This window comes from Danio aesculapii, chromosome 3, assembly GCF_903798145.1.
Source record: "Danio aesculapii chromosome 3, fDanAes4.1, whole genome shotgun sequence".
NCBI classification, from domain to species: domain Eukaryota; kingdom Metazoa; phylum Chordata; class Actinopteri; order Cypriniformes; family Danionidae; genus Danio; species Danio aesculapii.
In genome coordinates this window covers 33,342,126-33,475,294 of record NC_079437.1, presented here as the reverse complement: position 1 = coordinate 33,475,294, position 133,169 = coordinate 33,342,126, and the positions used below count along the sequence as shown (strand labels likewise).

At 35.4% G+C, this 133,169-nt stretch overlaps 7 protein-coding genes, 2 non-coding genes and 1 pseudogene across 14 annotated transcripts; 2 read left to right on the top strand and 8 right to left on the bottom strand.

Moving 5' to 3' along the window:
* Positions 1 to 31,480: 31,480 nt before the first annotated feature.
* Positions 31,481 to 33,138, bottom strand: timm29 (translocase of inner mitochondrial membrane 29). Its single transcript, XM_056453777.1, has 2 exons — positions 32,921 to 33,138; positions 31,481 to 32,355 (listed from the first exon to the last, which is right to left on the bottom strand). The coding sequence occupies exons 1-2, from the start codon at positions 33,021 to 33,023 to the stop codon at positions 31,700 to 31,702; spliced, it is 759 nt and encodes a 252-aa protein (XP_056309752.1). The 5' UTR covers positions 33,024 to 33,138; the 3' UTR covers positions 31,481 to 31,699.
* Positions 33,139 to 33,555: 417 nt separating this feature from the next.
* yipf2 (Yip1 domain family, member 2) lies at positions 33,556 to 40,245 on the top strand. 4 transcript variants are annotated; one of them, XM_056453774.1, is made up of 10 exons: positions 33,556 to 33,573; positions 33,743 to 33,800; positions 33,877 to 33,948; positions 34,024 to 34,169; positions 34,264 to 34,344; positions 35,228 to 35,315; positions 35,455 to 35,571; positions 36,859 to 37,025; positions 37,112 to 37,294; positions 39,640 to 40,245. In XM_056453774.1, exons 3-10 carry the CDS (start codon positions 33,918 to 33,920, stop codon positions 39,733 to 39,735), a joined length of 909 nt encoding a protein of 302 aa, XP_056309749.1. In that variant the 5' UTR covers positions 33,556 to 33,573; positions 33,743 to 33,800; positions 33,877 to 33,917; the 3' UTR covers positions 39,736 to 40,245. The 4 variants fall into 4 exon arrangements, with proteins under 4 accessions (XP_056309749.1, XP_056309751.1, XP_056309748.1 ...); XM_056453775.1 differs by lacking the exon at positions 33,556 to 33,573 and adding an exon at positions 33,625 to 33,643; XM_056453776.1 differs by lacking the exon at positions 33,556 to 33,573 and having other exon boundaries at positions 33,580 to 33,800; positions 33,894 to 33,948.
* Positions 40,246 to 43,077: 2,832 nt separating this feature from the next.
* On the bottom strand, positions 43,078 to 67,094 carry LOC130221348 (histone-arginine methyltransferase CARM1-like; annotated as a pseudogene).
* Positions 55,297 to 55,494, bottom strand: LOC130221835 (small nucleolar RNA SNORA74). Its single transcript, XR_008836322.1, has one exon. It is a non-coding gene; the product is annotated as a small nucleolar RNA SNORA74 (small nucleolar RNA).
* A 4,045-nt stretch (positions 67,095 to 71,139) lies between the features above and the next one.
* Positions 71,140 to 74,398, bottom strand: LOC130220555 (guanine nucleotide-binding protein G(I)/G(S)/G(O) subunit gamma-5-like). The gene is made up of 3 exons (XM_056452791.1): positions 74,213 to 74,398; positions 71,244 to 71,389; positions 71,140 to 71,158 (listed from the first exon to the last, which is right to left on the bottom strand). Exons 1-3 carry the CDS (start codon positions 74,297 to 74,299, stop codon positions 71,140 to 71,142), a joined length of 252 nt encoding a protein of 83 aa, XP_056308766.1. The 5' UTR covers positions 74,300 to 74,398.
* Positions 74,399 to 74,472: 74 nt separating this feature from the next.
* On the bottom strand, positions 74,473 to 98,326 carry LOC130221347 (histone-arginine methyltransferase CARM1). Of its 2 annotated transcripts, none has more exons than XM_056453772.1 (16): positions 98,139 to 98,326; positions 93,906 to 94,031; positions 93,649 to 93,755; positions 93,391 to 93,495; positions 92,903 to 93,013; positions 89,159 to 89,336; positions 88,981 to 89,071; positions 88,669 to 88,750; positions 86,331 to 86,416; positions 86,106 to 86,195; positions 84,401 to 84,538; positions 83,652 to 83,741; positions 80,927 to 81,039; positions 79,324 to 79,404; positions 77,614 to 77,682; positions 74,473 to 74,915 (listed from the first exon to the last, which is right to left on the bottom strand). In XM_056453772.1, the coding sequence occupies exons 1-16, from the start codon at positions 98,278 to 98,280 to the stop codon at positions 74,776 to 74,778; spliced, it is 1,749 nt and encodes a 582-aa protein (XP_056309747.1). In that variant the 5' UTR covers positions 98,281 to 98,326; the 3' UTR covers positions 74,473 to 74,775. The 2 variants fall into 2 exon arrangements, with proteins under 2 accessions (XP_056309747.1, XP_056309746.1); XM_056453771.1 differs by having other exon boundaries at positions 79,306 to 79,404; positions 98,139 to 98,325.
* On the bottom strand, positions 86,510 to 86,707 carry LOC130221834 (small nucleolar RNA SNORA74). The gene has a single exon (XR_008836321.1). It is a non-coding gene; the product is annotated as a small nucleolar RNA SNORA74 (small nucleolar RNA).
* A 1,570-nt stretch (positions 98,327 to 99,896) lies between the features above and the next one.
* Positions 99,897 to 105,679, bottom strand: LOC130221346 (guanine nucleotide-binding protein G(I)/G(S)/G(O) subunit gamma-5-like). Its single transcript, XM_056453770.1, has 3 exons — positions 105,508 to 105,679; positions 102,532 to 102,658; positions 99,897 to 102,424 (listed from the first exon to the last, which is right to left on the bottom strand). The coding sequence occupies exons 1-2, from the start codon at positions 105,592 to 105,594 to the stop codon at positions 102,533 to 102,535; spliced, it is 213 nt and encodes a 70-aa protein (XP_056309745.1). The 5' UTR covers positions 105,595 to 105,679; the 3' UTR covers positions 99,897 to 102,424; position 102,532.
* Positions 105,680 to 107,705: 2,026 nt separating this feature from the next.
* clpp (caseinolytic mitochondrial matrix peptidase proteolytic subunit) lies at positions 107,706 to 113,852 on the top strand. Its single transcript, XM_056453769.1, has 7 exons — positions 107,706 to 107,812; positions 108,201 to 108,302; positions 108,446 to 108,517; positions 108,623 to 108,719; positions 110,910 to 111,097; positions 111,762 to 111,867; positions 113,387 to 113,852. Exons 1-7 carry the CDS (start codon positions 107,804 to 107,806, stop codon positions 113,611 to 113,613), a joined length of 801 nt encoding a protein of 266 aa, XP_056309744.1. The 5' UTR covers positions 107,706 to 107,803; the 3' UTR covers positions 113,614 to 113,852.
* Positions 113,853 to 115,391: 1,539 nt separating this feature from the next.
* aldh3b1 (aldehyde dehydrogenase 3 family, member B1) lies at positions 115,392 to 128,476 on the bottom strand. 2 transcript variants are annotated; one of them, XM_056453768.1, is made up of 10 exons: positions 128,375 to 128,476; positions 127,399 to 127,573; positions 127,209 to 127,319; positions 126,922 to 127,042; positions 125,387 to 125,472; positions 125,211 to 125,292; positions 124,534 to 124,926; positions 122,731 to 122,897; positions 121,863 to 121,962; positions 115,392 to 116,022 (listed from the first exon to the last, which is right to left on the bottom strand). In XM_056453768.1, exons 2-10 carry the CDS (start codon positions 127,558 to 127,560, stop codon positions 115,823 to 115,825), a joined length of 1,422 nt encoding a protein of 473 aa, XP_056309743.1. In that variant the 5' UTR covers positions 127,561 to 127,573; positions 128,375 to 128,476; the 3' UTR covers positions 115,392 to 115,822. The 2 variants fall into 2 exon arrangements, with proteins under 2 accessions (XP_056309743.1, XP_056309741.1); XM_056453766.1 differs by having other exon boundaries at positions 127,399 to 127,576; positions 128,375 to 128,474.
* Between the last annotated feature and the right edge of the window lie 4,693 nt (positions 128,477 to 133,169).

Below are 133,169 nucleotides of genomic sequence, written 5' to 3'. Positions count from 1 at the left end.
TAAAAAGGAATTTAATGATAGATGATAGTAAAATTGTATTTTAAAAATATGTTTCTTTTCATATTTCTTTATTCTAAAGTTTAGAATTTGAAATGCTAATCTCATTATTATTTATAAAACTGTAATATAAAACTTACAGTTTAAATGCACATTTGTAAATAAAGACTTAAAATAGTAAAATAGTATGGCAAGTAATTTGGCATAATGGAAAGAAATATTTTTGGTACATCAAAAAGAGTGGTCATGATCAATTGTGCTTAAAATGTCACTAAAATGCAGCGTTTAAACCTTATAATAAATAGAAAATGAGGCAAACAACTGCAAGGTCCAGTTTTTCAGAAAAAAAGAACCACCCCTTTCAATAAGCTGGCTACAGGCCTGACTTTTGATAAAAGTGACTGGTAAATGTTTCCACAAAAATATTAAGCAGCACAGCTATTTTCAACATTGTTAGTAAGAAATGTTTCTTGAAGATTAAATCAACCGACGCAATTAAAATAATATCTGAAGGATAACACTGAAGACATCAGTATGTTGCTGAAAATTCATCACAGAAATTAGTTACATTTCAAATTTTTTATGGCATTTTCTGAGATCATTGTACTCTTGTAAATAATATAATATAATATAATATAATATAATATAATATAATATAATATAATATAATATAATATAATATAATATAATATAATATAATATAATATAATATAATATAATATAATATAATATAATATAGTATAATATAATATATAATATTATTAAGGAAATTAGGATTTTGAAATAAGAATATGCCTTGTGTCCTATATTACTCAGAGCTCCTCTATTCTTAAAAAATAAAGGTTAAAAAATTCTATAATTTCATAATTTTGTTTCCTCAAAACCCCCTTTTTTCAATTTATGATAAACATTTTAGCATAAAAAAAATTCTCAAAGAACCTTTTGTAGAAACAGCACTTGGGATGTTCAACATTTTCCATGGAAAGATCATTACCAGAAAAGAGCTTTTATATGTTTAAGAGTGAAAGGACATGAGCATTAAAAACAAAACCTGCTTTGCTTTCAGTGAGACTGAGGAAACCACAGAAGTTAAAATTAATGGTGTGTATTTCAAGGCATAAAACACAGGCAACACGCTAGATAAACAATTATTTTAGAGCTTAAAGTGTAGCTAATGGACCAGAAAGCGATAGAAAAGATAATGAATTGAGAAGAAAAAACTGACTTGATTATCAGCAGAGTTTTGCACAGTGGCCTCAGCATGGGGTTTGTCAGCAGACTGGATGGAGAACTTCTGCCTTTCATCCCAAGCGTTCTCTGAGGGGAGAGAGAAGATGAAACATGCCTAAGGGAGCCTGTGAGGCCGGCATAATCTGGAGCATCAGTGAGGAAATTGAGGCCTGCTGATTACCATGCTGCTGCTTCTCTCTCTCTCTCTCTCATTATCTCCCTTCTCATTTAACAGCCCTCGGCCCTCAAAGCTCCTCAGCATGAGTGGGTGAGAGACTGTTTCAACTGCAGCCTCTCCACTTCCACAGCCCTCACTTTTAATAACACCAAAGTGCATCTTTGAAAGACAAAATAACACAGATCCAGTGCTTCTCAGGTACAAATTTGCCTGTCCAGCAGCTATTGATGTTGAACTTGATCCTGTTTTTTTAATGTGTCCCTGGACCACAAAATCAGCCATAAGTGTCAATTTTTTGAAATTGAGATTTGCACAATTTAACTTAGAATGATCAGCCCTCATGTGAAATTCAATTCTTTTTTATTTAACAAATTTCCAATGCTATTTAATGAAGGGAATATTTTTTTGCCATTAGTTTTAGTAACTAATTTGTAATAACTTATTTATTTTGTTATCATAACTACCTCACATTTATCTATTATTTTGTAAGATAATAACAATAATAATAATAACAGTAATAATAATAATAATAATAATAATAATAATAATAATAATAATAATAATAATAATAATAACTGCTTACATTTATATAGCAATTTTTCTGGACACTCAAAGCGCTTTGGGGGGAAATCCTCATCCACCACCAGTGTGTAGCATCCACCTGGATGATGCGACGGCAGCCATATTGCGCCAGACCACACACCAGCTGATTGGTGGAGAGGAGACAGAGTGATGAAGCCAATTACGATATGGGGATGGTTAGGAGGCCGTGATAGATAGAGGTCAGTGGGCAAATTTAGCCAAGATGCCGGGACTAAACTCCTACTCTTTTTCGAAGGACATCCTGGGATTTTTAACTACCACAGAGAGTCATGACCTCAGTTTAGCATCTCTGAAAGACGGCACTCACTGAGCAGTACAGACTCCCCATTAACATACTGTGGCATTAGGATCCACATAGACCGCAGGTTGAGTGCCCCCTGCTGGTTTCACTAACATCACTTTTGGCAGCTAGCTTTCATATGTGGTCTCCCATCCAGGTACTGACAGCCCTGCTTAGCTTTAGTAAGCAACCATGAGAGGGTTGCAGAGAGCTAGCTGCCGAAATAATTGCTGAAAGAAGATACTAGTATACAGATTGACATGCAATTCACAGGCTTAACTACAATGTAAAAAATAATGGGTTTCACACAGTTGATTTGTGTTGGGACAACACAAACAAATTAAGTTACCTTACTGGGTTTTACAAATTTAAGCGAATTGAACATAAAACAGTTAAGTTGTAGCAAAAAACCCTAAAAAATAATTTTAAAAAAGAGTGTTGTTTCAGCTCATTTTATCTAAGTAGTTTGAACAAACAGCAAGCTTTTTTTAAGTGTACGACGGTTATTAGGTTGATTAGGCAATTTTTGATTAGGCTATTTTTTATTGGTTTGTTCTGTAGCCAATAGAAAAAACTCTTAAATGGGCTAATAATGTTGACCATAAAATGTGTTTTCATTTTTTTTTTCTGTAAAAACGTTTTTGTAAAAACAATCAAACAAAAACAAAACAAAACGAAAAGAGTAAAACGTTTTTTAGGAAATACTCTAAATTGTCCTTGTTCTACTTAACAGCACTTGGTAAATTGCATGGGAGAGCTAATAAATCTGATTTCAACTGCATCATCTGAAAGCTGAGTAAATAACTCTACCATTGGAGTATAGTTTGTCAGGATGGGACAATATTTGATACAAGAATTAGAATATCTAAAAAATGGGGGTTAAATTTTTTTTTTTTTACGATTGGACATATACATTACAAGTAAAAATTTTGGGGTCCGGTTTTTTTATGTTTTTTATTTTAATTTTTTTATTTTTTAGAAAATTATTCTGTTCATCAAGGTGGCATTTATTAAATGTAAAAAAATTATTAAATATTTAATCCAATTTTAAATAATTGCTTTCTTATTGTATGTAGTTTCAAATGAAATTATTACTCCAGTCATTGTTGTACTATTACCATAAATATTAGAGTGATTTCTGAAGGATCATGTGATTCTGAAGACTGAAGTAATGAAGATGAAAATTAATCTTTAAAATCATTGGAATAAATTATTAAATTAACTTATTGACGACTTTTGAACAATTATTTTATAGTGCATTCACATTTAACAATTTCACTAGTTGTACTGTATTTTTGATTAAATAAATGCAGCCTTGGTGAGCAGGATAAGCTATCCGATATATATATATATATATATATATATATATATATATATATATATATATATATATATATATATATATATATATATATATATATATATATATATATATATAATTATTGTTATTATTATTATGAATTAGGATATCAGCAAACATGAAATCTGACCAGGAGGTGGCGCTAATGAACCGGAATTTCCTCACTTGAATGCCTCCGCTTTGGATATCATTTATGAAATGGAGGGAAAAGCACCAGACAAACCATTAAGTTGACTTATGACCTTCATTATTGACTTTATTATTTTGCATGCAGCTTCTGCGATCCATCAGCAACGCTTGGCATCTGGCTTCTCCTGAAGTTACAATGGCTGTTTGGTACAAGACCACACAGGATTTACAGCTCTGACCCACATCTACCACAGTCCAGTGCCTCAGGCAGGCACAGATGCTCCAAGATGCCCATCCAGAACGCACGCCAAAAGCTAGGGGAGAGATAGAGAGGAATGAGCGAGGATGAAGGGATGAAAGGAGCGAGAGAGTGTGTGTGCTGGTCGTGACAAACAGGTGGTACCTTGGCTGTGTCAGGTAGTAATGCCGTGTCTCCAGTCTGTTTCGTTTGGACAGCAGCCAGTTTAAAGTCCTCCTTATGGTGGCGTCCAGATTTGAGGTACACAAGTATATGTGTGTAAACAAGGAAGAAAAAAATGTCTGTCATAGTCTGCTTAATACCATATTTTCTTGTTGCGATTAATCGCTGAAGCTTCAGTATCACGATATTATCATGGCTGCAAAAAGCTTTAACAACTCTTATAAAAAAACAAGCAATATTTAGCGTTTACATGTTCAGAGGAAATGAATGTTTTAAACAACTCAAACTCCAAAAGGATGATAAAGAACAACGTAGCACTTTAAGATGAAGTCTCATTAGGAAACGTTAGTTAATGAATTAAACAGTTAGAAAAAGGCTGTATTATAGCTGAAGTTCAGTTTTAAAGTACAAATACATTTTATTAGTCATTAACTCCGTTTAATACACGATTACAACTTTTAATGCATTATGGATTAGCTAAATAAATGAAATCACATGAGATTAATAAATGCTTTTTGTAGGAGCTGTCATTAAATTGACTTAAGTGAAATTAATGGATGTTAACAAATGAAACCTTAATGTACATAGTTATGAATTATCAATTTCGTCGAAAATGAACAGCCTATTAAATCTTTAAGCCTTTTATATTGTGGTGACACCACTGCAAATATAATCTGAATTTTCTTAAAAGGCACTGTAAAAGCTTTAGCATTATCATGGTATATTGAATTATTGAATATCTACGAATGTCGACTGCATATTCTGAAAAGTACATGCCGCTTGAAATCTCAGTACAGTCATCTATATCATTTGCTTATTAGTCTTAATAGGATACAGTAATCTCATTTCTTTAACCAGCTAAATCTTCACAGTTCACAAATCACAGGTTGCACTATGTGACCTAGACCAGTAAAGGATCAATAGCTAATTCACTTCCAGTCTTTGGAAATGTTTAATCTATAGCCAACTATAAATCAAAACTGACCCAGAGAGATCAGATTTATAAAGTGGCTGAGTGCTTTTCATCATGAATGGCATTGTGTTAATGTAATACATCATATTGAGCTATGATGTGAATGAGCGCTGTCATCGGCTGTGAATGTTGGCGACATTTTTTAGGTTTATAAACGGAGACTTCGTGACAGAATTACCAACACAAACAGACTGTGGTTGATGAAACCCAACAATCACAATTAGCTTGCCACTGGTGGATGTGTTGTTTAACGCTGGTTCAGCTCAGAGTGAGGAAGATGAATATTTTTGTCACCGACTTATTGTTTTCTCTTTTAAAAAATGGGTTGGGGGGGGGGGGGGGGTGCACTAAATATAAGGCAGGATTTATAACAGTACCACAACAATTACGTTTTCTATCCAATACTAAGCATGGGTTCTTGTGCCAAGTAAATGATTTCCTCGCAGAGAGTTTTCAATGATGTTTTTCACAAGGCATAATCCATTAAATGTGATTGATGGCTTGAGGGTTTAGATTGAGTTATTAGCTGCTGGGTTTGTCCTTCTTCACAAAAACTCGGCAAATATCTCATATATTCAATATATCCAACATTATCTAGTGATGACACTGTATATAATTTTGTGCTCAAGTCCTGTTGGAAGTATTGTATTCAAAGCTGTAATTACAAGGGCGAGATTTTGTTTGAGTTATAAAAATAGCTAATGCATCCATAAAATATGATACTGTTTAACACTTTTATCCAAAACAACATGAAGAAATAAAAATCATGAAAAAATTACAGTAATACAAAGGTTCAGACATCAGTTTAGAAAAGTACAAGCTAGAATAGAGAGAGGTTAAGGAAATGGGAAAGAACAGTGGATCATTGTTTTTTCAATCTAAATTTTGTCAAGCTACGAAAATACTTTTGTGCACACATAAAACAAAAATAACAATTTCTTTTCCTCACTGTTAGTATATTGCGCATGTTCACCGCGCAGTGACCTAAAGTCAAATAATTACTTTAAAAGCAACTGGTTTACTAAATTTTTTTAAAGTACTTAACTTATTTTTTCATAGTGCACACCGTTATCAACTTTGGCCTACAGCAAGGAATGCAGAGTTGTAAGTGCAAGTAGTTTGAATATACTGGCCACTTTATTAGATACACCTAGGTATACTAAGGTACACTTACTAGTACTGGGTTGGACCCCCTTTTGCCTTCAGAACTGCCTTAATCCTTCATGGCATAGATTCAGAAGATGGGTACACTATGGTCATAATGGTATGGACATGGTCAGCAACAATACTTATATAGGGTTAGGTAGGCTGTGGTGTTAACACAATGCTTATTTGGTACTAATGGGCTCAAAGTTTGCTTAGAAAATATCCCCCACATCCTTACACTACCACCACCAGCCTAAACCATTGATACAAGCCAGGATGGATCCATGCTTTCATGTTGTTGATGCCAAATTCTGACCCGACCATCCGAATGTTGTAGCAGAAATCGAGACTCATCAGACCAGGCAACATTTTTCCAATCTATTATTGTCCAGTTTTGGTGAGCCTGTGTGAATTATAGACTCAGTTTCCTGTGAGCTGACAGGACCCGGTGTAGTCTTTTGCTGCTGTAGCCCATCCACCTCAATGTTGGACGTGTTGTGTGTTCAGAGATGCTCTTCTGTATACCTCGGTTGTAACGAGTGGTTATTTGAGTTACTGTTGCCTTGCTATCCTCTGGCTATTCTCCTCTGACCTCTGGCATCAACAAGGCATTTGCACCCACAGAACTGCCGCTCACTGGATATTTACTTTTTTTTTGGACCATTCTCTGTAAACCCTAGAGATGGTTGTGCATGAAAATCCCAGTAGATCAGCAGTTTCTGAAATACTCAGACCAGCCTGTCTGGTACCAACAACAATGCTACGTTCAAAGTCACTTAAGTCACCTTTCTTCTCCATTATGATGGTCGGTTTGAACTGCTGCAGATTGTCTTGACCATGTCTACATGCCTAAATGCATTGAGTTGCTGGCATGTGATTGACGAGCTGTTGGATGGGTGTACCTAATAAAGTGGCCGGTTAGTGTATATATACAGCACTGATTCAAACCATAAACATCTTATGTATATTCTGTCTTCATTTTATTGAAGCAGAGTGTTGGGAACTTCGCTGACCTTGATGGAAATGAAAATTAAGTAACTGGACTTTGACTGCAAACATTTGCTGATCAACATGTATACATGTACATGTGTACTGTTTAAGTTTGTTCCTTTGTCGCCACTGGATTGCTTGATTCGGGACTTGTGGAGCTGCGCATCAATGGATTTGCTCTTCAGTGTTTGGACTTCCAGCAGTGAAAATTAAACCACATTGAACGGAAGTAAACTGAACTTTAGCTCTGAAAACCGGACTGACACAGTTTCAATTTACTATAATCTTCTATGTGAAGCTGCTTTGACACAATCTACATTGTAAAGGCACTACAGAAATAAAGATGAATTTAATTGAATTTGCACTTTCAGACTCCATTTAGTATATGACACTACTTTCATGTCATAATGAAAACGCAATCTTTCGGTTTCATCTCCTTGCATTTTAACCCAACAGATGGGTTTATCCACATTCTACCCAAATTTGGCTTTTCTACCCAGTGTTTATTTAGAGTGATTGACTAGTGAAAAATATTTTAGAGGATTTAATTATAGGCTGTATTACTGTAATCTTGTTGTAGTGTCTGTCTTGCTGTTTGGCTGAGTGTTTAGTATGGTTGTTTCTGTTAGCAGAATTCCTGTTCACCTTGTATGAGTTTATTTAATGAGATAATTACAAACGGATTGTGCACTACCCCTTTTATATAACATATCCAACTGCAGAGATGTTTCTCAGAGTTGGACTCAAGCCCAAAAAACAGCATTATTAAAGTAATAACACAATGAAGACTAATTGGAGAGCTTACTGTGAGTCAGTCAAACCGGAGCCCCGTAAGATTTCGAAGTGGGTGGCTGAGATAGCTGGTTTAAGTTGGTTTAGCGTTTGAGCTCTTGCCCTCTTTCTTTTTATCGAATCCTGCCTGAGGACATAAATACATAATTAGACTGTGATGCATAGAATCATATATTATAATGAGCTGGAATGCATGGTTCAGTATGCACTTTATGAGAAATTCAGTACATTTCTTTCTTATTTAGCTTTTTATTGGAGGATTGTAATATTACCATCAAATCAGTTTTGTGTTCAAGCCTCAAGTCTTTTATTTTCTCATTGTTTTTTTTCATCCCTTTGAGCATCTTCATCTGACAATCTGAAACACATTATCATCAGGATAACCCTGCACCTTACAAAAGTATAGGGACTGGAAGTATTCAAAAATGTATTGAGATCTAAACCCTAAATATGCAGTCTTTTCCAACAAGAGAGAACGCTGCAAACATGTAATTTTCGCTCAAGGAGATAAGTAGTTGCCTTTGAGTACGCAGGCCCCTCTCCCCCTCTGCACATGCCACTGAGGCTTTCATTTCCCCTGTAATGATAGGGAAAGGTGGCGAACAAACAGCGAAGCTCCTGACAGCAGCATTTGTGAAGACATTCAGCTCGAGACTAATTGTCTATAGGTAAACACCTGCAGGTGCTCTTTGAGACTGGTTAATGGTCATGAGCGCTACTGAAACTGAGCTAAAGAATGTATAGTGTATGTAGAGTATAACGTTTATTATTTCTTGAGCTAAAAGTTCTTTACAGAGATAAAATAAAAATACAAAACTTTTTTATTTATATATTAAAAAAAGATTTTCCATTTTGGTGTATGCATATTATTTTATGATGATAGAAAGCATAATGAATGCAAGAAGCGTCTATTTTAATGTTTCAAATAACTTTTGTGACAACATTGTGTCAAAATTAGGGGTAAAATAATATTCCACTGTCATTCGATGAAACATCATTTTCTTTCCGGCTTAGTCCCTTTATTAATCTGGGGTCGCCATTCAGCATATGTTTGACACACCGGATGCCTTTTCAGCTGCAACCCATCACTGGGAAACATCCGTACACACTCATACACTACGGACAATTTAGCTCACCCAATTCACCTGTACCGCATGTCTTTGGACTGTGGGGGAAAACGGAGCACCCGGAGGAAACCCACACGAACATGGAGAGAACATGCAAACTCCACACAGAAATGCCAACTGACTTAGCCGAGGCTCGAACCAGCGACCTTCTTGCTGTGAGGCGATCGAGCTACCCACTGCGCCAACGTGCAGCCCTGAAACATATGTTTATCAAAAAAAAAACATACACATTCTGACTGTAGAATAGGGGATCATACTGAATTTTATTGCATTTTAGGTTATTAAAAATACTGCAGACAAAAGGGTAGTAGCAGTTCAAACAATAGTGGCAAATATAAAGATTTAAAATTACAATTAATTTGTATTTTGTGTTGCACTGGGATCATTGAAACCAAGGCCCACTGCAGTGCAACTGAATGCAATAAAAAATGTGAACATCGAGTTGACTCACTGGCCTATTTTATTTATTTATTTAACAGTGCATGCAATATAACTGTAGCTTGCACATATTGTAACAAGAAGGGTGTCGGCGGGTCTTAAAAGTCTTAAAATGTCTTAAATTTCAAAAACAAAATTTTAGGCCTTAAAAAATTCACTGAAATATTGTCTTTTTTGACTTAAATCATTTTAACCAGGTCTTTATTTTCTTTTGTTTATGTAAAGCTAACCAATCAAACCAAAGCATCCAATCACCAATAATACAAAACTTTTAGTAAATCTCTATTTATAACTAATATTATAACAGTCTGTTGTGCAAACATTTAGTTACGTTTTTTAAGTTATGTTGAAAAAATAGTATGTATAGAGCTAGGGTCTGCTTGTTTTGACACATTATTTAAAATATTTGGCTAAGAAATAATTAATTAAAATGAGTTTTTTGATGGGGCAAGTAAAAAATATATAAAAAACTGTAGTGTTTAGCCATATTTAAGTCTGAAATTTCCTTCTTGATGGTTTTAAAAAGGTCCTAAAAAGTCTAAAATGTGACTTGATGAAACCTGCAGTAAACACTGAACTGGACTGTTGTTTTACGTGTGAAAAAGAAATGGAGACTGAACAAGAACAACTGTTTTGTATTTGTTTTTGTTTGTTGTCATTTTATAGTTTTAATTCTGATTGGTTGCTCTTTATTGTATCACTAGGTGCTTATTGTTTATTTTAGCCCTGAGCTGCTTTTTTGCATACGTCCCTACTAGTAGTAAAAAATAGGTCTGAATTAAAAAATATATATATCTGTAAATTAATAGTTTCCATATTTTGTGCTTCACACGTGTTTTCAGTTTGGTTATTGGGATGAGTTGCATTATGGGATGTTGACCTCTGCTTTGTCGACTTTTAATGTTGAAAATTCAGCTCTGCAGTTCAACAAAGTGACTTTTATTGACATTCTAGTAGTTTAAAATAATATAATGTTTAAGAAAAAATATACTGTAAAGAGAAATTGTCTGTAAAAAGGTTTTGTACCGTAATATACAACACCAACACAGACAATGGATCACTTTAAACTATTAAATATTCATAAAAGTCACTTTTTCAAACTTTTCAAGGTTAAAAGCTGTTGAAAGTAAGGTTACAGACTTTATTGTGGAAAACTCTACAGTTTAACAAAGTGACTTTTATTGACATCTTAGTAATAATATTAATGGGCTATAAGCACACAGATATTTAGTTTTCAGCCAGGCAGCCCAAGGGCTTCCGGTGACCTGTCTTTCCATTACAGAATTGTCACATTAAGCATGTGATTTCTTTAAAAATCTGTGATTTTCACTGCCTGATAGATATACGATATGAAGTGGGTCTCAGATCGGACAAAAAGCACTGCATTAAATTACATTTCTCCTTGCCATGTCTTTAAAATATGACGATTTAATTTACCCCAGTATTTTCAATAGAATTTCTGCGCTAGCCTGTTGCTACTGACGGTGCTAGTGGTTACAACGGTCTTTCATCTTGTTTTACGCTTGATCAACTAAATGAATGCTTAGGTCTGTTTAACTGAATGCATTAAAATTACATTACAACATCAATGCTGTAAAAAAAACTTGTAAAATTGAAAATACTCACATTAAGCTTTCACCGGAAGTTTATAAAACTCAAGCTGTGCATGTAGCCCATTGTAATTAATGTTTTTGAAATAATATATAAGAAATAATGTATAAGAAATCATATATAGAGAAATAAGTAAAAAAATAACAGAAAAAGTACTGGCAGTTTATCACAAGGTTTTAGAACTGTAATATACAACACCAACCCAGAACATATATCACTTTAAACTATTAAAAATGTTAATAAAAGTCACTTTTTAAGGTCAAAAGTTGTTGGAAGAAAAATCAATGTCCCATAATGCAATTCAAAAGCATAAATAAATTAGGAAAAATCAAAACAGAAAATATGGAAAACTGCTAATTTACAGATATTTATTACAGTGTAGGCAAGTACCAAGATGACAGAATGGTCAGTATGCAGCAAATGCAGTATGCCCAGATTACATTTATGCACACATTCTACAAAGTAAGAAGTAGGAAAGTAATTATTATGCAATTTTGGATGTAACCCTGGTTTCTGTATTGACATTGGCAGTTGCTAGGTTGCTATGCCAGATTAGTAAGCTCCTTATTTTTGCTGTTTGTTCCCTTGTTTAGTTTCTCACTATTTTGTACTTGTTTTAACCATCACATAGTGTGTACTTTGAAAGGCTGTGTTCGACTGTTCACATACACAAAAGTATAAATAAAAATAGGCATACTTTGGGTTTTAGCGATGAGGATGGGTGGACCGTCATGCTTAAGCCTTACTTTTTTCTGTTTTTGTACATATGAAATCATACAAATTCACATAAATTTGACTCCATTTTCACTAATATCTAATATAGTTCAGTTATCCCAATAAATCAATCAGGGTTTACAAGAGTTTCAATGACAAGTCGCTGTTGCTAGTGCACATCTCAAAGCAAGGGGAGGAAGGTTTTACTTCTCTTACTAGTTGTTTTAAGGCACACGTGTCAAACTTTCTGGAGTTCCTGGAGGGCCGCAGCTCTGCACAGTTTAGCTATAACCCTTATTAAACACACCTGATCAGACTAATTAAGTACTTCAGGCTTGTTTTAAACCTCCAGGTTAGTGTGTTGAAGCAGGGTTGGAACTAAACTGTGCAGTTTACACCCCTGTTTTAAGGTAGATTGCTTTTCTGGCTTCTGCACCTCTTCACTAAATGAAGTCTCACTCTATGCAAAAAACAACATGCTTTATATATCATTTTAGATGATTAAGATCATGATTTTCGTAGGAGTCATTTGCATATTTGTTTGAAGCTCCCTGTCTTATCTCTGTGATTAATACCGGTTATATTTCCATTTGCTGTGCCCATACACCTGTATTTAAAAGCAGCAAGCAGTTCTTATCTTTCGACCGCAAGACAAATCGCTGTTCCCTGATAAGTGAAGAGAGATCAGCTTCTTCTGAAGGAATTTGTTTCTAATGCACATCCACGAAATGTTTCCTTTGTGCGGCGCTATATGTTGCGATGACCCCTGCCAGCTGCCAGCGGGATGAATTATGACTGCGTGCCTGCGACGGATGCCCGCACCGTGTTGTGATGCAGGTCTGCGGTGCGTGTGCAGACTGGGGATGACCGAGTGACTGTTCATCATCTGCACAGACAGAAGTAACAGCCCTGCAGGCCTGCCCAGATCGCCGGCTCAATTTCTCTCTCTCTCTCTCTCTCTCTCTCTCTCTCTCTTCGCCAGGACTCTGTTGCCATGATAATGAATACAAATCTATCATCCGACTGTGCGCAATTGTGCCTCAGTGTATTGCTCAAAATTGCCCAAGCTTTGTGTCAGAGCAGCACAGTCTCTTGAAATGTTTCCAATCGCCTTTTCAAAAACTGGTTTTGTGTCCGCACAGTTTAAAGAGTGACCCGCGTTTTGTCCTCGCTCTCTCGCTTTCATGTGGCGCTCAGTCACTATGAAACCATCTTATGAATGTTTATTGTTTTCTTGCTTTACTCTCACCGCGTGCTAAGTAGAAAGGATGGCTTCCATTTTAGACAGTCCCTTGTTGTTGACACATGTTTCTATATGGGGAAGCCTAGAGGATTTGCGTCTAGAATTCACTGGAGTTTCAAATTCCTCATACATTCAGCAGTCCCAACGCGCTCTCATTGTGTTGGAGCTATGTTCGTTTTCTGAAAAGCTCTCTGTTTTTCTTTAAATTTATTTATTTATAGTTCACAAAAGTGCCTAAGTTGTTTGTCAGTGTTCAGCTGCTACAACAAGTGGTGCAACAGAAAAGAACCTACTGACAGCAGAGCTTTTCAGTGTTATCTGAGATATGGATGTGTGTGATGACAAGACAAAGTGTCTTTGAACTCCCTTCACCTCTCTTTCAAGTGTCTAATACTCACAGGTTGATAGCAGTATTGACCTGGGAAATAGAGAGGTGTGTGGGTGAAAGCAGAGGTATACCGCTGGACCTGGAGACTGCAGAGGAAACAGAAATTATATAACTAGTGAAGAGTGTGCACTTCTTGCACTGAACTCTTATTTGAATAGTTCTCTAATAAACAGTAGACCAAGAGAGTTGTACAATATGTTGTGTAATATATATAATAAAACAACAATAATAAAACAAAAATTAGCTGTTTGATCGACTACTTTCAGAGATATTCTGAAACGTGCATTTGATGGACACTTTACTATGGCATGTAGCACATGAGAGGACTTGTGTATCAAAGTGAAGTGACGCTGCTGATGCTGATAGGTCATGTGACAGTAATAACAGTAGTCAGACTGTATGATGTTTTAGACACACCAATGAAAATATGAAGAGATTATATGATTTAAAGTTATAATTTTCAAATATTTGAATGTGGTGGGAAGCGAAATTAAGATGAAGTATGTGTATTATATACAGTATATGGGTGTGTCTCATTCTGTTTGCTCAGTCATGAATACAGTTAATATGAATTTACTGGAAAGGGCCTGGATTGACTAAACACCAATGGAGAGGTTTTAAATTACAGTGTAATTGATGTTTAGCTAAAGCATTGAGGGATTTAGCACATCTACATACCACCAAATCACATTACAGGTTCAAAACTTAAATATTTATAAAAAACAATTTCTGTTTTATGGAGAGAAGATTTTTTTCAACACATTTCTAAACATAATAGTTTTAATAACTCATTTCTAATCACTGATTTATTTTATCTTTGCCATGATGACAGTAAATAATATTTGACTAGATATTTTTAAGACACTTCTATACAGCTTAATGTGACATTTAAAGGCTTAACTAGGTTAATTAGGTTAACTAGGCAGGATAGGGTAATGAGGCAAGTTATTGTATAATGATGGCTTGTTCTGTAGACTATCGAAAAAAAAAATAGCTTAAAGGGGTAATAATTTTGTCCTTAAAATGGTGTTTAAAAAATGTAAAACTGCTTTTATTCTAGACAAAATAAAACAAATAAGACTTCCTCCAGAAGAAAAAATATTATCAGACATACTGTGAAAATTTCATTGCTTCTGTTAAACATCATTCGGGAAATATTTAAAAAAAAAAAAAAAAAATTAAAAGGGGGGTAATAATTCTGACTTTCAACTGTGTGTGTGTGTGTGTGTGTGTGTGTGTATGTATGTATATATATATATATATATATATATATATATATATATATATATATATATATATATATATATATATATATATATATATATATATATATACACTGCTTAAATTTCAGAAAATGAGAACATTAATTTAACAGAATATAAAATTACACCTCATTGATACCTTTTATCCAAATTAGGAAACTTTTTAGAGGTGTCTTAAATATGAAGATGAGATAAATAAAAAGAAAGTTTAAAGTGCCGCATGTTTTTTCTAAAAAAAGAGGATGTTACCTTTGATGTTCTATGTAATATTGTTGTTTGTGAATGTAAATACTCAAAAACTAATTGCACAATAAAGGCAGTTATACAGTATCTCCTATATGCGAGAACGGATACTAAACTGCCTAAAATAAATCGTCAGTAATTCCAGTCTTTTTTCTTTTTTTCTGCACAAACCAATGCATAAAGGTGACAAATTTGCATGAAATTTCTAACGTCAGTCCATGGTCTTTGCTGGCTATGAACATTGTTTGACACTTTAGTTGAAGCTTGAAGAGGTTTGGATAATTTTATGGATGTATCGAAAATATGCTTTTTTCTGTGCTGTGAAAGCACTTCTTTCTAGACTCAGAAAGGAGGAGTTTAGAGAGACTGACTCTTTAAAGAAACCGTTTCAGGTACTGTTAGAGCACAGATGATGCTGAAATGTATATTACAGGAAAATGTAACTGTTTTTTGACCCTGGATGGTTGTACACCTACTGTACAGGACCTCCAGAACAAATCGAAGTACCTTTAAAATAGTATAATAGGGGCACTTTAACTCATGGCAGGAGATACTAACAATACCTGTAAGTGCATATACTGCTCGGCAGACGTTTGATTGGCACTAGTGCAGGAGTCAGTGTAACAAACAAGTGAATTAATTTCCCACTGTCAAACAAAAACACAGATCAATGTATTAAACCAAGTAGTGCAAGTGTCTTTTTCTTTTTTTCCCCCTGACTGGCAGTCTAGCCAGCGGATGCAGCTGATACAGTGGAGTCCTCAATCGGACCAGACAGCTGACTGCTCCAATCAGTCTCCCTTTACTCTTCCCTTGGACCAATCCGGCCAACCCAATTACCAGAGTCACTCTCTAATTGGCTGCCGACCCCACTGGCAGGCACAATGAACTGGGTCAGCGACTCGCAGCTTTATGCTGTTGTATTCTGATGTAACAGCATGCAGCATAAATGTATTATTGTTTGGGTAGGACTATTGTGATGGTAATTGCTTGAAGATTGTGATTCCCACTTGTTCAGTTCTCTAATGACTTGCTGCTGCTGGGAGGTAAAGTGAAGCTCTTGTTCACAGTGTGGGAACAGCTCTGTCACAGAACCCCAAAACATATGGGTTCACTCATTAAAGCCTGTTCTCTCTATGCATGCATGGCACCTAATAATAGCACGCGGCTCCTCAAGAGCTCCTTTATTTAGTCTCAAAATTCAAAGCTTTGTCTGGTGAGGAGTTCAAAACACTCGCGTACCTTCTCTAAAATCGTGACAGTTTCCCTGGTGATCCTCCTCTCAGGTTTACAAGACCATTTTTAGCTGCATACACACTGTGCCCGAGGAAGAACACTGTGCTGTGAGTAATGTTGACTCTGTCTTTGTCTGTGTGGGTCACATTGGCCAGTGAGCCGTTTGCTGGCTCCAGGGTTTTCCTTTGACTCTGTGGTTTCCATAACACTTGCTCCATGATTATACAAGTCATTTTTTGGAAAATGCGAATTTAGGGATAGTTTGTAATTCTGTCATATTTTTAACCCCAGTGTTGTTCCATCCAAACCTGTATGACTTTAATCTGCGTGACATAAATAATACAGAACAATCTCCTTCCTTCATTTTTAGTCAAACTCTGAGCACAAAAAACACAACAGATTCGCAAATCTCACTTCACATCCTGTTTATTGACCTTCCGTGATGTACATGCAGTGTGTGAAACATCTTATAGTGGAAAAAAAAAAGATTAACAGCCCTCACATTCACAAGCCACAGCTTTCGTTTCACATTAGCGCAGGAGGAGCCGTAGTTCTCATTCATTGTCCGGCGAGTCGAAGAGATAAAACCCACCGACAGCAATGAATGTGAATCGGGACCCAGAGCTGTGACAGTAGATGCAGAATCCAGTCTCTCGCTTCACTGATCAGCTGGGACAGCTTCACAGACACTATACAGCAGCCATCTTGGCCAGCTCAGCAACAAAATGGACTCACACATGTAGTCTCTGGCACTTAAAAGTTCTGTGTGGTCATGGAGTGTGTTCGAGAGGCAGGGTACACTCAACACTCGATGGTTTCTCTGACTTGCAAACTCACCGACAGCGTTGAATGTTCTCTGGGACTCGCCTGGGCACTGAAACACACTTTGGGCACTGCTGGGATTGTGTGGCTTTGGACATGCACACTATAAAATGGACATAAACACACTCATGTATGTCATGTGATATTGGTAAGAAGACACTTTAGTTTAGGCCACAATTCACTGCATTAACAAACCATTACCTAACACTACTAGCCTATCAAACTGCTAATTAAGTATTTATTAACAGTTAGTAAGGTAGAAGTTGGGTTTGGGATAGGATTAGGGATGCAGAATAAGATCATACTTTATAACCGCTAATAAACAGTTAATATCTTAATAATATGCAGGTAATAAGACAGCAGTAAACAGCATGAAATGGGACCTAAACTAAAGTGTTACCGAAATTTTCATTGTGTAAATTAATGCACATCAACAAATCACATACAATGAACATAAATAAATACATTTGATTCATATATAAATGATTATAATATCATTAAAATATATCATTTTTAACATTTTAAATGATATTTTCACTCTAAACAGACATTTTTTTTAAAATACAGCTATTATAATGCATTAAATCAAATAAACGCCTCATGTTGATCTATGCTATACAGAAAATACACAAATAAGTAAATAAAATTTCATCACCTTTTATAGTTTAGGTTGGTGTTTCTCAACCACATTCTTGGAGGACCACCAACACTGCATGTTTTGGATGTCTCCTTTGTCTGTCACACCTATTACAGGTCTTTCAGTCTCTACTAATGAGCTGGTGATCTGAATCAGGTGTGTTTGGTTAAGGAGACTTGGAAAATATGCAGAGCTGGCGCTCCTGTAGGAACGTGGTTTAGTAACACTGGTTTAGGCCAATCTACTACACTATATTGTACTGTACTATATTGGATAGCAGTACAATTTAGTTATAATTAACACTAGTATAATAGTTAAGGCCAGTTTAGCATTGCTACACTATATTGTACTGTACTATATTGGATTGGTGTACAATTTAGTATTAATTAACACTGTCTGAAAATGTGTACAGTAATAATGCATTCACACATGCACATAACAAATACACAAAAATATATCTAAAAGAAATAGAACCACATTAATGCACAACAACATTCACACTTATTCAATACAGCAAAAATCTTTATACAATTCTATAAATATATTAATACATAAATGCATGTTTTTTAAACACACACACACACACACACACATATATATAATAATGCATTCAATAAATGTTAACACACACTCACACACGTGCATACATACATATATAAATGATATTATCTATTGACCAATTCGTTTTTTGACATAAGGCACTATGTGCTCTCAGTCCATGAGTGGAAGCTTGGGTGTCTGGTGATCTGAATTAGGTGTGTTTGATGAAGGAGACGGGGAAATATGCAGAGCTGGTGCTCCTCCAGGAACGTGGTTGAGAAACACTGGTTTAGGCCAATCTACTACACTATACTGTACAATATTGGATAGGAGTACAATTTAGTTATAATTAACACTAGTATAATAATTTAGGCCAGTTTAGCATTGCTACAATATACTATACTGTACTATATTGGATAGCAGTACACTTTAGTAATAATTAACACTCGTATAATAGTTAAGGCTAGTTTAGCTGTTGTCATTGCCAGCGGAGACAACTCCACTGACAATCACAACATTAGCATTGCTACAATATATTAATAATAATAATATATTATTAGTAATAATGCATTCTCACATGCACATAAAAAATACACAAATTATATAAAAAAAAAAAGAACCACATTAGCGCACATCAACAAATCAACATTCACACCTATTCAATACAGCAAAAAATATATATACAATTCTACAAATATATTATTACATACATGCATATTTTATAAACACACACACACACACATATATATTAATGCATTTAATAAATGTTTGGCAATTAAACATACATGAAAAGTCGTGTATGTATATATATTGTCACCTTAGAATTATAAGGTATAATCTGACATTTTTGTTAAAATTGAGTTATTGACATATTCTTATTAAATGACAACTTATTTACATTATGGGATGTTTTTTTATAAGTTGTTTACAGTTTAAGACTTTTTATTTAAAAAAACAAATGTTATACACATATTGTTTGTATATGGAATGCAAAAACTTTGAAGCTCAATATCTCAAAATCATTCAGAATGCAAACAGAACCTTATAATTCCAAGCTGATGAGATTATATATATATATATATATATATATATATATATATATATATATATATATATATATATATATATATATATATATATATATATATATATATATATATGTACATATACACACACACACACAAACACACACACACACACACACACATATATATATATATGTATATATAAAATCTATTGACCAATTGGAGTCCCATTCCCTGCTCCCAGTCCAAGTTTGGGTGCATGGGGATCTGGTCATGTGCGCAGGGAAGTGGCGCAGGTTCTGCATGAAGTATAGCATGAGCTCTGTTGGGTCTATTATCTGATTGTGGGGGGAAGGGAGAAGGAGCTAAGAGAGAGAGAGAGAGCGGGAACAGGGGGTTGCCGATTGGAGAAAAAGAGTAGGGGGAAGGAGGAATCGAGGGAGCGGGCAGAAGAGTGGAGGTGGTGAGTGCATGTCTGGGCAAGGGGGTGTTGATCGATTCCAGGCTCTGCATTTCCAGACAGGCTGAATGGCAAAGGTCAAAGGGTCTCATTTCCTATGAAAGAGGGGCTGTCTGAAACGAGCCTCGTCCGTTTGTTGGCTTGATCGTGTTTGGAACGCACTCACGTACGCACGTGCAAACAGAAGGGGTGGCGTGCATGCAATCTCAAACATGAAAGCAAGTTTTAAAGGGCTTCTGGAGTGAGGGATGCATTACATAACAACTATTCGACAACAAAACCTGATTTCAAGGCTGAAGCAAACTAGATCAGCTGCTGGCCCAAACGTTGATCTTTTGACTGTGTGAGCAGGAAAAAGTAACTGGCCTGATGTTCGTGTTTGTCCAGCCATCGAAATGACGGCTATGTGAGATGCGGAAAAGAATGGGGGGAAGGGTCTGGAAGAAAAAACAAGGCTACCATGACAGACCCCCATCCCCCACTTGGGACTTGAACTCATGACCCTATGGTGAATGAGTTCATAGGCGTCACAGCCAGTTTTGTGGAACAAGCGAGTTCACTGGGAAACTTTAAAAACGAGATTTCAAGATGTAAAACGCTTAATTTGGAAACTCAAGTATAGCCTGCAAACTTTTTAAAGCCTTTTTTACGAGCATCCATTCTTTTCCAACAACATAAAAGTTGTCTTGAAAAGAAAATGACATCAAGGTTACATAAAAAACCCTAACCAACATCAAAAAAACTGACCTCATGTTTCCTTCAAAGAAAAAGTTTTGGATTATGGCATGCACATGAAGTTCACATGCTAGTGTGTATGTGCGTGCGTGTCTGCGCAAAGGCTGCTCATTTACAACACACCCGCACACTTGACATGCCATAATTGTGTTGGTCACTTCTGTTGGTTTAGTTTGGGGTGCGAGATGATTATTGATGAAGATGTCTGCAGTAATGTGGATGGCCCTTCCCCCTCGTCTGGCCGACTGGGTGTATGTCTACCTGCTCCAGACTAAATCAATAGTTTAATCCAATTGCCATTCACTTCCATAGGGATTGATATCACCTCGCATGCATACACAAACATACACACACACCATTAGTAGACTATTACATCTAACACAGGAGAATGTTTACAACCAACAATAAGTCAAAGTTAGTAGCTGAAAAAGAACAATTAAATGTATGTTGTATGTTTTGTTAGGAAAAAGAGCATGTCCCAAAGCCCTAACTAGCATACAAACACATGCAAACACAACACTCATGCATGCCTTGGTGGATAACATCACATTAAAATGTCCTGCAGTGATGTCCGACCGCATAAGCAACACTTGTCACATTTGTCAAATCAAATTTGTATCACATTCTAATAGCATGACAATGCATCCAAATGGAAAAGTCCTCTCTCTCTCTCTCTTTCTCTCGTGCGCTCAAACAGTCACAGCAGATCATACAGGCTCTGGGTTTAGGGAGGTGGCAGGGGTTCGAGAAGAAAAACGCACTTACCACAGATGCATACACCCAGTCTGGCTCCAGTCGATCTCTGCCCCCCTTCTCCATACGTTGAGCTCGGCCGTTCCACCCCTGCATTCCTCCACCTCCCTTTTTCTCTCTTCTATTTAAAACTCTTCGTCCTCTGCCTACTTACCTTCCAGCCTGACAGCTCTTTGTGAATTGCATACCTCCTCTTTCTATTCTCACCCCTTCCGCCGGTCTTCTCGGGTTCTGTCGGCCCGGTCTCTCACTCACTCTTCTTGAAGCCGTCCTCTAGCTGCTGTTAACTTAACTGCAGACGCTCTGTGTGTGTGTGTGTGTGGGGAGAGAGAGAGAGAGAGAGAGAGAGAGGGAGTGGGGAGTGCAAACCGGGACACACAGCCTATGTCAGTTTGAATGAAAATTGTGAATGCGCTCCGCTTCCTTCTCCTCCCCCTCTCTCTCTCTTCCTCTCTCTCTCCCTCACTCACTCTTCATTTCCTTCCCTCCCCCTTCATCCCCACCCTACTCTCTTGCGCACTCTTTTTTTTCCTCCTCTCACCCTTTTTTGGGTGCCTGTTCTGTCTGTATTCCCTCCCATCTTCAAACATTTTCACACTCCAGACAGACATTTATATTTTTATACTTACCCCTTCCCCTCTGTTTCTCTCTCATCACTCTCTCTCTCTCTCTCTTTCTTTTTTCTCCACATTTAAACACATGCACACACATTCATGCTTTCCTTGCCGTGTGCCAGACACTTAACCCTTCACTTTCTGTGAGCCACTACCCTAAAGATTGTGTGCATTTTGATGTTTGACAATTGTAATGTTTTTTTCAGATGTGTTCAGATTTTTGCAGTTTTGTTTAGATTTTTTAAGTATTTTTTTTTTCTTAAAAGTGCTTATTGTAACTTCTTTTGTCTTTAACTGTTGCAGGTCAGTTTTATTTTGTCCTCCTTATAGGCATGGGATGATAACCGTTTTCAAGGTATACTGTGGTTTAGAAAAGTCAAGGTTTTAAAACCACCTTAGAATTATAAGGTTCTATCTGCCATTTTAGTCAAATTTCAGTTATTCCTATATTAATATTAAATGACAACTTATTTACATTGTGATCTTTTTTACATTTTAAGACTTTTTATTTAAAAAACAAAACAAAAAAAAGGTTTTATTTACAAAGTCATACACTAGCTTCTTTCTGTGAGCCAATCAGTATTTCGAATGCATGTATGAGGACCAATCAAAATCATCATTTCTGTTTTTCGCTGGTTGTCAGAGGAAAACACCATAAAGAAACAAAATCATAGTCGACTAAATAATGCTGCACAACACAAAATTGAGACGAAACCTGAAACTGAAACCTGAAACTGAAAAGATGTGTGTAAATGTGATGATTTAGAAGCTTTTTTGGCATTGAGTCGAAATGATCAATTTTACACTGTTGAAAAAGAAACAGTTATTAAAAAAAATTTATATATTAAATGTGAAATATTTATATTTGTATATATATAGTCAGGGAAACATTTTCAGTGTTTATTAAACTTTGTTAAACAACTCATTTGCTCATTTTGTGTTTTCTTTTAAAGTCTTTAAATTTCAGATGAAGCCTTCAAGGGCAAATACACAACTTAATTCATGGGGCATATAATTCAATAAATATAATTCAACAATTCATATAAAACATATAATTCAGTAAATATGACCAAATTTATAACCTAAAATTAACAGCTGCACTGGACAAAATATTTTGCACAGCCTTCTATTCTTAATTTGAACAAGAAAAAAATGAATCCTAAAACAATAAATAAATCTTTCTCAAATGTCAGCATATTGTTAAAACACCAATTTTTACTTTTTATATTAAATTAATAAGCAGACTGATTGTATTTCTTGAAAAGTAATGCTTCACTTAATGATCTGCCAGATAAAACCTTATAATTCCAAGTGGAACATGACTTTTTACAAATAGAAGATTCGATCATTGCATTTGCCCTGTTTTTTACCCCAATTTTCAAATGTACAAGAACTTTAATACTTTACATTTAAAGTACATTTCGGGTCTCTGTCATGTTAATGTATGAAACAGAACTGTTACACTCATATTGTTTGTATATGGAATGCAAAAACTTTGAAGCTCAATATATCAAAATCATTTAGAACGCAGAACCTTATAATTCCAAGGCGACGATATTTGTTTTCATGACATTTTAAGACATATATAAACTTGATGTTCACATTTCTGCTGCAGTGTTTCATCCAAACTACAAAAAAAAACGCCCTACAATAATAATGTCATTTTCAAACACCAAGTGGGGGTGTTAACAAGAAATGCTTTGCCATCAAACAGATAGATCTGCATCAAATATTCTCTCCACAGACACAAGGCTGAACAACAGCACTTTCAGACGCTGCATTAACGGATCCTGTGTCTGCTCGGGTCGACATGCCTTTAACATTTTCCTCCCCCTCGTGCTCACTCTCCATACTCTCTCCATCCATACTGACATATTGATCAGACATAATGGTAGGGGGTGGTGGAGCTGTGGTCACTGGGGTCAAAGCAGTGGCTAGACTCCCTCGCCCCTACACATGACCCCCGCCCCCCTTCCCAACACGTCCTCGCTGACCCTGCGCTCCCCCTCTCCAGACTGACCAGCGATCAGCCTCAGCCACTGCAAACGTCTGATGCTGGCAGCAGATAATAGATAGGCAGAGTGACAGTCGATAGTCAATATAGGACAGGTTGTGGAGAGAGGGGGAGAATCTGCCTCGATTAATGGATAAACACAGAGGAAGACGGTAACATGCATAGCTCACACAGAAATTATAATTCTGTCATCTTAACTTGATATTTCATCATTAAAACTTGGTTTACACATATACTTTAGACACACTATATATATGTTTAACATGATTAAAGCGTGTCCACTTTGACCACATGCAGAGGTAGTTTTGTAGATTCTCATGTGGTCCACAAAAGGCCACCTCCTCTCCACTGACCTGATGATTATTATGGGATGTGTTTTAAGAAAGTGCACCAAAATAAGGCATTCATACTCATATGTTAATACCAGGTGAAAAGAGAAGGTGCGTCTCAAATCGCATACTTATGCACTATTCTATAAATAGTGTAAGTAGTGCGTTCACACTGAAAACTCTAAAAATAATAAGAGCACTTTAAATACCTGGATGATGCACTTATTCAACCGGTTAAAATAAGTGTGGAATGATGGACACTTCACACACTCAACGACCGCTGCTTTGCTCACGTAGCGGAAGAGGCGGAGCTTTCAGGCACTCATGTTGGATAACTTATTTATTTTGGATTGTGAAAGCTAAATTCTCCTATGAGAGGGATTATAGCACCTCCCGATGGTGAATGCAGTTATACTTATGGCAGATATTTTTTGGTACTTCTCTGCAGGCATAGAACGTCAACATGACGTCATTTTGACGTTGTATCCTAACGTCGTGGGGATGTTGGATTTTGTTTGAAAATGAAAATCAGGTTGACGTAAGAACCCAACGTCAGGTCAACGTCAATGTCCAACCTAAAATCAGCCAAATATCAACATCTAATCATGTTACACATTGATGTTGCGTGGACGTTTCCACTATGACATCTATCAGACATGGGATTTTGATCACTTTTCAACAACCTAAAATCAGCCAAATATCAACGTAATTTGATGTCGTTATTGGATGTCAAAATAACGTAGTCCTTAGGCTTAGGCCAATGGTTAGACATTGACTTTTGGTCACCAGACGTCATGACCTTAATCTGACTTAATATTAACGTCTGATGATGTGTGCCTGCTGGGTTTGGTCATTTATTTTACTAATTTGGCGACCGTCAAACATCATCTGGGATGAATTTCCGCTTTAATGTTTTAAAAAACATTAGTGTTCCATTCGGGATGACCCTACATACATATACTATGCTGTTGAGTGTGTAAGTGCATAAGTGCATAGTGTACCATTTGGGATGCAACTTCTTAACTCAAATAATTCCTCTTCCTGAATGACCTTAATTAAAATAATAAAGCTTTTTCCATGTTATTAGTTTAGGGTTGTACAACAAGATTTCAATTAAAGAGATGATGTTCTGTTGCACCAAAAGTCTAACACGTCCCTGTGTTAGATAACATCTAGCAAAAGCATGTAAGCGAGTTAAGGATGCACTTTGCTATCCAAACCGTGCTCAGGCGTTTTAGTGCTCCGAATCAGGCCCCGGCACAGTTTAGTTGGCCCGCCCTGGCCCGGTTGGAGTAGGTGTGCCAAAGTGCGGTTTGGTTGGGCTTTGCCGAGGTATGCTTGTAGTGTGAGTGCAAAGCGCGACTGAGCCTGAAACTGAAGCCTCAACGTCACTTTAAAGGGGCTGTTTTATATGAATTTATTAATCATTCTTACTTTTTATTCATTCATTCATTCATCCATTCATGTTCTTTACGGCTTAGTCGTTTTATTAATCTGGGGTCGCTACAGCGGAATGAACCGCCAACTTATCCAGCATATGTTTTACACAGCGGATGCCCTTCCAGCTGCAACCCATCACTGGGAAACATCCATACACACTCATTCACACTCATACACAAGGGACAATTTAGCTTAGCCAATTCGCCTGTACCGCATGTCTTTGGATTTGTGGGGGAAACCTGAGCACCCGGAGGAAACTCACGCCAACACGTGGAGAACATGCAAACTCCACACCAAAATGCCACCTGACTCAGCTGAGGTTCGAACCAGCAACCTTCTTGCTGTGAGGCGATTGTGCTACCCAATTGTGCAAACCTCCTAATTTGTCCAGCACGATGACTTTTATGATCATTTATGAGTGTCAAAAGCTGTGGATCTGTTCATTAAAATGTTTGACTGCGTGTCACTGCATCCCAAATGACTTAAACGATATAACAAAAGCAATTTCCACTGTGCTGAGCGAGATCACTTCTCTTCCTGTTAAACTGAACAGTCGTATTATCAATGACGTAAGCATGCTCAGGTTCGGTAGGCAAAATGCAGTGTGAGTGCAGGCCATCGGGGGAGAGGGGAGGGGGACAAGTGCACTTAGCGCAGTTCAAGTCAACTGAACCTAGTGTGAGTACGCCCTCAATTACCTTAAAAAATTTTGCTTTATTGTAACACAATATAAGATGAGCAAGTATAACAGCAACTGATCTCATTACTGATGAATTTGATTAATGTATATGACTACTAATTTTGCTGAACTGGATATGCAGTCCTAACTAAGCCTTTATAATGTAGGTCTTGTTATTGGCATCAGTGATTTCATAAAGAACTTTGCACATCCAAGAGTTTCAGAAAATATTTATAGATCCTGTATTGATAAAAGAGCTTATTAAGACCGTAAAGGTGTTCTTCACACTAAGAAACGATGGTTCTTGGAAGAACTATTTACATAAGGTTGTTTGGGAAGGCAAAAATGATTCTTCAGCATCACTAGAAAAAAATTGGAACTTTAAATTTTAAGAGCGTGAAATTTCTAAAAAGCGTTCAAGAATTGAGTTACTTCAACTCATTTTTTACAAAAGTCTTCCAGTGTTGTTTTGGACTATGAGTGGCCAAAAAACATTCAGAACAACCAACAACTTCCAAATCTCCAAAAGGAAAGAATCATTACATGTTTGGAACCATCCCATAAATATTATATAAATATTCCTATTTTAGTATCACAGGGTTATGAAAGAAAGAAAGTAGCTTCAGACAACGAAGAGCCAAGGATCCATGAAATATAAAGACAAAGCAAATGCAAAAATGAATGAGTCGCCTACCAGTTTTCCATCTCCCTCATCATTCAGCCTAGTAAAAAAGCAAACAAGACAGCAGCGACACTACCTGAAAAACATGGTGGGCTTCCACTCCATTGCTTCTCACTGCCTAGTTATCTCAGATCAGTGAGCTTGAAGGCAATAAGACAGGGCAGGGACAGCACTTTAAAAGCACTGGGACGCAGCGGTGGTGCGTCTGAGCGGAGAGTGTCTCACAGAGAGCGCTGCACTGTTAGGAAAAAAGCTCCTCCATTTTAGCAATCAGCCAATGTCTGGGTCCCTGTGGACGCCCTGATGGACAGACAGAGTGCTTCAGTACATTATGAGGATCGAGGCACATCAGATACCGCTGCCCCGGGGCTACAGCAACATCCTCCTGCTGGCTGAAAATCTTTAGTGATTGGATAACGGCGGCGTGATAATGCTAAGTGACCATTTCAATATACAACAGTTTATAACAGTGGAGAAGTTAAAAGGCCGTCGTTAGGATTGCCTGAAGCCAGCCAAAGGTCTGGTCTCATTAATACTCGTCTCCAGTGACACGCAATATTTCTGTTAGGCAGTTTGTAAATGCACACTAATGAGATTATTATTTCAACATTGGCTGTAGCGAGGTTGAGTTACACCCCAGACTATTAGAAACCTCTTGGAAAGGGCCTCCCACGCTTTCATTAGCGCATCTTAAGTGCTTTTCATCATTAAGTGCGTACTAGTAGACTTAACTTTCATAATTAGCTCTTTCGCTGAGAATATAATCTGGTTTAGCTTGTTGAGAACGGGTCAGTGCAGCGTTCATATGGTTTATTGCAGGAGAGCCGCACATCAGAATGAACAATCCTTTTCAGGAGCTGAGATACCAATCAGAAAAAAAAGAGCACAGAATGCAGCTCCATGAGCCAGCGAATCAATACCAACCATCTTAGGAAGGACTGCATGGGGGGAGCGAGTGAAAGACTAATGGAGGAAGACAAGCCAGAGAGAGGAAGAGTAAAGAGATTAATGTAAAAGAGGATTTCCCCTGAAAATGAATCAAAGTCAGCCACTGCAATAGAAGGTCAAAGGTAATGGGATTAATGGCTATAATTAAGCCAACTCTCTCTCTTTTTTAAATTAACTCCTTTTTTTTTTTTGAGAAGGCAGCAAAAATGTTGTTGGTTAGTTAAGTGAATGGTCAATCAGCAATTTATTTGCTTAAAAATGCTCTGATAAAAGTCATATTGTAAAATATTGTTACAATTACAAATGGCTGGTTTTATTCATTCATTCATTTTCTTTTTTGGCTTACTCTCTTTAGTAATCTGGGGTCGCCACAGCGGAATGAACCACCAGTTTATCCAGCATATGTTTTACGCAGCGGATGCCCTTCCAGCTGCAATACATCACTGGGAAACACCCATGCACTCTCATTCACACTCATACACTACGGACAATTTCAAGAGTTCAGCCTTAGCTGATGATTGATTATAAAGCGAGTTTGGCATGCTGTCCCAGGAGAGAGCCCTGAGCTCGTAAGATCTTTGAGCTCAGGGCTCCGTCCCGTTTGCAGGATGAGAGTGTAGTTTGAGCTCAGGTAGGTCTCGAGAACTCCCCTGCTTGTTTATGGTGAATGCAAATTAAGAATTACTATGGAGATTTATATTGCTGATTAAGCACTCATCTATGGCGTCGATTTGGTTTGGTCAATTTACTTATGTTACATGTCTTTAGCCTGTGGGAGGAAACCGAAGAGCCCAGGGGAGAACATGTATACTGAACACAGAAATGTCAACTTGGCCAGGTAAAGACTTGAACCAGTGACATTCTTGCTGTGAGGCAACAGTGCTGACCACTGGGCCGCCCTGTCAAGGAAAAAGGGGTGAAAAGTGGAATTCTTCAAGACTTAAGCTGCGGTCACACTGGGCTTTGTGTGTTCGAAATTCTGTCATGTGGCGCTGCGAAAAGGGGCGGGATTAAACAAGATGATTAGACAATTAAAAAAGCGAGCGATTTGCTCCCTGTTTTAAATTTCTGTCCAGAGAGGTCCCGTTTTGATCCTCGATTGGTCTCACACAGTCAAGTGAACTTTGCACTGCAGCAACATGCGAAACTTGACGCATGACCTTGCGTTTCCGGTCTGACGCATTCGTGTGCATCTGAATGGAAGTCTATGGGAGGAAAAGCCCAGTGTGACCGTAGCTAAAATTGGCTAAGGTAAGATGCTCTGGTTAGTTATAACGATTTAGGAATCATCTGATTGGTGGATCATGCATTAGCTAATGCAGGACCAGCTGCAGTCAATCATAAGCTTGTGCTCCTCTCAAAATTAGTTTATGAATAATCTTCACTTAGCTTAAGAGAAATTTCATGCAAATGTCTACCTTGCCATGAAAAAAATCAAGTTTTCACCAAAATAGAGAAATTGTTTCTACATTTTTTTTGAGTAAGCAAGTATTTTACCGTATTGTAAAGATACTCAAAAATGTCTCTGTCAATGTTTACAAACAATTATATTTGAATTACCAAATCACACAAGTGCCAATTTCACATCTGTCACATCCATAACGGAGAGATTTCACATCCATAATAAAGCTTTTTAAATGCAAAAATGTCAATTAAAATAAAATAATCTTATTGTTCTATAGAGAGTCAACACTTATCCTTTGGATTAGGATTATTTATTTTGGGTTGTGCAGTTTAATTCACAAAATTACAACAAAGTATGTTATATAATGAAAACTCGCAGACTTTTTTGGTCACATCCATAACGCACATTTATTTTCCTCATTTAAAATATACAAAATGTTTAGAGATTGATATTATTCTGATCCCATAACTTTAGTTTAACTGCAAATGCCACATCCATAACGCTGGAATTGCTCTTACCCAACTCACCAATAGCACACATCTTTGGACTTGAAGGGGAAACTGGAGCACCCGGAGGAAACCCACACCAACAAAGGGAGAACATGTTTGCATGTTTCACATAGAAATGCCAACTGACCCGGCCGAGGTCAGTTGCCCTTTAAATGTAATACTTTAATGCCTAAGAAACATTTTATTATTAAGAACGTTGAAAAGGGTTGTACTGCTTAATATGTTTGTATAAATATTTTTGCATGCTCTGCTGAAGAGAAATGTCTAAATTATTGATATGCAAAGAAATGTAGGTATATACAATTATATTTAATCACATAACTTTATGGTAAATATAAATTGTAAATCCAGAGACACAGTGGCAAAAGGTCTAAAGAGAATCTGCACACTGCCACTTTAGCTCTCAAAAAATGTAAATATAACAATTTTAAAATTTAAAAAAACTATTTTTTGAGAGCTAAAGTAGCAGTGTGCCGATTTTCTTTGGACCTTTTGCCACTGTTTTTGATCGAGCACCTGCCCTTGAGAATCCTAAATGTGCGCACATTTCTGCTTCTTGGTTGCTTAAATCCAGAGACACACACACAACTGAAGTCAGATTTATTAGCCTCACTTTGAGTTTTTTTTTTTCTTATTTGTTTTATTTGGGCTAGTTTAAAAAAAAACATTTTAAGGTCAAACTTATTAGCCCCTTTAAGCTATTTTTTTTTAAATATCTACAGAACAAACCATCATTATACAATAACTTGCCTAATTACCCTAACCTGCCTAGTTAACCTAATTAACCTAGTTAAACCTTTAAATGTCACTTTAAGCTGTATAGAAGTGTCTTGAAAAATATCTAGTCAAATATTATTTACTGTCATCAAAGATAAATAAATCAGTTATTAGAGATGAGTTATTAAAACTATTATGTTTAGAAATGTGTTGACATTTTTTTTTCTCTCCGTTAAACAGAAATTGGGGAAAAAATAAACGGGGCTAATAATTCAGAGGGGTTTAATAACTCTAACTTCAACTGTATATATTTCTCTGGTTTTATGGTTTTAAGTTATGTATTTGAAAAAGTATTTGTTTTATGCCACAAACTAATGAAATCTTCCAAACTAAATTCTTCCAAATATAATGTTGTCTCTTTTTTTGCATAAAACAACAAAGGTGTGATGTTTTTAGTCATTTTATTCATCAAAGTCATTTATGTCTGTTAGACAGCACAATACTAATGTTTTAATCTAAAATTAAGAAAGCAACTTGATTTTCAAATTTGTTTCACGTTTGTTTTCTGAAAATGCCTTTTTTTGAAAAATAAAAACCTCTAAATGACAATATTTGAAGTGAAATTTTGAAATAAAAGTACAAACCTTTATAGAACAAAATAAATATACTTAACATTTTACTTTTACTTAAACCTGGTGTTTATGTAAATATTTCATTTTCCCTCACTGACAGAGAATTATTCAACTTAAAAGACATGAATATTTTTGCTGAGCTGATGCAGGATTGATAATTCATTCACATAACACAATGTCAGCATATACTGCAGCTGTTTTAATGTACGTGTAGGCAACAAGTCACACTTTTATTCATACCTCTAGCAGTGAAATGTCTTTTTACTTGCATAAACACATTATAATCATCATTCCTCTGCTTTAGTAGTACAGGAATGTCTCCTACTACATTCCTTCTTAAGAGTCGACCCTTCTCATATGAAATACAGCATTAAATTTACCACGTCCATCAAGACATCTATGCTTTGATGCTTTCTTTTCCTTCTCCAGACGTGTCCATGTCTTTCTGTACACCCTCAAACTCGCTGCTCTCCTCATCCATCACCACGGCTTTCCATGAGTCCTCATGCAGCTTTTCGTTTCTTTCAGTTATTTGTGGTGATGGTGGGACTGTTGCCACCAGAGCAGGAGGAAGATGTTTGAACTCCTCCTCGTTTATATCAAAATCCTTCATTTTATGATCAAGCACCCACCACCGTCCCGCAAAGCCCACGTCCAGCACGCGCTTGTGCAGCTCGGACCAGGGCACAGAGATGGCAGAGCATCGAGCTTCATAGAGGCTAGACTCTGCATCGTAGTCTGCGTAATAAGTCAAAGAGGCGATGCCCAGACTGGCATAGCGCAGCCTGCCCTCGTTTCGCAGCTTCACAAGGGTCTGGATGTGTCCATCTGAGGTGCCACTGCGTATCCATGGAGACAGGAGAGCCAGACGGTTGGAGGTTTCCAGCAGGCTGGTCTCAAAGGAGGAATCATCAGGGTTGGTGTAACAGCAAGCGTACATTCCTCCCAGAACACCCAGGTAGACTGAAGCTTTGAGGGGTCGATCACGGGCCCCCACCACCGCCTCACGACAAGCCTCCTTATAGTCGGTTAAAAGACTGCGGAACCATACACCTGAAAACAGCCGAGAGAATTACAGAGTTTAGACAAACCATTCAAATGCAGTTCATAAAAAGTCATTTATCAGAATTAAAATGAACGCTTCACGCAAAAATGAAAATTCTGTCTTTAGTTAATCACAAATAGTTTCTTTTTTCCAAATTCACTGTCTATTTCTACTGTTAAACATAAAATTGAGATATTTAGAATAATGCTGGGAAAAAAATCAGTAGTGATTGACTTCTATGGGTATCAATGGCTTCCAATTGCAACATTCTTCAAAGTATCTTCTGCGTTCAAAATTTTCTGGGGGGTGTTAGAGCTATATTTTAATAAGGAATTCAAAAATACATTCTTAATGCTATACTGTAAATCTGAGTGAATTGTATATATCAAAAACTATTACACAAGTTGCTGTTGTGTTTATGTAGGTAAATGTTAACATGTATGCAAAACCCAGAAATGAGATAAATACAAGAAACCTACACTAGACTCGAGTATTTGAGCAGCTAATGGTAATATAAATCTTATCTTAATACTCATTCCAGAAAAGGGGGAAATGAGAAGCATTTAGTCTTACCAGCGCGACCGTTTCTCAGTCTTTCCCACCGTGTGCCCTTGGTTGTCACTGTAATGTTAGCTGCTGTGGAGCACCATCTCTTCAGCAGCCACGAGGCGGCCATGTTAACAAATGAACTCGCGCAAGTGTGACAGTTCAGAGTTCACGGGGAATGTGTCACAGGATGAGGTTTTCAGCAGAGAGTTTCCAAATCTTGATAAACGTAATAGTGGTGGATGGTGAAACTGTTGAGCCAAAATGGCGAGTACGGTACGCGGAATGTTATTGTTCCGGAGAGGAAACAAGATGTTCCTTTCCCCGTTCCACCATACAAAATTTTGTCCCGTTTTGTCATTAATAACACATGTCAATCATAGGCGCACACAGACTAAGACATACACATTAATAACAGTATACTAACGTTAAAATGCTAAATAAAAAAGATAAAGTATGTTTAATTAGACCAGTTTGCATAATTTCAATCTCATTGAGAAAAAAAAAACACAATTCAATTTTTTTTAGCTTGTCTCATATTAGAGGCACTCAACATGGTAATTGTATCACATTATGCTCAAGTTGTTTTCAATTTCCATACAGGTAACCAAAACATACAGCTCTAGTTCCGGCTTTGTTTCGGTCACGTGATCGTGTTTTGACGCACCGGAACCCTGCAGGTGACGTGGAATATGGGGACGATAACGCTAAATCCTTGTGTATTAAGACTGCATCAAATATTTTCTATGTGTAATCTAATCGTTTACAGATATTTTTGATCCCATTTACCCAAAGGGTCTTACGAAATACCAACCGAGCTGACGAAACGATTGTTTTTGTATTTGCTAGCTCGACACAAGCTGAATAATAGACGTAGCAAGAAACACACTGCTGGATTATCAGCCAGGTGAGTGAGTTGGTCTAAATCTGTCCAGATTTCAGTGCTAACAGCTGTCGTGTGATAAATTATGTGTAACTTACAGTCGGAATTCCCTCGAAGAGTGTATTCGTATGATCTCCAGCCATGGCTAGTCCAGATGATTTAAAGTTTCAGGGTAAGGATTGCGCTCATCTATATGTACCTTCTTGTTCCGCTATCTCTGTTTTAATCTTGTTTTTCACTTGTTCAGAGTTTGAAGAAGCCGAAGATCTCCTGTCCTCAAATCCTGGAGCCTCAACCCTCAGCATCTCCAGCCCAAACCCAGCAGCAGCCCCATCTGGAGAGGTCAGACTCGACCTGTCCGACGATGAAGAGAATCAGCAGGAGAGTTCAGAGGTGACACGTCGAACAAAACGGCCACAAAATATCACAAGCAGCTAATTTAGTCACTCACTGGTAGTTTTTCCACTTTGTTCAATATTCTCCACAGTTGCTTGGAGGGGAAAAGAAAACTGGTGGGTTTTGGACGTTTGAATACTATCAGTCGTTCTTCAACGTTGATACAGTGCAGGTGTGTTACTTTTCTCTTTACCTCTTCTGCTGTGGTAAATATCTGGGTGTGTTCATTATGATATGGTTATATTTGAACCTAATTTAAGTACACTTCTGATTCGGTATAGTTACAGTTTCAAAATGTATTATATTCTCTGTAATTGATGTTTTTATGCTGACAAACGAGTAAAACATAGTGGTTTCTATTAGAAAGCTGCACTGTGGTTCTTTTTAATGTCTTTTTCTAAATATGCTCTGATATACAAACTTAGTAAAAGAACTGAATGAATTCTGTAAATCATTGTAAATGTGTTCTAGTCATGGCAGTTTTTGTCTGAAGAACAAAACAAGATTTTATTTAATCTAGAAAATGGAACAACATATGAAAACATCATAAGCAAAAACAGATAATCACAGTGTTTTAGACATTTTTAGATATTATGTTTTTTGGGCAGTTGTAACTTTTCAATACTCAAAGTAAAAACTTTTTCTAAAAACTATTAAAAAGCTCCAGTTTTAGTTATTTCCATAAATTGTGTTTTTTGCAGCTGTACTATTTAATGCACAATAGAAAAAACATGAAATCAGAATTTTAATAAATGTGGAATTATTTGTTTTTGTGAATAAACTCTGCATATGCTAACCAGTATTTCCATCAATGAAAAATGAAATAACGAGCAGGTTAAAGTGACTCACACCATACTACAAAACTGCACTAGAAAATATAATGTCCTCATAAAATCTGATTTCTTAATATATATTTGTGCAGATTACTAGTATTGTAAAGGATATTCCTGATTTTTAAAAGTTTCATTTACCAACTTGTAGTTATCATGTTCAATTTTAAACATCAACAGCTTGTGTCTTTTATGTCATAGATAATATTATTTGTATCATTGTAGGTGCTGGATAGGATAAAGGGCTCAGTTATGCCTTTGCCAGGACGGAATTTCATCAAACACCACATACGAAGCAACCCTGATCTATATGGTAATGGACATAATTTCTCAAATCTTCACAATATGTCCAAATGATAATTATTTTTTGTTTATATATATTTCACTGTATTTTTTCTTCAGTGGATTATTATGCGACTCGCAGACAGTTTTTGTTCTCTTTCTCTTTTCAGGTCCTTTCTGGATCTGTGTGACTCTAGTGTTCTCATTGGCCATCAGTGGGAACCTCTCCACATTTCTGAGTGAGATGGGAAATCCAGAGTATCACTACAGACCTCAATTTCACAGAGGTAAGATGCTGTTAGGATTGGAAAATGAGGCTTTGTTCATGATAACAGTGTACTAAAAGCAGATGTTTGTCCTTTGCTTTTTTAAAAAGTCTCATAAATTTAAAAAACCTTCTTTACTAAAATATTTGATTTTGTTAAAAAAAAAAATTATAAAATGTTACATAAACATACAAAGTACTGAAAGCCCAAATTAAATAGTCTATTATTTTGTAGTTAGGGACAAATATTCACATGTGAATCAAATGACAATTCACTAATCTATGTGTAAAATAACCTGTTTATAATTTCTAAAAACTACAGGTGAAACCTACAGGTGACCTCAAAAGTAAATTACTATAGTAAATGTCATATTTTGTCTATATTTTTCATTTTGTATTTCTTTAATTTTGTTTTTAAAAACAACACTTGTTCAGAATTACCCTATATATATATATATATATATATATATATATATATATATATATATATATATATATATATATATATATTATGCATAAAAGTTTTTGAAAGGATGCTTGTTTTTAAAGTCATATATGTTTAAAAGGTAAAACTGGGCTATTTGTGACTAAGTAAATTGTATTTTCAAACCACACACACACACATACCCCTAACATCCTTTAATAAAAAACATTCATTCATTCATTCATTTCATTTCTTTTAGTTTAGTCCATTTATTCTCACAGCGGATGCCCTTCCATCTGCAACCCAGTACTGGGAAACATCCATACACACTCATTCACATACATACACTACGGCCAATTTAGTTTATTTAATTCACCTATAGCGCATGTCTTTTTACTGTGAGCACTGTGGTCTTTGGACCAGAGCACCTGGAGGAAACCCACGTCAGCACAGGGAGAACATGTAAGTTCCACACAGAAACGCCAACTGACCTAGCCGGAACTCGAAACAGTGACCTACTTGCTGTGAGGCGACAGTGCTAACCACTGAGCCACTGTGTTGCCTTCATGAAAACATGCATATTCTTAAAATTCTTCTTATCTTTTCTACGTTGTACTATTTTAATGGGCTGCACAATAAAGAGCTAATGTGCGGTCTTGTTGATGAGTTTTGCTTACCTGTCAGTTTTGATGGTGCCTGGTAGGGAAATCAACCTATGAATCACAAAGATGTTGACGTCAGTGAACGTTAAACTGATTTAAGATCATTTATTTTGACATTTTAAAAAAATTACTTAATCTTTAGCTACACATTGTATGAACAACCTGCCAGTCAGTGAATGTGGAAGTCAAGATCTGCTTTTAATCTGAACTCTTCTTTTTGTAGTCTCCATTGCAGCAGTCACTGTGTTCCTCTATGCCTGGCTGGTGCCGTTAGGAGTTTGGGGCTTCCTCACGTGGCGTCAAAGTGTTGAGAGACAAATCAACGGATACACATTTTTAGAGACCGTCTGTGTCTACGGCTACTCTCTGTTCATTTACATTCCTACCTCGGTAAGATTAGGAAAATCTTCAAAAGCACACAAACAATCAAACTTGTAGATTTTAGACTCAGTAAGTCATGCTCCATTTGGTTTTAGGTATTATGGACCATTCCTTTCAACTGGCTCCAGTGGTTGTTGATTGTGGTTGCGATGGTGATATCTGGTTCGGTGTTGGTCATCACGTTCTGGCCGGCGGTTCGTGAAGACACTAAACTAACGGCTTTCGCCACCGTGGCTGTTATCGTGGCACTTCACGCACTACTGGCTGTCGGCTGTAAGGTGAGAGAAACTCTTCAGAGGGATATTTCAGGTCTGATATGCCTTGGCTATAACTGCTATGCTGATAAACAACACAGTCATCTTTACTATCTTTACTACCGTTCCTTTTATTCTGAAGTGAATACGAAGTGAAATATATAGCTGGTTAGGTATGAGTTGATGGATTGCACTTCTCACATTTCATTTAAAATGTTTTGATAGAAAAACTTGCTGTACTTGCCATTCAAATGTTTGAGGTCAGTAATTTTATTATACTTTTTTTTAAAACCCTCTGGTTACCTAGAAATCAGAATCACACTTGTGCCCTTCCCGGTCAAGTGTGACCGAAGACCTGTAGCATAACATTTTATTTTCAGGAAAATAATTTTAATGTATTTTTTGTTTAATCATATTTTATCACATTTTGAGTTTTTTTAAAAAATATATTTATCCAATAATTAATATTTTATTTGATTTATTAATTTTCGAACAGAAATATCATACATAAAATATCTTCAACAAAAAATACATTTCAACATGGTCAAATGGAGCGGGATGAAGCACAAGCTTATTTTCCCACCCCATTACCACATACATCATTCGTCTATTACTTAAGCTTATTTCTTCTTTTATTGCTTGTTTTTTTACATGAGACAAATTTTATCCTTTTGCCATTTTTGACAAATTAAGTTTGATTTTGATAAAAAAAAAAATGTTTTTTTGTTTTTTATGTTTGATGGTGATTAAATATCCATTTTAACATTTAGCGCCATCTGCTTGTAAAGGTGTTAAATTGCATGCTGTAACCACTAGGATGCCTGTATAACTGTCTACAAAGCAGCTTAATTGCACTTCTTTTCAGACAATTTCATATTTTCGTTGATGTAAGTTTAATATAGGTTAAAAAAATAATATACATAGTTTTATACAGTTATATTACTCACACTATACATTACATTCCCAGTAGTTCATGTATTTACTAACACGAACAAACAGTACATTTATTTACATTGTTTATTTATCTTTACTAACATTATTTATTAAAAATAAAGGCTGTTCATTGCGAGTTCACGTTAACTCACAGTGCATTAATGTTATCAAGCATAACTTTGGATTTTAATAAAGCATTAGTAAATTCTGAATGATTAATAAAGGCTGTACCATGTTTTATTTAGTTCATGTTTGTGAACACATTGACAAAACATTATTTTTAAGAGTTACCGCACAAGTTAATGTTAATAAATTTACTAACATGAACTAATAATGAACAGTTTTATTAATCATCGTTCAACATTTGCTAATGTGTTTATTTACTAATGCTTGTTAATATAATCTAACAATGAACGACTATTTTATTAATGTTAAAGTTGAATAAACACTATAATTTTAATTGTTTGTTCCTGTTAGTCAACACATCATCTAGTGAAAACTTATAAAGTTACATTTTATATAATAAAAGGGATGCAAAGCTATTATGTGATACAAAATATTCAGTTTAAATAAATGCTGTTTGTTTGAACTTTCTAGTCACCAAAGGATTCTGAAAATCAGTTTTATCAAAAACATTTTAAATTGTTTAAATCATATTCAAATGATTTCTGAAAGATCATGTGACAGTAAATAAAAAAAATCAGGATTAAATCATGAATAAATCATATTTTTTAAATAAAAAACATTTTAAGGTAGTTAAACACTCATGTATAACCATTCTAGTGTTACTTCAGTGTGCACTGTAGACAAAACATTAAAATTAGGGATGCATGATATTATAAGGGCGACACGGTGGCACAGTGAGTAGTGCTGTCGCTGGTTCGAGCCCCGGCTGGGTCATTTGTCATTTCTATGTAGAGTTTGCATGTTCTCCCCGTGTTCATGTGCGTTTCCTTCGGGTTTCCCCCACAGTCCAAAGACATGCGCTATAAGTGAATTAAATAAACTAAATTGTCCCTTGTGTATGTGTGTAAATGAGTGTATGGATGTTTCCAAGTACTGGGTTGCAGCTGGAAGGGCATCTGCTGTGTAAAACATATGCTGGATAATTTGGCAGTTCATTCCGCTGTGGCAACCCCCAATTAATAAAGGGACTAAGCCGAAAAGAAAATGAATGAATGATTGCTTATACACACTTTCCCAAAAACACACACCATCAGTATGAGCATCTGCTATCAGTCAAAAGGGGCCTGAAAATATCTGCTTCCAATATCATGCATCTTTAAATAAAAATATGACAGACCCCAAAGTTGAAATCTGAATGCGATCCTGTGAGATTGAAAAGCATAATCTTCTAGAAATGTACATGTGGTGTTTTGTGTGTGTGTGGTACACTTACAGCATATCCACTGAAGACATCTCCACTCTCGTTTCAGCTCTACTTCTTCCACACGGCAGAGGACACCCGATCTCCACTCCCCGGACAGCATATAACTCCAGCCTCAAATCACACAACAGCACTTAAAACTTAGTGAGCGACCACAAGACAACAGATGAGTCTTAACATTCAAAGGACATGAAAAAATGTGTTGTAGCTGAGCGATGAAGGAGATCTGATTAGTGTGCTAACGCTAAAAGCACACATCCATTCCCAGCAAACAGCCTGAAAGTGTTAACTAACCCAGCAGAAGAAATAACCGCCCTCAGATCACAAGTAAAAACACAGTAAAACTTTACTGTTGACTTTAGTTTGTGACCTGCCTGATTTTATTTTGTGCTAAGGTCACTTATGTTCATTACCTTTAATCTAATGGGACAGTTTTGAGTTTGACATTCAATATTGAGTAATTTAAGAGTGATCATGCATTACTGTGAATTGATTTGAGGTTTGCCTTACAACCCTTGACGGCTTCCTTTCCTTTCAAGTCTGTTGTAATTTAAGAGAGAAAACACCAGTGTGAAATATATTTAATTTTGCTTTCCTGGACAGTTTTTTTGTTGCTTGATGACACTATTGATTAAAACTCTCCTGTCAGGGTAAATCTTGTCATTTTGAGCTTGTTTGGGTTGAATGAGGACAGCTACAAATTAAAATGACATTACAAGAGAAAGTGTTTCTCAACCATGTTCCTTGAGGACCACCAGCATTGCATGTTTTGGATATCTCCTTTGTCTGTTACACCCATTACCCATTACATTTCAGAGTACTAATGGAGTCTCTGAGCTGATGATCTGAATCAGGTATGTTTGGCTAAAGAGACATGGAAAATGTGCTTAGTTGGTTGTTCTCCAGGAACATGGTTGAGAAACACTGACATGGAAGGTATGATGAAGCAAAGGGGGGAATTTCTGTCATCATTTGCTCACCTTCTACTCATTCCAAACCTTTATGAATTTCTCAAGAAAAAGAAACATTATTTTTCATTTGAAGAATTTTGCTGCATATCGATGTATGAAAAACACTTGAGACGTTTTACAAAATATTGTTTTTATATTTCACAGAAGAAACCTCGTTTGTTTTTCTTTTTCTAAGGTCATGAAAGTGAGTAAATGACAGCATGTTTTGGTGTTTGAGAAGAATTTTACTTTTCAAAAGTATGTTAAGGATCTCTTTCCCAACACTCCTATATTATCATTCTCAAATCTTTGACTGGTTTCCTCCACCAATCTTGTTTTTTGTATCCAATAAAAAGCAGATAGTGACTAATGGCTGACAGTTAAACTGCCAAAAGTACTTTAAAAGGAATCCCTATGACTGGATACAATAATATAATAAAACAATACAATGACTTACTACAGCAACAGACAAAAGTCATTAGCGAAACTGCACTGCCTAAACTATGTAAAAGTCAAACGTTTCCTTATGTTTCATGAAAGATGTCATGTGGGTGCACTCCATGTTCCATGTGTTATCAAAATGGCTAAAATGAACTAACAATAGGGATGCTCTGATCAGGATTTTGCAGCCGATACAGAGTACCGATCCTTTTTCATGAGGATCGGCCGATACAGAGTACTGATTCTAATGCTTCAAGCTTTATAATGCATTTTCCCTCTATGCATGATACTTCAGAGATCTCACCTTTTCTAAGAGAATAAATTAAGGATGCAGCATATAATCCCTTAAACACGTCTCTTATAACCATTTAGTGTGGACATATGGCCAGAAGCAGCTTTACAGAAAAGAATATAACAGATATAAATAAATTCCTCTGCATGTAAACTCCCCAACAAACCAGCTGTGATTGGTTCATGAGCTCAGCCATTAAATTAGCTATTAAATGTGATTATCGGCCAATACCAAACTTCAGCCAATCGATTGAAGCATCCCTAACTAGTAATTATTATTTTTGCAGCATATCTTGGTAAATGTTGATTTCTACATGCAATATTCACCTTATTCTTCGGGTATGAGCGGGTGCAGCCATTTGAATCGTTTTGGCTCGAGGCTTCCGGTCTCATTCACTTCCATTCATTTTTAGACATTAAAAATAGCTCGTTCTGCAGCTTGATGTTGCAAACTGATTTTTTTTATATGATTCTGCTTTGTCTGTATAATCATGCCAACACTTGTTTGCAGAGCGAGTAGTTTGACCGTTTTTTTTGCCGTTTAATATTCCTAGTCATTTCTCTCATAGGCATCTGAATCAGAAGTTATAAATCGCAAAAACGAGCGCACGTCTGCATTGAAAAATAAGGTCAATAGCACTTCAAGTTGTATAGTACTAATATTAATATTTTAAATACACAAGAATAATAGAATAACCTCCAGAAATCATCCAGAAAGTGTGACATTCCTGCTTTGTGTGTGCAGTCGGCAAAAAACAAAACAAATGCTACTATAAGTAGCCACTCGCATGGACTTCTCCATCAACATTTAATATGCTCCTTTTTTGTCTGTTGCTTTTTTTGTGAAAGAAAACAAAAACAACAAAAAGTTAACTCTACAAACTAGCAGACAAGGTTGTTTTTCCATCTCATGATCCTTGCTAAATCAAACCAAATGAACCCCAAAACAAAACCAAAAAAAATAAAAGTGAGTGGAAGCGGTGCATACGTCTTCAGAGTCTTGGATGGGGCAATGGTCAAATCCCCGGTGAAGGAGAGAAAGGAGGAAAGCTGGAGCTGCTCAGGCATCACTTCATCTCCTCCCGAGCGGGGGGTGTAAACTAGGATACTGCAATTTCCAAACAATTGTCCTGCTGCGGTCAGTGTGTGTGTGTCCACAGACCTCACTGTTTTTTTTTTTTTTTTTAACCATTCATGCATCGACCTTCCTCCCCCCCCAGTGCTGACTGTCCATCCCAGCATCCACCCTCCTTTCCTAGCTGGTGGTGAAGGGTTTGGTGCTGGTTTTTGTATTCCTAAACCATTTGTGTCCATATAATTGTCAGCGAATCTGCCAAATGATAAAGTCAGATTTGCGTGGTGTTGGAGTCTCGATTAAACCATGCTCAGAATTCACCTCGGGGAACACCAAGCGACACACGTCAACTGCACTACATTAAAACACACAGTGGAATGGAAAGAAAGACGATCTCTATCTACGCTATGGTTGTCTACAGGCAGGATCCAGCGGTACTGCGCTAGTAGTCGTAATGAAGTCTGCGAGCATCTACAGCACGTGTCCGTCTCGTTCTCGAGAGGTCTGGGCGAACATTTAGGTGAACTCAAGATGGCCGCCGAAAACCCATGCTGAGAGATGTTGATATGCGACGGCCTGTCCACGTTGCTGGAAACGTTAAAAAGCCAACGGTGAAGTGAAGGTTCGATGAAGATCCTCCAAACTCAAATTCATATTAAGAGTCAACGATGGAGTTTGTGAGACTAAAAAAAGTGAGGGTTCATGAAGGGGGGGGGGGGGGGGGGGGGGGGACGTGCACATTTGTAAAGCATTTATTTAAAAAGAAAAGGAAAAAACAAAAGAGTCCCACCGAGTCCTTTGAGTTGAGTCTTGAGTCTCTGGTTTGTGCTTTTTCAGCATGCTTACAGACAAGTGCTGCCTCCTAGTGGCTGGTTGTGGAGCAGGCGCTGCATGTGGCTTTGGAGGAGGGGGACTTAGGAGTAACAGTGACACCTCAGGCACATTGAACTGGCCAAATGCCTGCGCACGCTAACATCATAGGGCCGCGGGACGGATATGTCAGAATAAAACGCCAGTGAAAGAAATTTTAGAATATATACATATAAGTATACATGTATATCTATATATATATGTATGTAGAGACAGAGAGAGTATAAAGTGATGGTCAGAGACTGGTGCACTGGTTTTGGTTTTCTGAATTTGGCTGTTGGTTTGCAGGGGGGTAAAGGGGACGTTTGGAGAATCGGACATGCAGAGGCCGTCCCCTCAGCCTTAGCTCCCGTAGTGCATGGTGTTGCTGGGGATGGCCATGGGAGATGCCATGGAGATCGCAGGACCGCCCATGGTGAACTGGTTGGTGACGGGGTAATGAAGACTGGCGCTGCTTGGACCCTGCTGTGCAGTTGTGGCCCCTGAGAAGAAAAATGCAACATTATAACCTTTGTATTTCAGAACATTTAATGTATAAGGCCTTGAAGTGCTCACATTGTGCAATCTTAAAACTTTGTAATTTATAGTGATAGGAAGTTCAGATCATTTTACTGATCTTTGAGTCTCATTCACTGAGATGAAAGAATCTTTGAGTAATTTTGTTCAATTTGCCTAAAATATTATTAAAATGTTGCCACAACTAGCCCAAACGGTTATCACACTACAAACAAGCCAGGACTAGAATGCTTTAAGAGAAAATAATCATGTATTACTTATCTGGTCTTTTGTCTGTGATAATGTCAGCTCACCTGTTCTGACAGGTCTTCAAATTTGAGTCATTCGTTCACGTCACACACAGACAATCCCATATAAACTTAACCAATGCAGACAATCTGAGCTGAAAGGAGCCATGATTAGCTCAGCTTTTGAGTCTTCTGGTTTTTGAGTCGTTTGTTCATCACGTGACAGCATGTAAAGAGAGATGACTCAAACTGAGGACTCAAGAAATGAACGGATCAAATCTTTTTCCAGCTCTAAATGCATGATTGGTTTTCACATGATGAACAAATGACTCAAACCCGATAGAAGACTCGAAAAATGAACTAATCTTCTACTTCACCTGCACAAATGTGCGCATGCGCAAATGAACGAATCACTCCCTGAGATGACTTAAGTTAGAGTTATACAAAAGATTTGTTCAAAATGAACGAATCATTCAAGAACAACCCATCACTAGTAATTCAGTTTCAGAGGTCTCCCACAATAGTTTTCTGAAACTCTTTTTAAGAAATCATTTTCCAGTACATTTACGTCACTCCTGACCACTACCATTTGCAACACATGTAGCAGCAATACAAGTAATATCCAATAAAGTAGGGCTGCGCGATATTGAAAAAATTTAACATTGCAAAACTTTTTTATTCTGTGATATGTATTGCGATATAAATACAATTTCACTAGATGAGTTGAATAACTGTTTGAAAATAATTTATAATTTTAGATTGATTGGGATGATTCTGTAGGGGAGTGCAAATGCACAAATTATAATAAACAATCTACAAGCATGGAGAAATTCAATAAAAAAAAGACACAAATTTAACATCTGTATTTATAAATAATAAAATGATTTATTGTTGTCTGAGCAGTCGAACTGTATTCAGGTATGCAGTAATTGAATAATCAAATGTAAAATAATACTGCATAGTCTTCTTTTTATAAATGAGTCAATAAAACTAATCGTTGTTAATTTGTCAAAAGGTACAAACAGTACAATTTAAGCCTGAATGCTTTAAAAACTCAAGTCACAGGCCTCATGTGGAGGAAATTCATTTTATTCATCTTATATTCATTTTATATACTCATTTGTTCTAGTTATAAAGGTCTGTTCTTTTATTCTTCCATAAATGTACTGAGAAAAGAAAAATTGGCATTACACTCACAAAACACTAGCGAAATAAATAATAATTCAGACTAGGTTTGGGCCGATAGACGATGTTATCATCCATCGCGGACAGCCGATATCTATCACAATGCTGAGCCGGCATCGCGATCCTCCGCCCCGTCCCCGTCGCAGCAGCAGCAACCCGCATTCAAAAAATATACTTAGGCCCCGTTTACACTAATACGCCTTGGCTTTAAAATGGCATTTTAGAACGAAAACGATCCTCATCCACACTGGCGTTTCACCTAACCCTCCTTCCACACTAATCTATACCGCTGAAAACGCACATCACGTGACCACACACACACACATTCTGTCATGTGCTGCAGCGTCTGAGTTCCAGCAGTCAGCCCAGAGAGCAGTGTACGTCGCACAGTTTATCAAGGATGTGCCGCTGGATCGCGTCTCAGTATTGTTTAATGTGATATTTAATTAATCTTTTCTCTATCTAACGACTCTTCTGTCTTTTGAATCTATCAGGTAACATGTCACAGCGTCAGTACACTGCATCAATCTTTCGTTTTCGCTTGTATTTAGTAATTTCAGTGAAAATCTCAGATACTGTTGGTTGGTTCCTGTTGGTTGTGCACCTTTTTTTACCAACCAAGTTTGTCGACGCCATTATAATGACACAGATCACTCTGCCTATTCATGCCAGAGTCCCGACGAATAAAGTGATTGAGACGTGGCAATTTGTGTGTAACTTATCTTTATTCATTTCTGATTTGGTTATGGGTAAAATGAAGATCATGCAGGTCAGGTAGTTGAACAGTAGGCTACAAATAATTAATTCCTTATGAACTAATTATTCACCGCCACCAATGATGACGGCGATGCCATCGTCCATTGTGATGTTTCACATTAGACATCATACGATGCCAAATTGGTCAACATCGCCCAACCCTAATTAAGACTCAGCATTGCATATACTCGCGATGTGACTATTGGGAATGATCAGATTGTGATATCGATACTAAAACGATATATTGTGCATATAAAGCATTTAAAGAACTTTAAAGTTGATGTGCGGCAAAACATGTTAAATGCTCTATGCATTCATTCATATTAAAATGAAACAATTGCCATTACTGCCATTTCTTGTTTTGCTTGTAAGAAAGCTTACTTGTATGACATAGTTGATCAAGGTCTCTCTTTATGTTTAATATGACATGAGGTGAGTAAATCAAATGTTGTACACAGTACACAGTAAATGTTGTACGATGTACATTTTCAGAAATAGACACTCACCCTGGACGATTCCGGTGCTCATTATAGAGCCCATTCTGGAGTGAGTGTGGTTTACGATCCCCGTGTTCACTGGAGAGGAACACAAACAAACCCCTCTTCAATTTACACATCGACATAATGTGATCTACATCAACACATTAATACTTGAGGAGACTGAAAGAGAATCTTAAACTAAAGCTTTTAGAATAGATATTAAAGGGGTCATGATGTCACATTTATTTTTTTTATTTCGACTAGGTCCAATTATAAATGGCATGATTATCTGAACATCCAACAGTGGTCAATAAATATACAGTACATGGACTTTATCAAATGCCTTCCAAAAAACAAAATTCACAATGGGCCATAATTCAAGCAGTTTTATAGCTTAGCTTTATTACGGATTTTAAATGTTTTTTTCACTATGCAAATAACAGAAAGGTTTCATAATAACTGTAAAAGATCAAGATAAATAAAAAAGATCTAGATCAATATTTCTTGATTTCCCATTGAAAGCCTAATGTCAAATTCCCTGACTTTCACTGACTAAAAAGCTGAATTTTCATGACCTATTATGAAGAGAAAAAACAGGAAGCTGTTGTGTTGAGCGGTCCATTCAGAATTTCGTGACTCTGCAAATTAGCCATTTTTTAAAATATGTCACAAATTTTGTGAAACCAGGACACTGATCACTCATTTATATTTAATTGCAAATTCACGTATAGAAAGTGCTCATCTAGTGTGTGATCTCAAACTGTTGTAGACACGGTACAGTAGGGCTGGGCTATATGCCAAAACTCCGAGCTTATTATTTTTATATATTAAATGATAACAATATACATTTCAAATGCAAGTTGTTAATGCTTCCAGATTTAAGAGTACCTCAACAATGACTGAAGCCACAAAAATTTGAGCGTCCATTAAGTGGAATAACATTTTTGACTAATAAATATTCGCTGGCCAAAAATTTGGTACATCTCTAATATCAACACACTTTTAGATTCCCATTGTTGCACATTTCTGCTGTGTGTTTGGCTCTTAGATCAATATAGAGTAAAAAAAAAAAAGTTCAGAGCTTATCATTATTATTGACAAATTTTATCACGATTCAATATATCGTTTATCGGCCCAGCCCTATGGGACAGTGCAGTATGGTACAGCATGGCACTGCACTTCTGCACGTTTCATATCATGTTGTATTATTGCAATGCACATTCAGCCACAGCAAACACACAATTTCCATACATTTATGCTACAATAATAAAAAAATTTCCCCCACAAAATTCAGAAAGGACTGGTTGAGCACTGCGCAGTTAAAAACAGCCACAGGCACAGCCTGATGAATACATTTGATTGCTGATAGCCAAGTAAAAAAAATTAAATGGCAGTGAAAAATAGCCTAACCATAACAACAGGCAAAACCATGTGAAATAACTCAAACATGGTACAGAAATGGGAAGTAAAAATGACTGATATTCCATGACTTGGACAAAAATATGTAAAACTTCCTGACTTTCAATGTCTAGAAATAGACCTATTAAAATTCCATGATATTCCAGAAACGTCATGCCTCATGGAAACCCTGACTTGAAATGGGATCCTTAAAGATGTGGCCCCTTTAATATTGCATGTAATTTCTTTAAAAATTCAGTTGGGATCTTAGAGGGATAAAAAGTATCATGTGTATTTGTGAGCGTGTGTGTAAATATCCATACGTGCATGCGTGTCTGTACCAAGGGGGATGAGATTGTTGTGGGACACTGTTGTCCCACTGCCACCAATGACAGTGCTGAGGTCATAGGCTGTAGGCATCCCTGAAACACAGAGAGAGAAACATCTGAGTCACATCACTACAGTTAGGGTTCATTTTCCCTTTACTTTCAGATAAATATTCATGACCTAATGTTTCATGCAAAGTCTCTGTATACAAGGTAAATAGTCAGTAAAAATGCATGTGCAATTTTATCACAGCATTTCATAAAATACCTGACAATAAATGTACTTTATATTTATTTTTATATCCATTTAAAATTTATAATAGATCATTTTATCTAACAGTCATGTGTGTAAGCATTATGTGAGAGGATGTGATTGGCCAAGGACTAGCCATACTAGTATTGTAATTGCAATTTTTACATACAATATTCAAATAATGATAGAAAATTAGTGATAACAAATGATAAAACTAATAACCTAAAAAGACAAATAAAGCATGACAAATGCCTCATAACATTAATAATTAAAGCTTAAATCAGTTTTAATCATAAAGTAAACATTGGAAGGAGGCTAAACACTATAAACACCTATTTTCAGAAAATACATGTTTCCCACTTGGCAAAGCAAAACACAAGGTATAACGATAACTCAATTCTGACTCCAGCTATTTTAGTTTAACAATGTTTTCAAATAAAAGATTAACTGCTCATGCTGACATTAATATGATTAACAAACGGCATGACTTCACTACTTAAACAATAATTTTAAAAACGTAAGGTACCAACCCAAAATACCACTCTATGGTAAAAGCTGAAGAATACTGAGGGCTCCACTAGATGGGGCCACTTGCTAGTGCTGCGCTTTAACCCACATGCAAGAATAATATTTGAAAAGTGAAGATTATGCATTATTTTGTAAACCCTTTATTTAAACTTGACCTATAAAGTATGTGTTTATAGCAAAAACCCTGACAAATATCTTCTCTTGCAAAATTAAACTTACGTTAAAGTCAAACCAAAAGCCAGCAATTTCAAGCATATCAGACATTTATGATAATACACTCTCTGCTCTGATAAATTTGCAGAAGGCAGTTTCTATAAATAAGGAGACAGTCCTCAAGTACATAAATATGAGCGCTTGCATTAACCACATACAAACTACTGTATAGCTGATATCTTGCTGTTTGTGAGAACATATTTTTAAATTGCTTGCCACTACACAAGACTTATAAGAATAGTACAAATTCAACAGTATCTTGCCTCTGCAGTTCGCGATAGTTTCTGAGCACAGCACTCAACATGTTCCCTGACTTAAGTTGAATGAATTTTCTTTTTACCTCACGAAGACAAAGTCACGTTAAGAGACGGACCGCACAATTATATATAAAATGCAACTATTATTATCAATTAAAATATACTCAATATACAGATATTTGTTAAACAAATTTCCATGACTTTTCCAAAACATTGTGGGTTTGTCTTTCCAAAATTTTTAGAGGCCTGAAAAATGCCATGTCAAAATTCCATGACTTTTCTGTTTTCCATGAGGACGTGGGCTTCTTGAAATATTAATTTAGGGAATACATTAATAATTTTGTAAGAAGCGTCCAGGTGCTGTACCTGACACAGCCATGCCTTGGCTCATGCTGTATGTTCCCCCAGTGTTCCACATGTTCTCTGAGGGAGAGCTATAATGTGAACCTGGAGGAGGGGCAGGTGTTGTGCCCGTGTACCTGTGAAACACAACACAGAATAAGGGAATTATGGTCAACTAATTTAGAGCCATGGAAAAACAAATGTTTTTTTATGTTAATGAAATATGAATATTTCATTTTTTCCCCAAAATGTACAAGACAACATTCCTTGTTTTCATTTGGGTTAAGCTGAAACTAAATTTAAACTAAAAAAACATAAATAATAAAAACTATACAGACATTTAACAAAAAAAAGGACAGAAAACAACTTTAATGAAGGCTACGTAGAAAACAGAAACTAGAAAAATAAAATCCATTTCAAAATATTAATTAAAACAGGATGCAGGGTCTTCTACACTGTTCTGAGCTCTGCTTCAAACCCCGGGTAAAGGAATAGAAAAACCCACAAATTTTGCACAATAACACCACACTAAGGAGCCAAGCAAGTGTAGTGTGATATTACGTGATGTTAGAATATTACAGCCAATCATGTGCCTCATTTTTACACACTTTGGACAGTCATGGAAATAGTGCTTTGTACAAACAACTCTTTAAATTGGCGGATCATATGTAAATAGGCTGCATGCTGTGCTCATCAAATCAATAGGCAAGTTTCATATCATTTTTCGTTTCGTTATTGACAAAATGAATGTATGAGAAATAACATGCGACACTCGCCATTTACAACCTTTGTCCATCCAATCGTTTCCTAATAAACCGGTGTGCATGATGACTTCACGACTGACGAAAGGTAATTGGGAGTAATTGCATATGTATAGCAGCGGTCTCCATCTATTATTTAGTTTATGTTGAAAATTATTCCCAAACCCCTACCTCTACCCCTCCTCAACAACAACAATTCAGTATTCAGACAGTTAGTGCTGCGTAGCCAGACCACAGATTGACGACTGAAGCTCTGAGAACTTTATCCACTTTAATAGTCAAGGAATGCCTACAATGTTATTTGACTGACAGGTTAACCAACCAATCACATTTCATGTCATGCAATGTTTATGGGTGTGGAAATGTCCATCAAGCAACTGCACATCATTCATTCACAATTGTCTTTAAACGTGTACAACAATGATGCATCAATACCCTTAATGATCTGTCAACAAAACGCAATGGAAATCTGTAAGGCTTTGTTCTGAGATTTGTTCATTATTTTAGTGACACATTTCTACATGAAGGTAATACAGATTGAGTGAAAGTTTTCTCTGTTCTATAAAAGCAAGGCTTTGTTAGATTTGAGAGTATCCACAAATAAAAAAAACAGTTATTGTTTTGAACGATGTCTTTCTCTTATATTTATGACCAAAATGACTGCCATGACTGATTTCACTGCCTTTAGAAAAAGACAATATAAGCATACCTGCGGGTTTGTCGATGTCACGGGTTGAGATTTTTTGCAGTGAGTATTGCATTTAATAATCCAGTGTTTAAGTCCAATTGATAAATGCTCATCATCAAAGTTATCCTCACAGTAACAGATGGGTGTGCAGGCAGTAAATCACAGATTCAATGTCTCAGCAAGTTATACGTTTAATGAGCGCTGTCCTCAATATAAACATCACAGCTTTTTTTATCCACTCAGACTTGTTTTCATGCAGGCTAATTAAGCTTGCTGCACACTTGACTCCCAGAAAGTCTGTATAATTAAACCAATCAGAGGATGACTAAGGAACTGCTAAAGTGTTTCCAGAAAGGTGTGCCATATGCATCAGACATTTAGCAAAAAGGTCTGTGGGTGGTGCTTGACGTGATCAGACAGTTTACTGATCTTATTGTGATTAAAATTTCACAAATATTTGAAAAGAAAGATTTAATCCAATTTGGTTCAAAGAAACAAAACTTACGCTGCAAAACTCACTGTGGGGCTACTGAAATTCTGTGAAACATCTTGCAGCACAGGTTTACAGTGTTGCTGAATGGGACAAACATGCCTATTCTTCCCCAACTGAAGGTTACAATGATTACATTAAATTGCAAAGGACATCTGTTGTTCTTCAGGCCCTTCTTGATGACAGGTGCAGAATAGAAGAGGTTTGCACTGGATGTGCACATGATGCACTGGTGTTTGCAGCTTGGCATCTGCACACGTGAGCCTACCATTCAATACGCTCCTGAAAATGTGTTATGTGACACCATGTGTGCGTGAAGGAGTTTCCAGAGTAGTTTTTGCAATGTTTAAAGTATTGATACAGAAATTATGAACCAAAGTTAAATAATATATATATATATATATATATATATAGTGACATTTGCTTAAAATAATTGATAATTAGCACTTAAGCTTTATTGTAAGAAATGTTTATCCATTAAAACTTTCAGCAAAAGATCTCTTGCATGGCAATCTGGCTAATGTCACTAATACTAAAAATGTGCATATTAAAGATGTTATTTTAGTAATGTACAGTGTGAAACATCAGTATTCTTATAGTAATATCCAGGATTAATTGCTACCCTATCTAGTTTATGAAATATGTAAAACCAGAGGCAATACAACCTATGGTTTATCAATTTCTACCTGTATTATTATGTGTAAAGCCCTTTATAATATTGTCAAAGAAACTAAAAACAACACTGGTATGCAGCATGCATCCTGCATTGTTTAATTGGTTTCCAAAGGAATGCATTCACTCACCGGAAGAAAGGGTTCTTGAGATCAAGTAGATTACTGGATTTGGAGCCTGTCTGATCCACTTGAGCAACAATACTAATATCGTAGCTTTGTCTGAGAGAGGAAATGGAAACAAATGAGTTTGTTAACCACAAGAAACACAAAAGCAAGGAGGTTTAACCAGAGCATCTGAAGGGTTTTACAAATCAAATCTAATGTCCATGTCATTTTGTCTATAGCATTTTAAACACTTAACGGTCTATAAACAAAAATCAGCACACGGTCACTTCTGCTATCAAAATGCAATTTAATAAAGATACAAAAGTTTAGCAAAAGGTCTTCATCAGGCAAACACAAAGACCTTAGGGTAAACATTGCGTTTTAAAATAATTGTCTTTTTTTTCTTCAGCGCAGCACTGGCAGAGTGCCAATTATTTTAATGAAAGTTCAGCATTTCTTTTGATGGAACACCTGTCTCAGGTTTTCTGAATTTGTGCATATTATACTTTTCTTATTGGCATCCTAAACCATAACATGTCTTAAAATCAAGATTAAACATCTTTATAGTTGACATTTTTGCACTGGTTCAAAACAAGTGTATAGCACATGTCCAGAAAAGTAAAGCAAAACATTTTATTTCTGTCCCCAAATCACTGACTTATTAATATTACAATGATGACATTTAAGATACAGATCAAGACTGTTGATGGGCTAAAACTTAATGAAACTGAATTCAAGAGCATGTTAACTCTGTACATTGTGTGTCCTCACCTCTTGTTGGCGATTAAAAGTGCAGTGCCTGACATTGTGTCCCCTGCCTTGGCAAAGAGAGGTGACTGCAGCAGACAGCGCACCTGGTACCAGTGAGTGAGGGGCTCTGTGGGGGCCGTCGAGAGCCACACGGTCATCCTGAACACACAAAACAAGAGCAAACTTGTCACAGTATTCAGATTATGAAACAGTGCATCTGCTCCCTCACATCCAAATAAAGAAGTTGATTAAAAACGCAAAGTCTTCATGAATATTTATATTTCAACATAGCAATTCTTTATGAAGTTATCTTTAAAAATGGTTACAATTAACAACAAAAAAAGTTGCTAAAGTTGCAAAAGTTAAGTTACATAGAGTACAACAGAAGCATAACATTTGAAATGAACTGATATTTGTTTTGATTATGTATCTTCTAGTGTTTTAGTTCTAAAAATCTATCAAATAACAACAATCCAAAATAATGAGGAAATGTTTAAAACTGGTAGCCACCTTTCACTATTTCAATATGAAAATTTAAAATGTGACACCAATGTGACCGTGTTATTAAGCAATGAGATTACGTTAATATAACAAATTAATCAATGATTACACATTAAACTACTTAATGTATTATAATGTGCAATGCACTGCGAGCACAAAGCACATTGGGTTCACTTTGTTTTCATATTTCATTCCAAATCATAATCAATTTTGTTGTAATAAAAATCGTCTTTTGGATGAGACATTAAACCGAGGTCCTGACTCTCTGTGGTCATTAAAAATCCCATGGCACTTCTTGTAAAGAGTAGGGGTGTAACCCCGGTGTCCTGGCCAAAGTCAAAACTTTATAAAAAAAAACCTAGATTTTTTTTTTTGCCATATTGCTCAGCCCTAGTACCAGCATACATTTAGTCCTTATTTGGGTTCAAAAACCAACACGCAACATATAGCCTGCCAACAGTTAGTGCAAACCTCTCATCTGTATCTTTAATCTTCACCAGCACATGTTACCTCTTGTTTGAAAGTAATTCCGTCATTTCCAGTTCATAATGGTCCAAAAGGTGTACATAATAATTAAACATAGAATGTTCATGTTTTAGGTTGCTGAAAGAATGATTTGCTCATTTCTTTATTTCCGTTTTTTCTTTGTTTTTTTTTTGCACTTCACTCTTGCGTTTGTCCATTTCTGAAATGTCAGAAACACTTCAATAATCCTGCGCACGTTATTATCATGAGAAGTTCATTGTTTCAAATATAGACGCACAGCAAGAGATCGCAAGCTCTCTGGAGAAAGTGAAACTACTCGTGCTTTTAGACGCCTTCGTAAAACAACAACAGAACACAGCAGATTTTGTTTTTTTTGGCTTTGTGGCAGTTCATCAAGATGACGACAAGGTTTGCTTGAGCTCGGGTCAACCATAGCTCGTTATTTTATGTATATAGTCTTACGATGTAATATCTCGGCGGTGTATTTAAAAATGGCCCTTCCTTTGTTTTCATTCTTCTGGCTTGTGCTTGCACTAGTGATGCATCTCTGTAAACCAATAGCATTCTGCCATGCATCTAGCTCCGCTAACCCTTTTGTTGTGGTAGGTACCCTTTGGAAAGGGTACCCCAAAAGTGGTCTAGTCGATCCGCTTTTTGGTACCTTGTGACAGAGGAAACAGCCATAAATGCGCACCGTACCACTCAGTGGAAACAGGTCATAATAGCAGGTTTGTAACTTACACTGATCCTATGAATGCAACGTCAAACCAGAACGCCAGCCCATGTACAAGCCCTGAATGCATCATGTGGAATTTGAAGGGGATTTCTATCCTGGGAAAACAAGAAAACAACCCATTTTTTTTTTTTTAAAGTGACGAGCTTATTGAAAAAAGTGACCATGTATCTGTTATACTGTATATTTTAGAAAGGCTGCAAGGGATATCAGATTTTGGGTGCAACCGTACTTGTAAAGATCCTCTTCTTTAGCTTCTAAAAAGTTGACTGTGTATTTGACAGATTTGGCCATCAGGATCCTGATATCAAAAGTGTCCTGAAAGAAATCAGAGGATAAATGAGAGCAGGCAGAATAACCTTCAGTCCTGAATCTGGATCAGGAAGTGGGTCAAATCAAACACAACGACGCTCTGTGAGGCCTCCTGTCAAGGGCTGAGCTACAGTGAAGCAGACTCAGTCCTAGCTCAGAGGGCTCTCCTGCCTCTGGCTGAACTCTGAAAGACGCTACGACAGCGCCATCTAGAGCCAGACCATGGCAGGTCACTGTCCCAGCAGTATAACACCGTCACAGGCACTGCAAATGCCTGAACAGCTGACTAATGCTGGGCATACAGCACATAAACAGACTGTAAACTAGAAATAGGGGAATACTGAAATAAAAACTGGGGAAAATGACCAAAAACTATCATGGCAAACAGCACACAAACAGACTGCAAACTACATCTGGGGAATTTGGGAGAAAAAAGTGAAATATGACCAAAAAAAAGTATCACTGCAAACAGCACACAAACAGACTGCAAGCTACAACCGGAATTTGGGGAAAAAAACTTGGAAATAAAACCAAAAAAACTATCACGGCAAACAGACTGCAAACTACAACTAGGGAATATGACCAAAAAACTATTACAACAACAATTGAATATGGTCACAACAATCATCACAATATCAGCAGAAACTAGGCAGTTAATTATTCTTTAAAATACTCCATTGTCTAAACATGACAAACATCAACCAGATTTCACAAATCTGAGGTACAATTTGTACAATGATAATTGTTTATAAAACTTGTACTGTGTGAAATAAATATTTTCTTGGCACCCATTTTGCTTAAATATCTTATTTATATAGATTATTACAACAACCTGCAATAATTGTACTAGCATGTCCTGATTGTAATTCAAGTAAAAATAAACTTTTCATCCATAATATCAGGCTTTTATTAATCAAAAGAATTGGTCAAACCACACACATAGCATCTCACTATATGCTTAAATGTAAATATGCTTTATGTCAGTGTTTCTCAACCACGTTCCTGGAGGAGCACCAGCTCTGCACATTTCCAAAGTCTCCTTAACCAAACACACCTGATTCAGATCATCAGCTTATTAGCAGAGACTGAAAGAACTGTAACGGGTATGACAGAGGAGACATTTAAAACATGCAGTGCTGGTGGTCCTCCAGAAAAATGGTTGAGAAACACTGCTTTATGTGATAATAATAGGAAAAAACTACAATGTAAATGCATTAATAAACAGAAAACAGTGTAATAGTAACAATATAACAATTCATATCTTCCAATCCTGCCACAATGCCATACAGCAGTAAAAACTACCTAGTTAAATCCATGGTAAATCAATTGTTAATGGCATAGTGTTTCCCCTGTTCATCAGTGCCATCTCATGTGCCTTTAAACTAAATAATAGAAACATTTGCTAAATTCAAGTGTTTCTTTTTGATGGTTGCTTGATCAATAAGAAATCTATCTACATGTAAAACAACCTAAACACGCAGACAAGTAATTCTGCTTTAACGCATATTAAATTAGACCAAACACATTGAACATGCAATCGTTTAATCACAGAAAATTGTGTTAATTATCATAATCGTTTCATCAACAAAGCCCAACTGTAAACTATTTTTAAAAGTCTGCTTAATGAAATTCACACAAAAAGCACAGTCGACAAATTAATTGCTTCTCAAGTGGAAAAAGCAACTCTTTACACCAATGACCCCTAGTTGAAAAATCAACATTACACGTGGACTTTCTGTACATACAAAGATATGCTTCATATACCATCCTAGATGGGCGAAATTCATTGCATTCCCACAGACCATACAAAAACAGTGAGTTCGGAAACCCTGACCACAAAGTAAGCCTTTCATCACGCACATAAAGGCGAGCTCACATACTTCGCTTCAGTCTCCTATATACAACCACCACTGAATCCATTTTGCTAATCCATGAAGCAAACTGGCTTTCTCCACTTCCTAGAAACATCCTCCCCTTCTCATCTGAGCTTAAGTATGAAACTCAATCCTGTCCGTATTTACCCCTCCGAGCGCTCGCCGCTCATCTATAACCGATGTGGAGGCATATCTCCAGTTACCTTCATACTTCACACACTATTTATCAGGGTAATCTTTCCCCTGAAGGCACAAACACAAGCTTGTGTGTTTTATGGCCTCCTGCCTTACAACTTTCCAAACCGTAGCTAAGTCTAAAAAGCCAGCATGTCCTTTAACTAGCACACACCCAATCTGCTAGTCATTCCCTCCCATTTATCACCACAATAGGCTGTCTGAAGTATTCATCTACTGCAGCTCCTCTCAGCGCAGACAAATCCACCCCGTGAAAAGACGGCTGGTACCTGAAAAACAAGAAAATTCAGTTTTCCAGAGGAAACATCAAGTAAATCATCCCGAGTTGTCATCTTCAACCGTCTTAAATCACTGTTTATTAACACTTTCAGTCTACATTTGAAATCTGCTACGGTATGATTGACTGCTTATTTGCACACACTTCTTGTCGTCATGCTGTTCTTTACTCTCTCTCTCTCCCCACCCAGTGTCCATGTCCTCATTTAAGAGAGCTCACCAGAAATTGGCCTTTTGTAAACTGCTCCATGTAAAGCTGCTCATCTGTGAACGGGGCGAGGTGAACGTCTCAATGGTGGGAAACAATTTTTGCCTGTGAAGAGAGCAGAGGTGTAATATGTACAGATGTTGATAAAGTTTGCATACATCGATGTTTTTAAAGAAGGCTTTTCCCACTCACCATTGGGCTTGAGGAATTTCTTGGCGTGTAGGTAACTCCTCCAGCATCCTTTCATTGAACAGCATGTAGCCCATGGGTTCGGAGATGATAATGTCCACCTGCTCGGGTAAAGACACTTCCTCCACTTTCCCAGGAATCACTACAACACGCTCTGACAGCCCTGTTACTGTTTACAAGAACCTGTGGACACACAATTATCATTAATACCACGATATTGGCATAAACCATCACTATTTGGTATCCTAAACTATTTCCATGCATTCAAATAATTTATATATAAAAAAACACTTTTGAAATGATGCTGTATTAAATCTATTGTCTTGATTTGACCTAGGGTTGTGCAATTATCTAATATCTAACTGTGATTTTTTTTTTTAACAGATATTGCGATTTTGATTTGATTTGCGATTTAATTTTGTAGTCAGCTACAGCTTAATAATCTGTTTTCATAGCTTCTTACTGCTAAGTAGTGGTGTTAGTTAAAAAAGGAACTGAAAATTATAAACTTATATTAGCAAACAACTCTGAAATTTTACTTAGCTTGCTACTAGATGGAGTGTCACTGGCAATACTTTTAGTTTGACTTTTAGCCAGATGCACCTCAAATAGCCGCCTGTGGTGTGCTTTTTAGGTGCTGGTTGTTGTATTTCCTCATGCGGTGGCAACAATTCTGCGGACAGCTCTACAAATTACCTGGTTTTGTTAGGTGTCTGGGACTTGAAACCAAGATATTCCATATTACCATCATGCGGTTTTTCTTGGTATTAATTGTTTATTAATGCTTCAGAAGTGGCAGTTGTCATCATCCACTTGTTCGCGGTTTCCCGTTTGTTTATTTTTTTTATTGTGGGCATTCCGCATAGTTCAGTTGTGCAATGCGATTGGGCAGAACAAAAGTGTGCTCACTCAATTGGCCAGTAAGGCAGTCACACACAGACGGCAGTCAACGCATTTGCTCTGGGTGGGGGAAGTTAAATAATATAATTTCATATCCCAGCCTCTTGTGATTCGCTAATCACAATGTTTCAAATAACAATTGCTATTCGATTTCAATTAATCACACAGCCCTAATTTGTACATATGAGATCCTAACTCAAGCCTCTGCAAGAAAATGCAAGACTAAGAACTCAAAAGTGACTCCTTAAGTGTAAAATATGAACGTTTTCAGGAGGGCCTAAAACTAAATAATAAACTTTTAGTTTTGGTATCTGGCTGAATCAGGTACCCCATTGACCAATCAGGTTTAAATTTGCTCCTTCCTTCCTTCCATTAGATAATGTACAGGTGCATAGATGTGTTAAAAGTGTTGAAGCAGATTATTTCAAAGGATAGTAATGTCCCAGGATGGCGATAACAATCTTAATAGAACAGTACATCAGCCCTGTTTTCATGCTTTAGCACAGTTTTTCCAAAATGTGAGGGTGCTATGAGCAGCATCGGATGATATGATGAACTCATTTAAAAGAGATATTTTCTATAAAAGTTAATCTGTAAAATTATCCCTGCAGCAAAGAACTGATTATAAAGTGTAAGCAGTTTCACATAGTTACAATAAAACCTCCAAGTATCCACCAATTTCTTAAACTCCTAAACTGTAAAACCTTCAGTAAACAAGTGGCAAATTGGACTTTTGGTTAATAACGGGTTCATACAGGCACATACAGGCCTAACGAAAATAAAGGACTTTTAAGCACTTTTTTCCAGCACCTATTTTTATTTTCAAGACTGATACGCAACATATTAAACACCTGAAATGTATTCTCAGCAACCCATAAAAGCATTGCATAGGAATTCATACAAATAAAAACCATTTAATAATAAATAGTATAATAATTAATCATATATTGAGAATTAATAATATAATAACCTGCACTAAATGTGCTTGTGAAAATGTGATTTTTTTTTGTACTCAAGAAAAACACCACTACACTGCCAAACACAAATTTTAGTAAATAATACTAATATTAGGGTAAAAGTACAAAGTAACTACAAAAAACTACTCTGAGTACTAGTAAAAAAAAAAATCTGATTTTCATTGCGGCCCTTTTTAAGTTAAATACTTATTTGACTGGTTTAATTGCTTAAATCACACAGATACAAATAGGAATAACAAGGAATATGGTCTTTTGTCAATAGCACTGGCAAAACTACCACATACTCTGTAAGACCATGGAGACACTTTTTGTCCATTTTGTAAAACAATATTTTTAAGCTTTGAAAGGTTTAATTAAAGTATATGATGAAAAGATTTTATTTACATTCCCTTTTATTTACATATTTTACACTATTTTCCTTATTTGCTCATTCTTGTCTTTACAATATGACTAATGTGTTTCTTAAATAGCCTGTACATCACTTGGGACATTTAATTTTACACTCAATCTTAAACTGAAATAGTTTTACAAATAAAGACAAGCACACTGTCAGTAATAAAATAATAAAACAAATGACTTCGTTTCACTTGAGGTATTTGAAAATGACAACATTACATTTCTCAAAGCAGTGTTTTAAGTGCCTTATGTTTATTTGGTATAATGTAATAACAGATTACTTTGACCTGTAATCCTGTACAATTTAGTGAATTCTTAAGACAGATCAGATCACATCTATTATGTAGAAATCACACAAGTACCTCATCCAGAAAACATTTGTAGCATTACTCTTTTGTTGTAAAAAAATTAAAAATTCCACCTTTGCTAAAAGTTTCACTTCACGATACAGCCAAGAAGTCGGTTAGCATTCTCATTGGTCATGCATCCATCTAATTCTAAATACTGATACTTTGACAAAATTTAGTCAAGAAGCAAAGATAAATAATGTTTACTTTACTAGCGAAGAGATCGCGATTGCATAGTCTGAGCATACACACTAGATGATGATAAGGCTTGCAGTTCATTTGAAAAGCTTATTTAACAGCTTGCATGTCTGTTTTTGTGATTAACGTACATGACTGCTCTTCATGTAAAATAAAGCACTCGCGAAATTTGCAGAATGAGTAATTGCGCAATACCTGCATTCTCACGCCGACATTCATTACTGTAGAAGAGTGACAGGTCAGAGGCGAGTAACTCGCCGTCGAAGAGAAGAGTGCGAAACGTGTGTGTAGATCGTCGATAAATGGCAGGAAGTATGTCCGCGGTTTAATTACTCTTGCTAATAACATAGACATCTATACAGTGAAAACATCCGAAAAGCATTAGTCCAATAAAACAATTGGTTTTTTCAATTGTTATTTTTCTGCCACTGCAACACAGGAAGGCCTTTTGGTCCCGCCCTTACGTTTCCACGTACAACTCGACAGGTCGACTGTGATTGGCCACTTTTCATGTCAGTCAAATCACCGCTTCGTAATCCCAGTAGTTTGTGCGGGTATTTTTTGTATTAAATTGTTACAAAAGTTCGCAAACATTTAGATTTTTCTGGCGTGGAAAACTGCATAGAAGTTCTACTTTTAATTTAAAGCTACTTTTCACAAAACAGCCCATTTTTCCAGGTATTCCAGGCCTTGAAATCTAAAAGCCAAATCAAGCACTTTAAGCACCCGGTGGCGAACCCCTGTCTATTACAATGATTTGTGGATGATCATGTGAAATGAGAACTTAAGTGATGACGCTGAATATCAGTTTTGCATTACAACAATAAACTTAACTTAATATATACAAAAATAGGCATTTAAATGCTGCCTTGTTGAAAATAAGAGACTACATTTTGAACAGAGGCATATGCCAGGTGATTGAAGAATGTGTCAAACTCTGCATGTTGAGCCATGGTGCTGGCCTCCACAGCCTAAACTTTGCGGGCACCAGCTTGAGCTGCAAAAAATGAAAGAATCCCTAGAGCCACAACCTACATCCAGCACACCTGAGAGAAAAAAATAAAACAAAAGGAGGTATATGAAACCACAGACAAGCAAAACCCAGGTCCAACCACAGATTTAATCTAATAAGAAATCATTCAAAAAAAAAAATCATTCACAAAAGAGTATACCTTTCAAAATAAATTGGACTCAGGTGTCCCTTTTTACTTTGTCACAATAAGTCAACTGTTCCAGCTTTAGGTATTTAAGTCTGGACAACATCAAGCAAAACCTTAAAGTCATAAAAGCAAAAATGCCTGACTAATGACATTTGGGAACAAAAAAAGCTCAAATAAGCACTGAAAAACTAGTTCTGAAACTTCTCAACTTGTAAGCATTTTTACAGAGAAAAAGAGAAGATAAAGAGAATAGGCTTTACTTTATCCTTGAAGTCAGTATGATTCTGGAGGATGGCTCGTTGATATGTTTCCAGTTCGTACATACTCCTGCATCATGTTTGTTGCTGAGAGAGATACCCATAAAACTAAGAGAAAGAAAAAGGAGGGAAAAAGATGTTCACAACATGCTCGTTAGATTTTCTAAAATAGTCTTCATTGTTCAGTTTGTAGGGCAAGAAATAGAAGGGTTTCACTAAAATGAAATGTTTGCAGATGCAGGTCATTAAGAAGCCAGACACACCTGAAAATACTGTACAGCTGAAGACTCCTCTGTCCTGTCACTAAAGACTGAGCGGTCACCTTTTTGTCCACGACAATTTTCAAGAGGTTATAGAACGACGAGAAATCTGGTGAACAACAGCAGTGAACACATTAGCATGTGCTTGATTCTTTATTTAATTGAGTTTGTACACCAGGCGGCTGCCGATGCATTTGTCTGAAGGTCTGATAAATCACAATGAAGGATTATGGGCTTGTAAAAGAAGGTGCGTTTTACCTGCTGGAGATGCAAACTGCAAGAGGGACACTGTTACAGCCTAGAGTAATGATGAAGGACTGCTTCCCGACACGACTGCACTCCGTCTCCGCAATACTGTACACTTAAAGAACACACGTCTCCTCATCTGTGGAGGAAAGCGAAACATTTCCATGAGAACTCATTTACACTATTATAAATCTAACAGGCAGTCTGCAGTTAAAACAACTCGGAGTAGTTGGATATTATTGACCATTTTAGTGAAGAAACACTAAATAATTGATCTGAAAATTTCTTTTTCAAAAAAATATCCGTACAATCTGTGTCAATAGTGCAAAACAACACTGGACTGGCATTTACAACGATAACAAGATTAATTTTAACATTTGTGTTCCACAAGAAAAATAAAAGTCTTAAAAACTGGAATAAAATGGAGAATAAATGATCATTTTCATTTTAAGGGTGAATAATTGTTTAAAACTTGAGGAAAAAGTTTATTTTAGTGTTGTTTAATGATTAAATGTGACTAATTGCATGGAAAAATTACCTTACATGATTGTAAAGGGCTTTGGATGTATGGCCATGCATAATAAATGCACTATATAAAACCACATTACATTACAAAATAAACGTTTGTATTTACATAATGCATGTACTGTGGATGTATACATACAAAGCACACACATACACGTATATACTCTAAATATATGTACATTTATATTAATATTAAGCTTTACTGCAAGTTCTGTTTGCGGATTAAATGTTACCATTACAAGCTTTAACAAAATCAAACCAACCAGCCTTGTTCAAAGACATTAAGTTTGCGAGCTCTTGGCACTGCAACAGTAAAAGGTGATGCCAGGATGAGGGATTTTGTCATTTATTTCCCCAGCTGTTGTAGGATTATCTCAAGCTTTCCACAGACAGATTAGGCCGGTAGTCAATTATATAATTGAGTCGAAAACAAATACAGTCTCTACAGCAGCTCAAGAAAACCCCTCTTTAACAGAGGCTAGGTGACTCAAGCCAAGCTATGAAAATCTCAGCTTTACAACAGGAATGCTGCTAGTCAACTTGTCAGGCTTTGCTATTTTAGTGCTCAATGTTGTACATTTTGTTCGCCAAATATATGTTTGCTATTAGCCTCTAAACTTGGTCCAATAGTGTTTGGACTAGACATGGGATGATAACAGGCTTAAGGTTTACTGCGGTTTTAAAACCGTTAACATTTTCTGTTATACCATTCCTAAGGTATTTGTATGGGTTTCTTTATGAGTATTTTGAGTTTTTTTTAAAGCAGCAGACAGTAGAAAAGGACCCTCCATATCACAACATACTAGTCAGTCCATGAAAATAAATAAATAATAATATTTTATATATATATTATATATATATATATATATATATATATATATATATATATATATATATATATATATATATATATATATATATATATATATGGATGGATGGGGATGTCAGCATGCTGTAGAGCTGAACAGTGCAGTGGCTTTACTTTACATCCAAATAGAAGATGGATATCCAAAGATGCCTTTTCAAGCTGAAAAGAAATCTATGTTTTTGAAACTAATGAAGAAGACTGCAAAAAATAATGACTTATTTAAATTATTTAGCCTGACATTTATAGTTTTAAAATATTTTAAATGCTAAAACAAAATATACCATGTTGAATGGGGAAAAGGTTGTTTTTTACCAAGACATTAATATATTTTAGAGCAGTAATTAATGTGATATTATACTGTCATATCGTAAAACCGTAATATTTTTTAACCGTAATATACAGGTTATCATGCCATCAGAATCTTATACCGGCCCATGCATAGTTTTGACAAGTAATGTGTAAAAATACTGTCTGGCAAAGCTTTTTATGTATATAATTTAATACTTTGTTAATTTATAGAGTATACATCCTGAGTAAAAAGCTTTGAAAGATTACGTCTTTTTAAAATGTTTTTAAAGTGTCTTTTTCTCACCAAGGCTGCACTGATTTGATCAAAAACCACAATAAAACACTGGTGAAACTGTATTCACATTAAAACTGTTGATACAGTTTACTGTACTTTATTCCTTTCGATGAATGTCTTGTCTGATATTTTTTCACATGACTCTTATAAAATGCATCTGTGTGCTCAAGAATCATTCTAATTATTTATTAATGTTAGAAAACATGTGCTGTTTTATGTGGTCGAAATCATGACATGACCATTTAAATAATGTTAAAATTTTATATTTTTATTGATTAAATAATTAGTAAAATGCATTTTGGTTTATGATGACAATTTCTGAAAGATAATGAATCTTAAATCACAAATTACAGTTTTAAAATGTATTAACATAGAACAAGTTATTTTAAGTTTGAATAAAAGTTATGAATGTGTTGTATTTTTACTTGGTAAGTAGAACTTATCTAAATATTTTTTAAATCACATAACTAGTAGTTGCCAATTATAAACTTGGTGTTTTAGCATTAGAGTAATAATGACATTACAATTAGTATTACTATAATATAATCTCATTTGGTGACACGGTGGTAGGTAGTTCTGTCATCTCACAGCAAGAAGCTGGTTCGAGCCTCAGCTGGGTCAGTTGCATTTCTGTGTGGAGTTTGCATGTTCTCCCCGCATTCGCGTGGGTTTCCCCACAAGTCCAAGACATGTGGTACAGGTGAATTGGATAAGCTAAAAAAAAAATATTATTGTCCATAGCGTATGTGTGTGAATGAGTATTTTAATAAAGGGACTAAGCCGAAAAGAAAATGAATGAATAATCTCATTTTCATTGTCTTTAATTGTGTATATAATTAAAAGTTTCACTAATTCTAATAAATGTATTTTTGTTAAATACCCAAATAACATTATATACAAATTTTATTACAATTTCAATACAATTTTACCATTTTATTATAGTGAGCAACCTTGTCAACTACACAACAAGGTCTGCCACGTGACGTCAACACTGCAGGACGCAGAAGGGGGAGACCCGCTACACGAAACATCAAACAGACCCTTACGTCATAATTATTCATCTCACACCAGTGTACATTTTATTCATATTCACAGAAAGTGTTCAGTCCACAATGAGAGACACAAATACTTTAGTTTAACGGTGTATTTCTTTATAAAGACTGAATGTGAATAAAATGCGCAAAATGCTACTTATTAATATGATACTCAAAATAAACAATATTTTGTCTGAAAAATGCTGAAAGAGCTGCGGCATTTGGGTCTCGAAAACTTCTTTAAAAGAAAACTAAACGATGTGGGTCGCGCATCTGTTTCAGTAAGACATTCATCTCATCCACGGGGCATCGGCAGCATGAGGCTCCAAACAAAAGCCCTGAGCGCTGAATGAACAGGCGGGACGCTGGAGGAAAGGAGGCGGGGGACCAGCTATTGTTCCCCGCAGAACAAAGATGAATGCCCAAACGGTGCTGCCATAAGAAACCTCTCTGTGACTATAACATTATAAACTTAAGCAACATTCCCTGCACTCTGAGGGAGAACCAAATGTTTTGTGGTGGTTTGGTGAGTAGTGAAAGTAGAGAGGTGGCGCAGAACTGTGCGCAGTCAATCAAGTAAACTCTCAGCATATCCATTCATTCCACCAAACAACCAGCCGAAAACACTTTCGACAAACCGGCTACATGTTTACACAAACGAAGCCCCTGAAAACACAACAAGAGATGTGTCCACATCACTTTCTGAAGCTTAACAGTATGACTGAAGCTCCAGTCCGCAGCTAACTTTATAGGCGCCAATCCACTTTCTCGAAAAGTCCGGACGAAGAAGCCTGGAGGCACAGGACACGCGTCTGCAAGGATCCTCATGCACGGGACATGTTTATTTCAAATTACGGTAACACATTCGGTGCTGAATTGCCGCTGCTTGTACATATTAGCTGGGTAGCAGCAGCTAACTATAAGCAGCTTAACACAATACGAAGTGTTTACAGATGCTAACATGCTACTATCAACGTGGTTTGTGGCAAGCATGTTGAAGCCAAACCTCAATATTAGGCAGCTTGAAATCTTTTAAAGAGCACATACGGGTCCGAGAGCCGCTTATGAGGCGATACTTCGCACGCCTCCGTTCCCGGTGTCCAGGCGGCGCAACGCACGCACACACGCCGCACGCGCATCACTCTCCTTCGGCTAGGCTAGGATACACCACTCATCTGAGGCCGGATGCAAAGTGTCCACAAAGCCGCGTCTACTCACTGTTCGAGAGGATGATTTGAGCCGCGTCCTGGTTCATCTTGATCTCCAGTCGCAGAGGCTGCTGCTCTGAATGCCGCTGGATGTCTCCATTGGCGTCTCCGATGGAGAGGAGGCGCACGCCTGAGAACACGGACACCGCCATCTTCGATCTGGAGAGAGTCAGAGACAGCAGCGCGCAGCGGCTCAGATCTGCGCTGGAGTCAGTGGTCAAGACAGGCCTGACTTACTACTGCCTCCACATGGCCACTTCTCTCCTTTCTCCCAGATATGTTTGGAGTAGTGTTTATCATTAAGTGTGTAAATGTTCAAAGTCAAATTGTTTTACCAAATTCAATGTCAGTTTAAAAAGTTTTCCTTTTTCAACATTGCAATGAATAAATTCAGGGTTGAAAGGATTTTATTTTTCTTGAATATCGTGTGACCCTTGACCAAAACCAGTCTTGTCGCATAAGTATTTTGTCAATGGCCAGAAAAGGCCTGCACTGTATGGTTAAATTATACATTTATTTTTTTTTGCCAACAATTATTAGAATATTAAGTAAAGTGTCCCTCAATATCAACATCCCTGAAGATATTTGTAACTTTTTCACTGTAAATATATCAAAATAAATGTTTGATTTGCAATGTGCGTTGCTAAGCTCTTTTTAACCTTCAGATTTAAAAAAAAAAAAAAATGTCAGAAATATTTTGCTATCCTAACAAACCACAATCAATGGAAAGCTTGTTTATTCAGTTTTCAGATGATGTACAAAACATAATAAATAAATAAAAAAGACACCTAGTAATTAGATTTGTAGTCCAGGGTCACATATAATGCGATATAAATGAAGCTAATAATATGAACAATCCCTCTGCAAAATATTCAGACTACAGATAAAACAGGAAAGTTTGGGTAATATACTGGAATGAAGACATGGCTATTATTATTATGTTTTAAAATATATATTTTGAATGCTCTCCTATTTTAACATTCTCATCTTTCATTTTAATTTGAGTTTACGATATATATTTTTAAATAACGTCACTTGGTTTATTTATTTGTTTTGTCAGGTTTGTAATTTTAGTTAAATAAACTAATATATAATATATATATATATATATAATATATATATATATATATATATAATATATATATATATATATATATATATAAAATTATTATTATTTATTTATTTATTTTTTGCTGCTGAAGGGGCTCTTTATACTTTTCATATTTATATTTTAGGTAACACTTATAAGTTTTTTTAAAATACTGGTTATTAGTTAACACAAAAAAAAATATTAATGCTTCAGCACTTCAATCAAATGTTAATTTTATTGTTTAATGCCATTTTTTAAACCAAAAGTTATTAACATTGAAGTTAATACGTTGGAGGATATCAAACAACAATAAATGATTATATATTAGCTAAGCATGATTATAAAAAACATGGCCTTGTGTTACTTTGTTTAATAATGTATGGCTATATTTTATTTTATATCTGCTATATTTAAACAGTTTATTTCTCCTGTTAATTAGGGATAATGCCTATACAAATGTAGTATTCAGCAATTGATCACTGTTGCTTATTGTTAAAACAATAAAATGAAAACAGGATCTTTTCCAAAGAGGGAAGATACTTTCAGACTATTTGCATAGATTTTTTTTCAACAGGATCTTAATTGTTAAATAATTTTTCAGCAAACAAATCAGATGTGTCTCCAGTAGCCACAATCACACTTAAAACACAAGACACACATAAACAGACTGAAAACGTTCATTCAGAACAAGAATAAAATCCCAAAGTACAAATGACATTTGCATGAATGTCCAGTGTTTGACTGATAAAGATACAGTACAGATATAATACAAGCAGTGGGAGCAGAGAGTATGCAAAAACAGGCCAGTTGACGCACTCAGTCATTTTGTGTTCTGAAACCAGACTTTAAAGTGCAACAGAAAGTCATGCACCCTTTCACTAAAAATAAAAAGTCACAGACGTAATAGTTCTGAACTTTTGTTTAGAGTGTTTAGGAGAAAGTATAGACACTGGATGACAGAAAATACATTTGAATAAAAAGTAGTACCTCATTCAGTTTTGAGAAAAGTGAAAATATATATCACACAGCATTAAACTTTATCAAAAAGAACCTGAGATTCAAGACATCTCACTCTCTCTCCTTCAATACAGCTATGTAGTTAATACAATTAACATGAGTTTCTTGGCAATAACACTCTGTGTATTAGTCTAATTGCATCAATTAACAAATGAAGAGATTTAGTGTTTCATCCTAAACCCAACACATTACAAGAACATTTTTTTTCTTCAGTTTTTCCTGTGTAAAGCTGGTTTTCAAATGTACTTGGCAATAAAACAGGTTGGATATATATATATATATATATATATAATATATATAATATATATATATATATATATATATATATATATATATATATATATATATATATGCATATTTACCATCACTTATCCAAAAAACTTGATGACAAGCCGAGTGTGTTCATTTCCCCCTGAATCCATTGTTTTGTGTATATTTTGTCCTAAAATGTCCGTTATTGGCTGTATTATTTTTACACATAGGAGTGAGCACAGCCATTTGTCATTAAATGTGTACAAAAACATCCTACTGTTATGCTAATTAATATTGCCAATAGTGCTGGGTAGTAATTGATTACATGTGCATTATGAAAATAAATAAAAAAAAGATTAGACTATGTTTTTGAACTCTGATCAGAAAGTTACATGATTAACGCAAGATTAAAAATGTTTCACACAAAGGCAGTCTGCTATTTATTTGCGGAATCTCTTTTGATGATTAAATTTACCACACAAATCACCATAATATTTAATTAAATAGTTGCAGTGAAATAGAGTAAATACTACACTGTAAAACCCAACAGTCAACTTTATCAAATGAAATGAGTGTAGTTAACTCAAAATTGACTGAAAGTTGATTGTACTCATTTGAAAAGTTGAGCTCAGTGTTGAAGGTAATGAGTAAATGAAATACCTCATTATTTCAACTTAAGTGGAGTAAGTTCACAGTACTCATAGAGTAGTTTTTGAACTCAAATGGTTTGTAGCAATCGGTTTCCTCAAACGATTTGGGTTGCCCTAACTTATTGAGTTTTACAGTACTCAGTTGGTTTGAGTTCTTCATTTATTGGGTTTTACTGTGCTCAAATTGCTTCGTTTTCTCAAATGGATTCACAATCGAGGACTCGTTCAATTGTATGAAATGATTCACGTACTCATTAGGATTAGTTTTGAACTTAAATGGTTTGTTGCAATCAGTTTCCTCAATAGTTGGATTACCTTAACTTTTTGGTTTTTTACAAGTAGTATTTATAGAAGAATGGCAGATTTTTTACATGTGTACTAGTAACATATAATGATTACTAGTCACTACTGAAACAAAAATGTAGAGAATAAGTATATTCTAATTTAATAATTTAGATGATAAATTCCTATGCTGAATGAATAAGTACTACTAGGGCTGTCAAAACTATCAATTTCGACACAACATTATAATAAAAATTTTAAAGTGTCAATTTCCTGTTAAGCATGTTTATAAACACAAATGATTGGTCATTAGGCTTGTGTGCTCCAGCTACAGACTGTGATTGGTGCAGAAGGTCATTGCTTCAACACTCCCCACCAGAGTTTAAGTTGTATTTCCTTTTCTTTTTTCCTTCTAAAAATGTTTGAACTGTCACATCATTTAGAGCTGGATTTTCACAATATAGAATGGACACATGGCAAACAATTAAAACATAAACAAAAAGAATAAGAGAAGATCAAAGTAATATAAAAGTAGTCACTAATCTAGATTAGGTTACTGACTACAATTTTAATAATGTAATTTGTAATCAGAAACAGATCACATTTAAGCAATCTACCCAGCACAAACTGAAAATCCGTATTTGTTTTCATATGTTTTAAAATGATTATTGGCACCAGACACACCCTTTGTAGGGCAAATAGTTCAGCATTTTAAATTCTTCTAGTAGTTAATGCAATTAATCTTAACCTAAAGTTGTGCACACAAAACAGCTCCGTTCACATTACAAAACAATCAAACACTTTTCTTCATAAATCACATTATTAAACAATCAAAACGTCTCGTGAGAATGCAGCTATCCAAAATAAAGAATTTAGTGTAGTCATAGTGATGATGCAGCTCGGGGTCTGATGAAAAGGTGGTTAAAATGCTTGCAATGTTCAGAAGTTTCTCAGCATTCTTCATGACTCCTTTTAGGGGAAGAGAAAGAAGAAAAAGTTCACAATCCTGTTCACATTCTGGTTAAACAGGAAGTACAACCAAAGCAAAACTAACACTGAGCTGATCATTGGTACCTCAGAGGAGAACCATGATTTTGGGGGTCGGAAGGGGTTGTCGCTGGCTGACATCCCTACAAGGAGAGGGTCTTTAGGGGCATTTTTCAAGCAGAATGTTTTTAGTTCCTCTGCAGCTTGAGAAACCTGGAAGAGTAGGAGGGATTAATTAAATTATAGAGTTACACATATGCATACTACATACAGACAAAAAGGGAGTTTGTGGAGCAATAAAGGCTTTATTGGCCATCACAATTTTCTACAAATCACGCGGTCAGAAGTTACACAGTTTATTTGATTCATGATTAATCTGATATACAACACTAAAGACTTCGGTTGTTTTTAAAATACTGTGTTTTGGGGCAAGTGGTTACTAATATAGATTTGGATTTTTCCAGCCAACAAATGTGACACTGTGTCACACACACTCACAATCAACAAAGAGCTCCACTGTGAGCAGCACGACAACACGTGCGCGCGCACACACACACACACACACACACACACCACACACAACACACACACACACACACACACACACACACACATAGAGAGACAGAGAGAAAGTGTCTGCCTGTATGGCAAGCTGTTTTAGCATTTATTCATACTAGTACAACTAGTGCTTAAGTTTTTTCAGGTACTAGTATGTTTTTAAGAAATAGCAGAACCTAATCCTTAGATTAATTAGTTAATTATTAGATACTAGTACCCATTCATTAGATAATGATTATGTTCATTAGAGATGGATATTTATTATTAGATAATAGCACTAATCATTGGATACTAGTACATATCCAATAGGTATTACTACACATTTACTACATACTAATTCTGTATGTTACTACAAAGTTTTATTTTATAATTATTTTGCTTGTAAGAATTTATTTGAACTCTGCCTATTGTGACATCAAAGACAAGTAAAAAGCAACTTTTACTAATAATAATTACAAAATAAACTATTGTCCGATCAATGTACTGGTACCTAACAAATCACTATTGAAACACTTGCACTATTTATTGAAATAGTTGCAAGTGACAATTTGGTAAATACTAGTATTTATGGCAGAATGACAGATTTTTAAAATTTGTTACTAGTAACAACATAATGGTTACTAGTCACTAATGAAACAAGTATGTAGAGAATAAAAACCCTAAAAATCTAATAATTTAGATGACAATTCCTATATCTAATGAATAAGTACACAGCAAACTCATCAGTGTTAAATTCTCGGTGTTAAAGCATTTCAGAGTAAAGTGTTGAAATTACATTACAGTTAGATTTTGATAAATGAACACAATCAGAGTTCAAAGCTGATTTGATCCAGTGTAAAATCAAAGAATTACAGGTAACCAACACTTAATGGTGTTATTTCCAACATTCACTTGACCAAAAATCTGAATGGAACATAAAAGTTATGCCATTTTTAAATCCTTTAAAGTCATAAAAATGTTAATTTGTAAAAAGTGTCAATTTGTAGTGCTGGTTTTCCAGTGTTGACATGTTTTGTTAATAGAATTGAATAGATTTATACCATAATTTTGATTTTTTTTTGTTTCTGTAATTCTAGGAGAATTGTCATATGTAAGTTATTTCAACTATCAGTGGGGAGTATTGTAATATTTACTAGGTAGACAAGAGTAAAATTTCTCTATAAAGTGTTGAATTTTCACTCTTTACACTAGAGTAAGGGAACAATCAATTACCAGTAGCGTAAACCAGAGTTATTTTTAACTCAACACAGTGTAAATATAACTCATTTATAGTGTTGTACAAGTAACTCTCTCAAGAGTGTTATTTTAACTCTGAAAATATTGGGACAATATGTCACTCATTTGGAGTTGATTTGAACTCTGACAGAGTTTAAATAACACTGCTATTTTTACAATGTACTACTAGGACTGTCAAAACTATTGATTTCGACACCACATGATAATCACATTTTTAAAATGTCAATTTCCTGGTAAAATTGGAGTGCTGTTAAGCACGTTTATAAACACAGATGATTGGTCATCGGACTCGTGTGCTACAGCTACAGGCTGTAATAGGCTCATAAGGTCACTGCTTCACCAGAGTTCACTAAGCTCAATCACATATACACGGACACAGGAGCATTTGAAAGTCACGTCTATCAGCTGATCTATCAGCAGACAGATGGATCAGCTGATAGATTCGGATTTCAAATGATCTAGAGCGCAAGCTTTTAGAACTTTGAAATTTTCAGTATCAGACAGTTCATGCCAAAATCAAAACTTTTGAAAAACTTAAGTATTACTCTCTTTTAAAAAGTCACTTGTACCTAAAGAATAATCACTTGTTGACAACCAAAAAGACATATGGAATAAATAGTATAATGGAAATCCCCCTAGGTTTAATGCTGAATGTTTTGTACTTTATTTGTTACTAAATTGTTACCTCTACGAGATTTTGTATTCTGTGTTTAATAACAATAAAAAGATAGTATAATGGTATGGAAAAGATACTGATAATAGTAATGGAATACAAACTAGTATCTAAAAAGTAGGCTACTAGTAGCATGAAAATAGATTGAAAGTTAAATCAGCTTGCCATACTGCCTGGAGAGAGCAGGGAATCAAAAATACGGATGTGGAACAGTTTGGAGACTTTTACGCGAATTATGATTTAATGATTGTTGACTTAGGTTATCATACACCTCAAAAACGTACTGAAACATATTGCTGCTGGCAGACAACCTTTGATAGCACTCGATTAAACGCCAGCTGTCATCGTTTGATGAAAACTGAAATGAGCCATAATAAACGGCAGTTCAAACACGACATACATTGGATACATTATGGTTACAATTGTAAGATACATGTTATAATAGCTCAAGAAATGTTAAACACACTACATGTGAAATACAAAGTCGGACAGGATCGACAAGTCTGTCAAGTCACACCCAGTAAGCAAAGATTTTCATTCTTTTGGGTTTATAATTATTTTCAACTCACCTTCATTCTGCGTATTGATGCTTCAAATCTCAGTTGCTTGACGCTTTTTTGCAAGCTCGACAAACCGCTCGTGCTGTTATTCGACATGACTCTCGCAGATCTGCCAAAGTTTGCAGTGCCGTCAGGACGAGTTTGATGTGGGCAGAGACTGAGATTCTGTTGACTCTACTGCGCCCCTTTCTGCGAAACTCTTGTGTGGTTCATACAGTAGTGACTGACGGAGAATGAGGACACCTGCTGACACGACGAGGATTGAGGAGGGGGACTTAGGAGTAACAGTGACACCTCAGGCACATTGAACTGGCCAAATGCCTGCGCACGCTAACATCATAGGGCCGCGGGACGGATATGTCAGAATAAAACGCCAGTGAAAGAAATTTTAGAATATATACATATAAGTATACATGTATATCTATATATTATGTATGTAGAGACAGAGAGAGTATAAAGTGATGGTCAGAGACTGGTGCACTGGTTTTGGTTTTCTGAATTTGGCTGTTGGTTTGCAGGGGGGTAAAGGGGACGTTTGGAGAATCGGACATGCAGAGGCCGTCCCCTCAGCCTTAGCTCCCGTAGTGCATGGTGTTGCTGGGGATGGCCATGGGAGATGCCATGGAGATCGCAGGACCGCCCATGGTGAACTGGTTGGTGACGGGGTAATGAAGACTGGCGCTGCTTGGACCCTGCTGTGCAGTTGTGGCCCCTGAGAAGAAAAATGCAACATTATAACCTTTGTATTTCAGAACATTTAATGTATAAGGCCTTGAAGTGCTCACATTGTGCAATCTTAAAACTTTGTAATTTATAGTGATAGGAAGTTCAGATCATTTTACTGATCTTTGAGTCTCATTCACTGAGATGAAAGAATCTTTGAGTAATTTTGTTCAATTTGCCTAAAATATTATTAAAATGTTGCCACAACTAGCCCAAACGGTATCACACTACAAACAAGCCAGGACTAGAATGCTTTAAGAGAAAATAATCATGTATTACTTATCTGGTCTTTTGTCTGTGATAATGTCAGCTCACCTGTTCTGACAGGTCTTCAAATTTGAGTCATTCGTTCACGTCACACACAGACAATCCCATATAAACTTAACCAATGCAGACAATCTGAGCTGAAAGGAGCCATGATTAGCTCAGCTTTTGAGTCTTCTGGTTTTTGAGTCGTTTGTTCATCACGTGACAGCATGTAAAGAGAGATGACTCAAACTGAGGACTCAAGAAATGAACGGATCAAATCTTTTTCCAGCTCTAAATGCATGATTGGTTTTCACATGATGAACAAATGACTCAAACCCGATAGAAGACTCGAAAAATGAACTAATCTTCTACTTCACCTGCACAAATGTGCGCATGCGCAAATGAACAAATCACTCCCTGAGATGACTTAAGTTAGAGTTATACAAAAGATTTGTTCAAAATGAACGAATCATTCAAGAACAACCCATCACTAGTAATTCAGTTTCAGAGGTCTCCCACAATAGTTTTCTGAAACTCTTTTAAGAAATCATTTTCCAGTACATTTACACGTCACTCCTGACCACTACCATTTGCAACACATGTAGCAGCAATACAAGTAATATCCAATAAAGTAGGGCTGCGCGATATTGAAAAAATTTAACATTGCAAAACTTTTTTATTCTGTGATATGTATTGCGATATAAATACAATTTCACTAGATGAGTTGAATAACTGTTTGAAAATAATTTATAATTTTAGATTGATTGGGATGATTCTGTAGGGGAGTGCAAATGCACAAATTATAATAAACAATCTACAAGCATGGAGAAATTCAATAAAAAAAAGACACAAATTTAACATCTGTATTTATAAATAAAATGATTTATTGTTGTCTGAGCAGTCGAACTGTATTCAGGTATGCAGTAATTGAATAATCAAATGTAAATAATACTGCATAGTCTTCTTTTTATAAATGAGTCAATAAAACTAATCGTTGTTAATTTGTCAAAAGGTACAAACAGTACAATTTAAGCCTGAATGCTTTAAAAACTCAAGTCACAGGCCTCATGTGGAGGAAATTCATTTTATTCATCTTATATCATTTTATATACTCATTTGTTCTAGTTATAAAGGTCTGTTCTTTTATTCTTCCATAAATGTACTGAGAAAAGAAAAATTGGCATTACACTCACAAAACACTAGCGAAATAAATAATAATTCAGACTAGGTTTGGGCCGATAGACGATGTTATCATCCATCGCGGACAGCCGATATCTATCACAATGCTGAGCCGGCATCGCGATCCTCCGCCCCGTCCCCGTCGCAGCAGCAGCAACCCGCATTCAAAAATATACTTAGGCCCCGTTTACACTAATACGCCTTGGCTTTAAAATGGCATTTTAGAACGAAAACGATCCTCATCCACACTGGCGTTTCACCTAACCCTCCTTCCACACTAATCTATACCGCTGAAAACGCACATCACGTGACCACACACACACACATTCTGTCATGTGCTGCAGCGTCTGAGTTCCAGCAGTCAGCCCAGAGAGCAGTGTACGTCGCACAGTTTATCAAGGATGTGCCGCTGGATCGCGTCTCAGTATTGTTTAATGTGATATTTAATTAATCTTTTCTCTATCTAACGACTCTTCTGTCTTTTGAATCTCAGGTAACATGTCACAGCGTCAGTACACTGCATCAATCTTTCGTTTTCGCTTGTATTTAGTAATTTCAGTGAAAATCTCAGATACTGTTGGTTGGTTCCTGTTGGTTGTGCACCTTTTTTTACCAACCAAGTTTGTCGACGCCATTATAATGACACAGATCACTCTGCCTATTCATGCCAGAGTCCCGACGAATAAAGTGATTGAGACGTGGCAATTTGTGTGTAACTTATCTTTATTCATTTCTGATTTGGTTATGGGTAAAATGAAGATCATGCAGGTCAGGTAGTTGAACAGTAGGCTACAAATAATTAATTCCTTATGAACTAATTATTCACCGCCACCAATGATGACGGCGATGCCATCGTCCATTGTGATGTTTCACATTAGACATCATACGATGCCAAATTGGTCAACATCGCCCAACCCTAATTAAGACTCAGCATTGCATATACTCGCGATGTGACTATTGGGAATGATCAGATTGTGATATCGATACTAAAACGATATATTGTGCATATAAAGCATTTAAAAGAACTTTAAAGTTGATGTGCGGCAAAACATGTTAAATGCTCTATGCATTCATTCATAAAATGAAACAATTGCCATTACTGCCATTTCTTGTTTTGCTTGTAAGAAAGCTTACTTGTATGACATAGTTGATCAAGGTCTCTCTTTATGTTTAATATGACATGAGGTGAGTAAATCAAATGTTGTACACAGTACACAGTAAATGTTGTACGATGTACATTTTCAGAAATAGACACTCACCCTGGACGATTCCGGTGCTCATTATAGAGCCCATTCTGGAGTGAGTGTGGTTTACGATCCCCGTGTTCACTGGAGAGGAACACAAACAAACCCCTCTTCAATTTACACATCGACATAATGTGATCTACATCAACACATTAATACTTGAGGAGACTGAAAGAGAATCTTAAACTAAAGCTTTTAGAATAGATATTAAAGGGGTCATGATGTCACATTTATTTTTTTTTTCGACTAGGTCCAATTATAAATGGCATGATTATCTGAACATCCAACAGTGGTCAATAAATATACAGTACATGGACTTTATCAAATGCCTTCCAAAAAACAAAATTCACAATGGGCCATAATTCAAGCAGTTTTATAGCTTAGCTTTACGGATTTTAAATGTTTTTTTCACTATGCAAATAACAGAAAGGTTTCATAATAACTGTAAAAGATCAAGATAAATAAAAAAGATCTAGATCAATATTTCTTGATTTCCCATTGAAAGCCTAATGTCAAATTCCCTGACTTTCACTGACTAAAAAGCTGAATTTTCATGACCTATTATGAAGAGAAAAAACAGGAAGCTGTTGTGTTGAGCGGTCCATTCAGAATTTCGTGACTCTGCAAATTAGCCATTTTTTAAAATATGTCACAAATTTTGTGAAACCAGGACACTGATCACTCATTTATATTTAATTGCAAATTCACGTATAGAAAAGTGCTCATCTAGTGTGTGATCTCAAACTGTTGTAGACACGGTACAGTAGGGCTGGGCTATATGCCAAAACTCCGAGCTTATTATTTTTATATATTAAATGATAACAATATACATTTCAAATGCAAGTTGTTAATGCTTCCAGATTTAAGAGTACCTCAAACAATGACTGAAGCCACAAAATTTGAGCGTCCATTAAGTGGAATAAACATTTTGACTAATAAATATTCGCTGGCCAAAAATTTGGTACATCTCTAATATCAACCAACACTTTTAGATTCCCATTGTTGCACATTTCTGCTGTGTGTTGGCTCTTAGATCAATATAGAGTAAAAAAAAAAAAAGTTCAGAGCTTATCATTATTATTGACAAATTTTATCACGATTCAATATATCGTTTATCGGCCCAGCCCTATGGGACAGTGCAGTATGGTACAGCATGGCACTGCACTTCTGCACGTTTCATATCATGTTGTATTATTGCAATGCACATTTCAGCCACAGCAAACACACAATTTCCATACATTTATGCTACAATAATAAAAAATTTCCCCCACAAAATTCAGAAAGGACTGGTTGAGCACTGCGCAGTTAAAACAGCCACCAGGCACAAGCCTGATGAATACATTTGATTGCTGATAGCCAAGTAAAAAAAAATTAAATGGCAGTGAAAAATAGCCTAACCATAACAACAGGCAAAACCATGTGAAATAACTCAAACATGGTACAGAAATGGGAAGTAAAATGACTGATATTCCATGACTTGGACACAAAATATGTAAAACTTCCTGACTTTCAATGTCTAGAAATAGACCTATTAAAATTCCATGATATTCCAGAAACGTCATGCCTCATGGAACCCTGACTTGAATGGGATCCTTAAAGATGTGGCCCCTTTAATATTGCATGTAATTTCTTTAAAAATTCAGTTGGGATCTTAGAGGGATAAAAAGTATCATGTGTATTTGTGAGCGTGTGTGTAAATATCCATACGTGCATGCGTGTCTGTACCAAGGGGGATGAGATTGTTGTGGGACACTGTTGTCCCACTGCCACCAATGACAGTGCTGAGGTCATAGGCTGTAGGCATCCCTGAAACACAGAGAGAGAAACATCTGAGTCACATCACTACAGTTAGGGTCATTTTCCCTTTACTTTCAGATAAATATTCATGACCTAATGTTTCATGCAAAGTCTCTGTATACAAGGTAAATAGTCAGTAAAATGCATGTGCAATTTTATCACAGCATTTCATAAATACCTGACAATAAATGTACTTTATATTTATTTTTATATCCATTTAAATTTATAATAGATCATTTTATCTAACAGTCATGTGTGTAAGCATTATGTGAGAGGATGTGATTGGCCAAGGACTAGCCATACTAGTATTGTAATTGCAATTTTTACATACAATATTCAAATAATGATAGAAAATTAGTGATAACAAATGATAAAACTAATAACCTAAAAAGACAAATAAAGCATGACAAATGCCTCATAACATTAATAATTAAAAGCTTAAATCAGTTTTAATCATAAAGTAAACATTGGAAGGAGGCTAAACACTATAAACACCTATTTTCAGAAAATACATGTTTCCCACTTGGCAAAGCAAAACACAAGGTATAACGATAACTCAATTCTGACTCCAGCTATTTTAGTTTAACAATGTTTTCAAATAAAAGATTAACTGCTCATGCTGACATTAATATGATTAACAAACGGCATGACTTCACTACTTAAACAATAATTTTAAAAACGTAAGGTACCAACCCAAAATACCACTCTATGGTAAAAGCTGAAGAATACTGAGGGCTCCACTAGATGGGGCCACTTGCTAGTGCTGCGCTTTAACCCACATGCAAGAATAATATTTGAAAAGTGAAGATTATGCATTATTTTGTAAAACCCTTTATTTAAACTGACCTATAAAGTATGTGTTTATAGCAAAAACCCTGACAAATATCTTCTCTTGCAAAATTAAACTTACGTTAAAGTCAAACCCAAAAGCCAGCAATTTCAAGCATATCAGACATTTATGATAATACACTCTCTGCTCTGATAAATTTGCAGAAGGCAGTTTCTATAAATAAGGAGACAGTCCTCAAGTACATAAATATGAGCGCTTGCATTAACCACATACAAACTACTGTATAGCTGATATCTTGCTGTTTGTGAGAACCATATTTTTAAATTGCTTGCCACTACACAAGACTTATAAGAATAGTACAAATTCAACAGTATCTTGCCTCTGCAGTTCGCGATAGTTTCTGAGCACAGCACTCAACATGTTCCCTGACTTAAGTTGAATGAATTTTCTTTTTACCTCACGAAGACAAAGTCCACGTTAAGAGACGGACCGCACAATTATATATAAAATGCAACTATTATTATCAATTAAAATATACTCAATATACAGATATTTGTTAAACAAATTTCCATGACTTTTCCAAAACATTGTGGGTTTGTCTTTTCCAAAATTTTTAGAGGCCTGAAAAATGCCATGTCAAAATTCCATGACTTTTCTGTTTTCCATGAGGACGTGGGCTTCTTGAAATATTAATTTAGGGAATACATTAATAATTTTGTAAGAAGCGTCCAGGTGCTGTACCTGACACAGCCATGCCTTGGCTCATGCTGTATGTTCCCCCAGTGTTCCACATGTTCTCTGAGGGAGAGCTATAATGTGAACCTGGAGGAGGGGCAGGTGTTGTGCCCGTGTACCTGTGAAACACAACACAGAATAAGGGAATTATGGTCAACTAATTTAGAGCCATGGAAAAACAAATGTTTTTTTATGTTAATGAAATATGAATATTTCATTTTTTCCCCAAAATGTACAAGACAACATTCCTTGTTTTCATTTGGGTTAAGCTGAAACTAAATTTAAACTAAAAAAACATAAATAATAAAAACTATACAGACATTTAACAAAAAAAAAGGACAGAAAACAACTTTAATGAAGGCTACGTAGAAAACAGAAACTAGAAAAATAAAATCCATTTCAAAATATTAATTAAAACGGATGCAGGGTCTTCTACACTGTTCTGAGCTCTGCTTCAAACCCCGGGTAAAGGAATAGAAAAAACCCACAAATTTTGCACAATAACACCACACTAAGGAGCCAAGCAAGTGTAGTGTGATATTACGTGATGTTAGAATATTACAGCCAATCATGTGCCTCATTTTTACACACTTTGGACAGTCATGGAAATAGTGCTTTGTACAAACAACTCTTTAAATTGGCGGATCATATGTAAATAGGCTGCATGCTGTGCTCATCAAATCAATAGGCAAGTTTCATATCATTTTCGTTTCGTTATTGACAAAATGAATGTATGAGAAATAACATGCGACACTCGCCATTTACAACCTTTGTCCATCCAATCGTTTCCTAATAAACCGGTGTGCATGATGACTTCACGACTGACGAAAGGTAATTGGGAGTAATTGCATATGTATAGCAGCGGTCTCCATCTATTATTTAGTTTATGTTGAAAATTATTCCCAAACCCCTACCTCTACCCCTCCTCAACAACAACAATTCAGTATTCAGACAGTTAGTGCTGCGTAGCCAGACCACAGATTGACGACTGAAGCTCTGAGAACTTTATCCACTTTAATAGTCAAGGAATGCCTACAATGTTATTTGACTGACAGGTTAACCAACCAATCACATTTCATGTCATGCAATGTTTATGGGTGTGGAAATGTCCATCAAGCAACTGCACATCATTCATTCACAATTGTCTTTAAACGTGTACAACAATGATGCATCAATACCCTTAATGATCTGTCAACAAAACGCAATGGAAATCTGTAAGGCTTTGTTCTGAGATTTGTTCATTATTTTAGTGACACATTTCTACATGAAGGTAATACAGATTGAGTGAAAGTTTTCTCTGTTCTATAAAAGCAAGGCTTTGTTAGATTTGAGAGTATCCACAAATAAAAAAAAACAGTTATTGTTTTGAACGATGTCTTTCTCTTATATTTATGACCAAAATGACTGCCATGACTGATTTCACTGCCTTTAGAAAAAGACAATATAAGCATACCTGCGGGTTTGTCGATGTCACGGGTTGAGATTTTTTGCAGTGAGTATTGCATTTAATAATCCAGTGTTTAAGTCCAATTGATAAATGCTCATCATCAAAGTTATCCTCACAGTAACAGATGGGTGTGCAGGCAGTAAATCACAGATTCAATGTCTCAGCAAGTTATACGTTTAATGAGCGCTGTCCTCAATATAAACATCACAGCTTTTTTTATCCACTCAGACTTGTTTTCATGCAGGCTAATTAAGCTTGCTGCACACTTGACTCCCAGAAAGTCTGTATAATTAAACCAATCAGAGGATGACTAAGGAACTGCTAAAGTGTTTCCAGAAAGGTGTGCCATATGCATCAGACATTTAGCAAAAGGTCTGTGGGTGGTGCTTGACGTGATCAGACAGTTTACTGATCTTATTGTGATTAAAATTTCACAAATATTTGAAAGAAAGATTTAATCCAATTTGGTTCAAAGAAACAAAACTTACGCTGCAAAACTCACTGTGGGGCTACTGAAATTCTGTGAAACATCTTGCAGCACAGGTTTACAGTGTTGCTGAATGGGACAAACATGCCTATTCTTCCCCAAACTGAAGGTTACAATGATTACATTAAATTGCAAAGGACATCTGTTGTTCTTCAGGCCCTTCTTGATGACAGGTGCAGAATAGAAGAGGTTTGCACTGGATGTGCACATGATGCACTGGTGTTTGCAGCTTGGCATCTGCACACGTGAGCCTACCATTCAATACGCTCCTGAAAATGTGTTATGTGACACCATGTGTGCGTGAAGGAGTTTCCAGAGTAGTTTTTGCAATGTTTAAAGTATTGATACAGAAATTATGAACCAAGTTAAATAATATATATATATATATATATATATATATATATATAGTGACATTTGCTTAAAATAATTGATAATTAGCACTTAAGCTTTATTGTAAGAAATGTTTATCCATTAAAACTTTCAGCAAAAGATCTCTTGCATGGCAATCTGGCTAATGTCACTAATACTAAAAATGTGCATATTAAAGATGTTATTTTAGTAATGTACAGTGTGAAACATCAGTATTCTTATAGTAATATCCAGGATTAATTGCTACCCTATCTAGTTTATGAAATATGTAAAACCAGAGGCAATACAACCTATGGTTTATCAATTTCTACCTGTATTATTATGTGTAAAGCCCTTTATAATATTGTCAAAGAAACTAAAAACAACACTGGTATGCAGCATGCATCCTGCATTGTTTAATTGGTTTCCAAAGGAATGCATTCACTCACCGGAAGAAAGGGTTCTTGAGATCAAGTAGATTACTGGATTTGGAGCCTGTCTGATCCACTTGAGCAACAATACTAATATCGTAGCTTTGTCTGAGAGAGGAAATGGAAACAAATGAGTTTGTTAACCACAAGAAACACAAAAGCAAGGAGGTTTAACCAGAGCATCTGAAGGGTTTTACAAATCAAATCTAATGTCCATGTCATTTTGTCTATAGCATTTTAAACACTTAACGGTCTATAAACAAAAATCAGCACACGGTCACTTCTGCTATCAAAATGCAATTTAATAAAGATACAAAAGTTTAGCAAAAGGTCTTCATCAGGCAAACACAAAGACCTTTAGGGTAAAACATTGCGTTTTAAAATAATTGTCTTTTTTTTCTTCAGCGCAGCACTGGCAGAGTGCCAATTATTTTAATGAAAGTTCAGCATTTCTTTTGATGGAACACCTGTCTCAGGTTTTCTGAATTTGTGCATATTATACTTTTCTTATTGGCATCCTAAACCATAACATGTCTTAAAATCAAGATTAAACATCTTTATAGTTGACATTTTTGCACTGGTTCAAAACAAGTGTATAGCACATGTCCAGAAAAGTAAAGCAAAACATTTTATTTCTGTCCCCAAATCACTGACTTATTAATATTACAATGATGACATTTAAGATACAGATCAAGACTGTTGATGGGCTAAAACTTAATGAAACTGAATTCAAGAGCATGTTAACTCTGTACATTGTGTGTCCTCACCTCTTGTTGGCGATTAAAAGTGCAGTGCCTGACATTGTGTCCCCTGCCTTGGCAAAGAGAGGTGACTGCAGCAGACAGCGCACCTGGTACCAGTGAGTGAGGGGCTCTGTGGGGGCCGTCGAGAGCCACACGGTCATCCTGAACACACAAAACAAGAGCAAACTTGTCACAGTATTCAGATTATGAAACAGTGCATCTGCTCCCTCACATCCAAATAAAGAAGTTGATTAAAAACGCAAAGTCTTCATGAATATTTATATTTCAACATAGCAATTCTTTATGAAGTTATCTTTAAAAATGGTTACAATTAACAACAAAAAAAGTTGCTAAAGTTGCAAAAGTTAAGTTACATAGAGTACAACAGAAGCATAACATTTGAAATGAACTGATATTTGTTTTGATTATGTATCTTCTAGTGTTTTAGTTCTAAAAATCTATCAAATAACAACAATCCAAAATAATGAGGAAATGTTTAAAACTGGTAGCCACCTTTCACTATTTCAATATGAAAATTTAAAATGTGACACCAATGTGACCGTGTTATTAAGCAATGAGATTACGTTAATATAACAAATTAATCAATGATTACACATTAAACTACTTAATGTATTATAATGTGCAATGCACTGCGAGCACAAAGCACATTGGGTTCACTTTGTTTTCATATTTCATTCCAAATCATAATCAATTTTGTTGTAATAAAATCGTCTTTTGGATGAGACATTAAACCGAGGTCCTGACTCTCTGTGGTCATTAAAAATCCCATGGCACTTCTTGTAAAGAGTAGGGGTGTAACCCCGGTGTCCTGGCCAAAGTCAAAACTTTATAAAAAAAAACCTAGATTTTTTTTTTTGCCATATTGCTCAGCCCTAGTACCAGCATACATTTAGTCCTTATTTGGGTTCAAAAACCAACACGCAACATATAGCCTGCCAACAGTTAGTGCAAACCTCTCATCTGTATCTTTAATCTTCACCAGCACATGTTACCTCTTGTTTGAAAGTAATTCCGTCATTTCCAGTTCATAATGGTCCAAAAGGTGTACATAATAATTAAACATAGAATGTTCATGTTTTAGGTTGCTGAAAGAATGATTTGCTCATTTCTTTATTTCCGTTTTTTTCTTTGTTTTTTTTTGCACTTCACTCTTGCGTTTGTCCATTTCTGAAATGTCAGAAACACTTCAATAATCCTGCGCACGTTATTATCATGAGAAGTTCATTGTTTCAAATATAGACGCACAGCAAGAGATCGCAAGCTCTCTGGAGAAAGTGAAACTACTCGTGCTTTTAGACGCCTTCGTAAAACAACAACAGAACACAGCAGATTTTGTTTTTTTTGGCTTTGTGGCAGTTCATCAAGATGACGACAAGGTTTGCTTGAGCTCGGGTCGACCATAGCTCGTTATTTTATGTATATAGTCTTACGATGTAATATCTCGGCGGTGTATTTAAAAATGGCCCTTCCTTTGTTTTCATTCTTCTGGCTTGTGCTTGCACTAGTGATGCATCTCTGTAAACCAATAGCATTCTGCCATGCATCTAGCTCCGCTAACCCTTTTGTTGTGGTAGGTACCCTTTGGAAAGGGTACCCAAAAGTGGTCTAGTCGATCCGCTTTTTGGTACCTTGTGACAGAGGAAACAGCCATAAATGCGCACCGTACCACTCAGTGGAAACAGGTCATAATAGCAGGTTTGTAACTTACACTGATCCTATGAATGCAACGTCAAACCAGAACGCCAGCCCATGTACAAGCCCTGAATGCATCATGTGGAATTTGAAGGGGATTTCTATCCTGGGAAAAACAAGAAAACAACCCATTTTTTTTTTTTAAAGTGACGAGCTTATTGAAAAAAAGTGACCATGTATCTGTTATACTGTATATTTTAGAAAGGCTGCAAGGGATATCAGATTTTGGGTGCAACCGTACTTGTAAAGATCCTCTTCTTTAGCTTCTAAAAAGTTGACTGTGTATTTGACAGATTTGGCCATCAGGATCCTGATATCAAAAGTGTCCTGAAAGAAATCAGAGGATAAATGAGAGCAGGCAGAATAACCTTCAGTCCTGAATCTGGATCAGGAAGTGGGTCAAATCAAACACAACGACGCTCTGTGAGGCCTCCTGTCAAGGGCTGAGCTACAGTGAAGCAGACTCAGTCCTAGCTCAGAGGGCTCTCCTGCCTCTGGCTGAACTCTGAAAGACGCTACGACAGCGCCATCTAGAGCCAGACCATGGCAGGTCACTGTCCCAGCAGTATAACACCGTCACAGGCACTGCAAATGCCTGAACAGCTGACTAATGCTGGGCATACAGCACATAAACAGACTGTAAACTAGAAATAGGGGAATACTGAAATAAAAACTGGGGAAAATGACCAAAAACTATCATGGCAAACAGCACACAAACAGACTGCAAACTACATCTGGGGAATTTGGGAGAAAAAAGTGAAATATGACCAAAAAAAAGTATCACTGCAAACAGCACACAAACAGACTGCAAGCTACAACCGGAATTTGGGGAAAAAAACTTGGAAATAAAACCAAAAAAACTATCACGGCAAACAGACTGCAAACTACAACTAGGGAATATGACCAAAAAACTATTACAACAACAATTGAATATGGTCACAACAATCATCACAATATCAGCAGAAACTAGGCAGTTAATTATTCTTTAAAATACTCCATTGTCTAAACATGACAAACATCAACCAGATTTCACAAATCTGAGGTACAATTTGTACAATGATAATTGTTTATAAAACTTGTACTGTGTGAAATAAATATTTTCTTGGCACCCATTTTGCTTAAATATCTTATTTATATAGATTATTACAACAACCTGCAATAATTGTACTAGCATGTCCTGATTGTAATTCAAGTAAAAATAAACTTTTCATCCATAATATCAGGCTTTTATTAATCAAAAGAATTGGTCAAACCACACACATAGCATCTCACTATATGCTTAAATGTAAATATGCTTTATGTCAGTGTTTCTCAACCACGTTCCTGGAGGAGCACCAGCTCTGCACATTTCCAAAGTCTCCTTAACCAAACACACCTGATTCAGATCATCAGCTTATTAGCAGAGACTGAAAGAACTGTAACGGGTATGACAGAGGAGACATTTAAAACATGCAGTGCTGGTGGTCCTCCAGAAAAATGGTTGAGAAACACTGCTTTATGTGATAATAATAGGAAAAACTACAATGTAAATGCATTAATAAACAGAAAACAGTGTAATAGTAACAATATAACAATTCATATCTTCCAATCCTGCCACAATGCCATACAGCAGTAAAAACTACCTAGTTAAATCCATGGTAAATCAATTGTTAATGGCATAGTGTTTCCCCTGTTCATCAGTGCCATCTCATGTGCCTTTAAACTAAATAATAGAAACATTTGCTAAATTCAAGTGTTTCTTTTTGATGGTTGCTTGATCAATAAGAAATCTATCTACATGTAAAACAAACCTAAACACGCAGACAAGTAATTCTGCTTTAACGCATATTAAATTAGACCAAACACATTGAACATGCAATCGTTTAATCACAGAAAATTGTGTTAATTATCATAATCGTTTCATCAACAAAGCCCAACTGTAAACTATTTTTAAAAGTCTGCTTAATGAAATTCACACAAAAAGCACAGTCGACAAATTAATTGGCTTCTCAAGTGGAAAAAGCAACTCTTACACCAATGACCCTAGTTGAAAAATCAACATTACACGTGGACTTTCTGTACATACAAAGATATGCTTCATATACCATCCTAGATGGGCGAAAATTCATTGCATTCCCACAGACCATACAAAAACAGTGAGTTCGGAAACCCTGACCACAAAGTAAAGCCTTTCATCACGCACATAAAGGCGAGCTCACATACTTCGCTTCAGTCTCCTATATACAACCACCACTGAATCCATTTTGCTAATCCATGAAGCAAACTGGCTTTCTCCACTTCCTAGAAACATCCTCCCTTCTCATCTGAGCTTAAGTATGAAACTCAATCCTGTCCGTATTTACCCCCTCCGAGCGCTCGCCGCTCATCTATAACCGATGTGGAGGCATATCTCCAGTTACCTTCATACTTCACACACTATTTATCAGGGTAATCTTTCCCCTGAAGGCACAAACACAAGCTTGTGTGTTTTATGGCCTCCTGCCTTACCAACTTTCCAAACCGTAGCTAAGTCTAAAAAGCCAGCATGTCCTTTAACTAGCACACACCCAATCTGCTAGTCATTCCCTCCCATTTCTCACCACAATAGGCTGTCTGAAGTATTCATCTACTGCAGCTCCTCTCAGCGCAGACAAATCCACCCCGTGAAAAGACGGCTGGTACCTGAAAAACAAGAAAATTCAGTTTTTCCAGAGGAAACATCAAGTAAATCATCCCGAGTTGTCATCTTCAACCGTCTTAAATCACTGTTTATTAACACTTTCAGTCTACCATTTGAAATCTGCTACCGGTATGATGACTGCTTATTTGCACACACTTCTTGTCGTACATGCTGTTCTTTACTCTCTCTCTCTCCCCACCCAGTGTCCATGTCCTCATTTAAGAGAGCTCACCAGAAATTGGCCTTTGTAAACTGCTCCATGTAAAGCTGCTCATCTGTGAACGGGGCGAGGTGAACGTCTCCAATGGTGGGAAACATTTTGCCTGTGAAGAGAGCAGAGGTGTAATATGTACAGATGTTGATAAAGTTTGCATACATCGATGTTTTTAAAGAAGGCTTTTCCCACTCACCATTGGGCTTGAGGAATTTCTTGGCGTGTAGGTAACTCTCCAGCATCCTTTCATTGAACAGCATGTAGCCCATGGGTTCGGAGATGATAATGTCCACCTGCTCGGGTAAAGACACTTCCTCCACTTTCCCAGGAATCACTACAACACGCTCTGACAGCCTGTTACTGTTTACAAGAACCTGTGGACACACAATTATCATTAATACCACGATATTGGCATAACCATCACTATTTGGTATCCTAAACTATTTTCCATGCATTCAAATAATTTATATATAAAAAAACACTTTTGAAATGATGCTGTATTAAATCTATTGTCTTGATTTGACCTAGGGTTGTGCAATTATCTAATATCTAACTGTGATTTTTTTTTTTAACAGATATTGCGATTTTGATTTGATTTGCGATTTAATTTTGTAGTCAAGCTACAGCTTAATAATCTGTTTCATAGCTTCTTACTGCTAAAGTAGTGGTGTTAGTTAAAAAAAGGAACTGAAAATTTATAAACTTATATTAGCAAACAACTCTGAAATTTTACTTAGCTTGCTACTAGATGGAGTGTCACTGGCAATACTTTTAGTTGACTTTTTAGCCAGATGCACCTCAAATAGCCGCCTGTGGTGCTTTTTTAGGTGCTGGTTGTTGTATTTCCTCATGCTGTGGCAACAATTCTGCGACAGCTCTTACAAATTACCTGGTTTTGTTAGGTGTCTGGGACTTTGAAACCAAGATATTCCCATATTACCATCATGCGGTTTTTCTTGGTATTAATTTGTTTATTAATGCTTCAGAAGTGGCAGTTGTCATCATCCCACTTGTTCGCGGTTTCCCGTTTGTTTATTTTTTTTATTGTGGGCATTCCGCATAGTTCAGTTGTGCAATGCTGATTGGGCAGAACAAAAGTGTGCTCACTCAATTGGCCAGTAAGGCAGTCACACACAGACGGCAGTCACGCATTTGCTCTGGGTGGGGGAAGTTAAATAATATAATTTCATATCCCAGCCTCTTGTGATTCGCTAATCACAATGTTTCAAATAACAATTGCTATTCGATTTCAATTAATCACACAGCCCTAATTTGTACATATGAGATCCTAACTCAAGCCTCTGCAAGAAAATGCAAGACTAAGAACTCAAAAGTGACTCCTTAAGTGTAAAATATGAACGTTTTCAGGAGGGCCTAAAACTAAATAATAAACTTTTAGTTTTGGTATCTGGCTGAATCAGGTACCCCATTGACCAATCAGGTTTAATTTGCTCCTTCCTTCCTTCCATTAGATAATGTACAGGTGCATAGATGTGTTAAAAGTGTTGAAGCAGATTATTTCAAAGGATAGTAATGTCCCAGGATGGCGATAACAAATCTTAATAGAACAGTACATCAGCCCTGTTTTCATGCTTTAGCACAGTTTTTCCAAAATGTGAGGTGCATGAGCAGCATCGGATGATATGATGAACTCATTTAAAAGAGATATTTTCTATAAAAGTTAATCTGTAAAATTATCCCTGCAGCAAAGAACTGATTATAAAAGTGTAAGCAGTTCACATAGTACAATAAAACCTCCAAGTATCACCAATTTCTTAAACTCCTAAACTGTAAAACCTTCAGTAAACAAGTGGCAAATTGGACTTTTGGTTAATAACGGGTTCATACAGGCACATACAGGCCTAACGAAAATAAAGGACTTTTAAGCACTTTTTCCAGCACCTATTTTTATTTTCAAGACTGATACGCAACATATTAAACACCTGAAATGTATTCTCAGCAACCCATAAAAGCATTGCATAGGAATTCATACAAATAAAAACCATTAATAATAATAGTATAATAATTAATCATATATTGAGAATTAATAATATAATAAACCTGCACTAAATGTGCTTGTGAAATGTGATTTTTTTTTGTACTCAAGAAAAACACCACTACACTGCCAAACACAAATTTTAGTAAATAATACTAATATTAGGTAAAAGTACAAAGTAACTACAAAAAACTACTCTGAGTACTAGTAAAAAAAAAATCTGATTTTCATTGCGGCCCTTTTTAAGTTTAAACTTATTTGAATGGTTTAATTGCTTAAATCACACAGATACAAATAGGAATAACAAAGGAATATGGTCTTTTTCAATAGCACTGGCAAAACTACCACATACTCTGTAAGACCATGGAGACACTTTTTGTCCATTTTTTAAACAATATTTTTAAGCTTTGAAAGGTTTAATTAAAGTATATGATGAAAAGATTTTATTTACATTAACTTTTATTTACATATTTTACACTATTTTCCTTATTTGCTCATTCTTGTCTTTACAATATGACTAATGTGTTTCTTAAATAGCTGTACATCACTTGGACATTTAATTTTACACTCAATCTTAAACTGAAATAGTTTTACAAATAAAGACAAGCACACTGTCAGTAATAAAATAATAAAACAAATGACTTCGTTTCACTTGAGGTATTTGAAATATGACAACATTACATTTCTCAAAGCAGTGTTTTAAGTGCCTTATGTTTATTTTGATAAATGTAATAACAGATTACTTTGACCTGTAATGCCTGTACAATTTAGTGATTCTTTAAGACAGATCAGATCACATCTATTATGTAGAAATCACACAAGTACCTCATCCAGAAACATTTGTAGCATTACTCTTTTGTTGTAAAAAAATTAAAAATTCCACCTTTGCTAAAAGTTTCACTTCACGATACAGCCAAAGAAGTCGGTTAGCATTCTCATTGGTCATGCATCCATCTAATTCTAAATACTTGATACTTTGACAAAATTTAGTCAAGAAGCAAAGATAAATAATGTTTACTTTACTAGCGAAGAGATCGCGATTGCATAGTCTGAGCATACACACGAGATGATGATAAGGCTTGCAGTTCATTTGAAAAAGCTTATTTAACAGCTTGCATGTCTGTTTTTGTGATTAACGTACATGACTGCTCTCTCATGTTAAAATAAAGCACTCGCGAAATTTGCAGAATTGAGTAATTGCGCAATACCTGCATTCTCACGCCGACATTCATACTGTAGAAGAGTGACAGGTCAGAGGCGAGTAAACTCGCCGTCGAAGAGAAGAGTGCGAAACGTGTGTGTAGATCGTCGAAATGGCAGGAAGTATGTCCGCGGTTTAATTACTCTTGCTAATAACATAGACATCTATACAGTGAAAACATCCGAAAAGCATTAGTCCAATAAAACAATTGGTTTTTCAATTGTTATTTTCTGCCACTGCAACACAGGAAGGCCTTTGTCCCGCCCTTACGTTTCACGTACAACTCGACAAGGTCGACTGTGATTGGCCACTTTTCATGTCAGTCAAATCACCGCTTCGTAATCCCAGTAGTTTGTGCGGGTATTTTTGTATTAAATTGTTACAAAAGTTCGCAAACATTTAGATTTTTCTGGCGTGAAAACTGCATAGAAGTTCTACTTTTAATTTAAAGTACTTTTCAACAAAACAAGCCCATTTTCCAGGTATTCCAGGCCTTGAAATTCTAAAAGCCAAATTCAAGCACTTTAAGCACCCGGTGCGAACCCTGTCTATTACAATGATTTGTGGATGATCATGTGAAACTGAGAACTGAAGTGATGACGCTGAATATCAGTTTTGCCATTACAACAATAAACTTAACTTTAATATATACAAAAATATGCATTTAAATGCTGCCTTGTTGAAAATAAGAGACTACATTTTTGAACAGAGGCATATGCCAGTGATTGAAGAATGTGTCAAACCTCTGCATGTTGAGCCATGGTGCTGGCCTCCACAGCATAAACTTTGCGGGCACCAGCTTGAGCTGCAAAAAATGAAAGAATCCCAGAGCCACAACCTACATCCAGCACCACCTGAGAGAAAAAAAATAAAACAAAAGGAGGTATATGAAACACAAGACAAGGCAAAACCAAGTCCCAACCACAGATTTAATCTAATAAGAAATCATTCAAAAAAAAAAAATCATTCACAAAAGAGTAACCTTTCAAAATAAATTGGACTCAGGTGTCCCTTTTTACTTTGTCACAATAAGTCAACTGTTCCAGCTTTAGGTATTTAAGTCTGGACAACATCAAAGCAAAACCTTAAAGTCATAAAAGCAAAAATGCCTGACTAATGACATTTGGGAACAAAAAAAGCTCAAATAAGCACTGAAAAACTAGTTCTGAAACTTCTCAACTTGTAAGCATTTTTAACAGAGAAAAAGAGAAGATAAAGAGAATAGCTTTACTTTATCCTTGAAGTCAGTATGATTCTGGAGGATGGCTCGTTGATATGTTCCAGTTCGTACATAATCCTGCATCATGTTTTGTTGCTGAGAGAGATACCCATAAAACTAAGAGAAAGAAAAAGGAGGGAAAAAGATGTTCACAACATGCTCGTTAGATTTTCTAAAATTAGTCTTCATTGTTCAGTTTGTAGGGCAAGAATAGAAGGGTTTCACTAAATGAATGTTTGCAGATGCAGGTCATTAAGAAGCCAGACACACCTGAAAATACTGTACAGCTGAAGACTCCTCTGTCCTGTCACTAAAGACTGAGCGGTCACCTTTTTGTCCACGACAAATTTTCAAGAGGTTATAGAACGACGAGAAATCTGGTGAACAACAGCAGTGAACACATTAGCATGTGCTTGATTTCTTTATTTAATTGAGTTTGTACACCAGGCGGCTGCCGATGCATTTGTCTGAAGGTCTGATAAATCACAATGAAGGATTATGGGCTTGTAAAAGAAGGTGCGTTTTACCTGCTGGAGATGCAAACTGCAAGAGGACACTGTTACAGCCTAGAGTAATGATGAAGGACTGCTTCCCGACACGACTGCACTCCGTCTCCCGCAATACTGTACACTTAAAGACACACGTCTCCTCATCTGTGGAGGAAAGCGAAACATTTCCATGAGAACTCATTTACACTATTATAAATCTAACAGGCAGTCTGCATTAAAACAACTCGGAGTTTGGATATTATTGACCATTTTAAGTGAAGAAACACTAAATAATTGATCTGAAAATTTCTTTTTCAAAAAAATATCCGTACAATCTGTGTCAATAGTGCAAAACAACACTGGACTGGCATTTACAACGATAACAAGATTAATTTTAACATTTGTGTTCCACAAGAAAAATAAAAGTCTTAATAAACTGGAATAAAATGGAGAATAAATGATCATTTTCATTTTAAGGGTGAATAATTGTTTAAAACTTGAGGAAAAAGTTTATTTTAGTGTTGTTTAATGATTAAATGTGACTAATTGCATGGAAAAATTACCTTACATGATTGTAAAGGGCTTTGGATGTATGGCCATGCATAATAAATGCACTATATAAAACCACATTACATTACAAAATAAACGTTTGTATTTACATAATGCATGTACTGTGGATGTATACATACAAAGCACACACATACACGTATATACTCTAAATATATGTACATTTATATTAATATTAAGCTTTACTGCAAGTTCTGTTTGCGGATTAAATGTTACCATTACAAGCTTTAACAAAATCAAACCAACCAGCCTTGTTCAAAGACATTAAGTTTGCGAGCTCTTGGCACTGCAACAGTAAAAGGTGATGCCAGGATGAGGGATTTTGTCATTTATTTCCCCAGCTGTTGTAGGATTATCTCAAGCTTTCCACAGACAGATTAGGCCGGTAGTCAATTATATAATTGAGTCGAAAACAAATACAGTCTCTACAGCAGCTCAAGAAAACCCCTCTTTAACAGAGGCTAGGTGACTCAAGCCAAGCTATGAAAATCTCAGCTTTACAACAGGAATGCTGCTAGTCAACTTGTCAGGCTTTGCTATTTTAGTGCTCAATGTTGTACATTTTGTTCGCCAAATATATGTTTGCTATTAGCCTCTAAACTTGGTCCAATAGTGTTTGGACTAGACATGGGATGATAACAGGCTTAAGGTTTACTGCGGTTTTAAAACCGTTAACATTTTCTGTTATACCATTCCTAAGGTATTTGTATGGGTTTTTTTATGAGTATTTTGAGTTTTTTTTAAAGCAGCAGACAGTAGAAAAGGACCCTCCATATCACAACATACTAGTCAGTCCATGAAAATAAATAAATAATAATTATTTTATATATATATATATATATATATATATATATATATATATATATATATATATATATATATATATATATATATATATATATATATATATATATATATATATGTATGGATGGATGGATGGATGTCAGCATGCTGTAGAGCTGAACAGTGCAGTGGCTTTACTTTACATCCAAATAGAAGATGGATATCCAAAGATGCCTTTTCAAGCTGAAAAGAAATCTATGTTTTTGAAACTAATGAAGAAGACTGCAAAAAATAATGACTTATTTAAATTATTTAGCCTGACATTTATAGTTTTAAAATATTTTAAATGCTAAAACAAAATATACCATGTTGAATGGGGAAAAGGTTGTTTTTTACCAAGACATTAATATATTTTAGAGCAGTAATTAATGTGATATTATACTGTCATATCGTAAAACCGTAATATTTTTTAACCGTAATATAAGGTTATCATGCCATCAGAATCTTATACCGGCCCATGCATAGTTTTGACAAAGTAATGTGTAAAAATACTGTCTGGCAAAGCTTTTTATGTATATAATTTAATACTTTGTTAATTTATAGAGTATACATCCTGAGTAAAAAGCTTTGAAAGATTACGTCTTTTTAAAATGTTTTTAAGTGTCTTTTTCTCACCAAGGCTGCACTGATTTGATCAAAAACACAATAAAACACTGGTGAAAATGTATTTCACATTAAAACTGTTGATACAGTTTACTGTACTTTATTCCTTTCGATGAAATGTCTTGTCTGATATTTTTTCACATGACTCTTATAAAATGATCTGGTGCTCAAGAAACATTTCTAATTATTATTAATGTTGAAAACATGTGCTGTTTTATGTTGTCGAAATCATGACATGACCATTTAAATAATGTTAAAATTTTATATTTTTATTGATTAAATAATATGTAAAATGCATTTTGGTTTATGATGACAATTTCTGAAAGATAATGAATCTTAAATCACAAATTACATTTTAAAATGTATTAACATAGAACAAGTTATTTTAAGTTGAATAAAAAGTTATGAATGTGTTGTATTTTTACTTGGTAAGTAGAACTTATCTAAATATTTTTTTAAATCACATAACTAGTAGTGCCAATTATAACTTGGTGTTTTAGCATTAGAGTAATAATGAACATTACAATTATTATTATATAATATAATCTCATTTTGGTGACACGGTGGTAGGTAGTTCTGTCATCTCACAGCAAGAAGCTGGTTCGAGCCTCAGCTGGGTCAGTTGGCATTTCTGTGTGGAGTTTGCATGTTCTCCCCGCATTCGCGTGGGTTTCCCCCACAAGTCCAAAGACATGTGGTACAGGTGAATTGGATAAGCTAAAAAAAAAAATATTATTGTCCATAGCGTATGTGTGTGAATGAGTATTTTAATAAAGGGACTAAGCCGAAAAGAAAATGAATGAATAATCTCATTTTCATTGTCTTTAATTGTGTATATAATTAAAAGTTTCACTAATTCTAATAAATGTATTTTTGTTAAATACCCAAATAACATTATATACAAATTTTATTACAATTTCAATACAATTTTACCATTTTATTATAGTGAGCAACCTTGTCAACTACACAACAAGGTCTGCCACGTGACGTCAACACTGCAGGACGCAGAAGGGGGAGACCCGCTACACGAAACATCAAACAGACCCTTACGTCATAATTATTCATCTCACACCAGTGTACATTTTATTCATATTCACAGAAAGTGTTCAGTCCACAATGAGAGACACAAATACTTTAGTTTAACGGTGTTATTTCTTTATAAAGACTGAATGTGAATAAAATGCGCAAAATGCTACTTATTAATATGATACTCAAAATAAACAATATTTTGTCTGAAAAATGCTGAAAGAGCTGCGGCATTTGGGTCTCGAAAACTTCTTTAAAAGAAAACTAAACGATGTGGGTCGCGCATCTGTTTCAGTAAGACATTCATCTCATCCACGGGGCATCGGCAGCATGAGGCTCCAAACAAAAGCCCTGAGCGCTGAATGAACAGGCGGGACGCTGGAGGAAAGGAGGCGGGGGACCAGCTATTGTTCCCCGCAGAACAAAGATGAATGCCCAAACGGTGCTGCCATAAGAAACCTCTCTGTGACTATAACATTATAAACTTAAGCAACATTCCCTGCACTCTGAGGGAGAACCAAATGTTTTGTGGTGGTTTGGTGAGTAGTGAAAGTAGAGAGGTGGCGCAGAACTGTGCGCAGTCAATCAAGTAAACTCTCAGCATATCCATTCATTCCACCAAACAACCAGCCGAAAACACTTTCGACAAACCGGCTACATGTTTACACAAACGAAGCCCCTGAAAACACAACAAGAGATGTGTCCACATCACTTTCTGAAGCTTAACAGTATGACTGAAGCTCCAGTCCGCAGCTAACTTTATAGGCGCCAATCCACTTTCTCGAAAAGTCCGGACGAAGAAGCCTGGAGGCACAGGACACGCGTCTGCAAGGATCCTCATGCACGGGACATGTGTTTATTTCAAATTACGGTAACACATTCGGTGCTGAATTGCCGCTGCTTGTACATATTAGCTGGGTAGCAGCAGCTAACTATAAGCAGCTTAACACAATACGAAGTGTTTACAGATGCTAACATGCTACTATCAACGTGGTTTGTGGCAAGCATGTTGAAGCCAAACCTCAATATTAGGCAGCTTGAAATCTTTTAAAGAGCACATACGGGTCCGAGAGCCGCTTATGAGGCGATACTTCGCACGCCTCCGTTCCCGGTGTCCAGGCGGCGCAACGCACGCACACACGCCGCACGCGCATCACTCTCCTTCGGCTAGGCTAGGATACACCACTCATCTGAGGCCGGATGCAAAGTGTCCACAAAGCCGCGTCTACTCACTGTTCGAGAGGATGATTTGAGCCGCGTCCTGGTTCATCTTGATCTCCAGTCGCAGAGGCTGCTGCTCTGAATGCCGCTGGATGTCTCCATTGGCGTCTCCGATGGAGAGGAGGCGCACGCCTGAGAACACGGACACCGCCATCTTCGATCTGGAGAGAGTCAGAGACAGCAGCGCGCAGCGGCTCAGATCTGCGCTGGAGTCAGTGGTCAAGACAGGCCTGACTTACTACTGCCTCCACATGGCCACTTCTCTCCTTTCTCCCAGATATGTTTGGAGTAGTGTTTATCATTAAGTGTGTAAATGTTCAAAGTCAAATTGTTTTACCAAATTCAATGTCAGTTTAAAAAGTTTTCCTTTTTCAACATTGCAATGAATAAATTCAGGGTTGAAAGGATTTTATTTTTCTTGAATATCGTGTGACCCTTGACCACAAAACCAGTCTTGTCGCATAAGTATTTTGTCAATGGCCAGAAAAGGCCTGCACTGTATGGTTAAATTATACATTTATTTTTTTTTTGCCAACAATTATTAGAATATTAAGTAAAGTGTCCCTCAATATCAACATCCCTGAAGATATTTTGTAACTTTTTCACTGTAAATATATCAAAATAAATGTTTGATTTGCAATGTGCGTTGCTAAGCTCTTTTTAACCTTCAGATTTAAAAAAAAAAAAAAATGTCAGAAATATTTTGCTATCCTAACAAACCACAATCAATGGAAAGCTTGTTTATTCAGTTTTCAGATGATGTACAAAACATAAATAAATAAATAAAAAAGACACCTAGTAATTAGATTTGTAGTCCAGGGTCACATATAATGCGATATAAATGAAGCTAATAATATGAACAATCCCTCTGCAAAATATTCAGACTACAGATAAAACAGGAAAGTTTGGGTAATATACTGGAATGAAGACATGGCTATTATTATTATGTTTTAAAATATATATTTTGAATGCTCTCCTATTTTAACATTCTCATCTTTCATTTTAATTTGAGTTTACGATATATATTTTTAAATAACGTCACATGCTTGGTTTATTTATTTGTTTTGTCAGGTTTGTAATTTTAGTTAAATAAACTAATATATATATATATATATATATATATATATATATATATATATATATATATATATATATATATATATATATATATATATATATAAAATTATTATTATTTATTTATTTATTTTTTGCTGCTGAAGGGGCTCTTTATACTTTTCATATTTATATTTTAGGTAACACTTATAAGTTTTTTTAAAATACTGGTTATTAGTTAACACAAACAAAAAAATATTAATGCTTCAGCACTTCAATCAAATGTTAATTTTATTGTTTAATGCCATTTTTTAAACCAAAAGTTATTAACATTGAAGTTAATACGTTGGAGGATATCAAACAACAATAAATGATTATATATTAGCTAAGCATGATTATAAAAAACATGGCCTTGTGTTACTTTGTTTAATAATGTATGGCTATATTTTATTTTATATCTGCTATATTTAAACAGTTTATTTCTCCTGTTAATTAGGGATAATGCCTATACAAATGTAGTATTCAGCAATTGATCACTGTTGCTTATTGTTAAAACAATAAAATGAAAACAGGATCTTTTCCAAAGAGTGGAAGATACTTTCAGACTATTTGCATAGATTTTTTTTCAACAGGATCTTAATTGTTAAATAATTTTTCAGCAAACAAATCAGATGTGTCTCCAGTAGCCACAATCACACTTAAAACACAAGACACACATAAACAGACTGAAAACGTTCATTCAGAACAAGAATAAAATCCCAAAGTACAAATGACATTTGCATGAATGTCCAGTGTTTGACTGATAAAGATACAGTACAGATATAATACAAGCAGTGGGAGCAGAGAGTATGCAAAAACAGGCCAGTTGACGCACTCAGTCATTTTGTGTTCTGAAACCAGACTTTAAAGTGCAACAGAAAGTCATGCACCCTTTCACTAAAAATAAAAAGTCACAGACGTAATAGTTCTGAACTTTTGTTTAGAGTGTTTAGGAGAAAGTATAGACACTGGATGACAGAAAATACATTTGAATAAAAAGTAGTACCTCATTCAGTTTTGAGAAAAGTGAAAATATATATCACACAGCATTAAACTTTATCAAAAAGAACCTGAGATTCAAGACATCTCACTCTCTCTCCTTCAATACAGCTATGTAGTTAATACAATTAACATGAGTTTCTTGGCAATAACACTCTGTGTATTAGTCTAATTGCATCAATTAACAAATGAAGAGATTTAGTGTTTCATCCTAAACCCAACACATTACAAGAACATTTTTTTTTCTTCAGTTTTTCCTGTGTAAAGCTGGTTTTCAAATGTACTTGGCAATAAAACAGGTTGGATATATATATATATATATATATATATATATATATATATATATATATATATATATATATATATATATATATATATATATATATATATATGCATATTTACCATCACTTATCCAAAAAACTTGATGACAAGCCGAGTGTGTTCATTTCCCCCTGAATCCATTGTTTTGTGTATATTTTGTCCTAAAATGTCCGTTATTGGCTGTATTATTTTTACACATAGGAGTGAGCACAGCCATTTGTCATTTAAATGTGTACAAAAACATCCTACTGTTATGCTAATTAATATTGCCAATAGTGCTGGGTAGTAATTGATTACATGTGCATTATGAAAATAAATAAAAAAAAGATTAGACTATGTTTTTGAACTCTGATCAGAAAGTTACATGATTAACGCAAGATTAAAAATGTTTCACACAAAGGCAGTCTGCTATTTATTTGCGGAATCTCTTTTGATGATTAAATTTACCACACAAATCACCACTAATATTTAATTAAATAGTTGCAGTGACAATAGAGTAAATACTACACTGTAAAACCCAACAGTCAACTTTATCAAATGAAATGAGTGTAGTTAACTCAAAATTGACTGAAAGTTGATTGTACTCATTTGAAAAGTTGAGCTCAGTGTTGAAGGTAATGAGTAAATGAAATACCTCATTATTTCAACTTAAGTGGAGTAAGTTCACAGTACTCATAGAGTAGTTTTTGAACTCAAATGGTTTGTAGCAATCGGTTTCCTCAAACGATTTGGGTTGCCCTAACTTATTGAGTTTTACAGTACTCAGTTGGTTTGAGTTCTCTTCATTTATTGGGTTTTACTGTGCTCAAATTGCTTCGTTTTCTCAAATGGATTCACAATTCGAGACTCGTTCAATTGTATGAAATGATTCACAGTACTCATTAGGATTAGTTTTTGAACTTAAATGGTTTGTTGCAATCAGTTTCCTCAATAGTTGGAGTTACCTTAACTTTTTGGTTTTTACAATGTAGTATTTATATGGAAGAATGGCAGATTTTTTACATGTGTTACTAGTAACAATATAATGATTACTAGTCACTACTGAAACAAAAATGTAGAGAATAAGTATATTCTAATTTAATAATTTAGATGATAAATTCCTATGCTGAATGAATAAGTACTACTAGGGCTGTCAAAACTATCAATTTCGACACAACATTATAATAAAAATTTTAAAGTGTCAATTTCCTGTTAAGCATGTTTATAAACACAAATGATTGGTCATTAGGCTTGTGTGCTCCAGCTACAGACTGTGATTGGTGCAGAAGGTCATTGCTTCAACACTCCCCACCAGAGTTTAAGTTGTATTTCCTTTTCTTTTTTCCTTCTAAAAATGTTTGAACTGTCACATCATTTAGAGCTGGATTTTCACAATATAGAATGGACACATGGCAAACAATTAAAACATAAAACAAAAAGAATAAGAGAAGATCAAAAGTAATATAAAAGTAGTCACTAATCTAGATTAGGTTACTGACTACAATTTTAATAATGTAATTTGTAATCAGAAACAGATCACATTTAAGCAATCTACCCAGCACAAACTGAAAATCCGTATTTGTTTTCATATGTTTTAAAATGATTATTGGCACCAGACACACCCTTTGTAGGGCAAATAGTTCAGCATTTTAAATTCTTCTAGTAGTTAATGCAATTAATCTTAACCTAAAGTTGTGCACACAAAACAGCTCCGTTCACATTACAAAACAATCAAACACTTTTCTTCATAAATCACATTATTAAACAATCAAAACGTCTCGTGAGAATGCAGCTATCCAAAATAAAGAATTTAGTGTAGTCATAGTGATGATGCAGCTCGGGGTCTGATGAAAAGGTGGTTAAAATGCTTGCAATGTTCAGAAGTTTCTCAGCATTCTTCATGACTCCTTTTAGGGGGAAGAGAAAGAAGAAAAAGTTCACAATCCTGTTCACATTCTGGTTAAACAGGAAGTACAACCAAAAGCAAAACTAACACTGAGCTGATCATTGGTACCTCAGAGGAGAACACATGATTTTGGGGGTCGGAAGGGGTTGTCGCTGGCTGACATCCCTACAAGGAGAGGGTCTTTAGGGGCATTTTTCAAGCAGAATGTTTTTAGTTCCTCTGCAGCTTGAGAAACCTGGAAGAGTAGGAGGGATTAATTAAATTATAGAGTTACACATATGCATACTACATACAGACAAAAAGGGAGTTTGTGGAGCAATAAAGGCTTTATTGGCCATCACAATTTTCTACAAATCACGCGGTCAGAAGTTACACAGTTTATTTGATTCATGATTAATCTGATATAACAACACATAAAGACTTCGGTTGTTTTTAAAATACTGTGTTTTGGGGCAAGTGGTTACTAATATAGATTTGGATTTTTCCAGCCAACAAATGTGACACTGTGTCACACACACTCACAATCAACAAAGAGCTCCACTGTGAGCAGCACGACAACACGTGCGCGCGCACACACACACACACACACACACACACACACACACACACACACACACACACACACACACACACACACACACACACACACATAGAGAGACAGAGAGAAAGCAGTGTCTGCCTGTATGGCAAGCTGTTTTAGCATTTATTCATACTAGTACAACTAGTGCTTAAGTTTTTTCAGGTACTAGTATGTTTTTAAGAAATAGCAGAACCTAATCCTTAGATTAATTAGTTAATTATTAGATACTAGTACCCATTCATTAGATAATGATATATGTTCATTAGAGATGGATATTTATTATTAGATAATAGCACTAATCATTGGATACTAGTACATATCCAATAGGTATTACTACACATTTACTACATACTAATTCTGTATGTTACTACAAAGTTTTATTTTATAATTATTTTGCTTGTAAGAATTTATTTGAACTCTGCCTATTGTGACATCAAAGACAAGTAAAAAGCAACTTTTACTAATAATAATTACAAAATAAACTATTGTCCGATCAATGTACTGGTACCTAACAAATCACTATTGAAACACTTGCACTATTTATTGAAATAGTTGCAAGTGACAATTTGGTAAATACTAGTATTTATATGGCAGAATGACAGATTTTTAAAATTTGTTACTAGTAACAACATAATGGTTACTAGTCACTAATGAAACAAGTATGTAGAGAATAAAAACCCTAAAAATCTAATAATTTAGATGACAAATTCCTATATCTAATGAATAAGTACACAGCAAACTCATCAGTGTTAAATTCTCGGTGTTAAAGCATTTCAGAGTAAAGTGTTGAAATTACATTACAGTTAGATTTTGATAAATGAACACAATCAGAGTTCAAAGCTGATTTGATCCAGTGTAAAATCAAAGAATTACAGGTAACCAACACTTAATGGTGTTATTTCCAACATTCACTTGACCAAAAATCTGAATGGAACATAAAAGTTATGCCATTTTTAAATCCTTTAAAGTCATAAAAAATGTTAATTTGTAAAAAGTGTCAATTTGTAGTGCTGGTTTTCCAGTGTTGACATGTTTTGTTAATAGAATTGAATAGATTTATACCATAATTTTGATTTTTTTTTGTTTCTGTAATTCTAGGAGAATTGTCATATGTAAGTTATTTCAACTATCAGTGGGGAGTATTGTAATATTTACTAGGTAGACAAGAGTAAAATTTCTCTATAAAGTGTTGAATTTTCACTCTTTACACTAGAGTAAGGGAACAATCAATTACCAGTAGCGTAAACCAGAGTTATTTTTAACTCAACACAGTGTAAATATAACTCATTTATAGTGTTGTACAAGTAACTCTCTCAAGAGTGTTATTTTAACTCTGAAAATATTGGGACAATATGTTCACTCATTTGGAGTTGATTTGAACTCTGACAGAGTTTAAATAACACTGCTATTTTTACAATGTACTACTAGGACTGTCAAAACTATTGATTTCGACACCACATGATAATCACATTTTTAAAATGTCAATTTCCTGGTAAAATTGGAGTGCTGTTAAGCACGTTTATAAACACAGATGATTGGTCATCGGACTCGTGTGCTACAGCTACAGGCTGTAATAGGCTCATAAGGTCACTGCTTCACCAGAGTTCACTAAGCTCAATCACATATACACGGACACAGGAGCATTTGAAAGTCACGTCTATCAGCTGATCTATCAGCAGACAGATGGATCAGCTGATAGATTCGGATTTCAAATGATCTAGAGCGCAAGCTTTTAGAACTTTGAAATTTTCAGTATCAGACAGTTCATGCCAAAATCAAAACTTTTGAAAAACTTAAGTATTACTCTCTTTTAAAAAGTCACTTGTACCTAAAGAATAATCACTTGTTGACAACCAAAAAGACATATGGAATAAATAGTATAATGGAAATCCCCCTAGGTTTAATGCTGAATGTTTTGTACTTTATTTGTTACTAAATTGTTACCTCTACGAGATTTTGTATTCTGTGTTTAATAACAATAAAAAGATAGTATAATGGTATGGAAAAGATACTGATAATAGTAATGGAATACAAACTAGTATCTAAAAAGTAGGCTACTAGTAGCATGAAAATAGATTGAAAGTTAAATCAGCTTGCCATACTGCCTGGAGAGAGCAGGGAATCAAAAATACGGATGTGGAACAGTTTGGAGACTTTTACGCGAATTATGATTTAATGATTGTTGACTTAGGTTATCATACACCTCAAAAACGTACTGAAACATATTGCTGCTGGCAGACAACCTTTGATAGCACTCGATTAAACGCCAGCTGTCATCGTTTGATGAAAACTGAAATGAGCCATAATAAACGGCAGTTCAAACACGACATACATTGGATACATTATGGTTACAATTGTAAGATACATGTTATAATAGCTCAAGAAATGTTAAAACACACTACATTAGTGAAATACAAAGTCGGACAGGATCGACAAGTCTGTCAAGTCACACCCAGTAAGCAAAGATTTTCATTCTTTTGGGTTTATAATTATTTTCAACTCACCTTCATTCTGCGTATTGATGCTTCAAATCTCAGTTGCTTGACGCTTTTTTGCAAGCTCGACAAACCGCTCGTGCTGTTATTCGACATGACTCTCGCAGATCTGCCAAAGTTTGCAGTGCCGTCAGGACGAGTTTGATGTGGGCAGAGACTGAGATTCTGTTGACTCTACTGCGCCCCTTTCTGCGAAACTCTTGTGTGGTTCATACAGTAGTGACTGACGGAGAATGAGGACACCTGCTGACACGACGAGGATTTCTCACCCATTAACAAGCTATAGTCGTAAATAACTAACTAGGCTTCCCGAATAACACTTTCTATTCTATATTCAGCTCTATAATAATTGCTTTGGATATCACTATCCCTTCTATCACTATCTATTTTTATTATATATATATATATATATTTAAAGACTCTTGTCCTCATGTGCATATAAAAATTGCACACATAATCATAACTTGGATTTTATGTCCCTTTTGTATTTTCTGTTTCTTTCTATGAAAGGAACTCACACACAAACACATAAACACGCACGCGCGCAGACATGCAGTGTTTTTCATTTACTTTTTTTATGAAGACATAAGAGGCTGTGAATTTTACACAATTTCCCTTGTAGAGACATTATACAGTGCTCAGCATAAATGAGCACATGCACCCCTTTTAAAAAATGATTTTTTTTAATCATTTTTAAAAGTATACAGCCAATAAATTTTTATGCATTTTAACATTCATTCATTCATATATTTATTTTCTTTCAGCTTAGTCTCTGATCTATCAGAGGTCACCACAACGGAATGAACTGCCAACTATTCCAGCATATGTTTTACGCAACGGATTATTTATTTCACCTATAGACCATGTCTTTGGACTATATGGGAAACCAGAGCACCAGGAGGAAACCCATGCGAACACGGGGAGAACATGCAAACTCCATACTTGAACTTCTTGATGTGAGGCAACAGTGCTAACCAATGAGCCACCATGCCCCTGCATTTTAACAAAACAGTTTTATTAAACAAGTGTATATTAATTAAAATAAGATTATCATAAAATAAGATAAACATTTAAATTCAGGGGTTATTGCAAAAAAAAAAAAAAAAAAAAAAACACCACATTTCAACAAAAAATTTGTACTTTTAAAAAAAATTTTTGTTTATCAAATTTTAAAAAAATATTTCCCACTTGGGTGTATTAAGTTTAGGATTGTGATGTTATGTTTTTGTTTCAGATTAGTTGCGATTTTGGTTTTGGTACTGACTAATCTAATGTATATAGACAAATATATTGTATATATTGCGTTCTATTGAAAATAATAATTTAAAAGAGAGATATGTGAGGGTGTGATCATTTATGCTGAGCACTGTGAGGAATGTCGCTATATACAAATAGTGATTATTGTGCTAAAAACTTGTGGGTATTTCAGGCTTTACAAAATTCAACTGCATGGATGCAGGACTCTATTTTATTTTAGCCTAATATTGTATTTGTTATTAAATTATTATTATTTTATAAATGTATTCTTATTTTGTATATATTTTTATTTGAACTCTGGCTTATTTTACATTCATTTCTACCAGAATGTCAACTTAAATGATTTTATGAATAAAATAATGGATTAATTAAATAATAAATTTGAATTATCCTTATTTATTTATTTATTTGAAAGACCTCTACAAGGTATCAGTCAAAAAACTACTTAAAACTCCACAAAACAAATAAATAATATAAAAATAATTCTGATTTATTTTATAACTCTCTTTTATTATTTAAAAAAAAAGAAAAATATTATTTTATTTGAACTTTATTGTACATTTATTTAGCCAGGAAGAATTATATGTATTATTATATGTATTATATGAATGAACACATTATTAAATTAGTTAAATTACTCAGCATCCAATAAATAAATACTAAACTTTATTTTATATTATGTTTTATTTCATTTTATTTTGTTACTATTATTATTATTATTATTATTATTATTATTATTGTAATGCTGTTTATTCTGTTTTATTTTATTGTTCACTAAAATAATTTATCTCAATTAATAAATGAATGTTCATTCGTTTATTCATTCATAAGAGAATTGAGAAAAAAAAACTAATTTTATATGTTTTAATTCACTTATAATTCTGCCACAGGTTTGATTCGTTTACAGACACTGCACGTTTATTTAAGGTCTGCAAATAATTTCTCGACTTCGAAATCTCTACCATCTACAAGAGCTGGCTTCACTACCGAGTTGCAGAGCATCACATCCGGGTCGCGAGGGGTCGCGTGAGGGTTGCTCAACAGAAACATGCTACGTGTGAGTATTAAACTGTTTTCTGTAAATTTGGTATTAATTAATTTCATAATTATGTATTGTTTTGAAGACACGTCAGGTGCAACGCCGTTCACGAAATTTAACGTTACTGTACGTTAAGAGAAAATGATTTTGCCAGCCGGCTTTATGTAATTTAGAAGTTTTTTAACCTTAACATTTTGATCGTTTTCAAAAAATTTGACACGTAAAGGCTAAATTGAGTGTTATATAATAATAATACATAAAATATAAATACATAAAAATAGTGTCAAGCTCGACGCCAAAATATTCGCCAATATATAACGACCTTGGATGGATACTGTAATGTTGACAGAGAGGCATTTGTCTGTTTAACCACTGATCTTCATCGCACAAACTGTTGTTTTTATAGAGGGTCTTACGATGTGGTGTTTCTACACTGAGAGTCAGTCGGTCAGTTCATCAGAGTTCTCCATGGAGCAGTCCACTCATACCTATAGTTGTGGAGCAGACGGTAATAACACAATTATCGTCATGACTTTTCTTATAGTCTCAAGAAAGCCCAGTGTCATTAAATTCACTAGTTTTTATATTAAAGATGAAGCTTTTAGTTAGTAAGGAACATGGCAGCTTTATAAAGTGTTTCTTCTGTTTCAGGGACGAGGAGAGCGTGCTTATGACATCTACTCAAGGCTACTTCGAGAGAGAATCATCTGCGTTATGGGTCCTGTGAGTTCAGAATACAAGGAAATGCACACAAGGATGTAGAGTGATTTTTGGAAAGCCTTTCCTTATTTGTTTCCTGTCTGTTTTTCTGTCCTTCTGCTTATCTAGATCGATGACTCTGTAGCTTCTCTGGTCATTGCTCAACTGCTCTTTCTTCAGTCAGAGAGCAACAACAAGCCGATTCACATGTACATCAACAGTCCTGGTGAGAAACAGCTTAAAGAACTTATATGTTGTGATGTAAATTTGTTGTTGTCTGCATGAGATTGCTTGGAATTTACTTTCACAATCTTATGTGATGATACACAGGATAAGCAAGGTTTGAGCAATGTTGCTGGGCAACTTTGGGAAATGATGCCATAAATGGACAACCAGGTGAGACACTAGGCAACTAATTAGGGCAATGAGCAGGGTCAGACAGAATCTGCGATCTTTTTTTGCTATTTCTGCAGAGAACTTTGTAAAAGTTCTGTGGATTTATGCGAAATAATTTTAGTATCGTAAATAAAAGATTAAATGAAATCAACAAGTAATACATTTTTAACTTGTTTTTAATGTTTACAGTGCAAATCCAATTAGATCCACTTATTTGGTAAACAAAGCAGGTCTCTCATATAGTATCTCTACTAAAAGACAGAACATATTACTTTACAAACTATTGAAAATAGAGTTTAATATTACTAGTATTTTATCACAGTAATAAAACTAAAATTAATTCCAAAACTGAATAAATATAAATTTACACACATTTACACAAGTAAATACTTTACAAGACTCAATGAACTTGTAATCTTGAACAATGAAATCTGGTTCTGGTTGCGCAGATTCTGTGTGGGCGTAGCAATGATTTACGTTTACAATATTGTTGCCCATTCGAAATAAAAAAGTAGCCAAGAATCATCGCTCTGCAAAATTGCCTGGCAGTATTGCTCATAAAGTTGCCGTGTGTATCATCAGCATTACAGAATCATAAATTGGATAAAATTAAGACACTTTAAGAAAAAAAGAAATTCAATCAATGTAAATTTGGTAATGTATAAAAAAAAATGCACTAATTGCATAAAACGCACACACACTTAAAAAAACTGCTCTTCATTGTGGAAAACAGACTTCTCGATTGTCAAAAAATAAAAAATAAATCCTGGTAGGTGGAACTTTTCCCCATAATACAACAAAAGTACAACTTCTCCACCATACATACATATATACACTAGATATCGCATATGTCCCCTGAGCATGCATCAATAGCGCCGCCACATTTGTACAGTGCTCCCAGGACAAATGTCATTCAACCCCACTGGCCAAGACTAAAGCCGATTTGAAGATGTTAGACTTTAGCGCTGCGTACAGGTGTAGTAAAGAGTAAACAAAGAAAACTAAGAACAATGGCAGAACATTTCATAGGTAACATTTCGTTTTTTATGATTTGTATGTTATGAACTTTTGTGAAACAAAAAAGTAGTACTTTTAGCTCTTTGACGGCCATGCCCGTGCGATCACTTATCCATCAATGTATAAAAGTGATGTTAAATTACAAAATGTAAAAAAAATTTGCTTACTGATCACCGGGAAAACTCCCGATCATAGATATATGTATATATGTGTATATATCTCTGGCTCTGGATGTCCGGTCCTCCACTGCATCTTGGTCCCGCGTTCATTTCAAAGGAGCACTACCCTGTACTAAAATGGCAGCTCTATTGACACATTCCTTCCAATAGACAACAACAGGGTAGGTGACATCTAATGTAAATAAATATCTGTTTTTCCACAGCTCAAATTAAAATGATTTCAGAATCTGTATAATTACGGCCATTTGTTTAGAAATATGTCTACAAAGCCAATTATATTTGCAAATTTGTGACTTATTATAATTATTATTATTATTATTATTATTATTATTATTCTAGTAAGAAAAAGGCCTTGAGTTGTATAGAAAAATGTCTGGAAGTGATGGATGTGTCTTATTGTTGGGATTTATTTTACTGGCTTAAATTATGTTTCAAGATGATCACTTCCCAAAGATGGGTTGCAGCTGGAAGGGCATCCGCTACGTAAAACATATGCTGGATAAGTTGGCAGTTCATTCTGCTGTGGCGACCCCAGATTAATAAAGGGACTAAGCCGACAAGAAAATGAATGAATCAATGAATAAATGTCTCAAATATGACTAACTATTGCAACACAATTTTTTGTCAAAAGGTTAAGTTAAAGAAAGTGAATTTAATTATTTCACATGTCAGACTTTACAGGGTTAGGTTGATATGATACACAGGATTCACAATGTAATAAAAGTGAATTTATATTACTAAACTAAACACTACTAATACTATACTAAACATTAGCTGATTTTAAAAGATATGTCTTAAGAGATCTCATATTTCTTTTCTTGTAGGTGGTGTGGTCACATCTGGACTTGCCATCTATGACACTATGCAGTACATCCTAAATCCCATCTCCACCTGGTGTGTGGGTCAGGCGGCCAGTATGGGCAGTCTGCTTCTGGCCGCAGGAACCGCCGGAATGAGGCATTCCCTGCCCAACGCGCGAATCATGGTGCACCAGCCTTCTGGAGGAGCGAGGGTAAGAAGCGGGGATGGAAAAAAAAGAGGCAACTAGGGCTGAGGGATGAATCAAAAAAATCGACATTCAAAACGACAAAAAAAACTTTCCAGGTCCATACATTAAATTCCTTTCCCTACTGTGTGTTGAGTCACATGACCCACTCTGTTAAGGCTGATTTATACTTCTGCGTCAAACGCATGGGTGTGGTCTCACTACAGATGGTCTCGCATTCCTGCGCACTTCTCAAAAAATGTAACTACACGTCGCACGTTTGCACTACATTGACGATGATTCAAAGCTGCGACAGAGATGCCTTGGGACGGCATATTATTCATTACTATAAAATTATTTACATTAAAATAATATTATTTACAGGATATACAAGAGTTATTTTATTTAGAAGAGATTCTGCTTATTTTCTATATTTAATATGAAAAAGTAATGCAACCTTCATTAAAAAATCTCTCATATGTAATATGTGAGCACATTTACTGTACAAAACTTGTCCATGAACTATAAGGACAAACAATAAAATAAATGAATAAAATAATCGTTTAATAATGGTAATTGAGTTCAAATGTTTATTTAATTGAGATTTTGATTTTTAGGCCAAATCGCCTAGCTCTAGAGGGTTTTGTAATTTTGCTGTATACTGCTATAATGCCAATCGTTGCATTTTCAGGGCCAAGCGACAGATATTGCCATCCAGGCAGAGGAGATTCTCAAACTGAAGAGACAAATCAACAACATCTACAGCAAACACACAGGACAGCTTCTGGAGACTATAGGTAATGCTGAGCTTACAAAACTTCCATTAATGTGTTCCACTCATTCAAATCTGGAGTGAATTTTCTTTTACCCAACAAATGTTGTATACAAATCCCACCTAAATTACTCCCAATTAGGTCTTTGATCATTTTAACAATATTTGGTGGAGTCTCACCCCACCTTTGGAACACTTGTGAGGCAATTACATTATGGCTACAAGAAAGTTTTCACCTAATATGGTTTTGGCCATAATGGATTTGAAATCCAATTCATTGATGAAATATTAACACTTAAATGAATTTGAATCGAAACAAGGAATCAAACTCGTTTTATTAAAAATTTGATGTAAATTGCCTATGTGAAAATTGACTTAGTTGAACGCTTTAGATGTTAACGATTAAATAATTATAATTGTTTAATAAATGAATTAAACTGAGTAATTCTATGTTATTTATAAAAATAAAAAACGACCGATATTACTGAAATTACTAACAAAGATTTCAACGTTTTTAAATTTTGGCACAGAATTACAAAATTAGCTTAAAATGGCTTATGCTGTATTATCACCAAATATTAGTGTTACTATAATAGATTATTCTCAATGGGGCATTTGCACAGGGACTTTTAATAATAATAATAATATCTTTTATTTATAGATGCATTTCAAAGCACTCAAGAACACCTAAAAATGTCACAGGCACATCATAAAATACCAGACAGAAGATTAATAAACATAATATTAAAACAGAAAATTATTTAAAGCAATCCTGAACATAAAGATTTTTACCTGGGATTTAAAATTGGAAATAGAGTCCACCTGATGAATATCTAATGGCAGGGAGATCCATAATTGTCATGTCATAGTTTCATTTTGAATAAGTCAGCTCAGTAAATTGTCAGGCCATTTTTGAAATTGCTGTGTTTAAGATCTAGTTCATTTAAAAATCAATGATCTTCACTGCCTGAAAGATACGATATAAAGTGGGCCTCAGACCAGACTCGAAGCACTGCATTAAATTACACTGTTCCATGCCATGTCTTTAAAATATGGACGTTTATTTTACCACACTATTTTCAATGGTGTTTCAGCGCTTGCATTTAAATGACATTTCATCTCGTTTTACGCTTGAACAACTAAATGAATGTCTATTCATCTGTTTAAAGTCTATTTAACAGATTATATTTGAATTAAACTACATTATTGAAACATGTGAGATAGCTGACCAGAAGTTTATCAGTGGCTTTATGCCATGCATATTGCCCATTAGCACAGCTGTGTATTACTGTTTGAGTTGGATTGGTCATAAGCTTCATTAATTGCATCCTATGTAGCTGTTTTATAGTTTACTGTTTAAGTGAATATTTTTAACAAAATTGTTAACAAAAACATTAATATAACAATAGATTAGCTTATAGATTTAGGAGCAACTAGATGTGGAGACACAGTTAATTAAAACATCAGCTTAAGGGTTAACATAATTAACTTCATATTGGATAACCTCCTGACCTCGGCTTTATGTTTTCTGTGCACTTACTTAGAGAGTGTGATGGAGAGAGACAGATACATGAGCCCAATGGAAGCACAGGATTTCGGGATCATCGATAAAGTCCTGGTTCACCCACCACAGGCCGGGCAAGATGAACCAGAACTTGTTCAGAAGGAACCCAGCAGCCCTGCGAGCTCCTCCACGTCTCCTCAACCGCAGACCTCAGAGTCAGGCCAGTCCTCCAGCAGCCCTCCATCCTCACACAAGCCTGAGCCCTGAAACAGACTTCACTATTATGCTATGTCTGCTGTGATCGATGATTTAGGGCAAAGCCAAACTCGCACATCAGATCTGGACCCTGGACTTTTCTTTTCTATCCTTGATTTTATGAAGTCTCACAGTACTGGAATGTGGACACTACAGATGCAAGCGTAACCACACTCAGTTTAGTTTGGTTTAATGTGATCCCTGAAATGAGATTTATAGAAATTAATTCAAATAAATTACTTGGTAAATTATGAGTTTCTATCCTTTTTAAAATACTATTAACTTGGAAAAATGCAACTTCAAGGGTTGCAAAAAAAATCATGTTTTGTGCTCAAAGTGTGCCTGTATATCCTGTCACATTTGCGGTGCAAAAACAGTGCAAAGTTAAATGTGCGTGCTGTGTGTGTGAACTTTGTAACAGCATTGTGTGTGATTCATCGTTGCAGAATTAACTCTACAACAAATAATCATTGGGACAGTACTCACTGTAGTATTTCTCACAAACGTTACGTGAGATCTGCTTCCTTCACGTCTGTCACTGTGCTTTTCATCTGACGGAGAGGTTCTGATGGCGCGTTTCTTCTGACTGTTACAGTACAGTATGGTACGGGTCGGTACAGGTCACCTTTATCAGGCTTGCATTTCCACTGCCAAAAGGGTACCACTGGTATGACAAAGTTTTAGTAGACGTCATTCTCGCTCGAGGAAATCTTGCTCAATGTAAAGCTGCACAGGTCGTTTACATATCGTATGAGAAGCACTTCTCACAAAACAGATGCTTTATACACATGAATACTTGTGTATACATGTTCATTACTAACTTTTCTATGAACATAATTTGATTATAACTTTGCAAAGGGTACCCAAAAATGGTACAGTACGGTTCGCTTTTTGGTACATTTTGACAGTGGAAACGGCCATAAAAGGGTTCCAAACTGTACCACTTAGTGGAAACGGTGGGTGGAGAGAACTAGCATTAAAGGCACTAGCAGCAAAAACAGCTACAGTGTTCAGAGAAGAAATTTACAAACTTCTGAAAGCTATAATAAATAATCTGATGGGTGTTTTGAGCTGAAACTTTAGACACATTCTGGAGACACAAAAAAAAGGGTAAAATAGGTGCCCTTTAAGTATTTATTTCAAATAAATGCTGCTCAGTTGAATATTCTATTTATATATACGCCAACTGAAATAAAACAACTAAGCATCTGATTTGAATTACATTTTTAAATAAATCCCCATCATAAATCCTAAAACACATTTATCAGACTTAATTTTTTTTGTAGTCAAAACGACTAACGATTATTTCAAATCTTTTTCTGTGGAATATTCTCTGTTTATCAAATTATCCTTCAAAAATATATCACGTCTACTAAAAAAGCATCAGTTTTTCATTAGTTATTCATTAATTTTCTTTTCAGCTTAGTCCCTTTATTAATCAGGGGTCGCCACAGCGGAACAAACCGCCAACTTATCCAATATATGTTTTACGCAGCGGATGCCCTTCCTGCAGCAACCCAACCCTGGGAAAAGCATCAGTTATATTAAGTACTAATAATGTTAGAATTTTTTCTGATGGATCATGTTTCATTAGAGACTGGAGTAATTATGCAGAAAAGTCAGCTTTGCCCGCATAGGAATAAATTACTTTTAAACATTTAAACAGATTCTTTTTTTTTTAGTAATTGTAATAGTATTTCACAATATTATTTCTATTTATTGCATAATTTATTGCATATCTTTTCAATTTATTTGAATCAAAAATAAATCCACATCATGATTCCTGAAAACACATTTATAAGACTTTATTTCTGTAGTCATATTTATTTAAACAACTTACAAATGCTAGAATCCTACACATTTTATTAAACTATTATGTACTACATTGCAAAATATGTAACAGTAAAAAAACCAAACAAAAACAAATGACCTTAGTACCCTGATATAATGCTATCTATAAATGTACATTATTTTACTGTAGTGTTTGGTAACAAATATGGATGATTCATTTTTGGTCTCTAGCTGATACTTCTAAATCCTAAAATGTGACTAAAGATGAAGTAATGTTTTCCCAAAGAAGTCACTTTTCTCAGTGCTGACCTCTGGTGGAGTTTTCAATCATGATGCGTAAATAAAAATCCACAAATGATGTTTGCGTAACCAAACCTTGGTGAAACGGAGGCTTTTTTTGTTCCCTGGGCAAGTGTAAATCTTTAATTTCTCACATAAGAGAGCATCCTCCCCAGCCCTTCTTCTTGGCGGTGGTGGCCCAGCGCAGCCAACTGAGGTTGCTTTCAGTGTAGGGAGGGTAACGCAGCACATTGACGCGCTCCAGCCCCCAGCCTCTCAGCATACAGCCACGCTTATGACTGAACGTCTCAAAACCCCAACGCCCATGATAGTTGCCCATCCCACTGGCACCTGAGACAAATACACACACAAATCAGATTTACCTTAAGAAACAGTGTTTTTATGCTTTGTAGTTAATGTTCAATTAAAAGTAACCCCAGTATGTATGGCATAATATAACATGTTCATAGCAACATAACTCAGAAAATCAAATGATACAACGGACGCTTTTCACATTTCCAGGTATCTCAAAATCGGAAGTTGTCATAATGCAGTGAATAAGAGAGGGCCACAAATATTTATTTTGCCTTCCAATTTGCACAAATAACAAATGAAAAACTTCATGATAGTGTTACCACAACTTTCAGATAAGGAAACAAGTTGTCTGAGACTGATAACGGCCGCAGAGAGAGGGAAGAATGTCAAATTTACTGTCCCACCCATAGACACTGCAGTAGAAACACCTAGCATGAGAGTTAACTAGATATTTTTTTTTGTCATTTGATGAAAATATGTTATAATCAGGACTCCGAACCGGTTCAAGGAACAGAAACGAAAAACGAATTACATTTTGCAGGAAGAGAAACGAAAAAAAGATCAACTTTAATGGTTCTGAACAGAAACGTTCACAGTTAAATGGTTAATAACGTTATTGTATTGTTCTCTTTATTATATGAATTTAGGAGACTAAAAGCATTAATTTAAAGCATGTGTACAAATGCAACAGTGACGCATACAACTTGAAATGCCCGTGAAGCAGACGTCATAAGCGAGAGTCGTTTCTGATGCCACGAGCTTGTCTTAAAGGGCACATAGGTTACCCCTTTTTTCATATTTAATATAGGTCTTTTGTGTCTCCAGAATGTGTCTGTAAAGTTTCAGTTTGCATTTTTTGTGGAGTTGCAACGAGTTACACACAATGTCATTACAAAGTTCACGCGAGGACACACACACACACATAGCGAGGACACACACACACAGCGCAGACACACACACACACACAGAGCGCAGACATACACGCATAGCGCAGACACACACACACATAGCGCACACACACACACACACATACACACACACACACACACACACACACAGAGACAGCGCTTTAGGCTTTGCACTCGTTTTGCACGCATATGTGACATGACACTGGTAATATCCACTGCTGTATGGATATCTGTTATGTTAATGTACAAAATAAACCTGATTTAACGTCCACAAACCGCGATTGAAGCACCATCCTTTATAATTGTTCTGACACGCGGCTGTGCTGATGAAGTGAATCGCTGTAATTCATTACACACATGCTCTGTTTTAAAACATTTTAAACATGTGAAACTTACTCTTGATCACGTTTGATGATTATTGATGACTCTAGCGAACTGAACAGACCCTTCATTCCCGGTTTCTTTGCGCTCGTCCTGTCTTGTTGATATGAATATACACGTGACTACCGGACATGTTAATGCGCGAAGCTGTCAATCAATATTGGTGGGCGGGGGGACCGCTCTCCTATGTAAAGTTGCGGTCAATCTGAAAACCGCTCCAATTGGTCCACCGTTTTTGTGTTGTTAAATTTGAAAAAAAAAAAAGGACTGGGTGTGTTTAGATCACCCCAATATGACAGTTTACACACTAAACTTATACACATTTCTGTCCAAACAGCTTGTAAAGTAGATTTTTCACCATAGGTGCCCTTTAAAGGTTACCGAGAACCTGCTCTTTCATGTACAAAGGTATGTTTTGGTTGAAGTTAGTTACTAAAACTTGTATTTATACAAGGTGAATTATTGATTGTCGATTGTTTTCAGATGGGTCTCCATAAAGAAAATCTATTGTTAATATTTCTCTAATGACAAATCATCTGATAAATCGATCTGTAATATTGAAGGATGAGAGGCAGATCAAACATGATAAAGTTTTTGAATGATGATATATTATCAAACCACTCAAGCGTTTTCCATTCGGAGAATTACAGTATTTAATAGCTTAGTCCTACTAAACAATCCATTAATAGAACACATTATTTACAAGGCTACTGAAGAATTAACCGAATATGCAATATGATCCGCATAATGATCACAGTGAAATGAGGAAAGCGCTCGCTTTTATATAAACTATAAATGTCTGGCCGTGATGCGTATTCAGGCCTATATGCCAGTCGACTGAAACACTAATATTTTAGAGAAAGTAATAAAGTTTGCACAACCAATGTTTGGTCTAATTAACCTGCTACCCATAATTAAACGTCATGTAGCTAATGTATGATTCCTTGACCCGCGCATTAACGGCAAAAAGCACTAAATAATTGATATATTTATAAACTACACTAATTAAACTAAACTATATATTACGCTAAATAACTATAATAGGCTATATAGGCCTAATCTTATTCTCTGATTAAAACAAAAGTGATTTGGTATTATAATGGTATAAAATATGCATTTTGATGGTAAAATAACCATTTAAATGATGGCTGTTATTTCTTTTAGTATTCAAATATTAAATAACGAATGCATGAAGTGAAGAAAAAACAAATATGTAACAACACATAGCAGGATATAAAGCACATAAAGGACTATTATATTTAGCAAAATGCTGCTCTTTTTATCTTTATCTTGTTATCTATACAGCTACAGTTCAGAGCGAGTTTTTGTGCTACCAAAATACAGTGTTGCATGCAATAAACTTACATTCAGTCAGTCGAGGTCTCATTGCCTAGGATGTCAATCAAATAAATCAAGCTCTAGCCACGAATAAAACAATAGGCTATTTTATTTATCTAAGATTTTAGACGACGGGTTAGTAATTATATTATAGATGGTTAATTAAATTCAAGTCAATGAAATAATAACTTTAATAAATAAAATATGTTCGTAAGAATGTGGTGGGCCAGTGAAAAGCAGCTGTAGTGTATACAGTTTAATAATCAATTTAAATTATGTCAAATCAATTTTAAAAAAAGGCGGCATTATCCCACCCTCTCATGGTACGCACAGTGCGTACAGCTGTATGGCTGCAGGGGCCACTGATCTGTGGGAAATCTGTAGAAACGCAATCAGAGCCAATGTTATGTAGAAGTAGGGTTGCCTAAACGACAATTAAATTTCCAATAAAATGAAAACCAAAATACAACTCATTGCATTTTTCATTTGATAAAAATATACGGAAACGAAATAAAGTCAAAAGGAGGCTAGTTTAATTTGTTTTAATATTAATAAAAAACATGCTTGGACTTAAAGCTTAACGGCTATACGCTGCCAATAGGCCATCAATAAATATTATTTTACTTTATACTAGATTATAATAAAAACTAAATATAGCATGTCTCACTGTCATTTAAAACAAGTAATTCATGACACATCAGAACTGTAGACCTGCAGAGTGAAACTGTATACAGGGGGTGTATGGTCAATAGCCTACAGCACATAATTGAACTAATATCTCAGAGGGAGATTATGTTAGCCTAATTTGAGAGATTTAAAAAAAAAAATAAAACACTTAAAAAAAAGAAACAACACTTGCCGCTCGAAACCAAGGAGTGGGGCTGTGTGTGTAGCGCCTTTAAGCAACGTGTGGCATTCAACTGCTGGTGACCCAGCGTAAGTGCGCAAAGCCAGTATAGATATAACCAAAAGCAAGTTCATATTGTAAATATTTGTTTAACGATACTTATTGAAAATTCATTTAATTTTACCCCTCGAATAGAATTTTTAGTTGCACCATTAAGAAATCAGGGCACTCTAGAGCCCTGCAATACTTTGTAATAAAATAACGTTCTTAACCGTTTTTTTTTCTTCTAGAAAACCGTTTTCGGAATATTTTGTTTAATAAGGAATGCAAGAACAGAAACCAAAAAATATAAATTCTGCTCTGAGTGAACCGATTGGATTTTTTTTTTTTTTCGTTTTTAAGCCCTGGTTATAATACAAAGCATTGCGTTTTAAATGTATGATGTTTAAACATATTAAAGCACTTAAGAAGCTGATCACTATCAAAATATGCCATCACAGTCTTGTGAAAAGGGTCCATATGCCACATTATGCATCTTTCATTGTAATTTACAGTCAAATGACAACAAGAGAGGAAATGTCTTCAATACTTTCCTAGTGATAAGAAGAAGACTCTTTCTTCAAGGCTTTTAGCAGGCCACAGCCACTGAAAGAGCTTACAGCTGACAATTGATGTCAACATAGACTTAAACAAGATTTCTTTTCCCCCCGCCACCATTAGTCTAAAGCAGGGGTGTCCAAACTTGGTCCTGGAGCGCCGGTGTGCTGATTATTTTAGTTCCAACCCCAATTAAACCCACCTGAAGCAGCCAATCAAGCTCTTTCTAGGTATACCAGAAACTTCCAGGGAGGTGTGTTGAAGGAGCTAAACTATAGAGACTTTGGACACCCCTGGTCTAAACATTCCTGAGTCCTGTTGCACAAAGCCGTTTGGATTTTTATCCAGTTAAATTCACATTTAGTTTGAACATACTCTGTGTTTATGTGCTCAAGGTGGGTTGGTTTTGATCAGGTTTCGTGGCCATGGTAGCCTACACCCACATGGCAAACCTGTTCTTGAGCATGTTTTATTCTGGGTTAGAGATCGCAAACCCAAATTGGAGTAAAGTCACATACATATCTGATGCAACAAAGCCACGCCCAGTCCGGTGTGTCCTTTTTGCTCCAAATTAAAGCCCTCAAAGCATTTTTGAGTCAAAATTGTCTTTTGTTGCTAATAATTTATTTATAATATGTGGATTCTAATGATGAACTTTTTTTATCTATATTTATTCAATTGTCAATTGATATTAAAAACAGCTTTAAATTAAATTTTACATTTAAATATTTACATATAATTTGCTTTATTTTATAAGGCTTTTAAAAAGTTTTTTAATCTGTGTGTGAACCTACATTATTAAATAAGTTGATTGACTTATTTTCAGTGATATAATATGTATTTAAAGTTGCCTTCTTAAACTTTTGCAGCATGAGAAGTGTTTATTTCTGCCTTGTAGATGTATTTAAATGTAGGTTCTCATTTACTCACCCTCTACTTGTTGCAATTCTTATGAGTTTCTTTCTTTTGTAAAACACCTCAAAACCTGCCACCCTTTACGTCTATAGTTTTTTTATACTTTATGATTACAGCTTTTCATATTTTTTTTAAATATATCCTTTTGTGATTTGGAAGCCCTTGTGTGTGAGAAAATGAAATTTTTGGCTGAACTATGCACAGACTCCATCACGAGAAATGACGCTCAAACGGTTCCTCTCATGTGTCGTGTGATTGGATGTTTGCTTCACCTGTCATAAAGTTTAGGGTTATGAAATTACTTAACCTGGTCTTAACCAGTTTGATTTGTTTGATTTTGTCAACCCAAAATCACTCGAAATTGAGTGAAATCCACAATGAAAAACAGCACAGGTGAGAAACACTAGACGCCATCCTGGCAGGATAAAACATGCAAACACTCATGACACCCCAGCCACTGAATGAAGTTTATGCTTATCCATAAAGAAACTTGACATATCGTCAGTAAGTGTACAGTATTCTTCATGTGTGACTGATGCAGCGATGTAAATGCATTGTCCAGGAGAATTTAGACCCCTTATGAAAAAAAAATCAATAGTAGTAATCAACACTCACGTAATTTCTCTTATTGCCCTTTAAATTAAATTTATGACAAAACCTGCATAATGAGGCACTTTATCAGTATTTCAGTTCACAGACGGCAAACTATTTGACATCATTCAGCCAGAATGTGAATAATTGTCCAAAATAAATAGGGATTTTATTCAACCACACAAATCTTTTATGGGTTCTTTACTATGTATTTCAGAAAGAGTCATCATATGCATTGCATTAAGCAATGCAAGTTTTATTAACCAGGGAACCTCCTAAAGACATCTATTCAGACTTACCCACTCCACCAAAGGGTAAACCAGGAAGAGTCATGTGAACGATTCCATCATTGGAACAGAAGCCTCCACTGCTGGTCCTCTCAAGAACTGTAGTGATGACCTTAACAAACAGAAATTAATTCTATTAAATTGTGATACATATCAGTTCCATTACGGTTTAAATGCCCATTTACATCAAAATATAATTACTATAGCATAAAAGAATAGCCAAGTCAACAGCTCAGCTTTAATTACAACAGAGGAAAAAAAAGATCATTGGAATACATTTTTATATGCTAATATACAATGCTCAGCATAACTGATTACACCCCATTTAGAAAATGAATATTTTTATCCATTTCTCAGAGAATATGGGTAAAATATATTGGTGCATTTGAAAAAAAATAATTTTTTATTAAAAAATCTATTAAACAGATATATTTATTAAAATAATATTTTAGTCACGAAACACATTTAGAAATGGAAAGATAATACAATTCAATTCTTGTAAAATATTGCAAAAAAATATATATACAACTTACAACATTTGATAGATTTTTGTTGTTCTTAAGTTTTGCTATTTTTGAAAATGTTATTTAATATTTTTCCCAAACATATAAATTTGGGCAACTCATTTCTGAACTGTTATTGTAAGTTAATTTGTTAGATTAGCTCAAGATTTGGCTTCAGTACTGACTAATCTAATGCATATGCATAAATATAGTATAATGTAAAGCATCCTATAGAAAATATTCATTTAAATGAGAGATTTGTGGGTGGTGTACTCATATATGCAGAGCACTGTAGTTATTGTGCTCTTTAAAATGATCATTCTATATGTGAATGGGTCTTTTGTTGTGTTAAGGACTTTTGTTCTTTCTTTTCTTACCTGAGACTCATCAGAAAAGGCATAGAGTGCCAGAGCCTTTTCTTTCTCGTTGATGAAATTGATTCCTTCGTCAAGAGACTTGATGGTCAGAATGGGCAGGATGGGGCCAAAAATCTCCTCCTGCATTAATGCATCAGTTCCTTTTACATCCACGATCACAGTGGGAGCTGACAAATTCCATGATAAAGCAGAGGAGAAAGGGTTGAAAATGAGATAATGGCTGAGCTGCCAACTAATGTTTTAAATGTATAAAAATATAGTAAATTATCCATGCAGAAAAATCATACTAAATACTGCTGCAGTAGAAACAGTAGTGGATTAGTATCACTTAGTGAAATTAATTAAGCTATTATAGCAAGTTTGTGGTCAGACTTTTTAAATGAAGTTATTTAAATAAATAAACCCTAACCCCAAATAAAGCTGTTTTGAAATAGCATTTTAAAACAGCTGTTTTCCATTTCATTATATTTTGCATCAGCTGCCATATCTACTGCCAATGCCACATTATCTTTTAGAAATCCATCTATTGTGCATATTTGGCATTAAGGATACACTTTTATGCAATACATTTGGGGGGGGGGGGGGTGTTGTGAATGAATAGAAATAAAAAAAAAAATAGTAACAATGAGCATTTATATTAAATAGAAAACCTTTGTAACATCATTAATGTTCTACCATCACTTCTGTCACCAAGGAGTCTAATCTGAACAATAGTATTAATTTTGTTTTAAAATACACACAGTTGAGACGTCCAATATTGATTTCTGCATTAAATGAATTTGAAAAAATGACATGAAAAAGTAATTGTATATACTTATAAAGTATTTTAAATACAAGATTCTGCTTTGATGTTTAAAATTTTTTATTTATACACTTTATTATTATACATTTTATTTTATTTTAAATAATTAAAAATATTTTTGCTGACAAATTATTAGGCCCTAATGATTTGAAAAACAGTAGCAAGGTACACTACCGGTCAAACGTTTAGGGTTAGATTACATTTTTTTTTCATGTTTTTATTTTATTTTTTAAGAAAATGATTCTGTTCATCAAGCTACATGTATTAAATGTAAAGAGAATAGTTAAATTGGTAAATATTTATAAAAAAACTTTAAATAACTGCTTTCTTATTGTATGTAGTTCCAAATAAAATTATTACTCCAGTCAGTATTGCTTTTATTACTATTAATAATAATTATATATTTATTATAATAATAACAATGATAATAATAATAATAATAATTATTATTATTATTGTTATTAATAATAATAATAATAATAATAATAATAATAATAATAATAATAATAATAATAATAATAATAATAATAATAATTAATATTATAGTGTTTTCTGAAGAATCATGTGACTGTGAAGACTGGAGTAATGAAGCTGAAAATTCATCTATAAAATCACTGGAATAAATGATTAAATTAAATTATAAACTACTTTTGGCAATTTTATATTTCACTATTTTACCATTTGTACTATATTTTTGATTAAATAAATGCAGCCTTGGTGGACAGAATAAGCTTATTTTAAAATATTTAAAAATCATACTGACCCCAAACTTTTGACCGGTAGTGTGTATAGAAAACAAGAATTACATTGTTGTATTCTAAATATGCCTGAAAAAACTGTTTTGTATATAAATTATTGTTATAATAACTGACATTTTAGTGGGTTAGTATGAAAATCATTATATTGTTTGCTCATTAAAAAGAAATTAAACCATATGGTGGAGGGGGTAGATAAAATTAAAGCTGTATTGCACTTTTATTGTCAACCAAAGGTTTACTTACCAATGTACCTGGTCTCTTTGACACTCTCTCCTCCTATTACTATTTTACCCTCAGACTTTTTCATCAGCTCAATCAGTCGGTTCCAGTGTCTGTCTGTCACAATACGGCCATAATCTGGGCTTTCCTGGGGCTCAGATCCGTAGAAGCTCTCCAGAGCCTCTTTCATGAAAGGTAACAGCATCTCTTTCACCTCATCAGTGCATAAAACATAGTCTGGAGCCACACAACTCTGCCCAGAGTTGAAAAACTTGGCCCACACCAGCCTCTTAGCAGCAGCTTTCATGTCCAACCGGCCGTATATCAAACAGGGGCATTTTCCACCCAATTCCAGAGTAACAGGGGTGAGATGCACGGCTGCGGCCTGAAGGACACAGCGAGCCACAGACTGCGAGCCTGGAGGGCAGAAGACAAAACATGTAAAGCAAATGTGGACTTAAATCTGTCTTTAATCAATGCTCATTGATTCATTTGTCATCAGTGTTTGGACTTTCAGCAGTGGAAATTAAACCACACTGAACTGAACTAAACTGAACTTCAACTCTTAAAACTGGACTTACGCAGTTTCAATTTACTAGAACTTCTATGCTAAGCTGCTTTGACGCAATTTACATTGTAAAAGCGCTATAGAAATAAAGATGAAATGAATTGGAATTGAATAAATAACAATGAAAACAAACCCGTGTAGAAGATATGATCAAATCGGTTCTCAAGCAATGTCTTGGTTTCTTCTGCTCCACCACAAACGACTGCATAACACTCCTGCAAACACGTTTATAAGAGAAGGACTACAGACCTTATCATGAACACTGTAGTGCATAGAAAAAATGCAAAGTTCTGCCCATATGGGTCTGACCTGGGACAGGTACTTAGGAATGAGTTCAGCAAGAAGTTTTTCGGTTGCTTTACTTATTTCTGAAGGCTTCAGAATAGCACAGTTTCCTGATGAGAAAAAAAAGAAAATGGTTAAATATATTGAATGAACCACCTCGGATTCCTGAACGAAGAGATTTTGAATGCTTCTGTGGGGGTGGATGAGTGATGGTTTGGGCTGCAATACCATGGCATTCCCTAGGCTCAATACTTGCGATAGATGGGTGCATGACTGCTAAGGACTCCCGAACCATTCTGGAGAACCATGTGCACCCAAGGCAGTGCCGTGTTTCAGGATGATACTGAAGAAATACCGAGAGGTTTGATGAACATGAAAGTGAAGCTGAACATCTCCCATGGCCTGGACACCAGATCTGTATGTTATTGAGCCACTTTGGGGTGTTTTAGAGGAGTGAGACAGTAAATGTTTTCCTCCACCAGCATCTCCTAGCGACCTGGCCATTATTCTGTAGGAAGACTTGCTTGAAATCACTCTGGCCACTGTACAGGACTTGTATCTGTCATTCCAAAATGAATTGATACTGTATTGGCCACAAAAGGAGGCCCTAGACCAGGGCTTTCAAACTCACGGCCCGATTGTTTGTGGCCCCTGCCTTAATTTGAAAGTTTAATGTTAGTGCGGCCCGCGAGGTTGTTATGTATAGCACTTTACAGTTTTGTTTGTGGAGCTGAATGAACCCACCAATCACGGTGGGGTATATGGCTCTCAGGGGCGGGACATCAGCTGGGCTTGGGGCTTGACGCAGGCAGAGAAACATTTCCCAATGAGTAAAAGTTACAGCAGCGCTGCTATGGAGTGTTTTCGTCCGTGCCTGCTGGCTGCCTCGTTTCTTTTGGGCACATGCGGACATTCATTCCAGCGCGCTTCATTCACAACCCTTCAAAAAAGCGGGAGATTATAAATATATAAATGTATATAAATCAGTGCTTAATTTGAGCAGGATCTTGCCTGATCCTGTTCCGGGAAATGTCAGATATTTGTATTGGTCTTTCCGGTATTTATTTTAATTGATTCGGCATTAACTTGTGCATGTACCTGCATGTGTGTGTGTGTGTGTGTGTGTGTGTGTGTGTGTGAAAGAGAGAGAGAGAGAGAGAGAGAGAGAATGAGTGCAGCGAATGTAACAACAACACGGCGGATAACAGTAAATATATTTATTATTATTATTATTATTACTATTTATTACTGATTGATTTATTTTCTTATTAATTTTTAATTTGTTTATTTTTTCATCTTATTTTGTGTTTAAAAATTCCAAATCTCTTTATTTTAATTTTTTTAACACAAAATAAGATGAAAAAATAAACAAATTAGAAATTAATAATATATTAAATTTCTTGTGGAAAACCTGATGCAGCCCAGCCTCACCCAGACTCTGCCTCCAGTGGCCCCCATGTAAATTGAGTTTGAGACCCCTGCCCTAGACCATACTAAATTAATGAATGAATGTAGTCTAAAACCAGGCACAAAACTTTATATAAATTCATATGTGTTACCTGCAGCAATTGCACCAATCAAAGGTGACAAAATTAGCTGAATAGGATAGTTCCATGCTCCAATAATCAAAACAACCCCCAATGGCTCCCTGCGCACAAAGCAGTCATCCAGCTTTGTTGCCTAAAATATAAATTAAATTGGTAGAGGTGAAAAAACATTGATCAAAATTATACATAGCTTGCTTTGAACAAAATATATTTGTATTTAGTTCATGTTATGGCTCATAAACGGATGCCTATAAAATAATAAAGATGCAAAACATTGTATACTATAGTGTGGATCTCACCAAGTTTGTGCCCACATATGAGGGCTGCATCCAGGTTTGCAGGTTGCTGATGTTGTAGCAAATGTCATTCACCACTATATCAATCTCTGACAGCACTGTCTCAAATTTGGGCTGCAAGACAGGGAAGATTATGGATCATTTGTGAGCCAAATTTCAAAGTTCACATGTGGCAACCTGAGCATATATTTACCTTAGCAAGGTCTTCATGCAGAGCCTCTAAAATCTGTGTTTCATTGTCTTCAAACAGTGACATCATAGCCTCCAGCTGAGTCAAGCGGAAGTGGACAGGAAGGGTCACACCTGAGCGGAAAGCACCCCGCAGCCTCTCCAGCACCTGCTTCTGGTCCTCCATAGTGAAAACACCTCTGCTGGACATTGACAAAATTGTGTACACAGTATTTTAAAGAAACTGAAGATGCATTTGTATTTAGCTTTAAGTTTAAAGGTCACCCAAAAACTGTAGTTTACACAAAATGTACTCATCTATAAATAATCTATTTAATAGATAGAAACTAATGAAGGCTTGTGGACGGTAGGTAAACGATAAAATTATATTGTTGTCTTTTTACTAAAAAGTGCTGTCATTAATAATATGGAGAGTTGGAACTATCAACAAAATGACTTAAATGCATTATAATCATCATCACCCAGCAATCTTAAAGGGCTGCGATTAGTCCATCCTTAACATTGTTGAAAAAGGTAACAGGAACCAAGTGACAAACATGATTTCCAGAGATTGCTGACTGCTGTCAGTTTAGGCTGGATTTATTCAATTGGCTTTTCTTTTTGTATTAACGATGCGAGAAAATGTCCAGATTATTTGGCTACGACTACTACCTCGCGCCATAACATTTCTTTAAAAAAATTAAGAACGCAGTCGAAAGTTTAACAAGCACAGCAGAAAACACGAGGACAGAGCAGATGTTTTTGTATGCATAATCACCGCTCTTACTCAGTTCTGCATACATAACAGCGAAATTGGATACTTTTTGCTTATTGTCAAAACCACTACACTGCAGTGTCAAACGGGAAATAGAGAACAGCTTTAAACAAAACCGCATGTTTATACAAAACGCGTATGGTAAGTCCGCCCTTCAAGGATCACCCAAGTGTGTCAATCTTTACATATAACGCCGATAAATATAGCTCTAATCATATGAACCTACCTTTTTCAGAAAGTAACTCCACTTTACCGATACAACCCAGTGTTTTCCACTTTACCACGTGCAAACTAGTTCCGGGTTTTCGCCTTTCATTCAGAAGATTCAGGTTTGTCGAGTTTAGCATCTTAGTCAGATACTGCAGCCCGAAAAACCTGCTGTTTGGCCTAAATCTCAGGTCAAAAACAGTAAAGAAAAAAAATTCTTGTTCTCGTGTGAAAGAACATAAACAAAACTTTTCAAGACCACTTGAAAATTCTCAATTTATCTGAATTTATGATGTGTTTAAGTAAAAAGTATTTTTGTCGTATTTTGGCTATATGGGTGATCCTACAATTGCAGATACATTTGGTGTCCAAAGTCATTATTTACAGCTTTTAAAACTGGTTACATTTTTTATTATTTATAAAATAATACTTATTTCATAGATCACAAGATGCTGCATACAATAACATACAATATTTTTGTAAAATGTGTCTCATATTGCCAAAAAACTATTTTCCCGTACCATGGTGAAGTAAAAATATTTTATTTTTTGGCAGTATTATTATTATTATTATTATTATTATTATTATTATTATTATTATTATTATTTGTATTTATTAAAGCTTGAAATTGTAAATGAAATCCTAATTCTACAACAGTGCACATATTTTTGAAAAAAAAGAAAAAATCTGACTAATCTGTAACTTCTGTTATCATACTCAGCCTTTAAATTTGTAAAATTACCTCCCACAACTATGTAAAGGACAGAAAATGTCATTTTCCCTTACTAATCAGACCTGAAGCACTGAAAGATGTGTGTGCCCCTCTGATAAAATATTTAAAAAAGATTTCACACAGAATTATTTTGTAAAATGTCTAATGTTGACAATTTCAAAAGGAAAACAGAAAATGTTATCAATCACAGGTTGGTCAATTTATACAATTTTAATCCTGATCATATTAGTGTCATGTGTTTGGCCAGCAAGGGTACTTTTGGCTGAAATTCTGTTACTGTTATATGGTTACAGAATTGACAGACATGAGTGAGATTAAGAGATCTCTTACACATGCACATCCACAGGGAAATTGTCATCTTGGTTTCAAGTGATGAAATGTAAAGAAAAAATAGATTTTTTTTCTTGCTATGATTTATTGTTATTTCTACACATTACCACATTTGTCTTTGACAGAGCTGACAAACTAAACTATGAAAAATAAACAAACTTCCCTAAAAGTAAACAAAACAATTGTTTTGTTTTTTGAACTATTAAAATTAAGCATGTAATAATAAGATACTGGAAAGAATCGCTGTTTATAACGAGTTTTTTTCTTACATTTTTTGAAATGCCAAGTGTACCTGAAATTATAGAATCATAAATACAGTTTAAGTCAGAATTATTAGCCCCCACTTAAATTAACCCCCCTGTTTATTTTCTTCCCATTTTCTGTTCAACACAGAGATTTTTTCAACACATTTCTAAACACAATAGTTTTAACAACACATTTCTAATAACTTTTTATCTTTGGCATGATGACAGTAAATTATATTTTTCTAGATATTTTTCAAGACACTTCTATACAGCTAAAGTGACATTTAAAGGCTTAACTAGGTTAATTAGGTTAACTAGGCAGGTTAGGGTAATTAGGCACGTTATTGTATAACAATGTTTTGTTCTGTAGACTATCAAAAACATATGGCTAATAAAATGGGGCTAATAATTTTGACCTTAAAAGGTTTTTTGAAAAAATAAAAACTGCTTTTATTCTAGCCGAAATAAAACAAATAAGATTTTCTCCAGAAGAAAGAATATAATCAGACATACAGTGAAAATTTCCTTGCTCTGCTTAGCATCGTTTGAGAAAAATAAAATGTTACTTATAATTTGTTGTTGCATGAAATAACAATAATGGTGTCATATGTGTTCAGATATAATCATTTTCAATAACTGTTAGACAGCAATATCAACGTTTTAACTTTAGAAGAGTTTAGAAATCTAAATTTGGCAGCATAACACTGATTTTTAATCACAACAAAATGAAATGAAAACACTTGTTATTCAGAGAAATTGATTTTTTCTATAAAGTGAAAACATGAATAAATACTCTAAATAACATTTATTAATAACAATTTATAGCATAAAACATTTCACACAAATCCATGCCTAATAAACCTACTAAATAGAAATGAAATCCCATGTGGGCTTTAAAAGGTGGATTAATTAACTGTTTAAAGAAACATGATCTTCAAAAAATCTGAAAATAGCTTTCAAATAATTTAAATACCAAAGAGAAATTCAGATATTAATTAATGGATTTTTTATTCTTTTTGAGGTAAACAAGTTAAATTAGGCTTAGGTTTTTCAAGGTAAGACACCTTGAGAAGCATAATTGATCTTTTATCAAAGATTATGATATAAAAAAATGCTTGATTAGCTTATGTTATAATTTTACATTCTGAAATTGCCTAATGGTGACATTTGACTACATTTGTTGTGGCTCATCTGTTTTTTTTATTTTATCACTCTTTTATGTTTCTTAATAGTTGTGTTGTGTAAAATAAAACATGCATTAATAATTAAAAGCTAATACACAGGTGCATGGCACAGCTGTTGATGTTTTGACTAACAAAATGAGGCGGTTTAACGCTTGAAAGGCTGACTAGTTTAAGCGTGTTTCAGTGAGCTGTAAAAAGCTTCAGCAATGTATTCTCTTGGGCAGAAATGGTTTCGGGACTTGCCCCAGGGAATTTTCATTTAGACTCCTTTGAGTGGGCTGAAACTTGTTTCTGTGTTTTGCATAATCGTGAGTTTCCGCTGTGTTGTTTTCATTAAATTATATTTTTCCAGGAACAATTTTAAATTAAAATATTTGAAACATTATGGTTTATATATCAGCCGGAAATGTTGATTGAATCATACTGCACTAGTTTAAGAGTTAAGATTTTAAGAAATTACCTAAAAACATTTAATATTAGTTTTGTGTATATTATCATCTACATTTAGACATTTAAAGCTCAGTCGATTTGATGTGACTTAGGTCTCATTAATCATAATTTAATTTACTTAAAAACAATCAAAATCAGCATTGGTGTATTTAATGTATATTTTATATTTCCATTTATAAAGTCTTCAAAAGCTAATACTTTTTAAAGTAGATTAACAAATGAAGGGCTGCTGTAAGTATCGTTAAGTATCGTTATGTAAGTTAAGTTAGTATCGAGTAAATATTAACATTTCAATTAGTTTTGATATTTTATATTTTGTGTTTAATTTTAATTTGAGTACAATTTGTAACAATATTTACAGACAGAAATATCTAAATAGTAACATATCTACCTATATTTTGTTCATTTTAGATTTTGTATTTTTAGTAACATTGATTATAGTTTTATGCTTTTAGTTTTAACAATATCATGTATAAAGACTATGTAAATAATGCTGTGAAATCTGTTACTATTCATTAATCTACAATTAGAAAGTAAGAATTGTGGAAATGCATGTCAACTACAACTGAAATCCTGATTTTAACACACTCCAAAAATGTATTGATACAATAATAAAAAGGTTTGACTGTCTGACTATATGACGTCACCATCCTTCATTTGGCATGGATAGGCCTATATATGAGCAGATCTTCCCTGCTACATCTTATATGAGGTCAATTCCCTGACTCAAAGATGCACAACAATCTGCTATACCTGCTGTTTTTACTGGCCTTAACAAGTGTGTATCAATATTATTATGTCAAAACTATCTCAAAATATAACAGCAGAAATATATTTAACCTGATCTTGTGTTTGTATTTATTTTTCAGAAGTAGTGAGAGGTCAGAATATGGAGTCCATTTCATCTGAGTCAGTGGTAAAACCTGGAGAAACTCTGAGTCTTTCCTGTAGGGGATCAGGATTTACTTTCGGAAGCTACCACATGCACTGGAGTAGACAGCAACCTGGGAAAGCACTGACGTGGATGGGTCGTGTGTGGCATAATGCACAAGGACACGACTATGCTGATAGTTTTAAGGGACGGATAGAAATTACTAGAGACAATTCAAAAAGCATGATGTATCTGAAATTGTCTGGATTGACAGAAGAGGACTCTGCTGTGTATTACTGTGCAAGTGAAGCACAGCGATACAGTTGAATGCGGCAATGACACAAATACTGGTTTAAACTGCAGTTCTCACATCTGTCAGTAGGCCACAGTAGAATACAACCAGAAGGCCATAACGCATTCACTCACAATCACAGAATATGTTCTTTTATTCACCATTCAAACAGTTAATCAGACATTTTTCAATAGGTTTATGGTTCTTCAAAATCTTTTAATAGTAGTTAATTTCACAAACAATCTAATTCATACAATGGTTTGACCTTTTAATCCTTGTATTATGTTCAAGGTTATGTGTAATTTTTATGTTGTGGGTCAAACTGACCATAATTGGTTTCAATATAAATCATCCAAAAATTATAGCACACAAAAACAAGATAACACTTTACAACAATAGTTCTCAAACATTTTTATATATACATTTTTAAGAACATTATATATATATATATATATATATATATATATATATATATATATATATATATATATATATATATATATATATATATATATATATATATATATATATATATAGAGAGAGAGAGAGAGAGAGAGAGAGAGAGAGAGAGAGAGAGAGAATTATTAGCCCCCCTGTTCATTTTTCCCCCAATTTCAGAGAGAAATTTTCACAAAACAGGGAGAAGATTTAACACATTTCTAAACATAATAGTTTTAATAACTCATCTCTAATAACTGATTTATTTTAT

What these genes read in the sequence shown, in the direction of transcription:
- timm29 (XM_056453777.1), bottom strand. Translation starts at nt 33,023, where the DNA reads ATGGCCGCCTCGTGGCTGCTGAAGAGATGGTGCTCCACAGCAGCTAAC. An exon ending in ACTGAGAAACGGTCGCGCTG is followed by an intron (nt 32,356 to 32,920) that starts GTAAGACTAAAT and finishes GGCTGTTTTCAG; the next exon opens with GTGTATGGTTCCGCAGTCTT.
- yipf2 (XM_056453774.1), top strand. Translation starts at nt 33,918, where the DNA reads ATGGCTAGTCCAGATGATTTAAAGTTTCAGG. An exon ending in TCAACGTTGATACAGTGCAG is followed by an intron (nt 34,345 to 35,227) that starts GTGTGTTACTTT and finishes GTATCATTGTAG; the next exon opens with GTGCTGGATAGGATAAAGGG. An exon ending in CAGACCTCAATTTCACAGAG is followed by an intron (nt 35,572 to 36,858) that starts GTAAGATGCTGT and finishes TTCTTTTTGTAG; the next exon opens with TCTCCATTGCAGCAGTCACT.
- LOC130220555 (XM_056452791.1), bottom strand. Translation starts at nt 74,299, where the DNA reads ATGTCGAATAACAGCACGAGCGGTTTGTCGAGCTTGCAAAAAAGCGTC. An exon ending in CATCAATACGCAGAATGAAG is followed by an intron (nt 71,390 to 74,212) that starts GTGAGTTGAAAA and finishes CTACTCTTCCAG; the next exon opens with GTTTCTCAAGCTGCAGAGGA.
- LOC130221347 (XM_056453771.1), bottom strand. Translation starts at nt 98,280, where the DNA reads ATGGCGGTGTCCGTGTTCTCAGGCGTGCGCCTCCTCTCCATCGGAGAC. An exon ending in ATACTGACTTCAAGGATAAA is followed by an intron (nt 93,014 to 93,390) that starts GTAAAGCTATTC and finishes TTTTTCTCTCAG; the next exon opens with GTGGTGCTGGATGTAGGTTG. An exon ending in GAGCACCGGAATCGTCCAGG is followed by an intron (nt 74,916 to 77,613) that starts GTGAGTGTCTAT and finishes TTTTCTTCTCAG; the next exon opens with GGGCCACAACTGCACAGCAG.
- LOC130221346 (XM_056453770.1), bottom strand. Translation starts at nt 105,594, where the DNA reads ATGTCGAATAACAGCACGAGCGGTTTGTCGAGCTTGCAAAAAAGCGTC. An exon ending in CATCAATACGCAGAATGAAG is followed by an intron (nt 102,659 to 105,507) that starts GTGAGTTGAAAA and finishes CTACTCTTCCAG; the next exon opens with GTTTCTCAAGCTGCAGAGGA.
- clpp (XM_056453769.1), top strand. An exon ending in TCATCTGCGTTATGGGTCCT is followed by an intron (nt 108,518 to 108,622) that starts GTGAGTTCAGAA and finishes CTGCTTATCTAG; the next exon opens with ATCGATGACTCTGTAGCTTC. An exon ending in ACAGCTTCTGGAGACTATAG is followed by an intron (nt 111,868 to 113,386) that starts GTAATGCTGAGC and finishes GCACTTACTTAG; the next exon opens with AGAGTGTGATGGAGAGAGAC.
- aldh3b1 (XM_056453768.1), bottom strand. Translation starts at nt 127,560, where the DNA reads ATGGAGGACCAGAAGCAGGTGCTGGAGAGGCTGCGGGGTGCTTTCCGC. An exon ending in CATATGTGGGCACAAACTTG is followed by an intron (nt 127,043 to 127,208) that starts GTGAGATCCACA and finishes TTTATATTTTAG; the next exon opens with GCAACAAAGCTGGATGACTG. An exon ending in TTCCTAAGTACCTGTCCCAG is followed by an intron (nt 125,293 to 125,386) that starts GTCAGACCCATA and finishes ACGTGTTTGCAG; the next exon opens with GAGTGTTATGCAGTCGTTTG.